Here is a 144179-nt window from a genome sequence, read left to right as displayed (position 1 = left end):
AGAACTTCAAGTCTCTGAAAAAAGAAATTGAAGAAGTTATCAGAAGATGGAAAGAACTCCCATGCTCATGGATTGTCAGGCTTAATATAGTAAAAATGGACATTTTACCAAAAGCAATCTACAGATTCAATGCAATCCCAATCAAAATTCCAACCCAATTCTTCATAGAGGTAGATAAAACAATTTGCAAACTCATCTGGAACAACAAAAAATCCAGGATAGCTAAAACTATCCTCAACAATAAGGACTTCTGGGGGAATCATTATCCCTGAACTCAAATAGTATTACAGAGCAATAGTGATAAAAACTGCGTGGTATTGTTACAGAGACAGACAGATAGACCAATGGAATAGAATTGAAGACCCAGAAATGAACCCACACACCTATGGTCACTTGACTTTTAACAAAGGAGCCAAAACCATCCAATGAAAAAAGATAGCATTTTCAGCAAATGGTGCTGGTTCAACTGGAGGTCAGCATGTTGAAGATTGCAGACCGATCCATGCTTATCACCCTGTACAAAGTTTAATTCCAAGTGGATTAAGGATCTCCACATCAAACCAGATACACTCAAACTAATAGGAGAACAAGTGGGGAAGAATCTCAAACACATGGGCATTGGAGAAAATTTCTTGAACAAAACACCAATGGCTTATGCTCTAAGATCAAGAATCAGCAGATGGGACCTCATAAAGCTACAAAGCTTCTTTAAGGCAAAGGTCATTGTCGTTAGGACAAAACAGCAACCAAGAGATTGGGAAAAGATCTTTACCAATCCTATTACTGATAGAGAGCTTACATCCAAAATATACAAAGAACTCATGAAGACAAATAACCCTATTAAAAATGGGGTTCAGAGCTAAACAAAGAATTTACAGCTGAGGAATACCTTTTGGCTGAGAACGCCTAAAAAAATGTTTAAAATCTTTAGTCAAAAGGGAAATTCAAATCAAAACAACCCTGAGAATCCACCTCACACCAGTCAGAATGGCTAAAATCAAAAACTCGCGCGACAGCAGATGCTGGTGAGGATGTGGAGAAAGAGGAACACTCCTCCATTGTTGGTGGGATTGCAGACTGGTACAACCATTCTGTACATCAGTCTGGAGGTTCCTCAGAAAATTGGACATTGAACTACCTGAGGACCCAGCTATACCTCTCTTGGGCATATACCCAAAAGATGCCCCAACAAAGACACATGCTCCACTATGTTCATAGCAGCCTTATTTATAATAGCCAGAACCTGAAAGGATCCGGATACTTTTCAACAGAGGAATGGATACAGAAAATGTGGTACATCTACACAAGGGAATACTACTCCTCTATCAAAACAATGACTTTATGAAATTCATAGGCAAATGGTTGGAACTGGAACATATCATCCTGAGTGAGCTAACCCAATCCCAGAAAGACACACATGGTATGCACTCATTGATAAGTGGATATTAGCCCAAATGCTCGAATTACCCTAGATGCACAGAACACATGAAACTCAAGAAGGATGACCAAAATGTTAATGCTTCACTCCTTCTTTAAAAGGGGAACAAGAATACCCTTGGCAGGGAATAGGGAGGCAAAGATTAAAACAGAGACTGAAGGAACACCCATTCAGAGCCTGCCCCACATGTGGCCCATACATATACAGCCACCCAATTAGACAAGATAGATGAAGCAATGAAGTGCAGGCTGACAGGAACTAGATGTAGATCTCTCCTGAGAGACACAGCCAGAATACAGCAAATACATAGGCAAATGCCAACAGCAAACCACTGAACTGAGAACGGGACCCACGTTGAAGGAATCAGAGAAAGAACTGAAAGAACTGAAGGGTCTTGAGACCCCATACGAACAACAATGCCAACCAACCAGATTTTCCAGGGACTAAGGCACTACCCAAAGTCTGTACATGGAATGTCCCTGGGCTCCAACCTCATAAGTAGCAATGAATAGCCTAGTAAGGGCACCAGTGGAAGGGGAAGCCCTTGGTCCTGCCAATGCTGGACCTCCAGTGAACGAGATTCTTGTGGGGAGGGCGGTTATGGGAGGAGAATGGGGAGGGGAACATCCCTTTAGAAGGGGAGGGGCAGGGGGTAGGGGATGTTTGCCTTGAAACTGGGAAAGGAAATAACAATTGAAATGTAAATAAGAAATACCCAATTTAATAAAGATGGAGAAAAAAATAATTAACACAGGAAAAAAAAAGAACAGAGAAGCAGCTGGATAATGCAAATCTCCGGGACTTGATCATCGCCTCCAGAGCTCTGAGAAGGGCTTGTTAGTGTCTACAGCTAGTATCACTAAGAGGATGTGGAGAGACATGTTCTAGAAGTGCAAGAAGCTAAAATTCAACCCAATAGCTATTTCTGAGGTTACACTGATAAAAACAAACGTCAAAGTGCATACTCTTCCTCCCTGTCCTCTAGTTTTTCTTATTATTGATAGGACCTAAAACAATGCCAGATATCAAAGGGTTATCAATATATGGAATAAAAATATAGGTAAATTACTTATATAATCTATCCCTCTGGTCACTTTCTAATTTATATTCTTAGTATTACAACCTTCTATTTAAAACACATATCAATTTCATGTTTCATCTTTTAAGATATAATCTACTTTTACATACATAAAGATGCTCTCCTCAAAAGAAGAAAATAAAATTTCCCTCAGTAAAGACTTAAATTCAAAAAAGATTGGACACCTAACTTAAGTGATCATGTGACCTGAGCAATCCATTCGGAAATGAGTCACAGTTACTATATCAAGTCCATGCACTAAAATCAGTTAGTCATTAACAAGAGAAAATAGTTTAAGGAATATAATGAGCCGGAAAGCTGGTTCAATGGTTAATAGTATTTCCTACTTTGCATAAAATACAGGTTGATTTTAGTTCCAACATTGACTTGGTGACTCACAGCCATCTATAACCACAGTTCTAAGGAATCTACTTCTGGCCTTTACAGGCACCAGGCATGAGTATGGTGAACATACATACATGCAAGCAAATGTTCAAATACATTGTACTGTATGGTTTTGTGCCAGCTTGACACAAACTAAGATCATTTTAGAGGAAGGAATCTCAAGAAAATGCCTCCATAAAATCAGGCTGTGGGCAAGGCTGTTTGACATTTTCCTAATTAGTGATTCATGAGCGAGAGTACCACCTATTGTGGGTGCATTCATCTCTGGGCTGGTGGTTGTGGGTTTTCTAAGAAAGTAATCTAAACAAGCCATGAGAATCAAGCCAGTAAGCCATGTCACTGCTTGGCCTCTATCAGGCTCCTGCCCTGCTTGAGTTCCTATCCTAACTTCCTTCAGTATGAACAGTCATATCGAAGTATAGATCCTCCCTAAGTTGCTTTTTTATTACAGTAATTGTAACCCTAAGTAAGTCACATTTTAAATAAAAATAAATATTTTTGTTCAAAAGAGGAAAAAAAAGCATAATATACCCACAGACGACCTGGCACAGACCAGAGCAGTCCCTGTGCACACTGCCTCAATCTCTATCAGTTCAAAGAGATTTTGTTCATGTTGATTTAAAGGTCTTTGTTTTCTTTGTGTCCTCACCTCTTTGGCAATCCTGCTCCTGTAGGTTCAAAGCCCTAAGGACTTAGGTGTGCCATCTGTGTAAAGATGGAAATGACTACCAGCTTGCTGCTAAGGAGATGGCCCCAAATAGCTTGAGCCTCTCTGTATTTATTTTATTTCAAAGTATAAAGCATATAAATTCAGTTTTATTTACTCAAATATGTTCCAGGAAAGTAGGCAATAATTCTATTAATGTTGCTTTTTCATAAGTTTCTTTCTCATACCCCCCAGGCAGATATTACCTTATGGTCTCATAATTAAGCACATCTCTGTGATCATTGGAATTAGCATACTGTATGTCAAACACCTAGTTGGTATCCCTTGCAACCAGTTTTACAAGGTTCGATCTGAATCTACTCGGACGATATCTCTGTATCTGTCTGTCACAACCACAGCCAAAATAAGGAGATTTAAACTATTGTCACAAGATGCGGTTGACTCTTGGCTGACCCCTCCTATTTTCTGACATGCTGGTATCTGTACAGAGGAGTTCCTTGTTCCTAAACTAATATCTTCGTGTTTATGAGGATTCATTAACTTGCCTACTCTATTCTTGCAAGGCTTACTTTCTCAAAATCATTATATGCCTCACGAAACTGTATGATTTCTATTTCATCTTAAAACTTTTTCTGGGTTTTTAATTACTTCAGGTATCACCTCAAGTGCATCACATATTTTTAATAAATTGACCTTAGAATTATTAAAAACTTCAATTATGCCTGGTACAGACAAAATGAAAGCAAAGTGAAAAGCAAAGCTACCAGGAGCATAATAGTATTATACTAGGAGAAAGGGATCACCTCACAGCCAATTCCAGGAAAAACATTTGAGGCTGCAGGTTCTGCCATGCTTGTCCTTGTTGGGCATATGAGAGCTTCTCCTTGGGTGCTTCTGAAAAGGAGAGCCATCTACAAAGAACTCAAAAACTGTTCCGTGGAACAGAGCAACGGTGTCCATCACATCTCCTCTGGCTCTTATACTCTTTCCCCCTCCTCTTCCATGGGATTTCCCTGAACTCTGAGGGTTTGTTTGTTTGTTTCATTTTGTTCTGTTGTTTAAAAATAAATAAATAATGAGTGAATGAATGAATGAATGAATGTCAACCTAGGCACTAGGGTAAATGTTAACATTGGAACTGTCATTTATACCTTCTAGAAGAAGGGAATTGGTTTCTCCAAAGGAATGAATAATATCAGGTATATCAGATATTCCATGGTAGACCGAATATCCAGAAAGCCCACAAAGGCCCACCATGGCTAGGACTGAGAGTGGATAGTATACCCACCCAACAAATCAGGACAAGATATCTATTTAAATAGTCACTTCAAATGTCATAACTTCAGCACAAAAGTACAAGTATGGACAAACAAGATAATGTATCTTCTCCAGAAGCCAGCAACCTTATCATAATAAGCGCAGAGCAAAGCAATTGAGCTGAAGTATTAGACAAAATCTTCAAAAATAGCAATCATGATCAGCTTCAAGAACCTTGAAGAGAATAGGAATAAATATTCCCAGTGAAAACTGTGGAAACACGACCAGTTGGAAAATTAATGAAAACAATTCAAGACATAAAAGCAGATTTTAAGAAATAAGTAGAATCACTAAACAAAAGCAAAACTGAAATAAAACTTGAAACAAAACTTTAGTAATACAAAAAAGAGCTTCAGAGATAAGCCTCACCAACAAATTAAAAGACAAAGAATAAAGAATTTCAGATCCTGAAGATGAGGTATAAGAACTCAATAGATCAATCAAGGGAGATGTTCAGTGAAAAGAATAATAGTCCATAGCATCTGTAGTAGTGTCAGGACTTGGAGCTTCCCCTTGAGCTGGATCCCAATTTAGTGTCCTTACAAACAAGAGCCTAGCATGGCTGCCCTCTGAGAATCCCAATAAGCAGCTAACTGAGACAGACACAGATACTTACACCCAAACAATGAACAGGAGCTGAGGACCCCTGTGATGGAATTAGGAAAAGGCTAGAAGAAGCTGAGGAGGAGGGCCACCCCATAGGAAAGCCAGCAGTCTCAATTAACCTAGATCCCCAGATCTCTCAGACATTGAGACACCAACACACCAGTTGATATGAGGTCTTCAACACATATACAGCAGAGGGCTACCGGGTCTGGTCTCAGTGAGAAAAGATGCACCTAACCCTCAAGAGATTTGAGGGAGTGTGGAGGTCTGAGGGTATGGTTTGTTATGTGGGGACATCGTCTTGGAGACAGGGGAGGAGGAATAGGATCAGGAATAGTTGGAGGGGAAGGAGATAATGATTGGACTGTAAAAACAGAATAAAGAATAATAATAAAATAGGGGTTGGGGATTTAGCTCAGAGTGGAACGCTTGCCTAGCAAGCACAAGGCCCTGGGTTCAGTCTTCAGCTCCGGAAAAAAAAGACAAAATAAAGTTGTTTCAGTCATTAATAATAATAATGATAATAATAATAATAGTTATTATTATTATAATCCAGGCACAAAATATTAAGAAGAAAAGAGACACAATGGAAAATGTAAAACTAATAATAACAGGAATAAAGAAAGAAGAAACACAATTCAAAGACACAGAAAGAATTTTTAACTAAATCATAGAAGAAAATATTCAGTCACAAGAGACATACAGAATACCAGTACACAGAAACAGAAGCATATCCACCATGATCAAGTAGGCGTCATCTCAGAGATTCAGTGATGTTTCAGCATATGTAAATCAATAAAGGTCATATACACAGCATATACCACATAAACAAACTTAAAAACAGTCACAACTGTCTTATTAGATACAGGAAAGGTTCTGGCAAAATCAAACATCCCCTTCATCACGAATATCCTGAATAGGATAAAGATACAAGAGACATAGATCAATATAGTAAAAGAAGTTAACATCAAGCCCACAACCTAGTTGCAAAGAAAATGAAATCATTTCCCCTAAAATCAGGAACAAAGAAAGTTTGTCCACTCGCTTCATTACCTATTCTCTACAGTACTTGAAGTCTTTGCTAGAGTAATAAGACAACTAAAATAGATCAAGGAGATACAAATAGAAAAGGAAGAAGTCCAGGGATCTTTATTTGCAGATTCTGATTTTTATACATAAAAGTTCCTAAAGACAATAAGAGTAAATTTCTACAGCTGATAAACATTTTCTTCAAAGTAGCAGGATACTAAATTACCTCACAAACACTGGCTCCTGCTATATACAAATAACAAGCAGACTGAGAAAAAATAGAGAAATAATATCTTTCGTAAAATCCTCAAAATAAAGTAAGAGATCTTCGAATAATTCTAAACAAGCAAGTGAAGACTTGCATAGTAAAATCGTGGCAAATAGTATGGCAGCATCCATGGCGCGGCAGTAGAACAGACTCTAAGAGCTCACATTTATTCAAATATGAGAGGAGGAGAGAGAGAGAGAGAGAGAGAGAGAGAGAGAGAGAGAGAGAGAGAGAGAGAGAGAGAGAGAGAGAGAGAATGAGAATGAATTGATCGGTCCTACCATATGATTTTGAACAGTCAAAACACATATCTAGTAACATACCTTTTTCCAACAGGACCACACCTTATCCTTCCCAAAACATTTCCACCTAAGAGGAACCACTCATCCAAATATACGAGCCTTTCTCATTCAAACAGTTGCAAGTATGATTGGCTATTGGTTTTTTAATTGCTTTTATTATGCTGATATATAGGTCTTATACTCATTTCTAGGACCTACATCATTCATGGATGTTAGATTTCTGTCAAAGGCATTTTCTTCATCTAATAAAATGACCATGTGATTGTAAGACATTATTGCTGAAGAACCCATACACTTGAGTCATAGAACATGTTATAATCATTTTAGAATAGCTCTGGAAGCTTCATCATGGCTGGTTAACTTTCAGAATGGTGGAAGGTGTTGTGAACACAGCTAAAAGAAAAATATCTAATCATTTTCATAACCAGCAGTGCTCCCTGTGACCTACAGTGATGACTCACAAGGCAGGCTATCCCCACTGATGCAACAGCGGTACCAATGCTATGGGAATAACCAACTATATTCAACTAGATTAAAGTCCTACTTCAAAAAAAGAAATCCATACCTGCCCTGGCCAAGAACCTTTGATTAGACAGTCATAGCCCTAGGGGAAGCATACTATTCTTAATTGCTTAGATAGAAATAATATTAAACAACTCCTAAGGATTTGCCATCTATCTATAGTTAAATGCATCCCTCAGGCCTCATCTGAGAAACTTCTATTTGCAGTGAGTGACTAATACAGAGGACCATTACTAACTAAGGCACAGAGAATCCAAGACTGAAAAACATTCAGCCCTGTTTAGAACTCATATTCTATATTCCCCGTTACCAAGGCTCAGTGGTCATAGCCAAAGAGGGAGTAGAAATAGTGTATGAACCACAGTGGTGGGTGACTCCAAGGAAACAGGTAAACACAGCACACAGCAACTATACATATAAACTCATAATGGTGCAACTCCCTTAACAAAATCTGTGCAAGCCCAGCCCAGCCCAAAACCCAGCATGGGGATGGGAATAGAGCATAAAATTGCCCTGCAATCTTGAAGCTACCGGCAATTGTTCACTGCTGGGAGAGGAAGTTTTATCTACAAGGGTAGCTCCTAGTAAATCTATAAAGATCCAATGGAAGACCACACATCAGAAATTATTTGGACTTCACCGACTAGACTGGAAGGAATTTTATTTTATTTTTTCCAAAGGACACAAGTTAGGTGGTGGGTGTATGGAAAGGGGTAGATCTAGGAAATATTGGTGATGAGGGGTATAAACACATGCAAAACATTGGAAAATTCTCAAACTAATAATATAAAAAATAAGACTAAAAGAATGAGTTATATTACCAAATAATATTTCTCAATTTCCCCTTTCAACAATACTGAACCTAGTTTTCAAAATACTTTGAAACAAAGTGGGGAAAAAAGTGGTCTTTCCATATATCTCTTTATTAATTAACAATTAAGAATGTAATAGTGACCACTTCAGAAGGCTGAACCTCTTGTTTATACATATATGTACATGTACATAAACATACATATGAAAACACAAATGGGAAGACAGGTACATACAGAAGCACATGGATATTTTTAATTATTTAAGTAGAACACTTAGATAAGGGGGCTGAGAGACAGAGATAAAGTGTCCTCTGAAATAAAGCACATCCAAAGTGTGAATTTTTGTGCTTCACCACGGGATTAACTGTTTAGCAATATTTAGAATGTATACAAAAAAGCCCCTTGAAGTAGAAAGGGACCTATTCATAAACACAATGTGTTTTTCTGTTTTTCTTAAGAAAACCATTCATGTCTCCTAACAATGTGAACAGCATTAAATCTGTGGCTAGTGAATGGTGTTTTGAGGTCAACTTCAGTTGTAGAAGACTCCAAAGAATAACTCATCTTCCAAAGGGCATATTGATACTTCAGTCATGAAAGTGTACTGTGTCTTTGATATTTGACAGAGGGAGGACTTTTGTAACCCAGGAAACACTGTGCTTTTAGGGAACTCTGAAGCAACCACAACTCCAACACTGCACGTTGCACATGCCAGCGGAACACCTCATGCTCATTCTAGCTGTCACTGCGACATCACTTCAAATCAGGGATTACAACCACGACAAAATGTCAGTGGGAAAACTAATTGCAGTAGGATAGAAAACATAAGGCTTGCACATTTTAGTTCTCTTTTAAAGAAGTAATTTATTGCAAAAATAAATTTTGGTATTTTAATTTCTACTATACGAATAACAAATTGCTTTTTAAAACACATGGCTTAGTGCGATTGGCTAAGATCAAAAACTCAGGTGACAGCAGATGCTGGCGAGGATGTGGAGAAAGAGGAACACTCCTCCATTGTTGGTGGGATTGCAGACTGGTAAAACCATTCTGGAAATCAGTCTGGAGGTTCCTCAGAAAATTGGACATTGAACTGCCTGAGGATCCAGCTATACCTCTCTTGGGCATATACCCAAAAGATGCCTCAACATATAAAAGAGACACGTGCTCCACTATGTTCATCGCAGCCTTATTTATAATAGCCAGAAGCTGGAAAGAACCCAGATGCCCTTCAACAGAGGAATGGATACAGAAAATGTGGTACATCTACACAATGGAATATTACTCAGCTATCAAAAACAACGAGTTTATGAAATTCGTAGGCAAATGGTTGGAACTGGAAAATATCATCCTGAGTGAGCTAACCCAATCACAGAAAGACATACATGGTATGCACTCATTGATAAGTGACTATTAGCCCAAATGCTTGAATTACCCTAGATCCCTAGAACAAACGAAACTCAAGACGGATGATCAAAATGTGAATGCTTCACTCCTTCTTTAAATGAGGAAAAAGAATACCCTTGGCAGGGAAGGGAGAGGCAAAGATTAAAACAGAGACTGAAGGAACACCCATTCAGAGCCTGCCCCACATGTGGCCCATACATATACAGCCACCCAATTAGACAAGATGAATGAAGCAAAGAAGTGCAGACCGACAGGAGCCGGATGTAGATCGCTCCTGAGAGACACAGCCAGAATACAGCAAATATAGAGGCGAATGCCAGCAGCAAACCACTGAACTGAGAATAGGTCCCCTATTGAAGGAATCAGAGAAAGAACTGGAAGAGCTTGAAGGGGCTCGAGACCCCAAAAGTACAACAATGCCAAGCAACCAGAGCTTCCAGGGACTAAGCCACTACCTAAAGACTATACATGGACTGACCCTGGACTCTGACCCCATAGGTAGCAATGAATATCCTAGTAAGAGCACCAGTGGAAGGGGAAGCCCTGGGTCCTGCTAAGACTGAACCCACAGTGAACTAGTCTATGGTGGGAGGGCGGCAATGGGGGGAGGGTTGGGAGGGGAACACCCATAAGGAAGGGGAGGGGGGAGGGGGATGTTTGCCCGGAAACAGGGAAAGGGAATAACACTCGAAATGTATATAAGAAATACTCAAGTTAATAAAAAAAAAAATAAATAAATAAATAAATAAAACACATGGCTTAAAATGACACAACAGTCTGACATGAGTCCCACCATGCTAAAAGCTAGATGTTGGCAGGACTGTGCTCTTTGGAGGGCTCTGGGGCATAGTCTATCTCCATTCATGTCCTTACCAGCTGGGAGGATTCCTGCACGTATTGATTATGTACTGCTTTCCATCTCCAAGCAGAACAATACTAAATTCTTCCTTCCATTGCATCAACTGAATATAGATTCATCTGCCTCCCTCTTCCACCATTAGAGACAACATTGTGCTCATTCAAAAGAAACCAGAAGAATTTCCCCCATCATAAGGCCAATTAATGAACATCCTTAATTTTATTACCAAAACCCATTAGTCTTTGTCTTGTATATGACATATTTATAGGTTCTGGGGGATCATATTGAAGAAATCATTATTTTGTCTACCATTTATAGGTAGTCATCTATGATCCAAATTCCTACACTCATTCCAAGCAAGATGGAATTTCCTAGCTTAAAAGTTTTTAAAATATGTTGAAGGTAAGGGGTTTTTTTTTTACATTTTTATTTATTTTGTTATGCATGTGACTTCTCCTATAGCCTCCTGCAGTGCACATACAGAGAACAAAGGATGACGTTTGGGAATCAGCTTTCTCTTCCACCTCCTGGGTCCTTCGAGCCCCTCTCAGGTCATCAGGAGCCTGTACCAGTTAAGCCATCTCATTGCGTTACAAGCTGCTCTATGAATTTGTGATTCTTATTCTCACCTTGATCATAAATGGCCCATTAGCACTTCTTACACTAAATGAGACAATTCTTTTTTTTCATGGTGACTGCTTCTTGATGTTTCAATGAAGTTAAAAATAGCCCGTTCTCCATGGATGGTTAGATGTCCTCCATACATTGAATCACTTGATTCTTCTGGTTTTTAATTTTTTAATGTATAATAGAAGTGTTAAAGAGAAGGGTTATAATAGGTACAAGGAAATATATTCCAGTTTAAAGGTCATTGATTTAGGTCACAGCAGTGAGAGAAACAGTAATAAATGCTAAGCTGTGTCTAAAAAGTCAAAGTGACTGACTAATTACTGCTTACCCTTCTCATCCCAACCTCACATTTAGTGAAGCTCTGCAGTTTAGTACCTTAGGACCGCCAAAGCCAATTACTAAAGGCAATTTCATGCATGGACAGCGCAGACTTTTACCCTCTCGCTTCTTCCTCCTCCCTGTTTAAGCCAGAGCAAATGTATTCCTAAGCGATCACAAATTCAAATTTATGAAGGAGAACAAAAAATTAGACTCCATAGTTTAAAATACTTTCCTATCATCCTGACTCATCTTTCACCAAACACACTTAGATATAGTGTATAGCTGCTTCAAGGGGCCATCCAAGGCCAAAGATCCTGAGATTTCACAACGGAAATTAAGTATTCAACCCATGGGAAGAATATAGCCAAATTAGGAAACAAAAGCAATGGAAATGCCAAAGAATGTTTGCAATGAAAATAACTTTATAGGAAGGAAAGTGGGGACATCCTCCGTTAACATATTTATTATTATTACCTATTACAATGTAGGATTAATAGGGCAGAAAATAATCATTTCTCTGGTCCCAAATAAAATATATGATCATCTTTAATAATACCAGAGACATAAAAAACATGGAGAGGCTCTTATTGCAAGAGTTTGATAGCTTTATGGCTGTGTTAATTAACTTGATTCCTTTCCCAGATTAAGACACCTATTTGGCCATTTTAACCACAAAAATGTGTCGCTGCTCTCTAGTAAAAAACGCATAGATGTTTCTATCTGTTCTAAACAGAAAGCAAACTGATCCCAGGATCAAACCTAAACATGAAGGGCCTTCACAGTTTCTTAAAAACATGGATCAGAGTTATCAGTTCTCTGTTGAAATACTCATGTTGCTTTTAGAAGTGAAGAAAGACATGATGACAGAGAATAAGAGGATGGGAACTTAGGTCATTCTAAAAGTTAAGTCCAACAATGGCTCGTAGGTTGTCAGAGGGACAAAGAATAGAACAGGGCATCTGTCTCTTAGGAATATGTTCTTCTCACTAACCTTCAGTGTCCCGAGTGCTATGACTTTTTCCACCATTAAGATGTTAGAGAAAGGACTGAAATAGCTGAAGGGGTTTGCAACCCCATAGGAAGAACAACAATATCAGCCAACCAGACCTCCAGAGCTCCCAGGGACTAAACCACCAACCAAAGAGTACACATGGAGAGGCCCATGACTCCAGCCACATAAGTAGCAGAGGATGGCCTTGTCTGGCATCAATGGGAGGAGAGGACCATGATCCTGTGAAGGCGCAAGTCCCTAGTGTAGAGGAATTCCAGGTCAGGGAGGTGGGAGTGGGTGGGTGGGTGAGGTGGTGGGTGGGGAAGCACCCTCATAGAAGCAGGGAGAGGGGCGGGAAAGAGTGTAACATTTCATATGTAAATAAAAGAAATATCCAATAAAAATGAAATTTGAAATTTAAAAAAAGAAGATATTTGACAATAGATAAGATGCTGCATCCTTGACAAAGTCTTCTCTGACTCAAACACCTAGAAAGAATTGCTCCCTTGTGGAGAACACAACAGTAATTCTTCCATTCCTCTATCTCTTTGCACGAACTAGACTTTAGTCTAGCATTTCAATTATTTTGGATATAGGGTACTAACCCTCGCTTTCAAGCAGTTCTGTTGAGACAGACTGTATGATACCCTTTGCCTGATGAATTAAAAAAACTTTTTCTTATCCATAGTAAGTTCCTAATTAATACTTGGGAGGGGTCAAGAAGTAATGAATAAGATTAAACTCTTCTGTCAAATAATCATTTGCTATAATTACAATGGGCTAATATCCTTAAGTAATAATGGACCCTATATTTTAAAAAAGAAATAAAGCAAGACCTGAAATAATGGCAGTTTTATGTATAATGCTGTTACTGTTCCTTTTGTTTGCAGGGAGATATGATAATTGTTATTAAATTTTAGGCTGCTAGCCTCATCCATCCATCACATGTTCCATAAAAGTGATATTGTGATTTCAATGCATTTCAAAATAGTGTTCTGCAAAAAGAAACAGTGTCATCATGGTGGAATGGCAGCCACAAACTGGGAGAAAATGCCTGCAAAGCTCATTTTGGAAAAGGATTCTTACCCAAATTATACAAAGAGCTCTTAAAATTCAATAAATAGTACAGAAAATAAAGATAAAATGTACCTAAACAAATAAATCACCAGTAGGCAGATGGCAAGTGAGCAAATGAAACGATGTCTTGTGTTTTATGTCACCAGAGAGTTGCAAAATTAAAAAATAATGAAATGTATCATATACCTACTGAAATCATCCAAATCAAAATGGCTGCCAGGGACTCCAGTGTTGGCAACGATGCAGAGCACCTGGGACACTTATTCACTTCCAGTAGCAGTTCAAGTCACACGATTATTATGCAGGACAGCTCAGCCATTTCTTACAAAATTGTTCACGTGGTTACCTCCTGATCCAGAAGCTGTACTCCTTAGTACTGACCAAAGCAGCTCAAAGCTCATGTCCGCAGAAAATAGAGCACATAGAGACTCAATGGTGTCATGTCTCAAATTAGATTTGTAAATTCAAAATTGGAAGGCAACTAAGATATAACTTGGTCCTATGGTGTCGATATATTATATGACAATAAAAATGAATGACTTTTCAAGAAACAAAAGCACAAAGAAATAATGTGCAAACTAAACTTGTCTAAAAATGCTGAAAATCATTTCATCAAAAAAAGGGAAATACAAAACAAGATGAGACATCGTATCTTTGAGAATGGCTGTTATCCAAAGGAAAAAAGGCAATGAATAGAACAGAGGCTGTGGAGAAAGATAAGATTGTACATTGTTGTGCAAACTGGAAATAACACAGGTTTTATTAAAACAACAAAGTTCTTCAAATAATTAAGAGTAAACCTGCCATTGTCTGCCCAGTGCACTGCTGAGTATATGTCCAAAGGGAGTGGCTTCTTTGCTTTGATCCTTTATAATAAAGAGTGTAACATTATCAATCATTTTTAAAAGGTGCTCTAATAATGTATTTTTATTATTTGTTAATTTAATAATGCCTTCTTGTTGCCATCTCCAGTGGGAGTAAATGGGATGGGAGTACTTGGGCAGTCACCACTTTTGTCACGTCTCCATCATTGTCCCTTGGTCTTGTGTTTAATGTTTCCTAGACACTAGAAGCCTGTCTTACTTCTGTATCTTACAGATGATATTTCAAATTCATTTCTAATTTGCTCAAATATTTTATAACTTGTTCTTATTATTCTTATTGTTCTTGTATTATTTAAATTGAGAGTGTCAGCAGCTACTTGAATTTTTGTCATTTTTCTCTTTCCTTAGGATATGGTGACTCAGAAGTAGTCAAACATGCAAAGTCTACTTTTAATTTCTTTTAAATTATTAGTAGTTTTTTTTTTAGCTATGTCAGCTTTTCAGTCTACTACTTTGGATTCTTGTCTTTAAAAAACATGTTTTGATTCTAAAGTATGAAAAAACAATAGACTGTATATGAACTGACAAACTTAATGTTGATCATTCTTTGCCAGTTGAAGAAGGGAAGAGAAGAGACTATTAATGTAGAAGCCATTTATTACAAAAGAAAATTTTAAACAGAAACTTTGTATACATTTACGAAAGAATAATTTGATGTGGAGAAAGAGGAACACCACTACACTGTTGGTGGGATTGCAGACTGGTAAAACCATTCTGGATTTGAGTCTGGAGGTTCCTCAGAAAATTGGACATTGAACTACCTGAGGACCCAGCTCTACCTCTCTTGGGCATATATTCAAAAGATGCCCCAACATATAAAAAAGACACGTGCTCCACTATGTTCATAGCAGCCTTATTTATAAAAGCCAGAAGCTGGAAAGAACCCAGATGCCCTTCAACAGAGGAAGGATGCAGAAAATGTGGTACATCTACACAATGGAATACTACTCAGCTATCAAAAACAATGACTTTATGAAATTCATAGACAAATGATGGAACTGGAAAATATCCTGAGTGAGGTTACCCAATCACAGAAAAACACAGATGGTATGCACTCATTGATAAGTGGATATTAGTCCAAATGCTCGAATTACCTTAAATGTACAGAACACATGAAACTCAAGAAGGATGATCAAAATGTGAATGCTTCATTCCTTCTTCAAAAGGAGAACAAGAATACCCTTGGCAGTGAATAGAGAGGCAAAGTTTAGAACAACGACTGAAGGACGCCCATTCAGAGCCTGCCCCACATGTGGCCCATACATATACAGCCACCAAACTAGATAAGATGGATGAAGCAAAGAAGTGCAGGCTGACAGGAACCAGATGTAGATCTCTCCTGAGAGAAACAGCCAGAACATGGCAAATACATAGGCGAATGCCAGCAGCAAACCACTGAACTGAGAACAGGACCCCCGTTGAAGGAATCAGAGAAAGGACTGGAAGAGCTTGAAGGGGATTGAGACCCCATATGAACAACAATGCCAAGCAACCAGAGCTTCCAGGGATTAAGCCACTACCCAAAGACTATACATGGACTGACCCTGGGCTCCAACTGCATAGCAATGAATAGCCTAATAAGGGCACCAGTGGAAGGGGAAGCCCTTGGTCCTGTCAAGACTGAACCCCCAGTGAATGTGATTGTTGGGGGGAGGGCAGTAATGGGGGCAGGATGGGGAGGGATACACCCATACAGAAGGGGAGGGAGAAGGGCTAGGGGGATGTTGGCCTGGAAACAGGGAAAGGGAATAACAATTGTAATGTAAATAAGAAATACCCAATTTAATAAAGATGGAGAAAAACAAAAGAAAGAATAATTTGACCAATTATGTCTGGATGAGATCATTTTTACAAAGCCTGCCGAAATTGCTTCATTTAAGCATTAATTTTATTTCTTGGCTTCTACAGGTACTCCCATTTAAACACAAAATCAGAAGGTTGAAGCCTAGGATCCATGCATAAGAGGGGATATGCTATATTTATCTTTCTGAATCAGGATTCATTTCACTATTTTTTTCAGTTTCTACTATTTTTATGAAATTTTACAGTTTTTATGGATTAATGCATTTTATATAAATTTATTATTTATTATTGATTCACTAGTTGACAGATATCTTCTCTATTTCCATTATCTAGATACTATGAATGGAGCATAAGCTAACAGAGATGAGTGAGCGTGTCCAGGGTAAGATGCAGAGACCTCTCAGTATATGGCTGGGCCATGTGATGGTTCTACCTCTAGCTCTAGAGCAAGCACCACAGTGATTTTCATAGAGGCGAATAAGTTTGCACGTCCACTAGCAGTGACTAATGGGTCTCCTTCCCTGGACCACATCCTTACAGCGTCGGTTGTCATTTGTTTTCTTGATCTTAGCTGTCATAACTGGAATAAGATGAAATCTCAAAGTAGATTGCATTTTCACTTCCCTAGTGACTAAGGATGTTAAACATCTTTTAAATTACATTTACAAATATTTTGCCTTATTTTTTTTATTTTATGTGTTATTTCACGTGTCAGAAGTAAGCCTGGATCTAATCCACCACTATTAGATCATTGTTATCTTAGCTGAGGGAAATTTCTGGTCTTTCTGGACTCTTCCTTCTCATCTAGAGGATATACTATTCTGAAGAGTTAGTAAGAAATTAAACTAACTCTTAAATATACATAGTGAACAAGCGTCTGACTTTTCTCTTTGTTGTATTAAGTTTTTCCTTAAAAGTCATCTTTGTTGACTGACTGAGACACTTCCTCATCCCCATCAAGAATAAATTTCCCCCTTTACTTGCAATGGGTCTTCCATGTTTGGTCTCGATTCTTAGTCTCGCATTCCATTGTCTCCTCTGAACATAAGGATTTCCTTGTAGTTTTACTGGTGCAGCCAGCCTGCTATGCAGTTATCACACTTGTTACTCCAGATTACAACCAAAGTGTGCCCCAAATTTATATCATCTGCTAAATGAACAATCATTTCCCACATTGCATGCTTCTAGTATTCTTAAATGTTTACTCTTCCTATACATATGAAATTATACATTTCCCATAATGTATATGCATCAAATTGATTCATTTAAAACTCATCTTTTGTTTTTCCAACATAAAGTTTTCAGCTGTAATAACTCAAATTAAAGGGCATGGTCACTTGTCTCTGGAACCATAAACATATGATTCTAGCCAAAATGGGGAACATAAAGCTAAAAAAATTCAAACCATGTTTAGAAAATATTTTAATATTCAAATATAGGTCAATGAAAGGAATATTTCAGTGCACCTGAAGCAATAATTTGGTATAACCATTTTTATGAAATTCATTGCTGAGATAATATCTATACCAGTCTCGGATAGTCCATTCCTGAAAGAAGCCAAAAAATAAACTTACACATGTTTATGTTAAATAAATCAATAAATAACTGATAATGTACTAAATTTACCAAGACTCAACTCAAACTATTTTCATAACTTCCAAATTAAAAGCTGGTGATCCTTTCACAATTGTACAGCTATGAATTTTCCTAGTTAGACTTCATCATGAGCCTTTGCTCTCATGAATTTTTGAAAAAGATTAGACTTTCATAGCACTGCTTCTATCTACAATGATCAGTAAGTATCTCTCTTTCACCCAAACCCATGTGACTAACATCTGTTTCCTCTGAGTCCTTTGATTTTGTCCACCTGATACACAATAAAGGCTCATTCCTCAAGCCTCCAATGTTCACGGTCAGTAGCTGATTCAGTTAATTTGAGCAGAGTGGGAGTTCTCATTTTTAGAGAGAATAGGCTCCAATGGTGACACAGTCACCAAATGACCTCATGTAATCCATCAAAGACAACACAGCTAAACAAGTGATCCACGGGGCTTTGAAAAGCAAACATCCCAATAGTTACCATTTCTTCATATTCATAATCAGCATCTGTTCTGTGGTGAAATCTCAAAAAACATTCTCAAACGTGGCTAAGAGTTTTACTCTTCCACCTAAACAACTTGGATCAAAGACAGCTACAGTCTTCTGCCAGGAATCTTTCACTACACTGAGTGGGCTCTTCATGAACCCAGAGCTACTGACCAATACCTGGGCAATGCTCACGCTGAGACCTTTATATCAAATAAAAGAAACAGCAAGCCCTACTAACTATTCTTAGCTTCTTTCTAGCCCTAAAGTTGACTATGGTCACAAATATTAAATTAAAGACTAAAACCATCGCAGTTGGTTTCTTCACTTGACAAAAATTTAAAATGCAGTAGCAGATAAGTACATAAAGTAATTTCAGTAGTTGGATCTAACCAATAAGTAATACCAGAGGAAAAAATAGCTGAGTCAATTTTTGAGTGTGTTTACAACCAAAGGGTAGCATATTAAGTAAGCTAAGGCTAGCAAGGACACTATCATCTGATTGGTTAATACAATACAGATTTAATGCTGGCAAATGCAGGGGTTTGTCTAACTTTTTACATCACTTGTTAAAGTTTAATACATATATATATATATATATATATATATATACACTTACATGTCTCCATTTATTATTATCAATAGCAGTCTCTTTAGAAGATACAATTATATCCTAAACCTTTTCTACATACTTGCATGGGAAAAGCTAAATATTTTATTCTTCTAAATGGATTCTAAATTTCATTTCTGCTTTAATACTACAGTGAGTCATGTGTGATGGATTGACCCATCTTTATGAGAAGACTTCATGCATATGATATTGAAAAGTGTGAGAGAAGACAGTCCAATTTGTGATCACTGGTGGCCTAGGAGAAGGAGCAGTAATGAGGTATTTATCCCAGTTTGCATCATAAGCATTTTCATGTGGAGAGTATGTGACTTCCTGTGAGAGGTGAGCATCTCCACCTTCTTTTCAAAATAACAGTTTCTAACCAGGCCTCACAGACACATAGCAGGCTTTTCAGAGTATTCATAATGCCAAGCACACACACAGATCACAGAAGCCGTTATCTAGTGGTGGTCTTCCAGAACAGGCTGGAGTACTCCCACTTTGGAAGAAGAATCTGACAGAATTCTATAACACTCATCTATTTGCTTTAACTTACCAGACAGTGAAGCCTATTTCCAAAATAAATCAAATGTATTCCTTTTACCTAAGAAAAGCAAACACTTGAATTTTGTTCATTCCCTGTCACTGATAAGTAAATATTGAATGTTCTCCTTGCCTGTGCTGTCAAATGCTTCTGGTAATGGACTGAATGTCTTAGATTGGTCACTGTACATGGTACTAAGATGGGGACGTCACTTTGTACCCTCAGCTATGTACAGTTTGGTTAATAAATTTAAAGGAAGAAATGTGACTACTAATTGAATAGAGGGAAATATGAACTACTGTCAACTGAACACAAAAACCTCCCTTTCTCCACTTTCAGAGTAACCTCTTTCAAAACAACTTCTAGACCCTCACAGGAATTTACATAAGGCTCATCAGTTTAGGTCAGAGGCAATAGGAACTCCTAACTAGAGAGAGGAGAGTTATCTTTCTGGTCACTCATCTCATGGCATCTAATTCTCACAGGCACTGCAAGGCTGTGTTCAGAGCTCCTTCTGCAAACAGCGCCTTGCGTACACCCTTATTTTCATGTGCTGTAAGCACACGTAAGGCACAGAGATGTACTGAAAATCTAGAGACGTGTCCCAGATAAGTACTTTTCTAAAGCATCTCCCACGGTAGGAAAGTGTGGTACATTTGAATTTGATAGAAAAATGCATCATAAGACTTTTAAAAAATCTGTTTACCCTTTAAAATGTGATCAAAAGAATTAGAAGTTTTTAAGACATCACATCAACAAAACAAAGATAAAATATAAATAATAGTTAACACATTTTTATATACAAAAATATATTTTTAATTTTCTTAATTTTTTGTATTCAATAGCTACAGCTTCTGTTTCGTAATCAGCTAAAACACCGAAGTTCCCAAAAGGAGCTCAGTTCTTTGCTTAATATATACACATAGCAGGACCATCTTTCTAATATTGATAAGATAGGATGGAAGAATAAATGTATCGTGTAACCTCTGGATTAAAATATAGTTAGAAATCATGGTGCTTCAGAAATATTTAATTGGATCCCGAAAACAGCCAATTCTTTTTTATACACAAGAACATAATGAGGCAGTTTTGTTTTATAGATACATACAAACAATGGAAATCTAAAAATCACTAGAATTTGTTATGTTTCATAGAATCTCCATCGTCTAATCAAAAGGTGATTTTACAAAATGCTCCTAACAGCACCCTTGTCCAATCTGGACTGGTATGGATTGAATCTTCTCTTTAGTTTCACATTTTTCTTCCTGAAATGTATCAGGCTGATTACAAATCACTGCTGAATGACATTCAGGAGATATTGCAAGGGCGCCTACTCTACCTCTCCTGTCAAGTGTGTTTCGGTAGAAGGATTATTGATGGAAGCCTGAGACACAGATGAAGAGAAATTAGAGTTGTGAGGTATAGAATTGCAGAAATTGCATCTATACAAACAGCTGAAAGCAAGACGATATTCTGTTCAAATGTTTCCCATTTCAAAGAACTCTCTAGAGGCCCATTTACTCCTGACAAGTACTAACAGTGCTTACAACTTTTCTTCAACCAGCAGAATTGCTCGAATTAAGAAAATAGTTTTAGTTAAAAAGAAAAGTGTGGCGGGGCTAGAAAACTGCGGAACAAAAGTTTAAAAGGATTTTGTCAGACAATAAGATCTGTCTTTGGCGCCTAATACACAAAATAAAGTGGCGAAACAACTGGCTTCTGCTTAATAGTATAATACAAGCTAGTTACTTAAATTAATCATGAACATGAACAAAAGATTCCAAGAGATTCTTCACATGTGAGGCTAGAGAATCACCTCTGGGCAAATACACTGTCTGCATTTCAGGATACAAAATTAAAAACTCCATCTCTCCCAAACAGCTCGCAGACACCTGCTGCCAAACGTGTAAACTTTTTTCACCCAGATAATTAATTGAGAGGGGTTTCCAAGGTTTGTTTCCCAGGTCACTAGCTATAAAGGATACTTATTAAAATATTTTCAGGAGCTGGAGAGATGGCTCAGCAGCTCAAACCGTTTGCTACCTTTGTAGAGCCTTTTCCATGTTCGGCTCCCAGTGCTCACGTGGGAGCTCAAAGCCATTTGTAACTCTGGTCCCAGCGGATCTCATACCTTCTTCTGGCCTCATCAGATACCAGGCACACATGCAGTTAACAGAAATCTATACACAGACAGAACACATAAAATAATAATAAATTAAAAACACGGGCTCTAGGGATAAAATTAAGGATTTGTGAAACTGTTCTTTGAGTTATTTTAAAATGGAAGGTTTCCCCTAAATTTGAATATGCTAATATGAGTTACGAAGGTCATTAGTGAGGATGTAATGTTCAGCGTTTTCAAATTCATTTGAAAAATTAACACCTTTTTGATATCCCATGAAATGACTTTGACTAATGCTCCAATGAGTATTTATAACAATTGGGGAAGAGGCTATTAGCACAAGAAGCCACTGGCTGTTTTCCAAATGGCCAGCATGACCTGCTGTTTGACTTTGTAGAAAATATACAATGGGATAATAACATTTTGCTTTGTGTGTCTACACAAGCTCTGTCTGCTTGCCTGACTGTCTGTCTGTCTGCCTGCCTGTCTGTCTGTCTGTGTCTGTCTGTCTGTGTGTCTGTCTGACTGAATCACAGAATATTCACGTAATCACCGACACTGAAGCTGAACAGTCATATTAACACATCCACCTGAAAACAGACTGTAGGCTTGAAAAGGAACTTCTGCATCCATCGGAATACCAGCTCCCCTTATTAATGTTTGCAACGTCCTGTAACTATTCTGGAAGAGTAATACTCCATCCCTCGAGTCCCTCTGATTTCTCAGCAGTTATCTTTCATACAATGATCAAATTCTTGCACAGTTCTACTTTGTCAGGTACAAAAAAATATTTGGAAGATTTTTCTTTCTCAAAAAAAAAGTTTAGTATTGATTGATTTGCACTGTTTCACTAACAAGTCTGAGAAATGAAATGCCTCTAAATCAGATATGAAAATTTGGCCCCATAAAATACCTACTACTAATATGCTGAAAAAAATATCAATGAGGTCGCTGACATTCTGCTTGTCATGTTGGACTCACTTGACTATTTATCGATTCAATTATTTATTTATTTATGTATTTATTTACATCCTCACTGCGGTTTTCCCTCCTTCCTTTCCTCCTAGTCTCTTCTCCCCATCTAACCCCACCACCACCATCCACTCCTCCTTCAGTCTCACTTTTTGAGTCTTCTGATGACTTCCCTGTAATGAGCACGTGCTTTGCACAAAAGACACTGCTCAAGAGTTTACAAATGTTAGCTCAATCTATCTTCACATCCTACACTAAGGCTCTTGTTAGTTTTTTTAATGCAACATTTTTAGTATGCAGTATATATGAACACTATAGAGAGTACTATAAAACAATCATTAGCATTTACTCTTATTTTTTCTTATTGAATATTTTAAATATTTACATTTCAAATGCTACCCCCTTTTCCTGGTTTCCTACAGAAATCTCCTATCCTATCCTCCCTCCCTGCTTCTATGAGGGTGCTCCCTCACCCACCCATTCCTGCCTTCCCACCCTGTCATTCCTCTACACTGGGGCATCCAGCCTTCACAAGACCAAGGGCCTTTCCTCCCATTGATGCCTGACAAGGCAATCCTCTGCTACATATGCGGCTGGAGTCATGGGTGCCTCCATGTGTACTCTTAGGTTGGTGGTTAAGTCCCTGGGAGCTCTGGGGAGGTGGGGTCCTGTTGATTGATATTGTTATTCTTCATATGTGGTTGTTACAACCCCTTCAGCCCATTCATTCTTTTCTCTAACTCTTCCATTGGGGACCCCTGCTTGGCCAATGGTTGGCTGCGAACATCTGCCTCTGGATTTCTCAGGCTCTGATAGAGCCTCTGAGGAGACACTATATCAGGCTCCTGTCTGGAAGCACTTCTTGACATCTGCCATAGGCTGTGGGTTTGGTGTCTGTATATGGAATGGATCCCCAGATGGGGCAGTCTCTTACTGGTCTTTCCTTCAGTCTCTGCTCCATATTTTGTCTCCATATTTCCTCCTGTGAGCATTTTGTTTTGCCTTAAAAGAAGAACTGAAGCATGCATACTTTGGTCTTCCTTCTTCGTGAGCTTAATGTGGTCTGTGAATTGTATCTTGGGTATTCTGAGCTTTTGTGTTAATATTCACTCATCAGTGAGTGCATACTATAGTTGTACTTTTGTGACTGGGTTACTGCACTCAGAATGATATTTTCTAGTTCCATCCAGTTGCCTAAGAATTTTATGAAGTCATTGTTTTTCATAGCTGAGTAGTACTCCATGTGTAAATGTACCACATTTTCTGTATCCATTCCTCCATTGAAGGACATCTGGTGTCTTTCCAGATTCTACCTATTATAAATAAAGTTGCAATGAACATAGTGGAGCATGTGTCCTTGTAATATGTTGGAGCATCTTTTGGTTATATGCCAAGAAGTAGTATAGCTGAGTCTTCAGGTAGTACAATGTCCAATTTTCTCAGGAACCACCAGACTGATTTCCACAGCGGTTGTACCAGTTTGCAATGCCATTAACAATGGAGAAGTATTCCTCTTTCTCCACATCCTCACCATCATCTGCTGTTACATGAGTTTCTAAACTTGGACATTCTGACTGGTGTGAGGTAGAATCTTAGGGTAGTTTTGACTTGAATTTTCCAGATGGCTAAGGATGTTAAACATTTCTTTAGGTGTTTCTCAGTCATTCAATATTCCTCAGTTGAGAATTCTTGGTTTAGCTCCATACCCCACTTTTAATAGCATTAGTTGGTTCTCTGGACTCTAAGTTCTTCAATTCTTTTTACATATTGAATATTAACCCACTGTTGGATATACAATTGGCAAAGATCGTTTCCCAATCTGTTGGTTGCTGCTTTGTCCTAATGACAGTGTCCTTTGCCTTACAGAACTTTTGCAATTTTAAGAGGTCCCAGTTTTCAATTGTTGATCTTAAAGCATAAGCAATTGGTGTTCTGTTCAAGAAATTTTCCCCAGTGCTCATATGTTCGAGGTTCTTTGCTACTTTCTCTTCTATTAGTTTGAGTGTATCTGGTTTGATGTGGAGGTCCTTGATCCACTTGGACTTGAGCTTTATACAGGGTGATAAGCATGGATCAATTTGCATTCTTCTACATGCTGACCTCCAGTTGAACCAGTACCATTTGTTGAAAATGTTGTTGGTTTTTTTTATTTGATGGTTTTAGCACCTTTGTCAAAGATCAAGTGACCATAGGTGTGTGTGTTTATTTCTGGGTCTTCAATTCTATTACATTGATCTACATGCCTGTCTCTGTATCAATATCATGCAGTTTAGTTTTTATCACTATTGCTCTGTAATTTTGCTTGAAGTTAGGAATGGTGATTCCCCCAGAAGTTTTTTTATTGTTGATTATAGTTTTTGCTATCCTGGTTTTACTTATTCCAAATGAATTTACAAATTGCTCTTTTTAAGTCTATGAAGAATGAGTTTGAATTTTGATGGGGATTGCATTGAATCTGTAGATTGTATTGTTAAAATGGCCATTTTTACTATGTTAATCCTGCTGATCCAGAAGCATGGGAGATCTTTCCATCTTCTGAGATCTTCTTCAATTTCTTTCTTCAGAGACTTGAAATTCTTGTCATACAGATCTTTCACTTGCTTGGTTAGAATCACTCCAAGGTATTTTATGTTATTTGGGACTATTGTGAAGGGTGTCTTTTCCCTTTTCTTTCTCTGCCTGTTTATCCTTTGAATAGAGGAAGGCTACTGATTTGTTTGAGTTAATTTTACATCCAGCCACTTTGCTGAAGTTGTTTATCAGGTTTACTAGTTCTCTGGTGAAGTGTTTGCAATCACTTAAGTATACTATCATATCATCTACAAACAGTGATATTTTGACTTCCTGTCAGTTTTAAAGGTGAAGAAAAAGGAAAAGAAGCCTTTCACCCCAAATCACCATTATTGATTATATCCGCATTGTAAGTTGAGTCATACCTGCCCCTCTTTGGTTTTCAACTGCTCAACCTTCTCAGGATAGTAGGCACATATCTGTGAAGCCATTGCTAACAACTGAGTCAGTCCTCTTGCTACTTGTGTAAAAGTCACAATCTCATATAACTCACCTTGGCCTTGAATCTGCTGTGTAGCCTATGATAAATTTGGACTTCTAATTATCACATCTGGTTTTATACTGTCCCTGTGACCAAGCTCAGGGCTTCTTGCATGTTAGATTCGCAGTTGCCAGCTACTCTACACTCCCAGACCCCCGAATTCTTAATAAGAAGTAGTCTGGTGTTAGCAAAGCGTTTATAAGGCTTCCAATTTTATACATCAGGACTCTTTCTCATATCCTTGCCCAAAAGTCAAAATGCTTAAATTATATCATATAAGGTCTAAGTTGTTAAATTAAAGATGAGGATGGGGGCTGGGGATTTAGCTCAGTGGTAGAGCGCTTACCTAGGAAGCGCAAGGTCCTGGGTTCGGTCCCCAGCTCCGAAAAAAAAAAGAACAAAAAAAAAAAAAAAAAGATGAGGATGGGGGAAAGCATTGGCAAATGAAGAGAGAATGGAAAATAAAAATATCAGAAACCCCTCAATATGCAGTGGGCATGATAGAGTGACATACACATTCATTAAATCGTAGAGACTCCCACACTCAGCTCATTTTAGAGCCTGCTAAGCTACATTATTATTATATTTATGGCACTAGGTTATACATGTATGAAAGCAGTAAAGACTTCATATGAAGATTTCTCCTTATATACCCCAGTTCATAAATCAGCTCTGAAGAGATATACCAAAGAATTACTGTGTGTAAGAAATGCCCACTTAGCAGCAAGTGTGCTGACTACTTAGGTCATGTGGCTTCTGTGTAATGCCTAAGCTGAATTGAGAGATCAGAACAAATGGAAATGCTGCAAAGGCTCCTAGGACAAGTATTTGTTAAAGGATTTTATCTTTGAAAGACGGAGTCATCGAATATCTTGATGATGTAATGCTATAATTCATTTCTCTGCCACTCTTGGTCTAGTGTATCTTTGCCAGGGACAGCTAAGACAATGTATGGATCTAAGAATAATCAGAAGTTAGAAAATCATTATCTAAGTCTCCCTACAAAAAGGACTGATTAGATCCTGCTAAAACAAGACTTCAGAAGCTGACATTAAGTAGCTACCATATTCCAGAAATTACATAGATATTTTGATCACAGGATTGCATTAACACTCAAGCTTTAGAAATCAGGTATTCTGCAATGAAAGTTGCAATTGAAATGACTTCCTGCTCTCTTGAACTTGTATGAAACTCAACCAGCTTCCACACAGGTTTGCTGGGTCCAAAGTCCAAGTGTTTGGCAGCTAAAGCAAAGTATTCAGAGTTCTTTTCTCTACCCAAACTCAATGTCATCCCCTAAACTCATCATACATTTGCTCATGACTACAAATTTCACCTGTGTAACTTTTACCTAGGTAGCATTTTTTGATAACTACTTAACCATAGACCTCACCCTCATGCACACATAACAATAACTAAAAATCCATATGCTTTTTAGTTCAGCATTGTGCACATAATTCCATTGTCCTATTTATTGAATCACATTTGAATTTATTGTATATTCTTACTCTGATTTTTATATTACAAACACCAAATTCTTATTGTAACTTCAAAACCTAGCAAAATGTTTGACATAATAAATGCTGTTGTAGTTGGTGTAAGTGTCAGCTTGCCACAGATCAAAATCATCTCAGTAGGAAAACTCACCAGAAAAAAAATGCTCTGATTGTCTTGATTGATGTGGGAAGCCTGACTCTGTGTGTAGCACCTTTTGGTAGTACTCAGATTGTTTAGAAGGGAATTTTTCAGAAAAACAAATCATCTGGCTTTTTCCTCCTCAGCCTTCTTGTTTCTGAATTAATGTGTTCTGTTGCTACCAATGATTGATATTAGAACCAAAGTTCCCAAGCTTATCTCATGGACTAAGAACCAGCAACTTACTAAGAACCTTCCAGACTTCTAGTATTACATTGGGACCCAGCCTTGGAGCTCAGAAAAAGACTGGCATTATGAAATCCCTGCAAGTGCTGAGGAACCCTGACATAAGGCTTGAGTACCTCCATGGTTCTCAGTTCTCAGGGGTGATTATGCTGTTGTTGCTTGTTTAAGGTTATCTTGATAAATTCGTGTGTGTGTGTGTGTGTGTGTGTGTGTGTGTGTGTGTGTGTGTACATCTCTTTAGTTCTATTCCTCTTGTGAACCCTGACTAATGCAGGTACTCAATAGGTATGTGGTGGACTGAAATAAATTGAATTGAATTAGACTTATTTAAACTCAACTTAATTTATTTCAATTTAATTAGCAGTTGTTACCATCTGATCAATGCAGCTGCCTCACCAATATTAGAGTCACTTCAAGTCTTAAGTCTTACTAAGTAAATTCATCTCTTTAAATTTTTAGAATAACTTAGAAGAAGAAGAAGAAGAAGAAGAAGAAGAAGAAGAAGAAGAAGAAGAAGAAGAAGAAGAAGAAGAAGAAGAAGAAAAAGAAGAAGAAGAAGAAGAAGAAGAAGAAGAAGGAGGAGGAGGAGGAGGAGGAGGAGGAGGAGGAGGAGGAGGAGGAGGAGGAGGAGGAGGAGGAGAAGAAGAAGGAGAAGGAGAAGGAGAAGGAGAAGGAGAAGGAGAAGGAGAAGGAGAAGAAGAAGAAGAAGAAGAAGAAGAAGAAGAAGAAGAAGAAGAAGAAGAAGAAGAAGAAGAAGAAGAAGAAGAAGAAGTCGTCTTCAAAGAGCTGCAAGTTGGTTTATTCAGAGAGTCTCCAAAGAGGTACAAGTTGCCTTATTCAGCGCATCTTCCTATTTTTTTCTTTTTTATTGTATATTTTTATTTATTTACATTTTAAATATCCCCTTTCCCAGTTTCCTGTTCATAAATCCCCTAGCCCATACCCCTCCCCCATTCTTCTATGAGCGTGTCCCCCCTCCCCAAACACCCCCCACTTCCCGCCCTGACATTCACCTACAATGAAGAATCCAGCCTTGGCAGTACCAAGGGCTTCTCCTCCCATTGGTGACCGACAATGCCATCCTTTGCTATATATGCAGCTGGAGCCATGGGTATGTCCATATGTACTCTTTGGATGGCGGTTGAGTCCCTGGGAGCTCTGGTTGGTTGGTATTGTTGTTCTTATGGGGTTGCAAGCCTCTTCAACTCCTTCAATCCTTTGTCTATCTCTTCCAGTGGAGACCCCCATTCTCAGTTCAATGGTTTCCTGCAAGCATTTGCCTCTGTTATTTGCCATGCTTGGGCACAGTCTCTTAGGAGACAGCTATATCAAGCTTCTGGCTATTATAGATAAGGCTGCTATGAACATAGTGGAGCATGTGTCCTTGTTATGTTGGAGCATCTTTGGGTATATGTCCAGGAGTGGTATAGATGGGGCTTCAGGTAGCACTATGTCCAGTTTTCTGAGGAACCTCCAGACTGATTTCCAGAATGGTTGCAACAGTTTGCAATCCCACCAACAATGGAGGAGTGTTCCTCTTTCTCCACATCCTTGCCAGCATCTGCTGTCATCTAAGTTTTTTTATTTTAGCCATTCTAAACTACAGGCAAATTGTTTCTAATAGACACCGTGATCAAACTACATAATAAAGGAAAATTGCAATTGTGTAAATGAAACACAAACAAACACCTTATGAAAGATGCATTGGGGTGTAAACCACGCCCCACACACACACAAGCAGAACTTAGGACCAATTCTACTGGAGTCCAGAAAATTAGGCAAAATAAGCCCAATGTCAAAAATTCCAAGTGTGTGAAAAGGTAGGTGATGATTTCCTGCCTGTAGCTATGGAGGAAGTAAAATGAACTTCTGTCTTCATCTAGGCTAGAAGATAAGCCCACGTGCCCTCTTTGCCACACCAGGGGAATTGGGACTGACAATGGTAAAGTAGACAAGCACCTTGTGAATGAGAAGGGCCGACCAGAAGGACATTATCCCTTGTGCGAATAAATCTCTTACACCATGGATCTTATATCTTTCAAACATTTTATAACATAGATTGATGAGGAGATATGAGATCCATCATATATACTTTAATATCATGAGATTTTGGTTAGTCAAGGAGAATCTCAGTAAACTCTGACATAAAACTGGAATTGACAAAGTCATAGGTTATAAAAAAACTTCTGAAATATTCATGAAAATGCAAGAATTTCTGAGATGTATAGTGTCTCTTTATTCTTGATTTTAAAAAAGCATGCTCTTTAGATAAAATCTTTAATTGTATTATGGAAGGACTTATTAAAAAGCTAGCCCCTGTATTAATAGTATATTTTTCAATTGCATCCATTAAATAATTAAATTTCCTTTTTTGAGACAAGCAAGATTACATATGTTGTGACGTTTTATGTTTTTTTACTATGAAAATATGCAATGCTAAGGATAAAAGCTACCAAATTTTAAACTGAACATTGTTTATTTAGAATGCAAGGTGGTGACAAGGACAGAGGAAGTTGAATTGAAATATAGACTTGAGAAGATTGCTGCATAAAAAAGGCAGTGGAAAGCACGAGAAAGAATGGGAACTCCAAGACTAAAATCTGATAGGATGGCCTTTGATTTCTCAAACCATGGAAAGGTGAGAAGTGACACATACAGATTCATAATGAAATTTTGCAACTTGTATTTTTAACAAAGGCAGGGGGTAGAGAAAGTGCCTTTTTGGGCAGCTGATTTTCTCTGTGTCTTTGTAGAGACCAAATGCAAGGGTGGTTCCCTCTACGATAATGCTTATTCCATAGCTTTAAAGTCGCATCAGATTTCAAAGTTATAGAGGGAATATACCAAACCCAGATTAATGTACCTGGGAGACAGGGCAAAGAGCAAAGTTAAACCACTTGCTCGAACAGCTATGCCCAAGGCAAAGCACACACCAGTAAAACTCTGCTGCCTCCAATTCCTCTCCTTTACATGAAAAATGTTTTGGATAGTCTTTCCGTTCAAACTAAGATTTAAAGGAGTACCTAGAAATTTCAGTATTTTTAATTTTGTCCTTCTTTCTCTTAGCTACCCTACCTTGAACACAATCACGGATATCATAATATGCACAAGGTTTTTATTTAGAGATAAAGTAAAAATAACTCTGTCTCTCTACATGAATTATAAATATGCTTATGTATGCACATCACTCCCTCCTTCTCAGGCTCTTCTACCATGACTAATGAGAGCTGAGCCAGATAACATTATTGCTGTGGTTATAAATCTCAACATTTAGAGTTCATCATTCAGCCATTCTCTCATTCAACAAATACTTTTTTCTGTGCCACTATTTATTTCTAAGTGAGGTCTGAGGTACCTATTAAGACACAGAGGCTCAGTCTTATGATATTTTCATTTCAAGTATATACTTTCCCTATGGGCTGTAGATTTTGATAAGAAGAGAGAAGAAACAACAGAGAGGAAAGGAAGGGGAAAGGGTATTAAACACAGTATATTGCTTTGGTGTTTCGGAGGAAAGTAACAGTCTTACTTTAAGAGGCTGCTGTTGTTTCCAGCCATTGTTTCTGGTCCTGCAAAGAAGAGGTGGTTACATTTCTCCAGGTCTCTAATCAGAAAGTGATTTCAAAATATATGCACATGTTACAGCACAATGGATTCTATAAGTCAAAGGCAGCACTGGAATGTTCATCAGTTCCTTCATATAGCAGTGTTACTCCATGTCTCTGTGTCCTGGGGACCCCTGGTATCTTGGAGCTCAGACTTAGAGTTTGGATTCTTGAGATATCCCTGTCCTTTATACAGAGACAAGCTTTAGGTGTCCTGCAAGCCCAGCATGACCAACAGCCTCCCTGAATGACCTCACATCAGCCTCCATTCTTTCTGTATTAACAAACACAGAAGAAGCATCGACTGTTGGCATGGGATGAGTCGTTGGTGATGACTTCATACCTTTTCCTTATAGCTGTGTAAATAAGGCTCATGGGTTTTAATTAACACTCGAAGAACCATTCAACAAGTTCTGATAATGAGATGATAGAAGACGCACCTGGCCTATTTGCAGTTTTGTGCACACACGTCGCTGAGAGGGCATGAGAAGCACATCGTTCCTCAACACAGGAGCTGTGCCAAGTCTGTAAGTGGCTTCCCTACATTTTTCCCAGTAATAAATGTATCCTTAACTGCCCAGCACATTTCTCCTTCATCACTGAACTTGCCTTTAAGCTTTGAGACCTGGCAAATATTGAAAACCTTGTGAAATGTTTTCAACTCTTGATGTCCCTGCCATAAATTAATTAAGATAACTCATTTTCTCCCATATTTCCATAATCCAGAAATGAGAATCTAATGCAATTTTTAAGAGTCAGGAGGAAAAAAAGTCACTTGACTTTTTCATTCACTAATGCCTGCTTTTAATCCTCTGAAAAATACAAGGCAAATTTTCAACGCAGACCAGTGGGCTTGGATCCTGACTACGTTTAAAATAACTCAATCATATTCATTAATAACAAAGATAGCTAGAAGCCCCCACACTTAGTCTCAAACAACATGAGATCATCAGAGTATGCGGGAATTGGATATACCTCATCATTAATCTTAATTTCAAAAATTGCATTTGAAGATTTAATTTTCTCTTCCTATGTCTGGACAAGCAATAAGAAATAATCTTTCTCCTCTTAATTGCATTTACTTTTATGACTCCATAAAAGGACAACTCTAGACATTCTTTTCAGAAATAAAAAAATCATTGATAATCCTCATTATCACGGTGTCTTTGTCTGTAGCCTCAGCAGCTGGACTTCCATGGGGCATGGAAAGCAAATCTAAAATACAATTTCTAGCTGTAGGGAATGTCCAAAATTCACCAAAAGCCCACGTTTGCCTGCTATCACAGCAAAGATGAACACTGCAACACTTTTCCTCAAGTGGCTTAGCTTCTATTAGAAAATGAGAATTTTATTTAGAGTTATAGTCACTTAATCAAGCTATCACCTTTTTAACTTTAAACAAAATTTTATCAAAGACAGTTTGTTATATAATTAGATACTTCTCTTCTTTGTCCACCATTATTCTGGCTCTCCACAGAAAGTCTGCTTCCGCACCACTCATTGGGTGGCACAAGTAATGTCATTAACCCTGACCAGAACTGAACAGTAGAAATGCCTCAATGACTTATGCTAAAAGCAGAATACTGATTGTGGTGGTTTCAAAATGTTTGTCCCAAGGAGTGTCACCATTAGGCAGTGTGGCCTTGTTGGAGTGGGTGTGACCTTACTGGAGGAAGTACGGGGTGGGTTTGTGATCCACCTCCTAGCTGCCCATGATACATACTCTCCTGGGTGCAGTCAGATCAAGATATAAAACTCTCCAAACTTCACCATCATGTCTGCCTGGATGCTGCCATTCTTCCTGCCATGATGATAAAGTATTAAACCTCTGTAAATGTGAGCCAGCCCCAATTATATCTTGCCCCTTATAAGAGTTGCCTTGATCATGGTGTCTCTTCACAGCAATAAAACTCTAACTAGTATATGGCTCTTACATCTAGTATTTAGAATGGATAGACAATAATTCAAAAATACAAATTATTTGTAAGTATGGACAATGAGAGAAATAAAATTACATATTGTCAATGGAAACAAGTAACTGATGGTTACAATGATCAGCCAGCCAGCATCTTCTTTAGTTTTATTCATGTGACTTCTCAGCAGTTATGTGTGAGGGCCTGCCTTTTAGTTTCCCATTATGGTTCATTGATAAGCAAAGAAGTATTCAAGGAGTAAGAATATAACACCTCTCATACCCACTGCCACTCCATTCATTGCTTCTATTTCAGGGTTCCTCTCTTCTCAGGAATTTCTGTCACTATATTTTCTCCTACAGTTAACATGGTGGCCACCCTAGGAACCATCCAGTAAAGCAGTTCTTACAGCCTTCCTGATACCAATGATTCCCTTGCCCACCATGTTCATAAATTTCATGCCATAACCAAGTTCTGAGGAATTTGGCAGAATTTATGCAACTATCAAAGATCCTTTAAAACCTATATTCTTAGCAGTAATCATGCTGAAATTCTGAGTGCTCTTTCAGTAATTTCGACACCTACTTTTTGATCTTCATTACCTGGATTTAATGAAGTCAATGCTGGGATGCACTGAAGCAGAGTGCAGCCCCTCCTAGAACAATGCTTTCTTCAACAACTGTTTTGTAACATTAGAGTATCCACAATGCTTTTTTCTCATTCACTTCAACCTCGCTGGCCTTTTCAATCTTCACCACATCTACATCTGAAAGTTTAGTCAGTCACTCACTCAACTTTTTCTTTTTATATTTGCTAGTTGTAATTTCTAACTGCTAAGTGATTTATTGGGTATGTCTTTCTTTTTTTTTTCAAAACTTAAATGGCAATTTATGTAAGCTATATGTCAGAGTTCAATCATTATTAACAAGTTCAGCATCTTTAGAAATTAGAGAACTGTATAATAAAACCCGACCCACAAAGCATGAAGATGAGGGCAACTGAAGGCTTATGAGCTTAAGTTGGGAGATGAATGCTCAAGACTATGGGGAACATCCATTCAAGCCATGATAGGTTTATTTGTTGCTTTTTTTTTTAACTTGAGTATTTCTTATATACATTTCGAGTGTTATTCCCTTTCCCGGTATCCGGGCATACATCCTCCTCCCCTTCCTTATGAGTGTTCCCCTCCCCACCCTCCCCCCATTGTCGCCCTCCCCCTAACAGTCTAGTTCACTGGGGGTTCAGTCTTAGCAGGACCCAGGGCTTCCCCTTCCACTGGTGCTCTTACTAGGATATTCATTGCTACCTATGAGGTCAGAGTCCAGGGTCAGTCCAGGTATAGTCTTTAGGTAGTGGCTTAGTCCCTGGAAGCTCTGGTTGCTTGGCATTGTTGTACATATGGGGTCTCGAGCCCCTTCAAGCTCTTCCAGTTCTTTCTCTGATTCCTTCAACGGGGGTCCTATTCTCAGTTCAGTGGTTTGCTGCTGGCATTCGCCTCTGTATTTGCTGTATTCTGGCTGTGTCTCTCAGGAGCGATCTACATCCGGCTCCTGTCGGCCTGCACTTCTTTGCTTCATCCATCTTGTCTAATAGGGTGGCTGTATATGTATGGGCCACATGTGGGGCAGGTTCTGAATGGGTGTTCCTTCTGTGTCTGTTTTAATCTTTGCCTCTCTCTTCCCTGCCAAGGGTATTCTTGTTCCCCTTTTAAAGAAGGAGTGAAGCATTCACATTTTGATCATCCGTCTTGAGTTTCATGTGTTCTAGGCATCTAGGGTAATTCAAGCATTTGGGCTAATAGCCACTTATCAATGAGTGCATACCATGTATGTCTTTCTGTGATTGGGTTACTCACTCAGGATGATATTTTCCAGTTCCAAACATTTGCCTACAAATTTCATAAAGTCATTGTTTTTGATAGCTGAGTAATATTCCATTGTGTAGATGTACCATATTTTCTGTATCCATTCCTCTGTTGAAGGGCATCTGGGTTCTTTCCAGCTTCTGGCTATTATAAATAAGGCTGCAATGAACATAGTGGAGCACGTGTCTTTTTTATACGTTGGGGCATCTTTTGGGGATATGCCCAAGAGAGGTATAGCTGGATCCTCAGGCAGTTCAATGTCCAATTTTCTGAGGAACCTCCAGACTGATTTCCAGAATGGTTGTACCAGTATGCAACCCCAACAACAATAGAGGAGTGTTCCTCTTTCTCCGCATCCTCGCCAGCATTTGCTGTCACCTGAGTTTTTGATCTTAGCCATTCTCACTGGCGTGAGGTGAAATCTCAGGGTTGTTTTGATTTCCATTTCCCTTATGACTAAAGATGTTGAACATTTCTTTAGGTGTTTCTCAGCCATTCGGCATTCCTCAGCTGTGAATTTTTGTTAAGCTCTGAACCCCATTTTTTTTTATTAACTTGAGTATTTCTTATATACATTTCGAGTGTTATTCCCTTTCCCGGTTTCCGGGCAAACATCCCCCTCCCCCCTCCCCTTCCTTATGGGTGTTCCCCTCCCAACCCTCCCCCCATTGCCACCCTCCCCCCATAGACTAGTTCACTGTGGGTTCAGTCTTAGCAGGACCCAGGGCTTCCCCTTCCACTGGTGCTCTTACTAGGATATTCATTGCTACCTATGGGGTCAGAGTCCAGGGTCAGTCCATGTATAGTCTTTAGGTAGTGGCTTAGTCCCTGGAAGCTCTGGTTGCTTGGCATTGTTGTACTTTTGGGGTCTCGAGCCCCTTCAAGCTCTTCCAGTTCTTTCTCTGATTCCTTCAATAGGGGACCTATTCTCAGTTCAGTGGTTTGCTGCTGGCATTCGCCTCTATATTTGCTGTATTCTGGCTGTGTCTCTCAGGAGCGATCTACATCCGGCTCAAGTCGGTCTGCACTTCTTTGCTTCATCCATCTTGTCTAATTGGGTGGCTGTATATGTATGGGCCACATGTGGGGCAGGCTCTGAATGGGTGTTCCTTCAGTCTCTGTTTTAATCTTTGCCTCTCCCTTCCCTGCCAAGGGTATTCTTTTTCCTCATTTAAAGAAGGAGTGAAGCATTCACATTTTGATCATCCGTCTTGAGTTTCGTTTGTTCTAGGGATCTAGGGTAATTCAAGCATTTGGGCTAATAGCCACTTATCAATGAGTGCATACCATGTATGTCTTTCTGTGATTGGGTTAGCTCACTCAGGATGATATTTTCCAGTTCCAACCATTTGCCTACGAATTTCATAAACTCGTTGTTTTTGATAGCTGAGTAATATTCCATTGTGTAGATGTACCACATTTTCTGTATCCATTCCTCTGTTGAAGGGCATCTGGGTTCTTTCCAGCTTCTGGCTATTATAAATATGGCTGCGATGAACATAGTGGAGCACGTGTCTCTTTTATATGTTGAGGCATCTTTTGGGTATATGCCCAAGAGAGGTATAGCTGGATCATCAGGCAGTTCAATGTCCAATTTTCTGAGGAACCTCCAGACTGATTTCCAGAATGGTTTTACCAGTCTGCAATCCCACCAACAATGGAGGAGTGTTCCTCTTTCTCCACATCCTCGCCAGCATCTGCTGTCACCTGAGTTTTTGATCTTAGCCAATCGCACTGGTGTGAGGTGAAATCTCAGGGTTGTTTTGATTTGCATTTCCCTTATGACTAAAGATGTTGAACATTTCTTTAGGTGTTTCTCAGCCATTCGGCATTCCTCAGCTGTGAATTCTTTGTTTAGCTCTGAACCCCATTTTTTAATAGGGTTTTTGTTTCCCTGCGATCTAACTTCTTGAGTTCTTTGTATATTTTGGAAATAAGGCCTCTATCTGTTGTAGGATTGGTAAAGATCTTTTCCCAATCTGTTGGTTGCCGTTTTGTCCTAACCACAGTGTCCTTTGCCTTACAGAAGCTTTGCAGTTTTATGAGATCCCATTTGTCGATTCTTGATCTTAGAGCATAAGCCATTGGTGTTTTGTTCAGGAAATTTTTTCCAGTGCCCATGTGTTCCAGATGCTTCCCTAGTTTTTCTTCTATTAGTTTGAGTGTGTCTGGTTTGATGTGGAGGTCCTTGATCCACTTGGACTTAAGCTTTGTACAGGGTGATAAGGATGGATCGATCTGCATTCTTCTACATGTTGCCCTCCAGTTGAACCAGCACCATTTGCTGATAATACTATCTTTTTTCCATTGGATGGTTTTGGCTCCTCTGTCAAAAATCAAGTGACCATAGGTGTGTGGGTTCATTTCTGGGTCTTCAATTCTATTCCATTGGTCTATCTGTCTGTCTCTGTACCAATACCATGCAGTTTTTATCACTATTGCTCTGTAATACTGCTTGAGTTCAGGGATAGTGATTCCCCCTGAAGTCCTTTTATTGTTGAGGATAGCTTTAGCTATCCTGGGTTTTTTGTTATTCCAGATGAATTTGCAAATTGTTCTGTCTAACTCTTTGAAGAATTGGATTGGTATTTTGATGGGGATTGCATTGAATCTGTAGATTGCTTTTGGTAAAATGGCCATTTTTACCATATTAATCCTGCCAATCCATGAGCATGGGAGATCTTTCCATCTTCTGAGGTCTTCTTCAATTTCTTTCCTCAGTGTCTTGAAGTTCTTATTGTACAGATCTTTTACTTGCTTGCTTAAAGTCACACCGAGGTACTTTATATTATTTGGGTCTATTATGAAGGGTGTCGTTTCCCTAATTTCTTTCTCGGTTTGTTTCTCTTTTGTATAGAGGAAGGCAACTGATTTATTTGAGTTAATTTTATACCCAGCCACTTTGCTGAAGTTGTTTATCAGCTTTAGTAGTTCTCTGGTGGAACTTTTGGGATCACTTAAATATACTATCATGTCATCTGCAAATAGTGATATTTTGACCTCTTCTTTTCCGATCTGTATCCCTTTGATCTCCTTTTGTTGTCTGATTGCTCTGGCTAGAACTTCAAGAACTATATTGAATAAGTAGGGAGAGAGTGGGCAGCCTTGTCTAGTCCCTGATTTTAGTGGGATTGCTTCAAGTTTCTCTCCATTTAGTTTAATGTTAGCAACTGGTTTGCTGTATATGGCTTTTACTATGTTTAGGTATGGGCCTTGAATTCCTATTCTTTCCAGGACTTTTATCATGAAGGGGTGTTGAATTTTGTCAAATGCTTTCTCAGCATCTAATGAAATGATCATGTGGTTCTGTTCTTTCAGTTTGTTTATATAATGGATCACGTTGATGGTTTTCCGTATATTAAACCATCCCTGCATGCCTGGGATGAAGCCTACTTGATCATGGTGGATGATTGTTTTGATGTGCTCTTGAATTCGGTTTGCCAGAATTTTATTGAGTATTTTTGCATCGATATTCATAAGGGAAATTGGTCTGAAGTTCTCTTTCTTTGTTGTGTCTTTGTGTGGTTTAGGTATAAGAGTAATTGTGGCTTCGTAGAAGGAATTCGGAAGGGCTCCATCTGTTTCAATTTTGTGGAATAGTTTGGATAATATTGGTATGAGGTCTTCTATGAAGGTTTGATAGAATTCTGCACTAAACCCGTCTGGACCTGGGCTCTTTTTGGTTGGGAGACCTTTAATGACTGCTTCTATTTCCTTAGGAGTTATGGGGTTGTTTAACTGGTTTATCTGTTCCTGATTTAACTTCGATGCCTGGTATCTGTCTAGGAAATTGTCCATTTCCTGAAGATTTTCAAATTTTGTTGAATATAGGTTTTTATAGTAAGATCTGATGATTTTTTGAATTTCCTCCGAATCTGTAGTTATGTCTCCCTTTTCATTTCTGATTTTGTTAATTTGGACACACTCTCTGTGTCCTCTCGTTAGTCTGGCTAAGGGTTTATCTATCTTGTTGATTTTCTCAAAGAACCAACTTTTGGTTCTGTTGATTCTTTCTATGGTCCTTTTTGTTTCTACTTGGTTGATTTCAGCTCTGAGTTTGATTATTTCCTGCCTTCTACTCCTCCTGGGTGTATGTGCTTCTTTTTGTTCTAGAGCTTTTAGGTGTGCTGTCAAGCTGCTGACATATGCTCTTTCCTGTTTCTTTCTGCAGGCACTCAGCGCTATGAGTTTTCCTCTTAGCACAGCTTTCATTGTGTCCCATAAGTTTGAGTATGTTGTATCTTCATTTTCATTAAATTCTAAAAAGTTTTTAATTTCTTTCTTTATTTCTTCCTTGACCAGGTTATCATTGAGTAGAGCATTGTTCAATTTCCACGTATATGTGGGCATTCTTCCCTTATTGTTATTGAAGACCAGTTTTAGGCCGTGGTGGTCCGATAGCACGCATGGGATTATTTCTATCTTTCTGTACCTGTTGAGGCCCGTTTTTTGACCAATTATATGGTCAATTTTGGAGAAAGTACCATGAGGAGCTGAGAAGAAGGTATATCCTTTTGCTTTAGGATAGAATGTTCTATAAATATCCGTTAAGTCCATTTGGCTCATGACTTCTCTTAGTCTGTCTACATCACTGTTTAATTTCTGTTTCCATGATCTGTCCATTGATGAGAGTGGGGTGTTGAAATCTCCCACTATTATTGTGTGAGGTGCAATGTGTGTTTTGAGCTTTAGTAAGGTTTCTTTTACATATGTAGGTGCCCTTGTATTTGGGGCATAGATATTTAGGATTGAGAGTTCATCTTGGTTGATTTTTCCTTTGATGAATATGAAGTGTCCTTCCTTATCTTTTTTGATGACTTTTAGTTGGAAATTGATTTTATTTGATATTAGAATGGCTACTCCAGCTTGCTTCTTCTGACCATTTGCTTGGAAAGTTGTTTTCCAGCCTTTCACTCTGAGGTAGTGTCTGTCTTTGTCTCTGAGGTGTGTTTCCTGTAGGCAGCAGAATGCAGGGTCCTCGTTGCGTATCCAGTTTGTTAATCTATGTCTTTTTATTGGGGAGTTGAGGCCATTGATATTGAGAGATATTAAGGAATAGTGATTATTGCTTCCCGTTATATTCATATTTGATGTGAGGTTATGTTTGTGTGCTTTCATTCTCTTTGTTTTGCTGCCAAGACGATTAGTTTCTTGCTTCTTCTAGGGTATAGCTTGCCTCCTTATGTTGGGCTTTACCATTTATTATCCTTTGTAGTGCTGGATTTGTAGAAAGATATTGTGTAAATTTGGTTTTGTCATGGAATATCTTGGTTTCTCCATCAATGTTAATTGAGAGTTTTGCTGGATACAGTAATCTGGGCTGGCATTTGTGTTCTCTTAGGGTCTGTATAACATCAGTCCAGGATCTTCTGGCCTTCATAGTTTTTGGCGAGAAGTCTGGTGTGATTCTGATAGGTCTGCCTTTATATGTTACTTGACCTTTTTCCCTTACTGCTTTTAATATTCTTTCTTTATTTTGTGCGTTTGGTGTTTTGACAATTATGTGACGGGAGGTGTTTCTTTTCTGGTCCAATCTATTTGGAGTTCTGTAGGCTTCCTGTATGTCTATGGGTATCTCTTTTTTTAGATTAGGGAAGTTTTCTTCTATGATTTTGTTGAAGATATTTACTGGTCCTTTGAGCTGGGAGTCTTCACTCTCTTCTATACCTATTATCCTTAGGTTTGATCTTCTCATTGAGTCCTGGATTTCCTGTATGTTTTGGACCAGTAGCTTTTTCCGCTTTACATTATCTTTGACAGTTGAGTCAATGATTTCTATGGAATCTTCTGCTCCTGAGATTCTCTCTTCCATCTCTTGTATTCTGTTGGTGAAGCTTGTATCTACAGCTCCTTGTCTCTTCTTTTGGTTTTCTATATCCAGGGTTGTTTCCATGTGTTCTTTCTTGATTGCTTCTATTTCCATTTTTAATTCCTTCAACTGTTTGATTGTGTTTTCCTGGAATTCTTTCAGGGATTTTTGCGATTCCTCTCTGTAGGCTTTTACTTGTTTATTAATGTTTTCCTGTGCTTCCCTAAGTGTGTTCAGGTCTTTCCTGAAGTCCTCCAGCATCATGATCAAATATGATTTTGAAACTAGATCTTGCTTTTCTGGTGTGTTTGGATATTCCATGTTTGTTTTGGTGGGAGAATTGGGCTCCGATGATGGCATGTAGTCTTGGTTTCTGTTGCTTGGGTTCCTGCGGTTGCCTCTCGCCATCAGATTATCTCTAGTGTTACTTTGTTCTGCTATTTCTGACAGTGGCTAGACTGTCCTATAAGCCTGTGTGTCAGGAGTGCTGTATACCTGTTTTCCTCTCTTTCAGTCAGTTATGGGGACAGAGTGTTCTGCTTTCGGGCGTGTAGTTTTTCCTCTCTACAGGTCTTCAGCTGTTCCTGTGGGCCTGTGTCTTGAGTTCACCAGGCAGCTTTCTTGCAGCAGAAAATTTGGTCTTACCTGTGGTCCCGAGGCTCAGGTTTGCTCGTGGGGTGCTGTCCAGGGGCTCTCTGCAGCGGCAGCAACCAGGAAGACCTGTGCCGCCCCTTCCGGGAGCTTCAGTGCACCAGGGTTCCAGATGGTCTTTGGCTTTTTCCTCTGGCGTCCGAGATGTGTGTGCAGGGAGCAGTCTCTTCTGGTTTCCCAGGCCTGTCTGCCTCTCTGAAGGTTTAGCTCTCCCTCCCACGGGATTTGGGTGCAGAGAACTGTTTATCCGGTCTGTTTCCTTCAGGGTCCGGCGGTGTCTCCGGCAGGGGTCCTGCCGCTCCTGGGCCCTCCCCCACGGGAGCCCAGAGGCCTTATACAGTTTCCTCTTGGGCCAGGGATGTGGGCAGGGGTGAGCAGTGTTGGTGGTCTCTTCCGCTCTGCAGCCTCAGGAGTGCCCACCTGACCAGGCGGTTGGGTCTCTCTCTCACCGGGTCTGGGAGCAGAGAGCTGCTGCGGGCCGGGATCCGCGGATGTGGGACTTGAACCCCATTTTTTAATAGGATTATTTGTCTCCCTGCGGTCTAACTTCTTGAGTTCTTTGTATATTTTGGATATAAGGCCTCTATCTGTTGTAGGATTGGTAAAGATCTTTTCCCAATCTGTTGGTTGCCGTTTTGTCCTAACCACAGTGTCCTTTGCCTTACAGAAGCTTTGCAGTTTTATGAGATCCCATTTGTCGATTCTTGATCTTAGGGCATAAGCCATTGGTGTTTTGTTCAGGAAATTTTTTCCAGTGCTGATGTGTTCCAGATGCTTCCCTAGCTTTTCTTCTATTAGTTTGACTGTGTCTGGTTTGATGTGGAGGTCCTTGATCCACTTGGACTTAAGCTTTGTACAGGGTGATAAGAATGGATCGATCTGCATTCTTCTACATGTTGACCTCCAGTTGAACCAGCACCATTTGCTGAAAATGCTATCTTTTTTCCATTGGATGGTTTTGGCTCCTTTGTCAAAAATCAAGTGACCTTAGGTGTGTGGGTTCATTTCTGGGTCTTCAATTCTATTCCATTGGGCTATCTGTCTGTCTCTGTACCAATACCATGTAGTTTTTATCACTATTGTTCTGTAATACTGCTTGAGTACAGGGATAGTGATTCCCCCTGAAGTCCTTTTATTGTTGAGGATAGTTTTAGCTATCCTGGGTTTTTTGTTATTCCAGATGAATTTGCAAATTGTTCTGTCTAACTCTTTGAAGAATTGGATTGGTATTTTGATGGGGATTGCATTGAATCTGTAGATCGCTATTGGTAAAATGGCCATTTTTACTATATTAATCCTGCCAATCCATGAGCATGGGAGATCTTTCCATCTTCTGAGGTCTTCTTCAATTTCTTTCTTCAGTGTCTTGAAGTTCTTATTGTACAAATCTTTTACTTGCTTGGCTAAAGTCACACCGAGGTACTTTATATTATTTGGGTCTATTATGAAGGGTGTCGTTTCCCTAATTTCTTTCTCGGCTAGTTTCTCTTTTGTGTAGAGGAAGGCTACTGATTTATTTGAGTTAATTTTATACCCAGACACTTTGCTGAAGTTGTTTATCAGCTTTAGCAGTTCTCTGGTGGAACTTTTGGGATCACTTAAATATACTATCATATCATCTGCAAATAGTGATATTTTGACTTCTTCTTTTCCGATCTGTATCCCCTTGACCTCCTTTTGTTGTCTGATTGCTCTGGCTAGAACTTCAAGAACTATTTTGAATAAGTAGGGAGAGAGTGGGCAGTCTTGTCTGGTCCTTGATTTTAGTGGGATTGCTTCAAGTTTCTCTCCATTTAGTTTAATGTTAGCAACTGTTTTGCTGTATATGGCTTTTACTATATTTAGGTATGGGCCTTGAATTCCTATTCTTTCCAGGACTTTTATCATGAAGGGGTGTTGAATTTTGTCAAATGCTTTCTCTGCATCTAATGAAATGATCATGTGGTTTTGTTCTTTCAGTTTGTTTATATAATGGATCACGTTGATGGTTTTTCGTATATTAAACCATCCCTGCATGCCTGGGATGAAGCCTACTTGATCATGGTGGATGATTGTTTTGATGTGCTCTTGGATTCGGTTTGCCAGAATTTTATTGAGTATTTTTGCGTCGATATTCATAAGGGAAATTGGTCTGAATTTCTCTTTCTTTGTTGTGTCTTTGTGTGGTTTAGGTATAAGAGTAATTGTGGCTTCATAGAAGGAATTCGGTAGGGCTCCATCTGTTTCAATTTTGTGGAATAGTTTGTATAATATTGGTATGAGGTCTTCTATGAAGGTCTGATAGAATTCTGCACTAAACCCATCTGGACCTGGGCTCTTTTTGGTTGGGAGACCTTTAATGACTGCTTCTATTTCCTTAGGAGTTATGGGGTTGTTTAACTGGTTTATCTGTTCCTGATTTAACTTCGGTACCTGGTATCTGTCTAGGAAATTGTCCATTTCCTGCAGATTTTCAAGTTTTGTTGAATATAGGTTTTTATAGTAAGATCTGATGATTTTTTGAACTTCCTCTGAATTTGTAGTTTTGTCTCCCTTTTCATTTTTGATTTTATTAATTTAGACACACTCTCTATGTCCTCTCGTTTGTCGGGCTAAGGGTTTATCAATCTTGTTGATTTTCTCAAAGAACTAACTTTTGGTTCTGTTGATTCTTTCTATGGTCCTTTTTGTTTCTACTTGGTTGATTTCAGCTCTGAATTTGATTATTTCCTGCCTTCTACTCCTCCTGGGTGTATTTGCTTCTTTTTGTTCTAGAGCTTTTAGGTGTGCTGTCAAGCTGGTGACATATGCTCTTTCCTGTTTCTTTCTGCAGGCACTCAGCGCTATGTGTTTTCCTCTTAGCACAGCTTTCATTGTGTCCCATAAGTTTGGGTCTGTTGTACCTACATTTTCATTAAATTCTAAAAAGTTTTTAATTTCTTTCTTTATTTGTTCCTTAACCAGGTTATCATTGAGTAGAGCATTGTTCAATTTCCACGTATATGTGGGCATTCTTCCCTTATTGTTATTGAAGACCAGTTTTAGGCCGTGGTGGTCCGATAGCACGCATGGGATTATTTCTATCTTTCTGTACCTGTTGAGGCCCGTTTTTGACCAATTTTATGGTCAATTTTGGAGAAAGTACCATGAGGATCTGAGAAGAAGGTATGTCCTTTTGCTTTAGGATAGAATGTTCTATAAATATCTATTAAGTCCATTTGGCTCATGACTTCTCTTAGTCTGTCTACATCTCTGTTTAATTTCTGTTTCCATGATCTGACCATTGATGAGAGTGGGGTGTTGAAATCTCCTACTATTATTGTGTGAGGTGCAATGTGTGTTTTGAGCTTTAGTAAGGTTTCTTTTACGTACGTAGGTGCCCTTGTATTTAGGGCATAGATATTTAGGATTGAGAGTTCATCTTGGTGGATTTTTCCTTTGATGAATATGAAGTGTCCTTCCTTATCTTTTTTGATGACTTTTATTTGAAAATTGATTTTATTTGATAATAGAATGGCTACTCCAGCTTGCTTCTTCTGACCATTTGCTTGGAAAGTTGTTTTCCAGCCTTTCACTCTGAGGTAGTGTCTGTCTTTGTCTCTGAGGTGTGTTTCCTGTAGGCAGCAGAATGCAGGGTCCTCGTTGAGTATCCAGTTTGTTAATCTATGTCTTTTTATTGAGGAGTTGAGGCCATTGATGTTGAGAGATATTAAGGAATAGTGATTATTGCTTCCTGTTATATTCATATTTGGATGTGAGGTTATGTTTGTGTGTGCTTTTCTTCTCATTGTTTTGTTGCCAAGACGATTAGTTTCTTGCTTCTTCTAGGGTATAGCTTGCCTCCTTATGTTGGGCTTTACCATTTATTATCTTTTATAGTGCTGGATTTGTAGAAAGATATTGTGTAAATTTGTTTTTGTCATGGAATATCTTGGTTTCTCCATCTATGTTAATTGAGAGTTTTGCAGGATACAGTAACCTGGGCTGGCATTTGTGTTCTCTTAGGTTCTGTATGACATCAGTCCAGGATCTTCTGGCCTTCATAGTTTCTGGAGAAAAGTCTGGTGTGATTCTGATAGGTCTGCCTTTATATGTTACTTGACCTTTTTCCCTTACTGCTTTTAATATTCTTTCTTTATTTTGTGCGTTTGGGTTTTGACTATTATGTGACGGGAGGTGTTTCTTTTCTGGTCCAATCTATTTGGAGTTCTGTAGGCTTCTTGTATGCCTATGGATATCTCTTTTTTTAGGTTAGGGAAGTTTTCTTCTATGATTTTGTTGAAGATATTTACTGGTCCTTTGAGCTGGGAGTCTTCACTCTCTTCTATACCTATTATCCTTAAGTTTGATCTTCTCATTGAGTCCTGGATTTCCTGTATGTTTTGGACCAGTAGCTTTTTCCGCTTTACATTATCTTTGACAGTTGAGTCAATGATTACTATGGAATCTTTTGCTCCTGAGATTCTCTCTTCCATCTCTTGTATTCTGTTGGTGAAGCCCGTATCTACAGCTCCTTGTCTCTTCTTTTGGTTTTCTATATCCAGGGTTGTTTCCATGTGTTCTTTCTTGATTTCTTCTATTTCCATTTTTAATTCCTTCAACTGTTTGATTGTGTTTTCCTGGAATTCTTTCAGGGATTTTTGTGACTCCTCTCTATGGGCTTCTACTTGTTTATTTATGATTTCCTGGAATTCTTTCAGGGATTTTTATGACTCCTCTCTATGGGCTTCTACTTGTTTATTTATGATTTCCTGGAATTCTTTCAGGGATTTTTGTGATTCTTCTCTGTAGGCTTCTACTTGTTCTCTAAGGGAGTTCTTCACGTCTTTCTTGAAGTCCTCCAGTATCATGATCAAATATGATTTTGAAACTAGATCTTGCTTTTCTGGTGTGTTTGGATATTCCATGTTTGTTTTGATGAGAGAATTGGGCTCCGATGGTGCCATGTAGTCTTGGTTTCTGTTGCTTGGGTTCCTGTGCTTGCCTCTCACCATCAGATTATCTCTAGTGTTGCGTTGTTCTGCTATTTTTGACAGTGGCTAGACTGTCCTATAAGCCTCTGTGTCAGGAGTGCTGTAGACCTGATTTCCTCTCTTTCAGTCAGTTATGGGGACAGAGTGTTCTGCTTTCGGGCGTGTAGTTTTTCCTCTCTACAGGTCTTCAGCTGTTCCTGTGGGCCTGTGTCTTGAGTTCACCAGGCAGGTCACTTCCAGCAGAAAAGTTGGTCTTACCCGTGGTCCCAAGGCTCATGTTTGCTCCCAGGGTGCTGCCCACGAGCTCTCTGAGGCAGCAGCAACCAGGAAGATCTGCACCGCCGTTTCCGGGAGCTTCAGTGCACCAGGGTTCCAGATGGCGTTTGGTGTTTTCCTCTGGAATCAGTAATGTGTGCAGGGAGCAGTCTCTTCTGGTTTCCCAGGAGTGTCTGCCTCTCTGAAGGTTTAGCTCTCCCTCCCATGAGATTTGGGTGCAGAGAACTGTTTATCCGGTCTGTTCCTTCAGGTTCCGGGGTGTCTCAGGCGCAGGGGTCCTGCCGCTCCTGGGCCTTCCCCCACGGGAACCCAGAGGCCTTATACAGTTTCCTCTTGGGCCAGCGATGTGGGCAGGGGTGAGCAGTGTTGGTGGTCTCTTCCGCTCTGCAGCCTCAGGAGTGCCCACCTGACCCAGCGGTAGGGTATGTCTTTCAATTTGAGGTTTGTCATCTTTTCCTTTCAAATGCATAGTGTCATCCTTGGTAAAATGGCCCTTTTTTAGTCTGTTTAAAACCAGTGTGCTTTGGGCTTCTCCATCATCCTGAGCAACTTGGCAACCTCGAGAGTAGTTTCAATTAGCTGCACAATAGGCATTCAACAGAACATAGTCATCTTGAAATTCACATTTTTGACCTTTCAAATGTTAATAAAATATAGGGAAAATATTTTTATTAAACATTATGCCTTTAATACCTTCTAATTCATTCTTCAGAGTTTTACCATACTTTACTGTGATGACGCTCTTTCTTCGAACCTTTTTCATTGCATTAGAAATGGTGTTTCCATGAAGTCATTGTTTTTGATAGCTGAGTAGTACTCCATTGTGTAGATGTACCATAATTTTTAATCCATTCCTCTTTTGAAGGGCATCTGGGTTCTTTACAGCTTCTGGCTATTATAAATAAGGTTGCTATGAGCATAGTGGAGCATATGTCTTTGTTGTATATTGGAGCACCTTTTGGGTATATGCCCAAATGGAATAAACTAGAAAATATCATCCTGAGTGAGATTACTCAGTCACAGAAAAACACACTTGGTATGCACTCATTGATAAGTGGATATTAGCCAAAAAGCTCAAATTACCCAAGATGCAATCTACAGACCACAGGAAGTTCAAGAAGGATGACCAAAATGCAGATGCTCCCACTCCTTCTTAAAAGGGGGAAAATATTCATAGGAAAGGATATGGAAGCAAAGTCTAGAGCAGCAACTCAAGGAATGGCCATTCAGAGACTGACACACATTTATATACAGCCACCAATAGTAGATAAGATTGATGAAACTAAAAAAATGCATGCAGAAAGGGACTGGATATAGATCTCTCCTGAGAGACACATTCAGAGCATGTCCAAAACAGAGGTCAATGCTAGCAGCAAACCACCGAACTGAGACTAGGACCCATTGGGAGGAATTAGAGGAAGTATTGAAAGAGTTGAAGGATCTTGGAACCCCATAAAAACAACAATGCCAACCAACCAGAGCTTCCAGGGACTAAACCACTACCGAAAGACTATACATGGACTGACCCAGGGCTCCAACTGTATATGTAGCAGAGAATAGCCTTGTTGGAGCACCAGTGGAAGGGAAAGCCCTTGGTCTTGCCATAGTTGGACCCCCAGTGTAGGGCAATATGGGGGAGGGCAATATGGGGTAGGGGAGGGAATGGGGACTTGTGAACAGGAAACCGGGAAGGGGAATAACCTTTGAAATGTAAGTAAAGAAATATATAATAAAAATATTTTTTAAAAATGTTGTCTTTGCCTCCATTTGTAGAAATTGTAGCATCTAAGGAGTTACTTCAGGGGTTGTGACAGGTTTAGGCTGTTTTTAAAGTTCAGGTATTAAAGCATCAGCAGCCAACTTCACACCTCTCCTAATTTCCCAACAAATTGGGCCAGAACAATAGCAGTGATCATCCCCAGCCTCTTAGTTTGTGTTATTGGCAACATCTTGAACAAGTTTGTCTTTGCTGTTTTTTATCTATTCTTTAAATCCATTAACTTTAGAACAATGACCAACCCCCAATTCCCATCCTTTGTTACTTGGGGACTTCCCCAACCCTGTTCAAACATCACTGTTCTTCGCTTTACTTCCATGATACTAGCTAAAGCATCTCCTAACAAGTGTCCACCTTGAAGCATTAAGGTTCAGGCGTCCCCACAAATATATACTCAGCACGGTACTGTTCACTGTCCTCACAGAGCCTCTGCTATGTACAAACTCATCCTGGATTCTCTTCTTCCTCTTATATGAACAGCCTCTAGCCTGGCCTGGAAACACCCAGAAAATCCACCCATCCATCATCTATTTAAGGATTTTCTTTCCAATGTCACATTCCAAGTTTCAAGGGTCTAGAATGGTTTAGCACCTACTATTAGGGAAACTAATTCAAATCCTAACACCAGGCAAATAGGTAACCATAACAAAACATAACATTATAACCAAGAGATGATGTGACAAGGCTCTGCAGCAGAAATAAGAATAACTGAGACAAAAAGGGAGTAGCATTTTTTGGTGACATATTACTTGACCGCATCAGATCCACATTCTTTGTATGTGGTCCCTCAGTCCCTTTGTCATCAGCTACTACACCACCCCTACTCCATTTTAGAATAAGTACTAAGGCAACAAGAGTGAAAGACTTCTCTGTGCAGTGAGCTAGAAAATTTGGGGAGCTGTTCAAGGAGAAGAGACGTGTCATTGCCTACCCGTCTGCCCCAAGTGTTTTCCTGCAAAATATTTTTTGTGTGTATGAACATTATTGCCTGAATGAATATCTATATACTACATCATGCCTGGTGCCCATAGATACCTGAAAATACCATGTAGTCACCTGAAAGTGGAGTGACAGACAGTTCTGAGCTTCCACGTGGTTTTTAGGACCCAAACTCAGCTCTTCTGCAGAAGCAGCAGCTGCTTTTAATGACAAAGCCATCTCTCTAGACCTTCTCCAGACAGATTTCTGATGCTAGCCTTCGTTCTGCTAATCATAAGTTGTTTTTTCTTGGGTACCACATGCCACCAATGTGAAATGTAACTGACTTATTAATAAGAATTCTTTTCAACATTCATGTTTTTAATTTTTCTATTGCATATTTTCTGGCATATAAATGTGATATAATCCACAAATACACTTTGGAAATTGCAGAGAAATTAAAATTAAGTGCCATTTGACATTCTAATAAATGTACCATAAATTCTTCAGTAAGATTTCTTTCTGTTTCCATCTTAGTGTGAGGATAGAATGTCCTTTTGTTTCATTCAGTTTTGAAGAAAAGCAAATGACTCACGACTAGAGATCCATGCCATGTTAGCAAAATGGAAATGAGACAGAAAAAAATCTTTACCTCCTAACAGGATCATCTTCATATTTGGAAGGCTTGTTTACCTTATGAGTGCTTATCTGTGAAGCATGATTGAAATGTTACACACACACACACACACACACACACACACACACACACACACACACACACGGGTGTATACCACCTTTTAGGGGGGAAAAAAACCTAAATGAAACCTAAGGGCCAGAGCCGAGAGGAAAGAGAAATATAACCCTGAAAGAATATCTGAGAATAAAGACAAAGGAACATTAAAGGAGGGAGATGAATGAAAGCCCAGACAGAAGACACATTTTGAATTGCATCCAAATGGACTCATAATGGACCTGAGAGTGACTTGAAGTGAAAGCAAAGAACTGTATTGCACTCTTCTCTGGATACTGTGCATTTGATTATCTAGGACTTTCCAGTAATGGACTATATGCCCTTCCAAAACCATAGAGGCTATACAACATATTTTGGAATATGTAGTGGCACACATAAATTTATGATATGCCCATATTTCTATTACATAGTAATTTATAACTATCTTAATGTAATTTTACAGACTTCCTAAACTATCATCTTCACTTGTTTCCAAAGATCCTTTCAAGTCAGCAGGGTACGTAACTGCTGAGCCATTTCAACAGCTCCCAAATCTTAATGTCAACATGACATCCAAGTGATTACGTACGTTGAACAATAGTTAATTTTGGACTTAGGAATTGTTCTCATTTAGAGTGCCAGGGTAACTATGTGCTCAATAAATTACCTTATCATTTTCAGGTTGCAATAGCTTCCTGGAGGTAATATTGGTTTCTATGTATAGAATCATGATATTAGAAGAGCAAAATATATGATGTCATAATATATAATATAGAGTAACAAGAAGCCATGCAAAACATTCCAGATATGTTTTTGGAGAGATATTTCTAAACCTTAAAACATAGATAGTTAATGGAACTGGATAGCACTCTTCTCCCATAAACTTATGGAGGCCCATGGAGCTTTCTAAAACAAGAAAATATCTCCATGAGATCTTTAATGCTGAATGAAATGCAGTAGAAAGGAAAATTAAGGAAAAAAATCATGTAGTACAAGAGGGGAGACAAACACTTCAAAATACATGATAATTAAGATAAATTTGACCTCTAGATTATTACATTGAGAAATTGTTATGCAATACTTGACTAAGACATCTTCATCAGCTACCTTGGTGTGCCATGGGGGAAAATGTACTTCTGTATGTGCAATGACTAAGCCAGTCTCTAACAATTGCACTGTCTAAAAGTAAATTCTTCACTTTGATGTAAAGCAAATACACTATAGTGTCAACGTGGGAGGAAAATGTCTTCTGTGGTATGTTTAAATCAACTGCTATATTAGTTAGAGCAGTAATATTCAGAGAGAGCTGGCCCTCTGGTGAAGTAATACACTCTACAAATCTATTTTAATGGAGCTATATTAGCAAGTTAGTTGAAATCAATAAATGTATCTAGAGATCCTAAATTGAACATGAGAGAGGACTTATGGGAAGGCAAGGCACAATGGTAGCTCAGACTCACTGGACATAACAGTCCAGGTAAAATTTGGCCTAATTGTACCCACACCATTGAAACGATGTATAATACCTTCACTCTTAAAATTTACGATGTAATGAGCATATTCCAAAAGAGTTCATCCAGTATCTTTTAAGTCTTCTGATAAACTCCCAGAAGCAGACAAAGAAAAATCACTCTCAATTCTAGAAGCCAATAAAAAAATGTATTCAAATATACTGTGAAGATGATATGCACCAAGGTTCATGAGAAGAGAGGTTCTTGAGTTAAAGAATGAGATGGGGTAGCCATCATAGACAATGTGGAACTTCAGTAGAGATGAGGAGGCACAATATGGAGTATAATGAAGGGAAATGTACAGGTGTCCAGCCAGTCAAACAAATAATTAGCACTATGATATGCCAGCAATTGTTCAAGGTTTTAAGGGACATGGAGTCATGCTGATTTCAATTAATTAAAACATTGGCAACAAAGAGAACTTCAATTAGTGAGTGTATTCATTGGTCTTCCCTCTTGTACACACACACACACACACACAAAATAATCTCATTCATATATGGAATTTAGAGGAACTTAACATCAAAGCAGTCTTCACTCTTTACCAGTTCATTTTTTCACCTATTCATTTTGTGCTGAGTACATCTATGAGCCAAGTATTCAGCATAGTGCTGGAGATGTACAGAGCTATGACAAAGTTCCATTTTAGCATTAAAGCCACCAAAATGCTGTAATATCATTTAATGCAGTTGTCTAGAACATGGAAGAATCCCCAAGTCAAAAGAATATCTGAGTGATGGAAAAAAATGGCTAATCAGGTAAGAGCCATTACTACTCTTCTGGAGGACCTGGACTCTACTTTTATTACCCACATAGTGGATAAAAACTATCTGTAACTGCAATTTCTGGGTATCCAATGCCTCCGAGGATTCCAAACGTGCATGAGATACACAGACATGCACGCCAGCAAAACATCTATAAACATAAGCTATAAATACTTTTAAGAGAATATCTCCAAAGATTTCCTGCTTTCTCCTTATAAATTGACTCCTTACAACTGAAACTAAAAGCAGTCACCTTTCTGTCTCTGCTTTGGGTAAGTTTTTCTTAACACTCATATGGAACAAGGCACAGAGACAGAAGTAAGGATGCTTTCTCCTATCCCTGAAAGATATCTTGGCCCTAGAGAAAAGTTAACCAAATTTTTAAAAAGCTAAAATATCGGTTGAAACCAGAAGACTTCCTTATAATTCTGCTAAGAGCTGGGTTGATCAGAATTTACACTCAGCCTTTCTTTTGGCCAGCAACTCACACCACTGTTCCACCAAGCCCAAAAACCATCTTGAGAGCATTGCCCAGTTATTACCCGTTCTCCTTCCTAGCAGCCATAAAGCCAGCAATAGTCTGTTCATCCATAAGCTTCCTTTTGTTCTTAAATCCTCAACTTTAAAAGTCAAAAGACATTCCTAAGTAAGATTTAACCAGTATGTAAATCGTAATGCAAGAGTCAGGTACCAAGTTTTATGTCCAATTACCAACAAGGTCCTTGACACAGCCATGCTCAACACTACATGCAGAATTGATTTAGATAACTAAAAATATTTTGTCAGTATTAAATTTTACCATCGCACACAACTTTCTATGACAGCAAAAGAGATATCTAACTTACAATGATTGATTATTGAAGGTCATCTGAACCCATTTATATCCTAATATATGTTGCTTCATGTTGGAATTATGCTTTTGAACACCTTTTAAACAATCTCTGAGCATCAGCAAAAAAAAAATTCTAGATTTGAAGGATATATCTTTTAATCTTTTCCTCTTGTAAGTCACCCAACTAATATAAATGTGTCTATTTTATCTCCCTTAAAACAATTGACTGATACACTACTCATGTTTAGTGAAGAAAGCAAATGCTATATATGTTAAAACAACCAGTAAAAAACAAACAAAAAAAAACTATAGAAAAACATAACAAAGATCAAAACTATAGGAACTTCTAACACATCAGTCAGTGTTTTTCAGTCAGAAGTGTATGCAGAAACTCCCCACTGCCAACATCATCTTCAAAGAGCATATGCTATATTCATTACAGCAGTGTTTAAGAGGACAATTACCACATTCTGAGGAATACTGACAGCTACACCCTGGAAACATTTCTACTGCTTTAAGACTAAACTAGGCTTGCAATTATTAACTGCATTGTTCTCTGTTGCTGCTCAGATCTTAGTTTGATGTTAATTTATCTGTCTTTGTTAAATGCCAAGTAGGTGGACTACAAACAGAATAGTGGACTTGCCCTGCATATGCTTGGAGGTTCCTGCCACTCTGCTTTAAAAGGTCACTGGTTCAATGCTGTATGTATTAGAAGTGAAGGTTTGTTTGTGACTGGAACAATTTCCTGGCTTCCTCAGCGTAGAACTAGAAGTGATTTACAGAGATAAACATTTAACCACTGACAAGAAAAAACACAATATATTGACAAGAAAAAGCACAATACATAGCCATATAAAGAAAAAATGTCCTCTGAGAGCTAATCAGCTCAGATCTTATATGCTGTGTTTTCAACGTTTGTATTTTGAGTATATAATTATGCACAGAGAGATGTAACTTTTAAACATTAACTATATCGTTTTAAATTGGGAAACAATATGATCACAGTTATGTAAAACGTTAGAAAGGTTGAATGTTAGCCACCTTCCATTCCATTTCTCCCTATGGCACATAGATGAACCCAGAGCAAACCTATTGACCTATCCTTCTAATATTTTAGAATAAGTAAACTCAGAGTTTACAACCTAAAAATTGTTAAGCCTTAACACATCCAAGCCCAAATACCTGTATCTATCTGAATCTATATATATACAGTGTATCTATCCTATATCTGGATCTGTGTTTATACAATCTATCTTATATCTTTATCTGTGTAAATATACAGTGTATCTCTCTTTAATGTGAGTACAAATTAATTAATTTGCCCTATACACAGGCTCTTTCCAGTAGAAACAAGCAGTCTGTAGTGAAAGGTGAACTTGGAAAAAGCAGGAGCGATGATCAATACCCTGTTAAACTGGACCACAAGAAATCTAATCCCTAGTGGCTCACAAAGCCAAAAAGGGCAAGAAGTTAATGGGGGCAAGATAGCAAATCTACACTATAATTTAATTTGCGAGTTGAAAAACTGTGACTATTTTGCCAAGAACTCTTTTATCACCTTTCCTTCAGCAGCACAAATTCATGATTTTCAGTCTTTCATTCGATTTGAATTAAACATACAGAGACGAAAGAGAAATCAAATCCCCAAAAGATTTTATTTGACAAATATTTTAGTGGATTTCATAAAACAAAATTTTCCTCCAGTTGTATCCTTCTTTTCATGTTAAGAAACAAAGCCACACTGGAGTTTTGTGTTTGTTTGTTTTGTTTTGTGGGGTTTTTTTGCGGGGGAGGAGTGTAGGGGATTTACATCTAAAACTTAGATCAACATGATCAAACTAAAATTCTCTCAAATATGTGTACAGATCACTATAGTCACCATTCTGTGTGTTAAAGATACAAGGACTGTAACAGTAATTTGTTACCCCTTTGTGCTCCTGACAGGTTGCATTGCATGTGTAAACCTTCCCAGTAGCTATCTAGATTGGGAACGAAACACACACACACACACACACACACACACACACACACACACACACACCAGTTAACTAGCTCAAAAGTTGGGTGGTTCTCTGTTATTCCAGAGTTAACATCATTTAAAATCTATATCAGGTCTCTGCTGCCCCAGACTCAGTGGGGAAGTGGCCACCAGAGCCACTTACCCAAATTCTTACCTGACTGAGCCATCCTATATGCCTCTCATGACAATTCTGCTTCTTCCTCCCTTGTCTCTCCCAAGCCCAAGAATCCTAAAAGTCCTGCCTCTGTCTGTCCTGCCCACCCATTGGCTGCTGGCATCTTGCCTCAGTGTCTTACATGCAGACAGTTGTTTAAGCAGTTTAATTAACCTTATAACACAAGCAGCATTAGGCCAAACCCACTTCAAGGGACTCAAGATAATTCATGTCTGTACCCTCAATAAATGAGAAATAGTTGAAAGTCAGAAATCTTAGAAAGTATAAGTATGTAATACATATTTATAAATTAAGAATATTTATAAATACTTCTGTATTTTTATAGTAAATAATAAAACCCAGACAAATGATTTCATAAAATTCTTCCACACAGCAATTTAAATATGCATTAGCATCAGATGACATCGATGGTGATGGTGATGATGATGATAATGATGGTGATGGTGATGATGATGATGGTGATGATGATGTTATTCTCCTGCAGCCTGAAGGTTATGCTGAAGACAGAAAACTAGGAAAGTGCTATAAAAGGATAAATTTCTGGTCAGTGGTACACCTCTGAATTAAGTTTTCAAAGATTAATAAGAAACATAATTCAACACATTGCAAAGACTGTGGAGGGTAGCTTCACACTGCGCAAGTGGTTCAGAACCCTCTAAAAGCATTGGGCAGACTCTGAATCTTCTTGAATGACAGCTCAGGGAGAGTCCCAAACACCCTGAGGAGCCTTCTATCTGGACTCCAATCTACTTGTGTTCCAGATTTATACTCTTATATCATCTGGTAAGAATTTTTTATATGATCAATTTGTTAGCATCAAATAAAGTGATACCATGTTTCTTTATGTGATATCTATTTGTCCTGCTACTTTGGCTATAGACCAGAGATTTCCTTCTTAAGAACTAAACATATTAATATGTTTGGATCTTAACTGCAATAACAATTACGTCATTCTACCTCTTTAATGTATGTATACTACAGTATATTTTTATTTTTTAAATTTATTTAGCAAACTTTTATTCATTATCAGATGTCAATTTAAAAATTGTCATGAAAATACACACAAAATTGTAAATGTCGCTTCCAACATTAGCATGGGTCTCATCCAAGAGAAGAGAAAATGTCAAAATACTACTAATAACAATAGCACAAATTAATGGTTAAATCGTAGTAATTGAAATCCAAGATGAAATTGCCGGCTAGGAGTATCTTCTCTAGACTGATGATCAGGAACAAAGTCCTTGAGAACCACACTTACAGGCTAGGGAGCTAGCTCAGCAGGTAAAAGAGCTAGCTGCTCTCGCAGAGGACAGGAATTTGATTCCAAGCACCTGTGTCAAGGTGGCCCACAACCCCCAAAACTCTAGCTCCAGGAGATCTGACATGTTCTGACTTCAGTAGGCATCCACAAACATGTGGCATACACACTCTCACACAAGTACACATAGATAAAAATAAAAATAAGTATTTTAAATAAAAAAATACCAGTTTTAAATCTAGAATGTATACCAAATGATGCTCCAATATATAACAAGGACACATGCTCCACTATGTTCGTAGTGGCCTAATTTATAATAGCCAGAAGCTGGAAAGAACCCAGATGCTCTTCAACAGAGGAATGGATACAAAAAATGTGGTACCTCTACAAAATGGAGTACTACTCAGATATTAAAAACAATGACTTTATGAAATTCATAGGCAAATGGATGGGACTAGAAGGTATCATCCTGAGTGAGTTAACACAATCACAAAATAAGCACATGGTATGCACTCACTGATAAGTGGATATTAGCCCAAAAGCTCAAATTATCCAAGATGCAATTCATAGACTATATGAAACTCAAGAAGAAGGACAACCAAAGTGCGGATACTTCAGTCCTTCTTAAAGGGGGGAACAAAATATTCATAGGAGGAGACTGAAGGAATAGCCATTCAGATCCTGCCCCATCTGGGGACCCAGTCCATATACATATAGCCACCAAACCCAGACAATATTGCTGATGACAAAAAGTGCATGTTGAGAGGAGCCCAATATAGATATCTCCTGAGAGGCTCTGCCAGAGCATGACAAATACAGAGGCGAATGCTAGCAGCAAACTATTGAACTGAGAACAGGGTCCCCATTGGAGGAGTTAGAGAAAGGATTGAATGAGCTGAAGGGGCTTGCAACAATAAGTACAGCCATACCAACCAACCAGAGCTCCCAGAGACTAAACCACTACCTAAAGAGTACACATGGACTGACCCATGGCTCCAGCTGCATATGTAGCAGTGAATGGCCTTGCTGGGCACCAATCGGAGGTTAGGTAACAAAGCTGGACCTCCCAATGTAGGGAAATATCAGATTTGGCAGGCAGGTAGTGGTGGGTGGTTGGGGAGGGGGAACACCCTCTTAGAAGAAGGGGGAGGAGGATGGGATAGGGGGTTTATGGACCAGAAACCAGGTAAGGGAATAGTATTTGAAATGTAAATTAAAAAATCTAATTTAAAAATGTTGTAATAATAAATAAATAAATAAAATAGAAAAAATGGATAATTCTCTTTATTTTCATACTTTTCTTGTAGATAAAATAGATTTTTCATATAATATATTCTAATTATGGTTTTTCCCCACCTCTCTAAAATATTTAAGCAAATGAAAAGCAGGAATACAAGATCTAAAGATATGATAATATATTTTGAGTATTTAAAAAAGTTAAAGAAGCTGAAAGGAAGAAGATTGGTAGGAAAAACAGTGGCCCAGCTTTGTAGACCATCAGAGAGTTTTCATTTTCCTTCTAAGAGTCATACAATGACTTTGAAGAATGAAGCAGGCCTACATTTTAAAAGATTACTTAGTTCCTCAACACTGGAAAATTAAAAGCTGTAGTGATTAAAATATGTTGTTGTGCAGGAATACATAGGAAGCAGGACAAGAGTGTAGAACAAGAAAGGTATGGTAAAATGGCCTAGGTGATATGTTCTACTTATAGTGTATAAAAGTCTTCATGAACGCATCATAAATAGTTAAATGAATTTTAATAACAATGAAATCAAGTGATTTTCTTTTTTCAATGAAATACCCTAAGTGTGTAGAATATTTAAACCCTTCCCTATATAGAAGACCATTCTTGATTTCATTCAGAATCATTTAGCCGTAAAGAGTGTCATGGAGTTAACATGGTTACAGGTTAGCTCATGTTGACAGAACCAACCCATTGAACCAGAATAGTAAGAATAATGATTATAGGAGAGGGGAGAAGCCATGGCAGGTGATGTTAATATTCTGCTCTATATATTTATAGGTTGTTATTAATGTTCCTAGGGATGGATGGTACTGGGCTTTGTATGTTTAAGTGGGCAATTACATCTTACCAATTGGGTCAAAGATTATTGTGTTGTGTGTTCTTTTATGTGAGGGTTTGAGTGTAGGAAAGTGTGCGGCTGGGCTGTGTTTCGGCCAAGATATCAAGGAGATATCATGGGGCACCGAGGTGTAGACTTACCGGGTAAAAGACACCAATACTTTTTATTTTTATATTTTTACAACAACAGATGGCGAGCCAAGGTGATGAGCAAGAATCCACTAGTAATCCTGAGAGTTGAGAGAAAGTTTTTATTTTCTAAGAGGTGGCCAGCGCCATGTTAAGTCATGTGATATCTAAAGCTTGGGAATTCAAACAAAGAAAGGGGAAGCACCTGGGCTGGCAGGCTGTAGGTCCCCTACTGTGTGATAAATAATGACAACTCTGAGAGTTAGAGATTAAAAGCTGCTTTTTAAATTAAGTTGTTTAGGAAGTCCTTCGGGATACTCATATTCTTTTTAACGTGGGCTCCACGGGAATTTTGGGTTGAAATTCTAGACAAGCTACTTCTTAATTACAGGTATTATTAAAAGGCGATTGAGTTTGTTTTTAGAAAGAAGAGAGTAAAGAGATTACCCAAATCACGTGGTGATTTTCATCTATGGTTCAGAACTTAGATAGGGAAAAATTAGTCACTACCTCCAAGTAGAGAGTTGTGATGAAATGTCTGAAACACCACGGAGAGTGAATGCAGGCATATATTGTAGAAGTTATTAAGGTTAAAGAAAAATCTGTGGCTCCGGGTAGAGAGCTTAACAGATGGATATAGTTTGGGTTAAATTCCTGAGTTTTAAGTTGTTTATTGGTATTAGAATTGATAGGTGTTTAAGTTTGTTTTAAGGAGAGTAAAGAGATTACCCAAATCACGTGGTGATTTTCATCTATGGTTCATAACTTAGGGGAAAATTAGTCACTACCTCCAAGTAGAGAGTTGTGATGAAATGTCTGTAACACCAGGGAGAGTGAATGTAGGCATATATTATAGAAGTTATTAAGGATAAAGAAAAATCTGTGGCTCCGTGTAGAGAGCTTAACAGATTGAGATATCTTGGGCAAAAGTCTTGGTTTGATGTGTTGCTTTTTTTTTTTTTAATTTTTATTAACTTGAGTATTTCTTATATACATTTCGAGTGTTATTCCCTTTCCCGGTTTCCGGGCAAACATCCTCCTCCCCCCTCCCCTTCCTTATGGGTGTTCCCCTCCCAACCCTCCCCCCACTGCCGCCCTCCCCCCATAGACTAGTTCACTGGGGGTTCAGTCTTAGCAGGACCCAGGGCTTCCCCTTCCACTGGTGCTCTTACTAGGATATTCATTGCTACCTATGGGGTCAGAGTCCAGGGTCAGTCCATGTATAGTCTTTAGGTAGTGGCTTAGTCCCTGGAAGCTCTGGTTGCTTGACATTGTTGTACTTTTGGGGTCTCGAGCCCCTTCAAGCTCTTCCAGTTCTTTCTCTGATTCCTTCAATAGGGGACCTATTCTCAGTTCAGTGGTTTGCTGCTGGCATTCGCCTCTGTATTTGCTGTATTCTGGCTGTGTCTCTCAGGAGCGATCTACATCCGGCTCCTGTTGGTCTGCACTTCTTTGCTTCATCCATCTTGTCTAATTGGGTGGCTGTATATGTATGGGCCACATGTGGGGCAGGCTCTGAATGGGTGTTCCTTCAGTCTCTGTTTTAATCTTTGCCTCTCCCTTCCCTGCCAAGGGTATTCTTTTTCCTCATTTAAAGAAGGAGTGAAGCATTCACATTTTGATCATCCGTCTTGAGTTTCGTTTGTTCTAGGGATCTAGGGTAATTCAAGCATTTGGGCTAATAGCCACTTCTCAATGAGTGCACACCATGTATGTCTTTCTGTGATTGGGTTAGCTCACTCAGGATGATATTTTGCAGTTCCAACCATTTGCCTACGAATTTCATAAACTCGTTGTTTTTGATAGCTGAGTAATATTCCATTGTGTAGATGTACCACATTTTCTGTATCCATTCCTCTGTTGAAGGGCATCTGGGTTCTTTCCATTTTCTGGTTATTATAAATAAGGCTGCGATGAACATAGTGGAGCACGTGTCTCTTTTATATGTTGAGGCATCTTTTGGGTATATGCCCAAGAGAGGTATAGCTGGATCCTCAGGCAGTTCAATGTCCAATTTTCTGAGGAACCTCCAGACTGATTTCCAGAATGGTTTTACCAGTCTGCAATCCCACCAACAATGGAGGAGTGTTCCTCTTTCTCCACATCCTCGCCAGCATCTGCTGTCACCTGAGTTTTTGATCTTAGCCAATCGCACTGGTGTGAGGTGAAATCTCAGGGTTGTTTTGATTTGCATTTCCCTTATGACTAAAGATGTTGAACATTTCTTTAGGTGTTTCTCAGCCATTCGGCATTCCTCAGCTGTGAATTCTTTGTTTAGCTCTGAACCCCATTTTTTAATAGGGTTATTTGTTTCCCTGCGGTCTAACTTCTTGAGTTCTTTGTATATTTTGGATATAAGGCCTCTATCTGTTGTAGGATTGGTAAAGATCTTTTCCCAATCTGTTGGTTGCCGTTTTGTCCTAACCACAGTGTCCTTTGCCTGATGTGTTGCTTTTGATATTGGAATTGATAGAAGGTATTTGGTTTGTTTTATGAATTACTCTGCTAAAGACCATATGGCTCATTGATGCTGGCTGGCGAGGGTTTGTGGTTACTTTTGATATTTACCACAACAGGAAGCTCGAATTCTCTTAATGTGGGCTCCACGGGAATTTTGGGTTCATTTCCTGATATCACAGAGTACAAAAGTCTATCAGGCTCATTGTTTAACTTACTTCCTTTTTAAAAAATTGTTCCGTCTTCTTGATGGGTGTGACTTTGAGTTTTATGGTTATATTATTACTCCGGGAGAGAGTGCAAGATACAAGCTTTTCTGATTACAGACTAAGGAACATGGTATTTTGGGAGAAAGATTTTGTCTTTGTGCTTTTAAAAAGTGTGATTAGGCTCTGGAAACCTCACAGAGTCATACTGATCAGATTTGATAGAGGTAGACTGCCTGAAAAATTTACTCAGGAGAATCAAACAAAAAGATATCTCGATTCTAAACTTTTGTCTTGAAAGTTGTATTTTACAGAGTGTGACTACTACTTGGATTCCTGGTCTCAAGGACTTTCATCTGGGTCCAATCAAGACACATCCTGCTACAGCATTTGCTTCATTATTCCTACACCCTACCCCTAAGGATATCTCAACGCCCATGTACAGCCTGAAGAAGTTATGGAGGAGTCGTCGCCCCAATTCCCTGGACTTTGGGGGGCTGAAAGTGGTTATTCTAAAGTTGTTTTTATGAGGAATTTAGAAATGGTCGTAATTTAACAAGGAGGAATTAGGTAGATTGAGTTATACAGTCGTAATCTTATTTGTTAACTAAACTAAAATCATATCTTTGCTTTGATATAGAATTTATTTGTTAAACGTTTAAAAGTACAAGGTTTAAAGCCAGTCCTTCTATGACGTCATTACAAACTTCTGAGTTGATTACACATGTGAATTAAGGGCCAAATAGCAAACATATTACTGACTTTGTGAGAGAACTTTCAAGATATTATTAAGATATAAAGACAACAGTCCAGATTGTCTTATATAGATAGATGATTTTCAAAATGTCAGAAATCCACAAAATTTGAGATTTAAAGTTATTTATCTTTTGTTGAGACATATGTGCTCCTAACAGTTCCCCTTTGGTGGATTTAAGGAAGGATTTGAACATCCCTACCTCCAGGTGAGGCAATACTTTGTGGCTAAACAGCCACTGGACAAAACTGCCTGTTTCATCTGCAGACTAATACTGTCCAGAAAGGACAAATTATGCAGAATAGTTGACTGATAAACTCTGCCAAGGCAGGGTGATCAGCCCTTCAAAAATCTGCATTTCAAGAATCTGTCAGTTGATTTTGGGCCAGAAGGCTGAAGACTTGCACTCACATGTTGCTAACAGGGGACTGTGCTAGTGGAGATTTGTCTCTACAACCTCTCAGTTCTGGAAGCCGTGTTAGGCTTCCTATGTGTATAGATATTTGATCATTCAGAGATTTCTGATGGGGTTGAAGACTGATTATAGTCTCATAGCCTATCAGGCTGTTTAACTCTGAAAATACATATTTTATTAGATAGTTATCAGATAGTATACAAGCTAGCCAAGATATATATTTTAAGACTTTCTTGAGCTGGAATGGATAACTAAATGTTCTGTTTTACTGATATAGTCATGCACTGGGTGTTGAGAATGTGATATGCTTTACAAATTGTAGAATGGTTAAAATTGTGCTCAATCAATATATAAGTGAAAAGGTGTTTTAAGTGGACGAAAAGGGAAATATGTTGTGGTTTGCCCTGAAGTTACTGTATTTTGATGCTAATCCCACTGCCCCAAGGACAGCTGTCTAGTCACGTACTGAGGAATTAGGTGACTTCACCAGAGCCTGCCCATTAAATTTGTAAAGTACAGGTAAAGGGCAGGTACAGGATAGAAGGAGGCCTATCATTAGAGGAGAAGGAAGGATGGGTGGGAGAGAAGTTTGAAGGAAGAGGAGGAGACTAGAACAGGAGGAGGAGAGGAAGAGACAAGACAGAGGAGAGAGGGGAGAAGCCATGGCAAGTGATGTTAATATTCTGCTCTATGTATTTACAGGTTGTTATTATTGTTCCTAGGGATGGATGGTACCGGGCTTTGTATGTTTAAGTGGGCAATTATATCTTACCAATTGGTCAAAAAAAAAAAAGAATAATGATTATAGTTCAAGAAAGAGAGTAGGCTGGATAGTAAGGAGACTGTCATCTGAAACCTGTGAGAGTTGAATCATAAGGATCTCCATCTAGGAGGAATATTCTTGTGGTTAGAGTGGAATTTACTGTCTACATTCCTGACAGTCCACCTTGGACATTGCCATAGTTTCCAGTTGTGAAATCTCAGTCATGCGAATTAGAATCATGTCTGTCTCTACCATGCCAAAAGGGCACTGAGGTTGAACAAACTTCAGTCCTGGTCAAATGCTGGGACCAGGGCATAGGCTACAGTTCTGTGCTGTCAGAGTGTGGCGTTCTGATAGTTTTGTTTTGGATTTCTGAACCACACTTGCAAATATTCCCTAATAGGGGACAGATTCAATTTTCTTGTTTTGTCTTTATTCATGGCTTTGCTTTCACAATTGGAAAACAGTCAAGGTCTTACCCTACATATGGATCACATAGTTGCTACAAAAGACAAACTGTAATATGAAAGAATTGCACGTCTCCTCATGAGCTAAATATGAATGTTAATCTATATGTATTTCTCCACTCGGCGATGATTCTAGAACAGAAATTCTTCCCAGATCCTATACCACCATTCTTAGCACATACTCTGTACTGCTATTTTAGAGGGTCTGTCTTGGAAAGGTTTGTTCTCTCTGTTGTTGTTGTTGTTGTTGTTGTTGTTGTTGTTGTTGTTGTTGTTGTTTTTGATGGACCAAGACTAAAAACAAATACCTAACTTCTACTTTAACTGTGTTGGCTACAGTTCAGTCTTGTGGTCTTACCCAACTGTCCAGGATGCTGAGAAATATAAGCAACTATATATGTACATAGAAAGGTGGTATATAGGTTGGTGAATATAAATATATCCAAAAGAGATATTTTAAAATAAATTTTTGTAATTCTGATATGACAAAGCTTTCTTAGGCAAGAGATAGTATATAGACATGATTAAGAAAAAAAAGGAATGACAGATTTTACTATATCAAAAGTTCAGTGAATTGCGATACAGAATAAACTCCTGCTCCCCTAATTTTTCTTGAGTATATACCTACCAAAACATTATAGCTAAGCTGAGTAATGGGATTGTAGAAATCATTTGGGGTGAAAATGGCCCTTTCTTATAAAGAAACGAGAAAAAAGTCATGGGATTAAAAAGTGTAGGAAGATTTTTAAGCTTACCAGTTCAAGTAAGCAAAAGTAAGGAAAAATCAGGATAGTTTACCATTGCTTCTTAATAACAGCAAAAAAGCATACCAGTGTTTTGGTCAGCTGCTGGTTGTATGCTCTCAGAGGACAGTTATGCTAGGCTGCTGCCTGCAACCATAACAGAGTATCATTAATAGTGTCAGGGATTGGTTCTTGCCCATGGGATGGGTCTCAAGTTGAGTCAGTCATTGGTTGGCCATTCCCTTAGTCTCTTTTCTGTCTTTGTCTCTGCACTTCTTATAAGCAGGACAAATATTGGGTCAAAGATTTGTGGGTAGGTTAGTGTCCTTATCCCTCTGCTGGGAGTTCTGCCTGGTTACAGGAGGTGGCCATTTCAGGCTCCGTATGCCACCCTGCTAGGGTTCTCAGCTAGTATCACCATACGGACTCCTTGGAGCCTCCCCCAGGTCAGGTCTCTGACATGGCCTAGAGTTGCTGCTCCCCCATCCCACCTGCCAGCAGCCAGTTTCTGTTTATTCTACCAGCCCTCTCTCCCTGCCTCTCCCTAATTCAGCCCCCAGTTCCCCTCCACATTCTCTCTCCCACCCAGATCCCTCCCTCCATCTGTATCCAGTGATCATTTTATGGCTCCTTCAGAGTGAGCTTAATCCAATTTTTACTACTCAAACACTAAATGATATGGAGCTATCCACTAAAGCATGGAAAACCTATAGGGTCATATGCTTAAAGAAAACTGACTCTTCTCTTCACAAAGCCAGCGCCATTCAATGTTCCTCATTAATTAAAGGTTAATTAATTAATTAATTAATTAAAGGTTCATGATCCCCTCCTTGGTCCATGCTAGAATGTTGACTGACTTGATCTTGTACAGACAACCACAGCTTCTGTGAGCTCCTCAGTGCAGCTGTCCTATCATATCTAGAAAACGCTACTTTGGTCCAGTTCTCCCCAGCCTCTGACTCATACAATCTTCCCAGCCCTTCTTCCATGATGATCCCTGAGCCCTGAGGAGATAAGGTATAATATGGCTGTCCCAGTTATTACTGAGCTCTTTACAGACACTATTCTCTGCCATTGGACCAAATGAGAGTTTCTACATTAACCACAACCCACTACACAAAGATGAGCTTTGAGAGCTGGACAGATCTATGGATATAGAAGTATGAACTTAGAAAGTAGTTTGATAATATAATTATTTAACAGAATAATAGTAATGGGTATTACCCTGGGGCCTATACCTCCACAACATTGTGCTTTGGCCCAAATTTATAGCACAAAGTGTGAGCCTTAAATACAATCAGAGAGTAGTTGTTTACCCTCCATAACCTCTGTACCACTACTACAACCATGGGCATATGTTGCCATTCTGGTCATTACTATTGCTCACAGGATTTATAGCTAGATAGGGTAGCTAGCAGAAAGCTTCCTGGTCAATGAAAACTTGAACTCTCCGAAGACATGTCTTGTCTGAAATGTAATGTGTCTTCAGCAACATCATCTTACCATCAAGTTCTAGTGGGCAACCAAGAGCAACTACTTTACTCGTATTTGTTTTGGGAGCCTATAGACACCCCTGACCAACAACTGGGAATTGAGATATACTAAACCTGGGGGGGGGCAGGAGGAGTTGATTGGTTTTGTTAACAACCCATGGCTTCTTGAAGGAACATTATCCCACATCAAAGTATTTCTTGTTGAATGTTTCAGTTGCTCCAAAATCTAGTACTAATACTCACCTCGCTTGACAAATATGGATGCCTAGATTTTTCCACACATTATAGAGACACCCTATGTCAAATATATCTATGTTTCTACAGAATATGAAATCATAGCACCTAGGATCTCAGTAGAATAGGGAACTTATATATTTATCTTTTTTATAAAAGAGGATATAAAATGGAAGTTTTCTTAAGGAAGTACAATGGAAAGCAGTGAAGGGGGAAACAGCTCTGAATTTTGCCTTCCTTTACCTAATAAATGTTGCAGGGAAGTAAGCCATTTCCATAATTCATGGGTATCCTGTGATGTGCAAGGTTATTTTTGAATTTGTTTCTCCTGTAAGAAAAGGTTTCCTTCCTAAAATTAGATAGTGAGTCTACTTCCAAAGCCAGTAATCAAACATAAGTTAAAGCTCCTTAAATAAGGGAGAGAACATTTCAGAGCTCTCAAATCATTAGAAATAGGTCACTGAGCGCTTCAATAAAACTTCAGAAAAGGTTCCAATAAAAAAGGTATTCTCATTAAGAAGCTGTAAAGTAACCCTGCTATCAAACAGGAGGAAAATCACATACGCAAAAGCAGCAAAAATATAGTCTATAAAGTCATTTAATGAAGCAGAAATTTGTATCTATGCCATATCTAATGCATTGCTAGAAATACCTCAGCAAATTCACTAATTATGAACCCGATGTTATCCACAGTTATTAGGGCGATTACTCACCAACACAAGATTTAAAGTTGGTTGTCTCTTGTACCATAGTTAGAAAAGAAATATTGGCACATATGTGGTCTGCTTAAATAGGTTAGAAAATGGGAGGGAATTTACTAACTATCCCTTTAATTATGCAAACACAGTTCCCATAATTCTGAAACTGAATTCTATAACACCCACAGATTTCCCCATAATCTAGCTGTAAATAGTAATTACAGTGTTCAGAGTAGGAAATGCTGTATTTTACGTTTTGTTTTTTTTTTTTTAAGTCTCTATTATTATCTCCTGCTTTAAGTCATTTGATAACTGTCTAAAACTTTACTGGTAGGGAAAGTTTTACATTCTTTGGAAATCCTATCTTTATTTTTATAAGAAGTATAAGAGAAATTTGTTCAGTCGCTTTCAAATTTAAGGACAGTGGGGGAAGACTTTCACTGTTGAAATTTAAAACACTATATTTAGCAGGTCCTCAGTGGATTGCATAATCACTTCAAGACTCTGGATTAACAATCAAAGAGAGCACAGACACTGACCTGCACTGGAGAAACCCTATACACACAACCAAAAATTCACCCTCCAGATAGCTTCCAGGTAACCTGCTAGGTAATAACACATGTCCCAGTGCTAATATGCTGCGAATCAGAAAAAAGAGCAACCTGATATGACCACATTAATAGTAAGGAACATAGCAACAGTCACATATTAGGAATCTGCTTCTAGGAATTTGGCATTATTCACTGGGCTCGGACAAGCAAGTAGACTCAGATAAGAATATTAGAAACAATAACCATGGGGCTTTGTTTACTACTTTGCTTAATTACTACCTTGTGTGATCTCTTTGCTTACTATGCTGCTTGATTATTATCTTGTGTGGTCCCTTGGCTTACTACTCTGATACTATCTTATGTGATCTCATTGTTTACTACTTGATTGCTTTGTCTTTGATGTAAGAACTAACCATGTTTTTGGGATGTACCCAGAATGATATAAAAGCAGGCTGGAGAAAAGTAAAGCTGCTTCAGCCTCAGCACTGACTGGAGTCATGTTATAGTTTTGTCTAATTGTCTTTGTCTTTTCAATCCTCGCTCCTTCCCTTGAGACCCTGTTGACTGACTGAGCTGGCTTGGTCAACAACATAATGTTTTTATTACTTCCTGGGATTGTCACATCTTGTACACCAGATGACACTTCCTAGTCCTTCAATGTCTATCCCCTCTCTTGTGACTTCCTCCCTAAGAAATCAAACTAAAAATAAGAAAAAAAGAAAAATTTAAAAAGCAAGTCCAGTTTGCATATCTATATGTTCACTAGAACATAGTCAAACTCTCAGCAGCCTGCCCCTTAAATAGAACTGAGTCCTCCTCCCACAGCCCTGCCAGAATCCATCAGTTGTGGAGAGCTACACATAAGCATCCTTATTCCACTTTTGAAGAGTCCTTTATGATGGCTTCCTATTTAAGCTGTTACTATTACTTATTGGGGGGTAGAGTTGAGAGTAGGATTTGTCACAGAAGCCATCCATATCCCTCTTTCTCAACTGTGTGTCTGTAGTTACAATATCATTGCAAAAGTACAGTCACAGTTACAGTCAGCAGGAGCACAGAAGTATATGGGCTTAAACATAGTGCACAGCATAACAGCACAGACTACAAACATGGCCCCTGGGTGCAGTAGGACCACAGACCAAGATGAGATCCTCAAAGGCAGCCAAGACCCTAGACATCAACATGGCCTCATGTGGCAGTGCAAGCACTCACATCAATATAATCTCTGGATGCAACACAGCACTCTCACATCAACAGGATGCAGCACAAACCACAAAAGTCCACATGAACTTTGGTGGTAACACAGGCGACAGACATCAACCCTAATTACAGTATGACCATGGACCCAGATATGACCCTTGTTGACAAGCACTGACCCAGATATCACCATACCTCAAGTGGCAGTGCAGACCATACACATCAGCCTGGCCCTGGGCAGCAAACTGGCTCATGGGCATCAACATGGCTTGAGGACTGATAGATGCATGGCCTTAGGTGATTACATAGGCCTCTTACATCAACATGCTCCCATCCCCAGGCACCAAGGCTTCAGTCAGTGTGTCTCATGAATCTCAGAGTCATATGGATCTCAGGCTTCATGTTGTCCTCAGCTTGGGACAACAGCAGGGACCACAGACATCAACATGGCATCTGGTGACATCATGGACCATGGTGATCCTTCAAATAAATCCAAAGCAGAAAGTGAGCAAACCCTCATGTCAGACCTTAGTCATTGCCCAAAGTCAGGGTGATCCCATGTCCTAGTACTGTGTTCTGGGGGACGAGTCTATGTCTGCATAAGCTCCAGGCTGCTGTAAGCCACCCTGCAGACCCTACTGGGCAACAGCCTGTTCTATTGTGAACCTCAGCCCTCTCTCCACTTGTTACCACCATGTCCCCACTTCTGCCTCTCTCCACATCACATAGATCAATCCATTATTATCTTTCCTCCCATTCCATCATGTATTTGTTCATCACACTTCTGTCTGTCTGAGTAAAGGCTGGATGCTCCAAACATGGCCACCTAGCAAGATGAGCACTCCATGATTCAATAAATATTTTTAATAGTACTTAAATGGGTGCACATAAATTTCAATATTAAATCAAAGTATGTTTTTATAAAGTGTATATACTGGTACGTAAATTAGTTTGACTGTCATCACACAGCTTTAATCACTGAACTATTCTAATTTTATTAGTTCAGAAGATATGTCCTTCATGCTTTTACCATTTTGCAAGTTCTGGATAACCATATGTTGATTTCTTTTTTTTTAATTGGTTATTTTATTTATTTTTCTTTTTTTATTAACTTGAGTATTTCTTATATACATTTCGAGTGTTATTCCCTTTCCCGGTTTCCAGGCAAACATCCCCTTCCTCCTCCCCTTTCTTATTAGTGTTCCCCTCCCCATCCTCCTGCCATTGTCGCCCTCCCCCCAACAATCTAGTTCACTGGGGGTTCAGTCTTAGCAGGACCCAGGGCTTCCCCTTCCACTGCTGCTCTTACTAGGATATTCAATTGCTACCTATGAGGTCAGAGTCCAGGGTCAGTCCATGTATAGTCTTTAGGTAGTGGCTTAGTCCCTGGAAGCTCTGGTTGCTTGGCATTGTTGTTCATAAGGGGTCTCGAGCCCCTTCAAGCTCTTCCAGTTCTTTCTCTGATTCCTTCAACGGGGGTCCTATTCTCAGTTCAGTGGTTTGCTGCTGGCTTTCGCCTCTGTGTTTGCTGTATTCTGGCTGTGTCTCTCAGGAGCGATCTACATCCGGCTCCTGTCGGCCTGCACTTCTTTGCTTCATCCATCTTGTCTAATTGGATGGCTGTATATGTATGGGCCACATGTGGGGCAGGCTCTGAATGGGTGTTCCTTCAGTCTCTGTTTTAATCTTTGCATCTCTATTCCCTGCCAAGTGTATTCTTGTTCCCCTTTTAAAGAAGGAGTGAAGCATTCACATTTTGATCATCCGTCTTGAGTTTCATTTGTTCTAGGCATCTAGGATAATTCAAGCATTTGGGCTAATAGCCACTTATCAATGAGTGCATACCATGTGTGTTTTTCTGTGATTGGGTTACCTCACTCAGGATGATACTTTGCAGTTCCAACCATTTGCCTACGAATTTCATAAAGTCACTGTTTTTGATAGCTGAGTAATATTCCATTGTGTAGATGTACCACATTTTCTGTATCCATTCCTCTGTTGAAGGGCATCTGGGTTCTTTCCAGCTTCTGGCTATTATAAATAAGGCTGCGATGAACATAGTGGAGCACGTGACTTTTTTATATGTTGGGGCATCTTTTGGGTATATACCCAAGAGAGGTATAGCTGGATCCTCAGGCAGTTCAATGTCCAATTTTCTGAGGAACCTCCAGACTGATTTCCAGAATGGTTGTACCAGTTTGCAATCCCACCAACAATGGAGGAGTGTTCCTTTTATCCGCATCCTCGCCAGCATCTGCTGTCACCTGAGTTTTTGATCTTAGCCATCCTCACTGGTGTGAGGTGAAATCTCAGGGTTGTTTTGATTTGCATTTCCCTTATGACTAAGGATGTTGAACATTTCTTTAGGTGTTTCTCAGCCATTAGGCATTCCTCAGCTGTGAATTCTTTGTTTAGCTCTGAACCCCATTTTTTAATAGGGTTATTTGTCTCCCTGCGGTCTAACTTCTTGAGTTCTTTGTATATTTTGGATATAAGGCCTCTATCTGTTGTAGGATTGGTAAAGATCTTTTCCCAATCTGTTGGTTGCCGTTTTGTCCTAACCACAGTGTCCTTTGCCTTACAGAAGCTTTGCAGTTTTATGAGATCCCATTTCTCGATTCTTGATCTTAGAGCATAAGCCATTGGTGTTTTGTTCAGGAAATTTTTTCCAGTGCCCATGTGTTCAAGATGCTGCCCTAGTTTTTCTTCTATTAGTTTGACTGTATCTGGTTTGATGTGGAGGTCCTTGATCCACTTGGACTTAAGCTTTGTACAGGGTGATAAGCATGGATCGATCTGCATTCTTCTACATGTTGACCTCCAGTTGAACCAGCACCATTTGCTGAAAATGCTATCTTTTTTCCATTTGATGTTTTGGCTCCTTTGTCAAAAATCAAGCAGAAGTTTGTCAGTGGGAGACACTTTTACCCTCTATGATAACTCCTCTGACTCTTAGTGACCATTCTTGATAATTAGTGACACTTCACTATTTCACTTACCACGCATTTACTGAAATCTGCAGATCTAATAAATCATTCACCTGGGCAAGCAGCCTGTTTGATTATTTCCTTACCAAAAAACAGCAAATCACTGTACATTAAAATAATAGATGCATTGAATTTTGTATATCTACTTTCAAAAATCCATAGCAGATAGGTAATGGTGTTAAAGATCTTTTTTTCTTTTTTTTAATTTTTAAATTTTTTATTATATATTTCTTCACTTATATTTCACAGGTTGTTCCCCTTCCCGGTTTCCTGCCCATGAGCCCCTATTCCCTCCCTTCCCCCTTCCCCATACGGGTGTTTTCCTTATACATACCCCTTATTGCCCTCCCCCATATTCCCCTGCACTGGGGGTCTAGCCTTGACAAGACGAAGGGCTTTCCCTTCCACTGCTGCCCCGACAAGGCTATTCTCTGTTACATATGCAGTTGGAGCCCTGGGTCAGTCCATGTATAGTCTTTCGGTAGTGGTTTAGTCCCTTGAAGCTGTAGTTGGTTGGCACTGTTGTTTTCCTGGGCTTGCAAGCTCCTTCAACTCTTTCAATACTTCCTATAATTCCCCCCAAGGGGGTCCTATTCTCAGTTGGTGGTTTGCTTCTAACATTGACCTCTGTATTGGACATGCTCAGGATGTGTTTCTCAGGAGAGATCTATATCCAGTCCCTTTCTGCATGCATTTGTTTTTTTTTTCTCCATCTTTATTAAGTTGGGTGTATTTGCTTCTTTTTGTTCTAGAGCTTTTAGGTGTGCTGTCAAGCTGCTGATAAATGCTCTCTCCTATTTCTTTCTGCAGGCACTCAGAGCTATGAGTTTTCCTCTTAGCACAGCTTTCATTGTGTCCCATAAGTTTGGGTATGTTGTACCTTCATTTTCATTAAATTCTAAGAAGTCTATAATTTCTTTCTTTATTTCTTCCTTGACGAGGTTATCATTGAGTAGAGCATTGTTCAACTTCCATGTATATGTATATGTTATTGTTATTGTTATTGTTATTGAAGACCAGCTTTAGCCCGTGGTGGTCTGATAGTATGCATGGGATTATTTCTATCTTTCTGTATCTGTTGAGGCCTGTTTTATGACCAATTATATAGTCAATTTTGGAGAAAGTAACACGAGGTGGTGAGAAGAAGGTATATCCTTTTGTTTTAGGATAGAATGTTCTATAAATATCTGTGAAGTCCATTGGTTCATGGACTTCTCTTAGTCTGTCTATGTCTCTGTATAATTTCTGTTTCCACGATCTGTCCATTGATGAGAGTGGGGTGTTGAAATCTCCTACTATTATTGTGTGAGGTGCAATGTGTGCTTTGAGCTTTGGTAATGTTTCTTTTATGTATGTAGGTGCCCTTGTATTTGGAGTATAGATATTTAGGATTGAGAGTTCATCTTGGTGGATTTTTCCTTTGATGAATATGAAGTGTCCTTCCTCATCTTTTTTGATGTCTTTTGGTTGAAAATCTATTTTATTCGCTATTACAACAGCTACTCCAGCTTGCTTCTTCAGACCATTTGCTTGGAAAGTTTTTTTTTTCCAGCCTTTTACTCTGAGGTAATATCTGTCTTTGTCTCTGATGTATGTTTCCTGTAGGCAGCAGAATGCAGGGTCTTCATTGCATATCCAGTTTGTTAATCTATGTCTTTTTATTGGGGAATTGAGTCCATTGATGTTGAGAGATAGTAAGGAATATTGCTTCCTGTTATATTCGTATTTGGATGTGAAATTATGTTTGTGTGCTCGTCTTCTCTTTGTTCTGTTGCAAAAATATTAGTTTCTTGCTTTTTCTAGGGTGTAGCTTGCCTCCTTGTGTTGGGCTTTACCATTTATTATCCTTTGTAGTGCTGGATTTGTATAAAGATATTGCATAAATTTGGTTTTGTCATGGAATATCTTGGTTTCTCTATCTACGTTAATTGAGAGTTTTGCTGGATACAATAACCTGGGCTGGCATTTGTCTTCTCTTAGGATCTGTATGACAGCTGTCCAGGATCTTCTGGCTTTCATAGTCTCTGTTGCGAAGTCTGGTGTAATTATGATAGGTCTGCTTTTATATGTTACTTGACCTTTTTCCCTTACTGCTTTTAATATTCTTTCTTTGTTTTGTGCATTTGGTGTTTTGACTATTATGTGATGTGAGTAGTTTCTTTTCTGGTCCAATCTATTTGGAGTTCTGTAGGCTTCTTGTATGTTTATCGGCATCTCTTTCTTTAGGTTAGGGAAGTTTTCTCCTATGATTCTGTTGAAGATATTCACTGGTACTTTGAGCTGGGAGTCTTCACTCTCTTCTATACCTATTATCCTTAGGTTTGATCTTCTCATTGAGTCCTGAATTTCCTGTATGTTTAGGGCCAGTAGCTTTTTCCGTTTTACATTATCTTTAACAGTCATGTTGATAATTTCTATGGAATCTTCTGCTCCTGAGATTCTCTCTTCTATCTCTTGTATTCTGTTGGTGATTCTTGTATCTATGGCTCCTTGTCTCTTCCTTTGGTTTTCTATATCCAGGGATATCTCCCTTTGTGCTTTCTTTATTGCTTCTATTTCCATTTTTAATTCTTTCACCTGTTTGATTGTTTTCCTGAAATTCTTTCAGGGATTTTTGTGATTCCTCTCTATAGGCTTCTACTTGTTTCTTTATGTTTTCCTGCGTTTCTCTTTATGTTCTTTATGTCTTTCTTGAAGTCCTCCATCATCATAATCAATTGTGATTTTAAATCTAGATCTTGCTTTTCTGGTATGTATGGATATTCAGTGTTTGCTTTGGTGGGAGAATTGGTCTCTGATGATGCCATGCAGTCTTGGTTTCTGTTGTTTGGGTTCCTGAGCTTGCCTCTCGCCATCAGGTTGTCTCTGGTGTTACCTTGTTCTGCTATTTCTGACAGTGGTTAGACCGTTCTATAGGCCTGTGTGTCAGGAGTGCTGAAGACCTGTTTTCCTGTTTTTTTTTTCAGCCAGTTATGGGAACAAAGTGTTCTGCTTTCAGGTGAGTAGTCTTTCCTGTCTACTAGTCTTCAGCTGTTCCTTTGGGTGTGTGTCCTGCCTCAATCAGGCAGGTCACTTAGAGCAGAAAAGTTGGTCTTACCTCTGGTCCCGGACCTGAAGTTGCTCCTCGGGGACTGCGTTTCAGCTCTCTGTGAGGGCAGCAACCAGAAGGGCAGAAGGGCCTGGCCCACCTTTTCTTGGGTCCCTGTGCACAGGGTCAGAAATATGGGCTGAGTGTAGTCTCTTCTAGCTTCCCAGGCGTGTTTGCCACTCTGAAGGTTTAGCTCTTCCTCCCACCAGATTTGGGTGCAGGGAGCTGTTTGACTGGGTCCCTTCAGATCTGGGCAGTGTCTGGACAGCAGGGGACCTGCAGCTTGAGTACCCCTATCTTCCTGTTCCCAGAGGCCCTATATAGCAGTGTCAAAGATTTTAATAAGGTTGCTGCCTACAGGAAGCTATATTTATATAGAATTCAAAGGATATAAGACCTGTCTTTTCTGTTTTTAAAGGTCTTCTTCCACTTATCTATTTATTGATTTAGTTAGTTAGTTAGTTAGTTAGTTAGTTAGTTAGTTAGTTAGTTAATAAGAGGTAGGGTGAGTGCACATGAACAAGATTACCATGATATGTTGCACATATAGGTCAGAGGACATCTGTCACAGCAATTAGTTCTTTTCTCCTACCATAAAAGTCCTGGAAACTGAACTCAGATCATCAGCCTTAGGAGCAAGCAACTATAACCACTGAATTATCTCACCTTCTAAAAGAATTATAAGCACTATACTCTTGACTGCAATAAAGGCCACCTATTGGCCCTCATTGGCAAAACAGAAGGCTACTTAATGCCATAGATAAACACCATCTGAAAACTGTAAAATTATGAGTGAAAGGAACAATCAGCATAATGAAAACACAGAGGAAAAGGATAATAAATATTATTTGTTTCACCTAAACATGTTGTAGTGCTATGGACGGTGGGAAACTGCAACAGCTGTTCACTATGCCTTTAAAGCTGAGATCTCTTTGCTTTAGGGTGAATTTCCCACCAGAACACGACCTTCAAACTCAGAAATTGGGAAATTTTCAAAGTGACCTGGACACAGGTTTTACATACTAAATAGTACTGTGAGAATACTAAAGGTGAGAAGACTTTGGACCACAGCTTAATCTTTAAGGTACATTTTTTCTATTAAGTATAAGTCATAAGGATCTGCGTCTTATTTCTCTTTATCACCATCACTGAACACTGAGCAATCTTATATACACTGATTTTAAAATAATAACAAAAATAAGCATTTTCCTTGAAAATGGCAATGCATGTGTTATTAATCCCAATATAGAAATGCATATGACCAGTATGAGTTCATACTTTTAAAAATACAAAAATAATTGGCTTAGAATTAGCAAAAGTTACTGACATTTTAAAAGGCCATATGCAAGAGAAAGGCACACAGTTTTTAACTAAGTTGCAGAATGAGCCCTGAACAATTATGTCTGCACATATACTCACATCACCATAGAAGCCAGAAGTTTTTCAAAACTAGTTAAGAAGTGCTAGTTGACCTTTCCGTGTCTTCCTAAGGAGTGCTTCCTTATTAGCACTGCCTTTGAAAACTGAAAGCTGCACTGTGGTGTGAAAGCAATGCTTTCCCAAAGAGAAAATGGGGTACAAGCCACAGGAGGAATAGCTCCAACCTACGTGGGTCACATAAAACGTCCACCTTGAAGAGCTCTTTCCCTTCAGTAGTCAATTCTAGATAGTAGAACAACATAGCTGGAATTTTGACTTAAAAGAATAACTAAAATGAATATTGTGCCATTGTTCATAGATAAAAACATTAGCATTGAGAGCTGGAGATGTAGCTCACTGGCAGAATACTTAACTAACGGGCTTTAGGTCCTGGGTTCACTACACAATTCCCATTACTGCAAAATATAATATAGCATTGAAGTCACCATGCAAGAGGTCTATCAAGGCAGAAACGCCAATCAGCATTGAGATGTTTGTCTTGCTACAAATCATCCTTTGGGCATTTTTTAACACAAGCTTTTCACTGGTGAACTACAGGTTTGCAATTGTAATAGTGGTTAAGAAAGCAGCTGTTTAAGAGAAATCTAAAAGATTATTGTTCCTTGATGGGTCCTCTGCAAAGAAGGTATGTGACTGTTTTAGCAAGTCTTTTGAGATCTTCACAAAGCACAATGCCAACAAGCACAGAAGTAGACACTCTTCCCCATCCAACCCAAAGTAAACCTGTGTTTATATGTGCTTGTCAAACCATGAATAAAGTCTGCCAGACTGCCTTTCAAGAATGTTCCTTCCTTTCACAGCATTCACTACCAAATAGAAGAGCTGTCATTGAGAAGAAAGTGCAAGCCTGAGTATTGAGGTTGATGTCAGGCCAGAACTCTTATAGCATAGAGTAATGGGGAATTTTGCAAAAGGAGAATTACCTATATGCCTACGAATCAAACATTACCTTCCACTGCCAGTGTTCTTCAAGGATGCTTTCTGGTGGTCTTACCCAAATATCCTTTAAAAAACTGCAGAAGGGCAATTTAAGAAATGAGCCCTATGTCCTGCAAATGAATAAGGCAAGTGCTTTGAAGTTTAGTATTCTGTAGAAAAGCCAGACACATTAAGATCACGTCTTTTCTTGTGGTACTATCATCCACTTCTCCTAAGGTGGAAAGAACACACAGATCAAAAAAAGATATGGGCTATAGCATAGATGAAAAATCACCTTACACCGTACTATACCATGAATCCATCCCATAAAGACAATGATTTTAAAGACACAAGTAAAAACATTGAAACTTTTTATATAAATTATATGTTTTTCTTTGAGTTGATATCAGAGTTTAAAGTTCTACTTGCTGGGAAGGAAAAAACCATTAGTGATAGGAGAAGATACAATGAAGGATGCAAAATAAGAACAAAGTGCATATAAGTATATATGTGCATATATATGAAAAAGTATGTACATATGAAAATGACATAAAAACAATATTCGTAATCTAACTACAAACTAATTTTTAAATCCCAACAGAAGATCAAAAATGACAAGCCAAATAAAGATTAGAAAATTGTACTATATTAAATTTGAAAAAGTCTAGGAGAAAAGTCACAGACTGAGAGAAAATAGTTGTAACACATAATCAAAGAGGGATTATAAATATAAGTCACAGCTAAATAAACACTAGGATGTACACATATACTAACCAAAAGAGATGCTCAAAAGCATTCATAGAAACATCGTATTTATTTACTAGAAACTAAAACCATTCCAAAAGCTTAAACAAATCAATTTGGTTTGTTTTTAGAGAAGAACCAACTGTGTAGACATCAAATTGAACAGATCATACCCATCTACCTTAGTGCCAGAAATCTCACAAACACAGCATGAGAAAGTCAGACACAGAGAATGTACTGTGTGTACTTTGCTTTACTAAAGCTTTAAAAGGTGGGCAAGATAGACACAGAAGAAGAAATAAAGACAGTGCTCTGACCTACGAATAGGGAAGGTTCCAAAGGGAGAAAGGCACATCAGTGACCTGATACCTGACTGCTTGGGTAGAAAGATGGTTTGTTTCACAGGAACTCCACTTTTACATTGAATTGATTGTACATCTGGTACTTTCATTATCTTTCATTCTTTCCTTTCATGGTGCAAACATCATATTTTTTCCAAAACTGAAAAACAAAGCAAACCATTAACATACTCAATACAGATTAAACGCTGTCTTTTATCAAAATAAACTAAAATGTATCAAATAGTGGTTTTGTTGTTGTTGAGTCTATAAGATTATTCTTTTAGAATTAAGACTGAACATGATAAAAGAAGAAAGAGAATAAATGATCTGCCCTGCATGTAAAGGTCAGTTGTCAGGTTGACTTACAGGTCCCAGGTCCAACTCTAGGAAGCACAGTACTTTTTCTGTAATTATGCAAGTGCATTCGAGTTAAGAGGAAGAGGAGAAGGAGGAGGAGGGGGAGGAGGAGAAGGAGGAGGGGGGAGGAGGAGGAGGGTGATGATGATGCTGATGATGATGCCTCCAATGACGACGACGACCTCAATGACAAAGATGATGATTTTGACTCTGCTGGTGATGACCTCCCTATAGGAACATGACCCTCACAAAGGATCCTCCTTCATCCCTTTCCAGAAGAAAGATGAAACACACAAAGCACCTGGTGCAGAGCCCCAATCCACATACTTCATGTATGTGAAATGCCCGGGATGCTTTAAAATCACTGCAGTCTTCAGCCAGGCACAGACAGTAGCTTTGTGTGTTGGCTGTCTGACCGTTCTCTGTCAGCAGAAATACATGCAGAAAACCAAACCTGACAGGCGATTCTTCCTTCGGGAAGAAGCAATGCTCAAACTACCCTGGTTCAAGACGAGTGGGGACTATCCTAATAAACACATTTTAGGTAATAAATAAATAATTTGGTTAACATTTTTGGTCCATTGAGAATCTATACACTGGAAAAGAAGTGCCAATATTGCTGTGTTACCAGAAGATATATATGTACTAGGAAAGGTCCATTGATGAGAGCATCCTCCTAAAAGAGCCTGGAGACTCTCCCATTCTCACCAATTTCCAGAGGTCTTGAGGCTAAGAACATCAAGATCCTAACCCTGGTTTTGCCACAGGAGAGCAGTGAACATGCGGGATTTGAGTAACACAGTGATGCGTTGGCACCCATCTTTCTCAACATTCAACTGCTGTGCATCTTTATTTTACATCTGTGAAACAGAAACTGAGATTTACCTGTCTGCCAAAGCTGAGATGAACAGTAATCTAGCTCTTGACATTGAACTGAATGACGAGTAATACTCTTGATGCCATTTGCTTATTGTTTCTGTTCTGACTTTTTTAGCAGACATGAGATAACTCAATGCAACTGCAGTATACACATGGATGGAGGCAAAGTGGAGAGAGGTGGAAGGCAGGGAGGACAGGCTTTAAGGTCTATCTAAAGGATGAGGAATCTCTAAACAATAAGAGCCAAGCAGACAAAACTCGTCAAGGAGTGAACAAAACTTTGTTGGTGACACTGAGGAAAGAAATAGAAATATTTTGGGTAGCAGACCATAAAATAGCAGGCAACAGTCACCATGGCAGATATTCTCAGACTTACACAGGCTCTTGTGTGAAAGACATAAGAGTACTGAGAGACAAGGATGAAGCCAGGCCTACTATGAGGTCACTTGTAGCTTCTCAAAGAACTCCCAGGTCTCAGTCCCTTGACTGATTAAGCTGCGCACACCACTGACACTCTGAGCCTCACGATGCTCTCACACCTGAAATGCCAATTAAGAGAGAAAGACAAAGGCTCTGTCTTGAGCAAGTAAGTAGATCAGAGTCAGATTAAACTGATGGATAAAGGTTCAAGTTTGTGCAAAAAGGTACTTAACTTTTGCCTAATGAGTATGATCCGTAATCTTCTTAAGCTTGTCACTCACAGACTGTTTAGTGAACACGTTATTTCTAAGTCTAAAGAATGGTTAATAGGAGGCTCCTGGATTCCCATAGGGAGGAGATGTCTGGCCAGAACTCACTCGGCTACCAAGGAAAGAAAGCTATTAATGCCTCAAATGGAAACCACAGCAGTCTTCAAAGCTTGCCCAAAGACAAGCAATTGCTAAGCAACAGCTGTCATTCCAAGTGCCTAAGAACCTTACTTAAGACTAAGGTCCACTTGGCCTCAAGTATTAGAGAATAACCATATTAGGTAGTTAATGTTTTGTGTATAATCAAAATGCTCAAGAAAACTGTGATGAGCAGTTTGGCACACAATAAAAAAAATTCTAAAAGCCATTGCTTTCGGAGGTATAATGCTTGACTTGAAGGGCACAAGTTTGGAATGTTGAATAGATTTTCCAACTTAGGCTAATGTTTAATTTAATAGTCAAATTACTTAGGTCATTAGGCTCTCATTTCCCAAGTGCCTGGCTATCTAGAAAAGGGTGGTACACCCTGTTATTTAAGTGAATGGTGGCTAAATGTTCTGTGTTGTTATTTTCAAAACAAATTCTTCTCTAAAAGTTTCCTGAGAACGTTTTTACCACTGTACACACTATAGCTGCTGATAATTTGAGGGTTACATTGGGAAAAAATGTTATCTGCTACAACTTGAAAAAAATGACAACTAGATTGTGAACAAGGGCTGTATTCATTTTGCTATGTGTCAAATATTATAGCAGGGCCCATAACAAGCAAGCAGTGGAAGACTTGGTTCTGCTGGGTTTAGATTAACCTTTACAGGCAAGGCAGAATTAGATTATGAAAATAAATTGGAAATGGCATCTCCTTAGACTGACTTTGTACTCCACATTTTCTTAAGCTTTTATGTGACTGTTAAATATTAGTTCTGGACTCCCTTCACATTTATAACATTTTTTTTCCTGAGAAGATAAGCACTGCCTACTTGAGACAAACGAAAAAAGACAACAACAACAACAAAAAAAATCCTCCTTTCTGAACAGCTAATGTTTCAAATATGAGCTCCGATACCAGATGGCAAAAGAGGGGAAAGAATTCAAGTTGTTTCACTGTTCAATGCTAAGGATTTTTCCATCTGCTGGTTCAATATTAACTTGGTTTCCATTCACTTACAGCCAATACAATTAAAACTCCATTTGAAGTGAACTGTTTCAGAAGAGGGGGAAAAATGAACTAGAAATCTGAGAAATCCTGTCCTGGGTTATTCCTATTCCTTCAGTGCATAGGTTTTTATGTGTACACAATATGCACACATGAGAAACAAAGCTATCAAATACCCTTCTAAACTTCTGATCCTGTGTGTTTACAAAACACTGATGAAGATGACTTTACATTATTGAAAAGTAAATGGACATCTGCTGAGGGTAACTTGACGTGAGGTAAAACATAGCCAACTTCAAGAGAGGCTGAAAGAAAGAATGAAGTGGAAGAGGGAGCAATGGTTATGGCAGATGGCAAGAAGATAAATTTAAAGACTGAGCCGAGGAGAGCTAAGGGCAAGTGACGGGGAGGAGAATAGCATCCAAGCATCCAAGTTCCAGCATCCAAGTTTCACAGCAGAGACCAGACAGAGCAAATGAGAGAAAACAATTCCCATTAACAACTTGAACTCACACAAACAAGACCGTGAAAGGTTCCAAACAATGAACTGTCTGGGATCTCTACAGATGGAGAGTCCCCCAAAAACTAAAAACCTATGACCTAGAATGTTCATTGCAAGGTCTATGTCCAAACAACTTACAATCAGTATGTCAAAAAGGTGTCTCCATGTTCTTTACAACGCTCTTCACTGTAGCTTTCCTCTTCTTTGTCTCAGGTCACTCTGGAAATTCCATAGCAAGATAGGTTCACTCAACAGTGTATGGGAACTCCTGGGGTCTTTCCCTTTCTTGCTGTTCCCCTGAGGAGAGGGTAAATTATATAGTCTGTCCTGTCTGCTGTACAGCTCTTCCGTCTCCTACTTAATTGGATCTTCTTTTTTTTTTATCTTTATTAACTTGAGTATTTATTTACATTTCGATTGTTATTCCCTTTCCCAGTTTCCGGGCCAATATCCCCCCTAACCCCTCCCTTTCCCCCTCCCCTTCTATATGGGTGTTCCCCTCCCCATCCTCCCCCCATTACCACCCTCCACCCAACAATCACGTTCACTGGGGGTTCAGTCTTGGCAGGACCAAGGGCTTTCCCTTCCACTGGTGCTCTTACTAGGCTATTCATTGCTACCTATGAGGTTGGAGCCCAGGGTCAGTCCATGTAGTCTTTAGGTAGTGGCTTAGTCCCTGGAAGCTCTGGTTGCTTGGCATTGTTGTTCATATGGGGTCTCGAGCCCCTTCAAGCTCTTCCATTAACTGGATCTTCTATTGAAACAACCTATAGAAAGTTTTAGTCAGATGCTCCTAACCTCCAGTCTTTTGTTTCCTTATATGATATCTATTTCTCCAATGAACTCTGTGTTTAATTGTGTACTTTTAATCGTATTTGGTTTAATTACTTATATGTGTTTTTGTGCACTTTACTGGGCTTTTTTAAAGGACTCATTTTAAATTCTTTCATTTTTAAGATACAGCACTCTGTTTCCTCTTGGTTAGGTTCTGGTGTTCATTTTGTTCCCCTATCACTTGGCCCTAGTTATTTATAACCACTTTTTTATTAATTGAATGTGCTCGTTGGTATTTTTGTACAACTACATTTAGCATACATGGTCTATCTTGCACTCACGTTTTCCATCTCCTGTTTAATTAGGTCTTGTGCTCATCCCACAACCCTCTCCCATCTCTTACAACCTTAGACCTTGGTCTCACTCCACCCTTTGCTACAATTTTTTTTCTCACTTTTATATCTATTCATTTTGCTTTCTGACCCACTGAGTTGAACCACAGCCATCTATATGATAAACATTTGGAGATATTCATTAGTACGTGGTGAGGTCATCAGAATGTAAACACTGAAGACCACCAAGGCTCCTCCTCTCCCCGAGCCTATCAATACACAACAGTTCAACAGAAAGTTTGAGGGCCCCTTAAGTCCTCCTTCCATGCCTGATTGCACATAGTCCTATCCTGGCCCAGTATAGATAACTGAAATTTTAGTGGGTTAATGGTTGTCTAGAATTCTGTGGGTTGATGAAAGTCTAGAAGACATCTTTCCACAAGCCTATGATCTGATTCTTATATACTCATGCCCCCTCTTCTGAAATGGTAGCTAATCCTTACAGGGGATGGGACAAATGTTTTGTTGAGGGTTGCTTCCTCAAGAGTCACTTTTCAACAATTTGGACAGCTATGACTCACTGAATTAAACTGCCTTCTAAATCTCTATGCTTAATCCTATAGACAAAAGCTACTCTCGGCTTTATTAATTTTCCTATGGTCTTGTGTTGACTCTTACAGTCTTTATATATTGATTTCATCAGAGTATCTCATTCCCCAGTGGGCCTAGTCAGAGACTGTGGTCAGACCAGCTGCCAGAGTATCCAATCCTGTTTTCTACTGGAGTTTTCTGGCAGGCAGAGAAGGTGCCTAGATTAGTGAGTCAGAAGTCCTGACACATTGATCCACTATGTGCATCCTGCTATCTAAGTTTACGGGTACTACTTTAGTGCATGGCAATTGGAACTGGTTAAGAGCATGAGTCCACGAGGCAATGTCTGGAGCCTGGAAATTTGTGAGTTCCCTTGGCATTGTAGTAAATCAGAAGCTGTGTTCTGTGTAGACAGGTAATGTACCAGGATGTAGGAGGACACATATTTTCTTATTCTGTGCCTTACCCAGGTATAATTCTCACCTGGTTTTTTTCATCTCTTGTAAAGGAAGTTTTATGCATTGATATTATTCCAATTGAGGTTTTCATGATGGGACACAAATTGCACACTCCTCCCATTCTCAATGTTTTTGGAAGGGAGGGAGATTTATTTCCTTTTCCTTTAACTTATTTATTTATTCACTTTACATCCCGACCCCAGGCATCCCCCTTCTTGGTCCCTCCCCCTCACACTGCCCCTTCCTCTGAGAAAGGGCAGCCACTCTCACTCCATATCAACCCACCCTGGCACATTTAGTCACTACAGGAATAGGCGCATACTCTCTCCCACTGAAGCCAGAGAAGATAGCCCAGTTGGGGTAACAGAATCCAGAGTCAGGCAATAGAGTCAGGGATAGCCCCTGCTCCAGTTGTTGGGGACCCCGCGCATAAAGACTAGGTTATACATCTGTTATATATGGGAGAAAGGCTAGGTCTAGCCCATTCTTATTCTTTGGTTGGTGGTTCAGTCTCCGGGTGCCCCCAGGGTCCCCATTAGTTTACTCTGTTGGTCTCTTTCTGAAGTACCTATCTAGTTCAGTTTCTTCAGTCCTTCCCACAACCCTACCACAGGACTCGCCAAGCATGTCTGTCCAATGTGTTGTTTAGCTGTGGGTCTCTGCATCTGTTTCCCTTGGCTGCTGGGTGGAGACTCTCAAAGGACATATTTCTCCCTGGCTCTCCCTACACCAGATCCCTCACCCACTATTCCCTGCCCCAGTTGTTCCCCTCATCATCAACTCTCCCAACCAGTTTCCTCCCCTCAATGGTTCTTCATTAAATGATGCTATTTTGTTCTTTTGAATCCCTGCATTCATAATGAGCTTATGGAGGTAAAATGTTTTATTGTGAACAGCTTAACGAATACAAATTTAACCCTTATAAGGATGAGGGTGTGACAGATGGGAATGCCATCCCCCTGTAGCATTGTTGTCTCCCCTCTCCTTTCCCTAGGTCCTTTCAACAAAAAGAGGCAGTGATGCTAAGGGGAGAAAGGCCCCTGCTGGTGTTGGTGTTGTGCTCTCTTGAAGTCCACCAAGCAAATAGTGGAGCTTCTATTTCTTATTGTTTTTCTACCCTTTTCTTTTTAAACATCTCAGTTTTGTTCATGATTTTATGGTGTGCAAGCCCCTCAGTCCATGAATATGAACACAAATAAGTAAACATATTTGCCATGAGAATAACTCAATATACAGCCAACATAGTAAGACTATATTAAATCCTTGAATACTTAATTCTTTCAACCAAATTACAGTGACTGAATCATTGCTTTAATTTTTGTTTTGTAATATATTCTTTGTTTCTAGGTTCTAATTATTTTTTAAAACATTTATCATATCGTCTGACTTGAAATGTTACTTAACCACATAACATAAAATGTTTTAAGCAAATCTATACTTGTTGGAAAACTAATGGGATAGTAAATGGAAAAGTTTTGGGTAAGGTGAGCTCTAAGTAACTTGGTATTTCCCAAGTACTTTCTACTGAGTACTAGTATTTGAGAAATTTTGTGGAAAGAAGGAGTTTAAGTTCAAGTAGTTATTTTGTAAAATTGTGTACTCTTGTGTAGTATAGGAACCTTTAATTCCTAACAGAGACAGGGTTATAGAGGAAATACTACAAGGCAACAATCTCTTTAACACTGTTTATTCCAGCAATTATCATTTTCATAATTTACTCTCGACAACGTATCTTCCTTATCCGAAAACAGTAAAGCATCCACAGAATGAAGTTGACTGATCCTATTATAACCTTATTTACTCTGAAAACGGGAGGCACAAGTGTGTATGAGATCATCATGAATGCTTGTATGTCTAGTTAAAGGGTAGTGGACCACTACATGTGTAGTTCTGCATTTGCAATGTCCTTAGTGATGACTTTGGCTGTGGAAATAGCAATGATTTTTGTTATATTCTACCTATATTTTAGCCTGAATTTTATAAGCCTGAATATATTTCTGTATCAAATATTTAGATAATTTAGATAATTTATATATATACAAATTCTACCTGATTTGAAAGGCTGTCATTTTTATTTTTAAAAATGAACAAAAAATGAAAAGAACTAGTTAATGAAACTCTTTCTATGTATCAAATTTTATGCTAGAAACGTGAATATTTAAATCTCTCTGCAATTGTATTGTCTGGATGTCATTGTTCCCTTTTAGCTAAGAGCCTAGTCAGAGAGGCACAGACTAGTAATTGACAAGCCCAAAGTGGCTGTTCGCGTTACCATCCAAATTAGGACACTTTGAGAATTTTCGACAATTATCCTAGGACAATTTTCACAGATTAACTTTCTCACTTCCTCACTAGCAGACAGAGAAATGATTTGAACCCAGATTCCCCCAACCGATCCTCCTCCTATTATATCTTGCTGATCGTGATAAGAATAGAATTTGAAGATTGCTAGAGAAATCGTCTGTGAACAATAAGACAGAACTTCACAGGACTGCTTTAAAATGTTTTAAACTTAATTCATAGAAAAGAACAAAGAGTGATCAAAACATTAAAGAAATTTTATCATTCACCAATAGAGCTGTTTTCAAAAAAATTCCCAACACAATGCCAGACAAATCCTACTTACAGCATGATATGAACTGGCTGGGAATAATACTTTCTACAAGGTCTAATGTTAGTAAGAATCTTTAAGTACTACGTTACTTTTTATTTTATCAAATATAAGGATGATACAAAAAAACTAAAAAATATTCTGAAAACCACAACTGAAATATCTTAAATGATTGTAATATAGAAGGGGAAAAGAGTAAAGTAAATAGGATTGGTTCGTGCAAAGAGGAAAGACAATAAAATAACTTTCAAACTGCCTCTGGGTGCTCAGAAGCTACAAAATTCTTCATCTCTAAGAGGACAAAAGTGGGGAGATAGAGTTGAACAGCAAATTGTGAGATTTAGCATGTGAATATAAGTCATGATGGTGAAGACTATTAAATACCATGTCTGGTGTCTGGGAAGCATATCCAATGCTCTCAGGTAAGTCAGCTATAATATCCTATTTGACCACTGCTTTCCTGGCAGGCACAGAGATAGAAACAGTGGCCGGTGCTGTGAGGGGTTATATGATTGCCTATTGTGGGTATCAGGTGTAAATTGTCAGCCATTCAGCATTTCCCATTGACTGTAGTGAAAGACACAAGCTTGTTGTGATGTCATAAGAAGGTCTAATGGTATCTCTATGTTCTTTGCCAGCATCAGGCACATCCTGCACTACTACAACATGGAGAAGAAGCCACAAGGAGCACTCCCGACACATAGAGCCCTCTCAGGGATCTTTGCTTTGCCCTGCTGTTTGCTTGAGCAGGGAAGCTTCCTATCCCCCAACCACTCAGCCTCAGTCTGCATCTTGCCAGTCTCTCTCGAAAACCATTTTTATTTTTAAAGGTACAACAGAAATGCCTTTTTGCTACTGTTTTAACAGTAAATCTCTCCAGTCTGTCTCTAGTCCCAAGTGACAATTTTAGCTGCTTCTTTTTATGCTGAAAGTACATTTTCCCACCTTTATTGTGTCACATATCACATTATTTTTTAACTCACTTTCCCAGTGCCCTGAGTATGCTGTGAGCTCTCGGGGGACACAAAGATAGGATGAAAGAAGGTGACAAGGAATGGTGTCCAGCTTGCCTTTACTCTTCGGCTGTTCAGTTACTTATCACATAGGAGCTTCCAAAATTTTTTATTGAGTCAATGAAGCAATTAATTACCTGTGGAGTGCGAAGAAATATTCAACATTCGAATCGTTGCTGTGGAAACCATATCTAGGGATTTCTATTGGTCTTCACATTCAATTGATTTAGACTTGTTTTCCAAGTTTCTTCTGAAAGCATTTTTACCTTCAAACAGCAGAATCGATAATGTATGTTTAAATGCTCCGCAGCCAACACGTGTGTCTGATCTATTCTATCAAAACCACCAAAATACCCAAGGCTCTAGGGATAAAACTAGCGAAGCTCATATCTATATAAAAAAAGGCTTTTTGGAAAGTATAAATGTTCTCATCAAATCAGATGCAAAAGAAGCTTCTGGGAGGCACACAGGCATTCAGGTCCCTCTTCAGCTCTATTTGGCTATGAAGATAGAGAGCCGCCTTCTCCACAAGGAAAAATGCTGCAGACAAAAAAAAATATTCCATTATTAACATAAACATAGAGCAATATCACACTTCTTAAACGCGACTAGTCTCTGCTTGCTGTTTGTCAGATGTTTGCCTTCGATGTAAAGTTAATTGGTTTCTCCATATTTGCAACTCGTGTTGAAGCATTTGTACTTTGAAGAAAATGGATAAGGGAGCTAAATAAGAGGCTGCCTATTTAAAGCACTGTGTTTACCTTCACAAGACAATATAGTTTCAAAACATCTCCTTAATGTAAACATTTATATTTCTAATTAGATTCGCTCTAGATTAAATTATTCTAAATTAGACACTTCAAAAAGCAAGGTGAAATTACACATTTATGCAATCTAATGAATTTGAGTCCTTTTGATTTAATGTAAATTGACTTTTCGAAAACCCAGTAAAAGCTAGGAAAAAAATATAGTAGCATGAGGCTTTCAGGTAACCCAGTTTTGTTCTACACAACCCATGATTTAGTATAAGCACCCTCTGGAAGGGATCCTAGGTCAGAGGCTCAGTCATCAGAAGGACAAAATGAGAGTATGGGAAGAGGTATTGGGAGGAGTGGTGTATGCTGGTGTGTTGGGCCCAGATGAGCTTCTTTGGGTCTTTGTGTGGAGATTGTCTACAGTTCTACCATTCTACAAAAGATGGATATAAAATGAAAAGCATCCCAGTATCAGGGAACACTTTTTATTCATCAACTGATTAAACAGTACAAAAAGAACACTCGGGTAGCAGAAATTTCATTAAGAGAAACTGACTGCTTTGTGTATATTCATTAAGATCTATTGGCCCATCCTTGACTAGGACACTTGAATTAGTGCATTAACATGAATGAGATTCAGACCAACATAAGCACAAATCTTGGAAATGTGTTTAGGACTGTTTGTATGAAAGAACCCCATACTGTGTGCCTGAAATAGAATTTTTCTTCTAATTGACAAATTTCTCATTTAGAAGAGTAGTTTATAGCCTGCCTGGAGTCTCTCTCTCTCTCTCTCTCTCTCTCTCTCTCTCTCTCTCTCTCTCTCTCTCTCTCTGTAAAATCCAGACAGTGTAAGATTCAACTCAAGTAACCTTTAGTTAGTTAGAGTGACTATAAGTCAGACATAAGTCAACCTGCCTGAGTTACTCCCTCATTGCTGAGTGCTGTCTTGTTAACTCTATCTTATATACCATTTTATTAGATAATCTTCTGGATCCTATAGCTTGTGGTTTTGGCATTTCAGGCTATTATCTCTAGGATATATGTGTCCTACCATGGGTAAATGGTGAGTGCCATGGCAAGCTATACTTAGCCTGAACATCTCCTGTCCATACACCTCACTGCTGAGGATCTGGCACTATGTGACCACTTATCTAATGTTCAAATATTCAGTATTGTATGGAGGCTTTATGAATAGCCGCATTCAGCATGAATCACTCCCTCAACACTACTTTGTTACTATCAGATTCGAGCTGATTTCCAAGTCAGACTGAGAGAAACAATTAGGAACAGATCTTCCTAGGGGAAAAAAAGACTAGGCAAAACACAGCAGGAGAATCTCTGAATGCTTAGCAAATGTAAAAAATCTCTCAAAAACCAAGGAAGAGGTTGCATATTTTCTGACAGATTAATAAAATTTACACACACACATATATATGGACATACATATATGGATATATATAGTTCAAAAAGGGTAGCAGCCTCTCAGGGATATGATTTGAGTGCCTAACCCACTATGACCATTAAAATTTGACCTCAACATTAGATTGAGTTAGAGTTACATTATTATTTTTCTTGCAGTATTTTTCTTCAAAGAATGATTCCTTAACACTCAAAATGAGAATGAATTAGAGCGTCCTCATCCCAAAATGGAATCTAGAAAACAAAGACAGCAAGATAAAGATGACTATACCTAGCAGATGCCAAGTGGAAAATAATTATAGTAGGCTGATCAGAGGGGATAATTGGTTTCTTGTTACATGAACTGGGTGAAAATCTCATGCCTTTGGGGAGGCAAGGATGTGATAGTTGTAGAAATGGGGATGGGAAGTCTGAGAAAAATATGTGTTACAATAGTATACAGCAGGGGACTTCGCACGAGACTTGGCCCTGAATCCTCACTCTTAGCTGAATTATAAGACATGAGACAGTTCTGGGACTCAGAAAAATTATAGAATCCAGGAAGAAATAATATCTAAGACTAGTTTGAACTCCTATTGTGGGAGAATTGGCACTGGGAGTGTCTTGGCTAGCCTAGTCCCTGATAGAGCAGTTCTTTGAAGAGCCCTGCTGGATAAACAATCTGATGGGATCTTGGAAGCAGTTGAACATTTTCCTGACACATTTTGAAGTCTATCATTGCGTGGCTCTAACCAGGAGTGAATTTGAAGGTTTAGAGGATACCCCAAAAGGAGTATAACTCTGGATGTTATGTCATTTCCTACTGTGGCTATGATAAGGCACCACATTGACTGAATACATAGGGTATTTGTTCTTTCACATTTAAGGATGCTCAAAGCCCTCAATCAACATTTTAATAGAGCCATATTTTCTCAAAGATTTTAAAGGAGAATCTTTTCTCAGCAAATGGCATCATCAGTGATCAGTAGTCCTTGACTTGCCCCACCCACTAAAGGCACACAGACATCTTTCATGGTTCACATCATCCTTTCCTAGCATGACACTGGTCATATTGGATTAAAGAAAATTACGTATACTTTCATCAAATTCAAACAGGGTGGCCAGAACACTAGTTTAATCTCTCTTTATCAAAATACTTTTGAGTCCCAACACTGTATGGCTCAGAGAATTTTTATCTGTTCTTGGATTGCTTTGTTTACTTCATGTCCAGCAACATTCAAGAATAGACTTTGAAACAGTACTCTTTATTGTTGCTGTTGTTGTTTTAAAAACTGTCATTCTTATTAGACTTCAAACACAAATACTTATCTTCCAATGAAGTCTAAAAGAAAAATATCCTGTCACAAGCTACCATGAGCATAGCACTGGTATCTTAGTTAGTGGTCAGTCCTCATTCACCCTGGTTGCCTATCCAGTTGAATTTTAGCCCAATGGCCTCAGTGTGAAGGCCAGCTCTGCCACTTTCTGTCCATGTGACCTTGGGTATATTATTAACATTTTGAATGATAGTTCCCTTGAATTTGCTTGTTTTAGCAAAATAAATAGTAGCTAGTAACCATTGTATTAGGAAATGCAACTAAAGGGAAAAGTATGCTGGCTTTATTACACTTCAGTTTGATAAATGTAGAAGATAAAGGAAACAGAAACAAATGAAATTTCTATGAAACACACACACACACACACATACACCAACAACTATACATATAAATTTTTCAGGGTATGAAATAGCATAGATTAATTACATATGAAAATGTTCCAAAATATTTTTAACATTGAAACATAATTATCATTACAAGTTTTCAATTTTTTAAAAGTATTTTTTGGGTTAAATTAAACCAAGCAAAACCCTCTGCTGTTGCCTGGCCTATCATTGAAGGGTGGAAATGAAGAGCACACATCACTATTAGCTATATTGTACGCTTTTATCTCCCTAACAGGAAAAGAGAGATTTAATTTTCTGTCCATTTAGAAGAGCTCTTGAGGTAGATGCTAAATTAGAGCCTAGAATAGAGGAAGGAAGTTCCCTCAGGGGATGGGGCAAGGATATAACAGGATTTCTCTGTGGGGATGTGGAAGATACTAAAGGGAAGGATCAAAAACAAAAGAGCTGGGACTTGATCAGAATCTGAGAAGCAGAACACAGAAGCTATGAAAATATGTGTTCAGTGTTCCTTTATTTTCTTACCCTTTATTTCCTTGATTGTAAGAAAACAGTGCTTCTTATTTTAATACCTCTGAAGTTGGGACGGAAGTTGGAATGAGTGGTAATTGCTACAGGCCAGTGGTTATTTTGATCTGGTTTATCATCCCTCGATAGATATTCATATGGTCATCACTTCTGCTGAACTTTGGATAGTTCTGGTATACAACTGTTGAATTTCATTGCCATTTATAATGCCCTTTAAAAAATGCTCTGTGATTCAGCATCGAGGCAGAAGTGGTTACACATACAGGAATATACAGAAATGGACTACCAAGGAACAAAGCTGATTTCCGTGAGGCAAATGGTCATCTTTTCAGGACTGTTGACAGCCCCTTGTTCTCTCACAAAACATCAATTTGATTTGCAGAATCTAAGGAAAGAAAGTATCCAGAAGTAAAAGCCATGTTAGAATTCATCATTTGATATTGAACGTGTACATTAACATGAAGCTTCAAACTTCTGTGCCAATCATTCCATGACTGGAGAGAAGCTCACTGAGTTGTGTAGATGTTGGTTCACTTTGGCTAATAGACTGGTTAATTTTCTTGCATGACGTTTTTATTTATTTGATTTGTATAAGAAAATTTATAATTAAAAAAATCGCTCTTGAGGACAATAAATATATACACAAAAGGGCTTGCCTATCACATTCAAAGCTATAAACAAGAAACTACTAAGTTCCCAAGAAAACTGGGAGACTATATGCAACACTATGTGGCTGACCCATGTGTAATATAGGCCTATTTTTAAGGCATTAGGTCATAATTTTTTTTATTGTGCGAACCGAATCATTTTATTTTATTTTTCTTTATTTTTCTTCTATACAATGCATCCAGACTGAAGCCTTCCCATTCTCCCCATACCCACTCCCCCTCCAAGTCCACTCTGCCTCAGATCTATGGTTCCTCCATTTCCCTTCAGAAAAGAGTAGGCCTTCCAGTGATAGTAATTGAACCCTAAATAACAATATGTATTAAAACTAGGCATTGACCCTCATATTTGGAATGTTGTGAAGCCTGGAAGTGACAAACCAGATGGAGCAATAGTGTCAGAAACACCAACAATCCCACTGGTAGAAGTCCAACAAAAACACCAAGCTAAGCAGCCACAACCCGTATGTAGATTACCTGGTGCAGAGTCATGCAGGCTCCATGGTTGTTGTTTCAGTCTCCCTGAGCCCCTATGAGGACTGCCTAGTTGATTCTGTGGGCCATGTTCTCCTGTTTACTCTATCCTTTAGATTTCCACACCATCCACTTCTGCAGAGTTCCTTAAGCTCCATCTAATGTTCGGCCCTGGGTCCATGTGGCTGCTTTGATCCACTGCTGGAGGAAGCATCTCTGATAATAAACGTGGTTGGGCACTGTTCTGTTAATATGACAGAATAGCATTAGCAATTCCTGTTTTTCTATAGCTAACGTTTTTGGAAGTCTCTCTTTATAATCTAACTGGAGCATGGGCTCCAATACCTAAGCGGAAGAAATGTGCTTAGCAAGAAGTAGCCTTCATCTGCTTTCCCATGTATCTGACAAGGCTTCTGCATGTTCCCCTCCATGATATCATGGGGACAATTACCTCCAAAAAGATGGCTGCCTTGGTTTCCTAAAACTGTTCAGATCAATAGTCAAGCCTTCATTCTGACTGTTATCCTGCTGTCCATTTATAGATGTTAGTGAGGATGGCTACTGCTGACTTTGATTTCGCTGATGCCACTGATGAAAATACTTTCTCTGTGGTTTACCCATTTGATCTTTATATTTACAATCTTCCAATCTTCACTCTGATTTCTCAGGAGGTCTTCAATTATTACAGTCTTATGGTTCTTCTGCTTCATACTCTCATGAGATATGTCCACAGAGACAAAAACCTGACATTCACTTCTTTGTTGTTTGAGTCACCATGTCTTTCTTGTTTGAGTTACCATGTGGAGTATCATTTGTATAGAAATCCATGTAGTCATTTATTTTGTGTGACTTGAATGAATGATAAACTTTCTTTAGAGTTTAACAGGATTTTATTTTATTTTTAAATATATGTACATTATATTTTCATATATTTCATTACCCAACAGACAAAAATAACATTGGTACAAAAATGAAGATGTATAAGAAATACACCTCTGTTTTGGTCTTTAATATAGAAAACTGATACGATGAAGATAAAATTCTCATTAGAATTTTTCTCTGAAGCCATTTATTTTTTTGAGTAATTTGCTTCTCTACCTAAATGGCCGATAGTTCTATTGTAAATAAATTGTGGATTTCTGAAAAAGCTGCTTACCCTCCATTTGGATAATAACATTTGTTATAATTTTCTATGTGTTTTGCAACAAATTAACTTTTTTTTATTTCTATATTTTTTAATTAACTTGAGTATTTCTTATATATATTTCAAGTGTTATTCCTTTTCCCGGTATCCGGGCAAACATCCCCCTTCCCCCTCCCCTTAATTATGGGTGTTCCCCTCACAACCCTCCCACCATTGCCGCCCTCCCCCCACCAGTCTAGTTCACTGGGGGTTCAGTCTTAGCAGGACCCAGGGCTTCCCCTTCCACTGGTGCTCTTACTAGGATATGCATTGCTACCTATGAGGTCAGAGTCCAGGGTCAGTCCATGTATAGTCTTTGGGTAGGGTCTTAGTCCCTGGAAGCTCTGGTTGCTTGGCATTGTTGTACATATGGAGACTCGAGCCCCTTCAAGCTCTTCCAGTTCTTTCTCTGATTCCTTCAACGGGGGTCCTATTCTCAGTTCAGTGGTTTGCTGCTGGCATTCGCCTGTGTATTTGCTGTATTCTGGCTGTGTCTCTTAGGAGCGATCTACATCCGGCTCCTGTCGGTCTGCACTTCTTTGCTTCATCCATCTTGTCTAATTGGGTGGCTATATATGTATGGGCCACATGTGGGGCAGACTCTGAATGGGTGTTCCTTCAGTCTCTGTTTTAATCTTTGCCTCTCTCTTCCCTGCCAAGGGTATTCTTGTTCCCCTTTTAAAGAAGGAGTGAAGCATTCACATTTTGATCATCCGTCTTGAGTTTAATTTGCTCTAGGCATCTAGAGTAATTCAAGCATTTGGGCTAATAGCCACTTATCAATGAGTGCATACCATGTATGTCCTTCTGTGATTGGGTTAGCTCACTCAGGATGATGTTTTCCAGTTCCAACCATTTGCCTACGAATTTCATGAACTCGTTGTTTTTGATAGCTGAGTAATATTCCATTGTGTAGATGTACCACATTTTCTGTATCCATTCCTCTGTTGAAGGGCATCTGGGTTCTTTCCAGCTTCTGGCTATTATAAATAAGGCTGCAATGAACATAGTGGAGCACGTGTCTTTTTTATATGTTGGGGCATCTTTTGGGTATATGCCCAAGAGAGGTATAGCTGGATCCTCAGGCAGTTCAATGTCCAATTTTCTGAGGATTCTCCAGACTGATTTCCAGAATGGTTGTACCAGTTTGCAATCCCACAAACAATGGAGGAGTGTTCCTCTTCCTCCACATCCTCGCCAGCATCTGTTGTCCCCTGAGTTTTTGATCTTAGCCATTCTCACTGGTGGGAGGTGAAATCTCAGGGTTGTTTTGATTTGCATTTCCCTTATGAATAAAGATGTTGAACATTTCTTTAGGTGTTTCTCAGCCATTCGGCATTCCTCAGCTGTGAATTCTTTGATTAGCTCTGAACCCCATTTTTAATAGGGTTATTTGTTTCCCTGCGGTCTAACTTCTTGAGTTCTTTGTATATTTTGGACATAAGGCCTCTATCTGTTGTAGGATTGGTAAAGATCTTTTCCCAATCTGTTGGTTGCCGTTTTGTCCTAACCACCGTGTCCTTTGCCTTACAGAAGCTTTGTAGTTTTATGAGATCCCATTTGTCGATTCTTGATCTTAGAGCGTAAGCCATTGGTGATTTGTTCAGGAAATTTTTTCCAGTGCCCATGTGTTCCAGATGCTTCCCTAGTTTTTCTTCTATCAGTTTGAGTGTATCTGGTTTGATGTGGAGGTCCTTGATCCACTTGGACTTAAGCTTTGTACAGGGTGATAAGCATGGATCGATCTGCATTCTTCTACATGTTGACCTCCAGTTGAACCAGCACCATTTGCTGAAAATGCTATCTTTTTTCCATTGGATGGTTTTGGCTCCTTTGTCAAAAATCAAGTGACCATAGGTGTGTGAGTTCATTTCTGGGTCTTCAATTCTGTTCCATTGGTCTATCTGGCTGCCTCTGTACCAATACCATGCAGTTTTTATCACTATTGCTCTGTAGTACTGCTTGAGTTCAGGGATAGTGATTCCCCCTGAACTCCTTTTATTGTTGAGGATAGCTTTAGCTATCCTGGGTTTTTTGTTATTCCAGATGAATTTGCAAATTGTTCTGTCTAACTCTTTGAAGAATTGGATTGGTATTTTGATGGGGATTGCATTGAATCTGTAGATTGCTTTTGGTAAAATGGCCATTTTTACTATATTAATCCTGCCAATCCATGAGCATGGGAGATCTTTCCATCTTCTGAGGTCTTCTTCAATTTCCTTCTTCAGTGTCTTGTAGTTCTTATTGTACAAATCTTTTACTTGCTTGGTTAAAGTCACACCGAGGTACTTTATATTATTGGGGTCTATTATGAAGGGTGTCGTTTCCCTAATTTCTTTCTCGGCTTGTTTCTCTTTTGTGTAGAGGAAGGCTACTGATTTATTTGAGTTAATTTTATACCCAGCCACTTTGCTGAAGATGTTTATCAGCTTTAGTAGTTCTCTGGTGGAACTCTTGGGATCACTTAAATACACTATCATATCATCTGCAAACAGTGATATTTTGACTTCTTCTTTTCCGATCTGTATCCCCTTGACCTCCTTTTGTTGTCTGATTGCTCTGGCTAGAACTTCAAGAACTATATTGAATAAGTAGGGAGAGAGTGGGCAGCCTTGTCTAGTCCCTGATTTTAGTGGGATTGCTTCGAGTTTCTCTACATTTAGTTTAATGTTAGCAACTAGTTTACTGTATATGGCTTTTACTATGTTCAGGTATGGGCCTTGAATTCCTATTCTCTCCAGGACTTTTATCATGAAGGGGTGTTGAATTTTGTCAAATGCTTTCTCAGCGTCTAATGAAATGATCATTTGGTTTTGTTCTTTCAGTTTGTTTATATAATGGATCACGTTGATGGTTTTCCGTATATTAAACCATCCCTGCATGCCTGGGATGAAGCCTACTTGGTCATGGTGGATGATTGTTTTGATGTGCTCTTGGATTCGGTTGGCCAGAATTTTGTTGAGTATTTTTGCATCGATATTCATAAGGGAAATTGGTCTGAAGTTCTCTTTCTTTGTTGTGTCTTTGTGTGGTTTAGGTATAAGAGTAATTGTGGCTTCGTAGAAGGTAGTCGGTAGTGATCCATCTGTTTCAATTTTGTGGAATAGTTTGTATAATATTGGTATGAGGTCTTCTATGAAGGTTTGGTAGAATTCTGCACTAAACCCGTCTGGACCTGGGCTCTTTTTGGTTGGGAGACCTTTAATGACTGCTTCTATTTCCTTAGGAGTAATGGGGTTGTTTAACTGGTTTATCTGTTCCTGATTTAACTTCGATACCTGGTATCTGTCTAGGAAATTGTCCATTTCCTGAAGATTTTCAAGTTTTGTTGAATATAGGTTTTTATAGTAAGATCTGATGATTTTTTGAATTTCCTCTGAATCTGTAGTTATGTCTCCCTTTTCATTTCTGATTTTGTTAATTTGGATGCACTCTCTGTGTCCTCTCGTTAGTCTGGCTAAGGGTTTATCTATCTTGTTGATTTTCTCAAAGAACCAACTTTTGGTTCTGTTGATTCTTTCTATGGTCCTTTTTGTTTCTACTTGGTTGATTTCAGCTCTGAGTTTGATTATTTCCTGCCTTCTACTCCTCCTGGGTGTATTTGCTTCTTTTTGTTCTAGAGCTTTTAGGTGTGCTGTCAAGCTGCTGACATATGCTCTTTCCTGTTTCTTTCTGCAGGCACTCAGCGCTATGAGTTTTCCTCTTAGCACAGCTTTCAATGTGTCCCATAAGCTTGGGTATGTTGTACCTTCATTTTCCTTAAATTCTAAAAAGTTTTTAATTTCTTTCTTTATTTCTTCCTTGACCAGGTTATCATTGAGTAGAGCATTGTTCAATTTCCACGTATATGTGGGCATTCTTCCCTTATTGTTATTGAAGACCAGTTTTAGGCCGTGGTGGTCTGATAGCACGCATGGGATTATTTCTATCTTTCTGTACCTGTTGAGGCCCGTTTTTTGACCAATTATATGGTCAATTTTGGAGAAAGTACCATGAGGAGCTGAGAAGAAGGTATATCCTTTTGCTTTAGGATAGAATGTTCTATAAATATCCGTTAAGTCCATTTGGCTCATGACTTCTCTTAGTCTGTCGACATCACTGTTTAATTTCTGTTTCCATGATCTGTCCATTGATGAGAGTGGGGTGTTGAAATCTCCCACTATTATTGTGTGAGGTGCAATGTGTGTTTTGAGCTTTAGTAAGGTTTCTTTTACGTATGTAGGTGCCCTTGTATTTGGGGCATAGATATTTAGGATTGAGAGTTCATCTTGGTTGATTTTTCCTTTGATGAATATGAAGTGTCCTTCCTTATCTTTTTTGATGACTTTTAGTTGAAAATTGATTTTATTTGATATTAGAATGGCTACTCCAGCTTGCTTCTTCTGACCATTTGCTTGGAAAATTGTTTTCCAGCCTTTCACTCTGAGGTAGTGTCTGTCTTTGTCTCTGAGGTGTGTTTCCTGTAGGCAGCAGAATGCAGGGTCCTCATTGCGTATCCAGTTTGTTAATCTATGTCTTTTTATTGGGGAGTTGAGGCCATTGATGTTGAGAGATATTAAGGAATAGTGATTATTGCTTCCCGTTATATTCATATTTGGATGTGAGGTTACGTTTGTGTGCTTTCACTCTCTTTGTTTTGTTGCCAAGACGATTAGTTTCTTGCTTCTTCTAGGGTATAGCTTGCCTCCTTATGTTGGGCTTTACCATTTATTATCCTTTGTAGTGCTGGATTTGTAGAAAGATATTGTGTAAATTTCCTTTTGTCATGGAATATCTTGGTTTCTCCATCTATGTTAATTGAGAATTTTGCAGCATACAGTAACCTGGGCTGGCATTTGTGTTCTCTTAGGGTCTGTATGACATCAGTCCAGGATCTTCTGGCCTTCATAGTTTCTGGCGAGAAGTCTGGTGTGATTCTGATGGGTCTGCCTTTATATGTTACTTGACCTTTTTCCCTTACTGCTTTTAATATTCTTTCTTTATTTTGTGCGTTTGGTGTTTTGACAATTATGTGACGGGAGGTGTTTCTTTTCTGGTCCAATCATTTGGAGTTCTGTAGGCTTCTTGTATGTCTATGGGTATCTCTTTTTTTAGGTTAGGGAAGTTTTCTTCTATGATTTTGTTGAAGATATTTACTGGTCCTTTGAGCTGGGAGTCTTCACTCTCTTCTATACCTATTATCCTTAGGTTTGATCTTCTCATTGAGTCCTGGATTTCCTGTATGTTTTGGACCAGTAGCTTTTTCCGCTTTACATTATCTTTGACAGTTGAGTCAATGATTTCTATGGAATCTTCTGCTCCTGAGATTCTCTCTTCCATCTCTTGTATTCTGTTGGTGAAGCTTGTATCTACAGCTCCTTGTCTCTTCTTTTGGTTTTCTATATCCAGGGTTGTTTCCATGTGTTCTTTCTTGATTGCTTCTATTTCCATTTTTAATTCATTCAACTGTTTGATTGTGTTTTCCTGGAATTCTTTCAGGGATTTTTGCGATTCCTCTCTGTAGGCTTCTACTTGTTTATTTATGTTTTCCTGTGTTTCCCTAAGGGAGTTCTTCACGTCTTTCTTGAAGTCCTCCAGCATCATGATCAAATATGATTTTGAAACTAGATCTTGCATTTCTGGTGTGTTTGGATATTCCATGTTTGTTTTGGTGGGAGAATTGGGCTCCGATGATGCCATGTAGTCTTGGTTTCTGTTGCTTAGGTTCCTGCGCTTGCCTCTTGCCATCAGATTATCTCTAGTGTTACTTTGTTCTGCTATTTCTGACAGTGGCTAGACTGTCCTATAAGCCTTTGTGTCAGGAGTGCTATAGACCTGTTTTCCTCTCTTTCAGTCAGTTATGGGGACAGAGTGTTCTGCTTTCGGGCGTGTAGTTTTTCCTCTCTACAGGTCTTCAGCTGTTCCTGTGGGCCTGTGTCTTGAGTTCACCAGGCAGCTTTCTTGCAGCAGAAAAGTTGGTCTTACCTGTGGTCCCGAGGCTCAAGTTCGCTTGTGTGGTGCTGCCCACGGGATCTTTGCGGTGGCAGCAACCAGGAAGACCTGTGCTGCCCCTTCCGGGAGCTTCAGTGCACCAGGGTTCCAGATGGTCTTTGGCTTTTTCCTCTGGCGTCCGAGATGTGTGTGCAGAGAGCAGTCTCTTCTGGTTTCCCAGGCTTGTCTGCCTCTCTGAAGGTTTAGCTCTCCCTCCCACGGGATTTGGGTGCAGAGAACTCCAAAGAATAGAATCTTAAACCCAGTTTTCTTTCTAAAAGAGATTTGGTAATGTTTATGTCAAAGTTGTGTAATATTTAAAAGGGCAGCACAAACAGTCCACCAAGCCCTTGGTTTGATAAATGCTCATTAAAATTCCACTTCTTCTGCTTTCCTCAAAGAAAGAGGTCTGTTTAAATGAAGTCTGTGTTCATAAGGCTTGAGTCATTAGTCTACAACGAGCATGAGGTATTAACACTCCAACCTTGAAACATGAAACATCAGGATTTAACATTTTAAAATTAGACAGGGAGTTCATTTGAATAATATTTTCATTTTGTGTGGTGCCTCTTTCCTAATGTGTTTAATCTGAAATATTTTTTCTGAATGTAATTCTTCTCTTGGAAGACCACTAATGCAGAAAGTGACCGCTGTTTTCTATACAGAAAAGAACTCTGAAGCGGCATGGGGAAGAGGTGTCCTTTGTTGGGGGTGATGAATAGGGGCAGGCTTCATTGATGTTTTGATTTTCATCACAAATTAGAGCTTAGAGGAGAGTGTGAGGACCAATATTGACCATAAATTTGAAGTGAGAGAAGAAGACTCCAGGAAAGTTGAAGAGCATCTTTGTTTTGCCTAGCTATTTGAGACTTTGCTTAATTGCAACCATCAGTAGAATTGTATATCTCACAAAAGCCACCATGTAAGCACATGTAAAATGTCACAGCAACACAAAAATCTAGGTACCTTAAAGAATGTGTAACCATAAAGTCTCAACAATATTACAACTGTCCAGATGAATTATCAAATCTTTCTAAGTTCACATAGTGGGAAGACGGTATATAGCCTTATAGGCAGGTACAAAAACTCTCTGGGGACCATGAGAGAACACTGCCACCATTGCCTGACACTTGTCTTCCCATTCGGGTTCTCCCATTAGAACTCCTAAACTAGGATCTTTGCCTTAGTTATTTGTCTTGGAACTGACAAAATCAACTTTAGGAACGAAGCTTTTTGTCCTCAGTTTTAGAATATAGACCATGGTGGAAGAGACAGCATGTCAGCAGAGCCTAAGGCAACTGGTCACAGTGCATCCACAGTGGGAGCCAGGAAGAGATGAATGCAGGTATTCAGCTCACTTTTCCTTTTCTATACATTAAAAACCCCAGTTCATGGAAGGGAGCTACCTACACCACCCCACTGAACACAAATATGTCACAGGTTTTTCTCCTTGGTGATTCTAGAAGTCATCAAATTGATAATGAATATCAAACATCACAGTCCTCTTCACTCACTAAACAGAGAGAGAGAGAGAGAGAGAGAGAGAGAGAGAGAGAGAGAGTCTGTAGACCATACTTTTGTTCAACTTAGAACCACTAAAACTTAAAGGAAACTTTATATTTGGGAAACTACATGAAAATAAACACCAAGTATAGAAATATAAAATGTAATATCTTCTTATTTGGTTTTACAGGCATGTCTTGACTTATCTATTATGTTTTATACTTCCTGTAAGAGCTAAGAACCTCCCAGGAGCAGTAGATAGATAAGCACGTTTTTAAGACCTAATACAGATAGTGCTAAATCAGCTGTACTCTGCTAAAAATATGTTTTCAAGACTCTCTGGTCTCATTTCACATCCTTTTCTAACTAGAAACCTACAGTTTTATCCAAAGGTGTGCGATACTTCTAGGGCACCTACCCAATTCCATCATGTTCTGAAATCCTGCATACTTCCATATTCTGGGCAGTACTTCATGCCAAACCAGCAACACCAGCCCTAGTCACTTGTTTCTATGCAGTCAAAATCAAAGCTCTGTTTCTTGCCCAGTTCTTTCTCTCCATCACAAGAAAATAACATAACAGACCTCACAGAGAAGATCTAAAGCACGGACCTAAGTCTATATTCAGGCTCATTATTTAACGGTGTGGCCCAAGAAAATTGTCTTGCTTCTATGAGTTGCCTTTCTTCCTTTAACTCTTCAACCTATAACCAATAACATGTCAATCTTTCTAAGTCAGCAGTTCTCAACCTTCCTAAGGCTAACCCCTTAAATGCAGTTTCTCATGCTGTGGTGACCCCCAACCATAAAATTAATTTCATTGCTACTGCATAGCAGAAACTTTATTGCTGTTTATTGCTGAATTGTAATTTAAATATGTGTCATGCAGAATATTTGGTGTGTTACCCACAAGGGGCTCACATCCCATGGGATGCAAACCTCTGATCTAAGCTAAATTTATACTGTCGTTCTTCTATTTAACAGTTCTGAAAAACCTCATAGAGTCTAAAAAATAAAGAACACATGAACTGCAAAAGCCTCATAATTCTATCCCCAGACATTTTGTCACAATCTCTGATTGTGCATGTCCTGCTTTAGCCAATCAGGTTGTTCCTTCATAAGACCTCACAAACCTCAGTTATTAATAACGCATCCATCCTTATATAGATGTTTATCCCATGGTATGTTATGCTCAATGCAAACAGGTCATCTCATCAAATTTTTATTCAGGAATTTTTTTAATTTCCCTGGTCAAGTACTGGTATCTTGATATTGCCAGGGTAGAAATATTTATACAGGGAGAAAAAAGCTAAAAGTTAGCGATGAACAAAAGAAGGGGTGAAAGTACCCACACAAAAAATGGAGTGGGCAGAGTACCTCATATTATTGACCAGCCCTCCTCTCTGAATCATTTACTCTGATCTACAGTCTAGTTTTTAATGTCAAACTGAGTTTCAACTTTAAAAAACCTGGCAACAAAATTTGTAATCTCCAAATTTGTTAGTCTATAATAGACTTCATCTTTGTCCATAAAGACCTATTAATCTGTAGAAGAATCTTCCACATACAGCACGAAAGTCAAAGATTGCAGTTAAGACTGTTTGCTGCAGGTATTGCAAATCTAGATTGGACCTCTAGTCTTTCACAAATAGATTTGAGATGACTGGTATATAAACAAATATAAATATAAAACAACCTAATAAAATACAAATGGAAAACCCAAGCGAAAGGGGAAATAGATTTATGCTAACTAAAATATCTGCCGCTATATTTAACTACTATGTTTTGCCCTGAGCTTCCTGGCAACCAGAGCAAAACAAATGGAAATCTAATGAGTTACATTATTGAAAATGTGAATTTCTCATTATGGAAAGAAGACAACATTTATGAAAAGAGATGGAATTTTTTCTCTGTTAAACTCTAAAAGGTATATGCTTCTAAAGCCTTGTATACAAGATAATGAGTTTGTATAATGGATAATATACTTAATAATGTCCTTAGACAACAGACCCAATATAGGCTATTTCCTATTGTGAGCCCCAATCAAAGTCGAGATCTCAACCTTAAACACCAACTCCCTCATGTTATCCCCATGAGAAGATGACTGTAGAAGCAAGTGCATACTTCAAGTGGATAGGTATGTAAGTCACTCATAAAATCAACTTATACACAGTATGGTACAGAAAGGCAAAAACCTTGAGTATCACACCTATTTACTACTCCTCTCAATAATATCCAAAATGAAGAATTACCAGGCAATCTTGCTGGCATGCTGTGATAAAGTGAGGCTTTGCCTTTAAATTCTCCTTTCAGGCAGGTGCAGCAAGCAGCCCTGTGTTCTGCAAGTGATTTCCACCTACAGATTCAGACTACTAATGGAAAAGTGATCTCAGAGACAAAACGTTAAGGCAAAAACAAATCTAAAAGCAAATAGGAGAGGCTAGGTGTGTGTCTCTGTGCTAAAGAATGTGCTTAGCATGTTGCAGGCACTACCTTCAATCCACTGAATCATCCATCATAACAAAATAAAACAAGATCCAAAACCATCCCCACAAGGACCAACAATACAAAAAGGATGAAGATAAGCAGAAGTGATAGCAGAAATTAGGATAAAATTCATAAAGATGAGACTCAGAGAGAAGGGCTTCAGGATGACTAGAATGTGCTTGCCAGAGGCAAGTGTTTGGATGAATACATTTGAGGGATTTGAAAGGACAGTATTCACATGTTTTGAAAAATAAGAAAATGGAATGCTTTCTATCTTTCTTATTAAAGTGTTAAGCCTTTAAACCAGTATTCCCTATAACATTAAAAAAAATCAATCATCTCTTTCTCCATTAAAACAAAGGTAGAAATAGAATGTTATAAGATGTTGTTATATGAATGTCTCTTACCTTCAGACAACTTGTGACAAGTCTTAAGACTGAACATTACACATCATGTACTAGCAAGATTTTCTTTGTCCTTTCTAACTGGGAAACTGGTGATGGAAAGAATTCCCTATACCCAATGTGAGTCTTCTATGACCATAGGGATATACCCTGTGTGCTTTAAAGGAATAGTTGGCTCCAAACAGAATGTAGAACCACAACAACTGACGGGATGATTTAACTGGAAATGTATTTTCCAGATGACTGCAGAGCCTGGCTTACTGATACTAAACAAGCAAAAAGGGAATATCTACCACATGGCTCAACAGGAAAAAGATGCTAGACCAATTTTCTTTGTCACCTGTACTTAGGAAATTATATCTCTTACCTGGAATTATGACAGGCTAAAAAAGTCATTTTATGCCTCTTTTCATCATAAAATTCTACAAATTGTTTATATCACAGCTAGTAGTAAAATCCTAGATATAAATTACTGAAAAAATTATTTAATTCAAAATACAGCAGAAAGTTAGAGACACACAGAGACAGAATGAACACAAGTGAGTTATACCTTGTCCATTCTACTTTTTGCTATACCTGACATCTGTCTCAGAAGATGAAGATACCAGAGGAATCTGCAACTGTAGAGTGATAAGATTTAGCACATGATTAAAAAAAGAATGTGTGCTTAGGCTTGATTTGACAAGCTATAGTCCAGCCTCGATGTTTTGTGTACCTGGGTGATAATCTTTTTATCCAAACTCTTCCAAGGACATTTGACCTGCTGTTGTTAAGCTTTCTTCCTTGGATTATTAGTCTTATTCTATTTTATAAAATGCCTGTTATTCTTCCTGTTAATCTTTATCTTAAGCTTTCCGCACATAAGCATCTTCCTTCCTTGCATCTACATTTGACCACTCACTGTTAATATTAACCTCTATGTAAGATTAAAGAAGAGAAACAACAACCCCCTCACAGTCAGCTGCAACCTAAATCTTAAAGTCACCATCATTCATACAAAAGTCTAATTTATCTTTCCGTGGCAGGTGACTGTAAATAACCCTGCCATTAAGTATTATTTACTAAGAAGCAATAAAATTTTCAAAGATTAATGCATTTGCAATACAGGGAAGATTCATTCTAGCTGTCCAGTTCTGTATATTGAGATGAGCTTGCTCCATAAGCACATATACTCTCTGTACATGAATTCTGAAACAAATGCAAAATATAGACTTCAGGTAAGACTGTAGACCACAAGTGCATGCAATTTAAAAACCTACTACAAAGCAAAGGAAACAAACACTAGAAAAAAGAGAAAGCATATCTTTGTCAAAAACGTATTAGCCAAGAGAGTAATTAACATCCAGAATATATAAAGAGTGCAAAAATGCAAAAGAAAAGAACAAGAAAAAGAAAGAAAATCCCATCAGTTACTAGGCTGTTTAACTAAGTTGCTATTTCCCAACAAAGAAAATACAAATGTCCAATTGTCATGTATCCTTAAATCCACAAATAAGTGTTTTCAACCCTCATCAAAGAAACTTCACCTTGCAACAGATGGAGGTCACTACAGAGAACCACAGCCAATCAAAATTCAAGAACAAGAGATCGTATGGTGTCACGTTCTAAGTAATACATCTGCAACACTGTTTGCACACCCAAGGCTCAGGGATCATTACAAAAGAGAAGGGCAGAAAGAGCAAGAGGAACAGTGACAGGAGCTTTGCCAAGTGACTGTTCACAGAAAGGTCAGACAGGCTGTACACATGAAGTCTTCTCAATATGGCTGCCCAAGCAAAACCTGAACAACAATGACACCAGCAGACATGCTAACAGGGAAGGACCAAGGTTTGTGGAACTCAACACATGAAAAAGAACTGTGAGCAACTGGGGAAGATTTCCCCAAATGGTTACCAAACAGCAAATGATCAGCCCTGAGATCATATACATATATGTAACATTAAGCAGATTAGGTAGGGTTTATGTATGTATGTATGTATACATATATGTGTGTTTGTATGTATATAATGTATGCAGAAATATATGATTGAAGAAAAATATATATATATAATTTAAAAATAAAACAAATTTGAGTGCACGGGAGGGACTGTAGGAAAAAATGGAAGAGAGAGAAAATGTAATTTTTATAATTTCAAGCAATAAAAAATATAAATAAAATTTAACTTATAAATTAACAATGATAAAAGGCTCCCTAAAATTTAGAAAATATACATGGCTCCTTTACATCCTCCATCTAATAACACCATTTAACAATTTTATTATCATTATTATGAAATGTATCTCCCTTTACTCCAAAAATAAAAACTATCAGATGAAGGAAGTGGCCCTTTCGCTTCCAAAAGCAAGAATTATAATTGTATCCATAAACAGCTTTTTAGCCTGGAGAGATGGCTCAGCACTACAGAGAAGTTGGTGCTCTTGCAGAGAACAGGGTTTGTTTTCTAGTACCCATATCAACCTATTTGCAAATACTTGTGACTCTGGGTTCAGAGGATCTTTATTAGACCTGCACTCACACAGTTAACATACATATACTCAATACACATAAAATGAAAACTATACAATAAGCCTACTTTTAAAAAGAAAATAGCTTGTAAAGATTTAGCTGCTTCATCTCAAATTGAGTTAGCATTACCATATCAAAATTGGTATTGGTAGAGGTGGAGTTTGTCAGCAAAGGGAATCTTCAGATGCAAACATGTTACCACCTTCTCCTAAATGCACACTTTGGCACTGACCGCATGCTACCTAGTGTTATCCTCTCTACAGTGAATGCTCATCTATTATCTAACTTTAATGGAAACTCTTCTATTCCAAAATTCTGGTATTAAAAATACTATATAATGATCTTTTACTTCAAAGAACAAACCTTCTGAAAGGCAGGAGTTATAGACAATTGTCAAGAGGTACTACAGTAAATCAGGAAGGAAGACTGGAGCTAAAACAAGCAGTTGTGCCATGAACACTCAGAGGGGGGTCTTATATCAGATGAGTAAAGGGCAAGGTTGGGATAAAAGTTGATTCTGAAAGAATAACTCAGAGGCTTTTTAAAAAGAGAGAAACAGAAAATATAAAGAGAACGATAAGCATGTGGTGAGAACGGCCCTGCAGAACATAGAGCCTCACAGAACAGCACGGTTTGGAGCAACCTGATAGATTTACATTTTTAAAACAAATGACACTAGCAAAGTATGGTGAAACAGGCCTGTAATCACAGCTATTCAGAAACTAAGGCAAGGGGATCACAAAGTCAAGGCCAGCCTAGCCAAAGTAGTGAGGCATGTCTTGAAAAAATGCTGCATCTGGAATGGTTTGAAGCCCAGCTGGAACCATGACTAGAGGCAGCAGCAAGGGAATGAAAAAGGACAGACACATAGGCCATAAACACATATACAGAACAGCTAGGATCACTGGGCCATGAACGCGCTAATGGAGTAGCACCAACTATACCACAATCTGGAACCGTAGTGTGTTGAGGAGTTAGCTAGTATTGGTAGGAGGTAGTATTGTATTGAAGCTAGTATTGCAGGGAAGCAGTCTTGGGATATATAAATATCTGGGAGGAGTAATCTACAGATGCTAGTTTTTACACACACTGGTCAATCATTTGTAGACATGCGTATTTGTACACACTGTCAAAATTCACATTTAGACAAGAGGAAGGCTTTGCTCTCAGCCTACTTAGGGAAAGGCTTTGCCTTTTCTTTGTGACTTTTTTAAATTAATCAATCCTTTTGTTTACAAGTTATCCCACTTCACAGTTACCTCTTCCACCAACCCCCATCCCACGACACCCTACTTTCTGGTTACTTGAAGCATTTGGTCCTTGACAGAGCCATGGCCATGTTGAAGAGTACACCTCTTAGAATTTCATCTGATCTTCACACATTCACTTAAAGAATTAATACTAAAAGGGCAAAGAATGTGTCTCAATGGTACTGAACTTCTAGTCATCTAGAAACAAAAGATTTGTATAAACAAAAGATTGAAGAGGCCTAAAATAACAGAGTTGCATTTGTAGAGGAACTGAGAGATTAGCTTGATGCTGAGGAGGCAGTGTTACTTTGGAAGAGGTGAGGTGGAAGCAGAGACCAGGAATGACTTCTAACTGGCTAAATCCATGTGCTAACCTGGACAGTGTCCTCATTTCTAGGGCACAATCTTTCTTTCCTTCAAAACCACCTCACCCTGTATATCACATAGACTCCCCACAACCCAAGCCCATACCAGTGGTGAGACACTCTCAAGGGAAATGAGCAAACACAGATCTATATCCAGGACTGTGCTGTGATAGGCTCCCTGCCTTAGCTGAGGAAAAATGATGGCCAAGTGTTCACACAAGGTTGGTACAGTCTATGCCCACACTCTCACACTTTGTGTCATGACCACTCAGTCCCTCATAGCTACCATGACAACTGACCCCTTGACAAGCACCAGTACCTGCAGGACTTTTTCCACTGTGCCTTTTTACATTGAAATGCAGATATTTGGAAAACAGTGGGAGCTTTCCTTCCTTAAAATACTGATAAGTTAAAAGACTGCTCTAGATATGACATGAAAGCCTCCTTCCTGATATCTAACTTTACCAGGAGGTGACGTGCAAACTGTCAAGGGAGGGAAGTAATCAACAGCCTATTGTAAAGCACAGACTAGCTGTGATTCCCATGAACCACAATGATCACCACAGCATGTATCTCTAAAGGTGTAATAGATACCCTCATATCTTGATGGTATCCAACAGCTGTCAAATTTGATTTAAAATCAGCTCAACAGAAGGGAAATCATGCCAGATACTAGAAATCTAACCAACTACCCAGGGTTAATAAAACTGTGGATCTTAGGGGAGAGCCTACTACTGCCACTTTATTAAACCAATGTAATTCTTTTTTTTTTTATTAACTTGAGTAATCCTTATTTACATTTCAAGTGTTATTCCCTTTCCCGGTTTCCGGGCCAATATCCCCCAACCCCTCCCACTCCCCTTCTTTATGGGTGTTCCCCTCCCCATCCTCCCCCCATTGCCGCCCTCCCCCCAACAATCACGTTCACTGGGGGTTCAGTCTTACCAGGACCCAGGGCTTCCCCTTACACTGGTGATCTTACTAGGATATTCAATGCTACCTATGAGGTCAGAGTCCAAGGTCAGTCCATGTATAGTCTTTAGGTAGTGGCTTAGTCCCTGGATGCTCTGGTTGCTTGGCATTCTTTTTTTTTTTTTTTTTTTTTTTTGATTTTTTTTTTTATTAACTTGAGTATTTCTTATATACATTTCGAGTGTTATTCCCTTTCCCGGTTTCCGGGCAAACATCCCCCTCCCCCCTCCCCTTCCTTATGGGTGTTCCCCTCCCAACCCTCCCCCCATTGCCGCCCTCCCCCCATAGACTAGTTCACTGGGGGTTCAGTCTTAGCAGGACCCAGGGCTTCCCCTTCCACTGGTGCTCTTACTAGGATATTCATTGCTACCTATGGGGTCAGAGTCCAGGGTCAGTCCATGTATAGTCTTTAGGTAGTGGCTTAGTCCCTGGAAGCTCTGGTTGCTTGGCATTGTTGTACTTTTGGGGTCTCGAGCCCCTTCAGGCTCTTCCAGTTCTTTCTCTGATTCCTTCAATAGGGGACCTATTCTCAGTTCAGTGGTTTGCTGCTGGCATTCGCCTCTATATTTGCTGTATTCTGGCTGTGTCTCTCAGGAGCGATCTACATCCGGCTCCTGTCAGTCTGCACTTCTTTGCTTCATCCATCTTGTCTAATTGGGTGGTTGTATATGTATGGGCCACATGTGGGGCAGGCTCTGAATGGGTGTTCCTTCAGTCTCTGTTTTAATCTTTGCCTCTCCCTTCCCTGCCAAGAGTATTCTTTTTCCTCATTTAAAGAAGGAGTGAAGCATTCACATTTTGATCATCCGTCTTGAGTTTCGTTTGTTCTAGGGATCTAGGGTAATTCAAGCATTTGGGCTAATAGCAACTTATCAATGAGTGCATACCATGTATGTCTTTCTGTGATTGGGTTAGCTCACTCAGGATGATATTTTGCAGTTCCAACCATTTGCCTACGAATTTCATAAACTCGTTGTTTTTGATAGCTGAGTAATATTCCATTGTGTAGATGTACCACATTTTCTGTATCCATTCCTCTGTTGAAGGGCATCTGGGTTCTTTCCATTTTCTGGCTATTATAAATAAGGCTGCGATGAACATAGTGGAGCACGTGTCTCTTTTATATGTTGAGGCATCTTTTGGGTATATGCCCAAGAGAGGTATAGCTGGATCCTCAGGCAGTTCAATGTCCAATTTTCTGAGGAACCTCCAGACTGATTTCCAGAATGGTTTTACCAGTCTGCAATCCCACCAACAATGGAGGAGTGTTCCTCTTTCTCCACATCCTCGCCAGCATCTGCTGTCACCTGAGTTTTTGATCTTAGCCAATCGCACTGGTGTGAGGTGAAATCTCAGGGTTGTTTTGATTTGCATTTCCCTTATGACTAAAGATGTTGAACATTTCTTTAGGTGTTTCTCCGCCATTCGGCATTCCTCAGCTGTGAATTCTTTGTTTAGCTCTGAACCCCATTTTTTAATAGGGTTATTTGTTTCCCTGCGGTCTAACTTCTTGAGTTCTTTGTATATTTTGGAAATAAGGCCTCTATCTGTTGTAGGATTGGTAAAGATCTTTTCCCAATCTGTTGGTTGCCGTTTTGTCCTAACCACACTGTCCTTTGCCTTACAGAAGCTTTGCAGTTTTATGAGATCCCATTTGTCGATTCTTGATCTTAGAGCATAAGCCATTGGTGTTTTGTTCAGGAAATTTTTTCCAGTGCCCATGTGTTCCAGATGCTTCCCTAGTTTTTCTTCTATTAGTTTGAGTGTGTCTGGTTTGATGTGGAGGTCCTTGATCCACTTGGACTTAAGCTTTGTACGGGGTGATAAGCATGGATCGATCTGCATTCTTCTACATGTTGCCCTCCAGTTGAACCAGCACCATTTGCTGAAAATGCTATCTTTTTTCCATTGGATGGTTTTGGCTCCTTTGTCAAAAATCAAGTGACCATAGGTGTGTGGGTTCATTTCTGGGTCTTCAATTCTATTCCATTGGTCTATCTGTCTGTCTCTGTACCAATACCATGCAGTTTTTATCACTATTGCTCTGTAATACTGCTTGAGTTCAGGGATAGTGATTCCCCCTGAAGTCCTTTTATTGTTGAGGATAGCTTTAGCTATCCTGGGTTTTTTGTTATTCCAGATGAATTTGCAAATTGTTCTGTCTAACTCTTTGAAGAATTGGATTGGTATTTTGATGGGGATTGCATTGAATCTGTAGATTGCTTTTGGTAAAATGGCCATTTTTACCATATTAATCCTGCCAATCCATGAGCATGGGAGATCTTTCCATCTTCTGAGGTCTTCTTCAATTTCTTTCTTCAGTGTCTTGAAGTTCTTATTGTACAAATCTTTTACTTGCTTGGTTAAAGTCACACCGAGGTACTTTATATTATTTGGGTCTATTATGAAGGGTGTCGTTTCCCTAATTTCTTTCTCGGCTTGTTTCTCTTTTGTATAGAGGAAGGCAACTGATTTATTTGAGTTAATTTTATACCCAGCCACTTTGCTGAAGTTGTTTATCAGCTTTAGTAGTTCTCTGGTGGAACTTTTGGGATCACTTAAATATACTATCATGTCATCTGCAAATAGTGATATTTTGACCTCTTCTTTTCCGAACTGTATCCCTTTGATCTCCTTTTGTTGTCTGATTGCTCTGGCTAGAACTTCAAGAACTATATTGAATAAGTAGGGAGAGAGTGGGCAGCCTTGTCTAGTCCCTGATTTTAGTGGGATTGCTTCAAGTTTCTCTCCATTTAGTTTAATGTTAGCAACTGGTTTGCTGTATATGGCTTTTACTATGTTTAGGTATGGGCCTTGAATTCCTATTCTTTCCAGGACTTTTATCATGAAGGGGTGTTGAATTTTGTCAAATGCTTTCTCAGCATCTAATGAAATGATCATGTGGTTCTGTTCTTTCAGTTTGTTTATATAATGGATCACGTTGATGGTTTTCCGTATATTAAACCATCCCTGCATGCCTGGGATGAAGCCTACTTGATCATGGTGGATGATTGTTTTGATGTGCTCTTGAATTCGGTTTGCCAGAATTTTATTGAGTATTTTTGCGTCGATATTCATAAGGGAAATTGGTCTGAAGTTCTCTTTCTTTGTTGTGTCTTTGTGTGGTTTAGGTATAAGAGTAATTGTGGCTTCGTAGAAGGAATTCGGTAGGGCTCCATCTGTTTCAATTTTGTGGAATAGTTTGGATAATATTGGTATGAGGTCTTCTATGAAGGTTTGATAGAATTCTGCTCTAAACCCGTCTGGACCTGGGCTCTTTTTGGTTGGGAGACCTTTAATGACTGCTTCTATTTCCTTAGGAGTTATGGGGTTGTTTAACTGGTTTATCTGTTCCTGATTTAACTTCGATACCTGGTATCTGTCTAGGAAATTGTCCATTTCCTGAAGATTTTCAAATTTTGTTGAATATAGGTTTTTATAGTAAGATCTGATGATTTTTTGAATTTCCTCCGAATCTGTAGTTATGTCTCCCTTTTCATTTCTGATTTTGTTAATTTGGATGCACTCTCTGTGTCCTCTCGTTAGTCTGGCTAAGGGTTTATCTATCTTGTTGATTTTCTCAAAGAACCAACTTTTGGTTCTGTTGATTCTTTCTATGGTCCTTTTTGTTTCTACTTGGTTGATTTCAGCTCTGAGTTTGATTATTTCCTGCCTTCTACTCCTCCTGGGTGTATTAGCTTCTTTTTGTTCTAGAGCTTTTAGGTGTGCTGTCAAGCTGCTGACATATGCTCTTTCCTGTTTCTTTCTGCAGGCACTCAGCGCTATGAGTTTTCCTCTTAGCACAGCTTTCATTGTGTCCCATAAGTTTGAGTATGTTGTATCTTCATTTTCATTAAATTCTAAAAAGTTTTTAATTTCTTTCTTTATTTCTTCCTTGACCAGGTTATCATTGAGTAGAGCATTGTTCAATTTCCACGTATATGTGGGCATTCTTCCCTTATTGTTATTGAAGACCAGTTTTAGGCCGTGGTGGTCCGATAGCACGCATGGGATTATTTCTATCTTTCTGTACCTGTTGAGGCCCGTTTTTTGACCAATTATATGGTCAATTTTGGAGAAAGTACCATGAGGATCTTAGAAGAAGGTATATCCTTTTGCTTTAGGATAGAATGTTCTATAAATATCCGTTAAGTCCATTTGGCTCATGACTTCTCTTAGTCTGTCTACATCACTGTTTAATTTCTGTTTCCATGATCTGTCCATTGATGAGAGTGGGGTGTTGAAATCTCCCACTATTATTGTGTGAGGTGCAATGTGTGTTTTGAGCTTTAGTAAGGTTTCTTTTAGGTATGTAGGTGCCCTTGTATTTGGGGCATAGATATTTAGGATTGAGAGTTCATCTTGGTTGATTTTTCCTTTGATGAATATGAAGTGTCCTTCCTTATCTTTTTTGATGACTTTTAGTTGGAAATTGATTTTATTTGATATTAGAATGGCTACTCCAGCTTGCTTCTTCTGACCATTTGCTTGGAAAGTTGTTTTCCAGCCTTTCACTCTGAGGAAGTGTCTGTCTTTGTCTCTGAGGTGTGTTTCCTGTAGGCAGCAGAATGCAGGGTCCTCGTTGCGTATCCAGTTTGTTAATCTATGTCTTTTTATTGGGGAGTTGAGGCCATTGATATTGAGAGATATTAAGGAATAGTGATTATTGCTTCCCGTTATATTCATATTTGGATGTGAGGTTATGTTTGTGTGCTTTCATTCTCTTTGTTTTGTTGCCAAGACGATTAGTTTCTTGCTTCTTCTAGGGTATAGCTTGCCTCCTTATGTTGGGCTTTACCATTTATTATCCTTTGTAGTGCTGGATTTGTAGAAAGATATTGTGTAAATTTGGTTTTGTCATGGAATATCTTGGTTTCTCCATCAATGTTAATTGAGAGTTTTGCTGGATACAGTAATCTGGGCTGGCATTTGTGTTCTCTTAGGGTCTGTATAACATCAGTCCAGGATCTTCTGGCCTTCATAGTTTCTGGCGAGAAGTCTGGTGTGATTCTGATAGGTCTCCCTTTATATGTTACTTGACCTTTTTCCCTTACTGCTTTTAATATTCTTTCTTTATTTTGTGCGTTTGGTGTTTTGACAATTATGTGACGGGAGGTGTTTCTTTTCTGGTCCAATCTATTTGGAGTTCTGTAGGCTTCTTGTATGTCTATGGGTATCTCTTTTTTTAGGTTAGGGAAGTTTTCTTCTATGATTTTGTTGAAGATATTTACTGGTCCTTTGAGCTGGGAGTCTTCACTCTCTTCTATACCTATTATCCTTAGGTTTGATCTTCTCATTGAGTCCTGGATTTCCTGTATGTTTTGGACCAGTAGCTTTTTCCGCTTTACATTATCTTTGACAGTTGAGTCAATGATTTCTATGGAATCTTCTGCTCCTGAGATTCTCTCTTCCATCTCTTGTATTCTGTTGGTGAAGCTTGTATCTACAGCTCCTTGTCTCTTCTTTTGGTTTTCTATATCCAGGGTTGTTTCCATGTGTTCTTTCTTGATTGCTTCTATTTCCATTTTTAATTCCTTCAACTGTTTGATTGTGTTTTCCTGGAATTCTTTCAGGGATTTTTGCGATTCCTCTCTGTAGGCTTTTACTTGTTTATTAATGTTTTCCTGTGCTTCCCTAAGTGTGTTCAAGTCTTTCTTGAAGTCCTCCAGCATCATGATCAAATATGATTTTGAAACTAGATCTTGCTTTTCTGGTGTGTTTGGATATTCCATGTTTGTTTTGGTGGGAGAATTGGGCTCCGATGATGGCATGTAGTCTTGGTTTCTGTTGCTTGGGTTCCTGCGCTTGCCTCTCGCCATCAGATTATCTCTAGTGTTACTTTGTTCTGCTATTTCTGACAGTGGCTAGACTGTCCTATAAGCCTGTGTGTCAGGAGTGCTGTAGACCTGTTTTCCTCTCTTTCAGTCAGTTATGGGGACAGAGTGTTCTGCTTTCGGGCGTGTAGCTTTTCCTCTCTACAGGTCTTCAGCTGTTCCTGTGGGCCTGTGTCTTGAGTTCACCAGGCAGCTTTCTTGCAGCAGAAAATTTGGTCTTACCTGTGGTCCCGAGGCTCAGGTTCGCTCGTGGGGTGCTGCCCAGGGGCTCTCTGCAGCGGCAGCAACCAGGAAGACCTGTGCCGCCCCTTCCGGGAGCTTCAGTGCACCAGGGTTCCAGATGGTCTTTGGCTTTTTCCTCTGGCGTCCGAGATGTGTGTGCAGGGAGCAGTCTCTTCTGTTTCCCAGGCCTGTCTGCCTCTCTGAAGGTTTAGCTCTCCCTCCCACAGGATTTGGGTGCAGAGAACTGTTTATCCGGTCTGTTTCCTTCAGGGTCCGGCGGTGTCTCTGGCAGGGGTCCTGCCGCTCCTGGGCCCTCCCCCACGGGAGCCCAGAGGCCTTATACAGTTTCCTCTTGGGCCAGGGATGTGGGCAGGGGTGAGCAGTGTTGGTGGTCTCTTCTGCTCTGCAGCCTCAGGAGTGCCCACCTGACCAGGCGGTTGGGTCTCTCTCTCACCGGGTCTGGGAGCAGAGAGCTGCTGCGGGCCGGGATCCGCGGGTGTGGGACTCGCTTGGCATTCTTGTTCATATGGGGTCTCAAGCCCCTTAAAGCTCTTCCAGTTCTTTCTCTGATTCCTTCAACGGGGGTTCTGTTCTCAGTTCAGTGGTTTGCTGCTGGCATTCGCCTCTGTGTTTGCTGTATTCTGGCTGTGTCTCTCAGGAGAGATCTATATCCGGCTCCTGTCAGCCTGCACTTCTTTGCTTCATCCATCTTGTCTAATTGGGTGGCTGTATATGTATGGGCCACATGTGGGGGAGGGTCTGAATGGGTGTTCCTTCTGTCTCTGTTTTAATCTTTACCTCTCTATTCCCTGCCAAGGGTATTCTTGTTCCCCTTTTAAAGAAGGAGTGAAGCATTCACATTTTGATCATCCGTCTTGAGTTTCATGTGTTCTAGGCATCTAGGGTAATTCAAGCATTTGGGCTAATAGCCACTTATCAATGAGTGCATACCATGTGTGTTTTTCTGTGATTGGGTTAGCTCACTCAGGATGATATTTTGCAGTTCCAACCATTTGCCTACGAATTTCATAAACTCGTTGTTTTTGATAGCTGAGTAATATTCCATTGTGTAGATGTACCACATTTTCTGTATCCATTCCTCTGTTGAAGGGCATCTGGGTTCTTTCCAGCTTCTGGCTATTATAAATAAGGCTGCTATGAACATAGTGGAGCACATGTCTTTTTTATATGTTGGGGCATCTTTTGGGTATATGCCCAAGAGAGCTGGATCTTCAGGCAGTTCAATGTCCAATTTTCTGAGGAACCTCCAGACTGATTTCCAGAATGGTTGTACCAGTCTGCAATCCCACCAACAATGAAGGAGTGTTCCTCTTTCTCCACATCCTCGCCAGCATTTGCTGTCACCTGAGTTTTTGATCTTAGCCATTCTCACTGGTGTGAGGTGAAATCTCAGGGTTGTTTTTATTTGCATTTCCCTTATGACTAAAGGTGTTGAACATTTCTTTAGGTGTTTCTCAGCCATTCGGCATTCCTCAGCTGTGAATTCTTTGTTTAGCTCTGAACCCCATTTTTAATAGGGTTATTTGTCTCCCTGCAGTCTAACTTCTTGAGTTCTTTGTATATTTTGGATATAAGGCCTCTATCTGTTGTAGGATTGCTAAAGATCTTTTCCCAATCTGTTGATTGCCGTTTTGTCCTAACCACAGTGTCCTTTGCCTTACAGAAGCTTTGCAGTTTTATGAGATCCCATTTATCGATTCTTGATCTTAGAGCATAAGCCAAAACCAATATAATTCTTAAGTGTGTTCTAAATACTCATATTTGTACTCATGGGTATGTATAGGTCTTAACCTCATCAAAGAAGCTTCTTTTTGCAGCAAAGATCATTACATAAAGCCTCGGTTATTCAAAATGCAGAGATCAACTGACCATGAGAGGCAGAAACTCAACATATACATCTATAACACAACTTCTATACATAAGGCTCAGGGGCATCACAGAAGAGAGCACAGAAAGAGTAATATGCATTACACCAAAGGAATATGCATTGTGCTGTGAGGGTGTGTTTCCTGTAGTGACAGGGAAGTTACAGATATGATGCATCAACAATGTCATTGCTGTAAAAAGACCTGGAAAAGGGACAATGTCAGTGGACATGCTATGTGGTACGGGGGAATTTCATGGGACCTCAACCTGAGACAAAGAACTTCAGGCAACTAGTGACTTCTGGAAGCAGGAGAATTAGTCTTTCCTAGGAATGAGAGCCCTTATTTGTTATCCAGTACCAATTGGTTGGCCTTGAAATCATTAACTAATCAGAACACGATCAGACTCAGCAATGTGTGTGTGTGTGTGTTTGTGTGTGTGTGTGTGTGTGTGTGTGTGTGTGTAACAATGAAAATCATAAAAAAGAGAGGGAAGAGAAGAGAAAAGGTGAAAATAATTTAACTATTTTTTAAGACTTGCTGTCATCAGACACTATACTCCATATATTGTCAAACCTCTTCCATATGAGCAGTGTAAAGAATAACTAACAGAAAACTCATGGCTCGGGCTTCAGCACAGAAAATGTTACCGCAAATCCCCTGCCCAAAGTCCTTGGCATTTATCCCACTTTCTCCTGGAAGCACAAGGTTCCTGGCACAAAGGTCAAGGTCAGAAGGACTAACTTTTCCTGTACATCTACACAAACCAACCCTCACACCAAAACTGCAGGTGCACACACAGAAGAGGGGGGTACAGACAATAGCAAAATTATCTTAAAGTGTATTTGTAAATCTTAAAATCTGAGGAAGTTTGGTCATTCTTCTAAGTAGAGTCTACTGCTTTCGAGGCTAAAACGAATGGACTTTGCTGTTCAGTTCAACTTGTCATTTCTTTTTTTTTTTTTTTGTTCTTTTTTTTTTCGGAGCTGGGGACCGAACCCAGGGCCTTGCGCTTCCTAGGCAAGCGCTCTACCACTGAGCTAAATCCCCAACCCCTCAACTTGTCATTTATACCTAAAGTCTTTGCAAACAAAAAATAGTGTGTGCCAACTCTATGTGTTCTGCACACATAACCACGGGCCTCTCACCTTCTTAAATAATTTGCTAAGTAATATCTGAATGTCACTTTACTTCTTCAAATAACAGGACAATGCATTTTAAAAAGCCACTTGGGCGATTTCAGTGTGTGACGTGAAAATGAATATGACATTTATGAACATCTAAGACTCTTTCAATTTTGTTTTTCCATTTCTGTGTGTTCTATAGAGCATTAAATCTACATCAAATTTGGTGAGCATATTTACTACATATATGTTTTACATATCATAGATTATGTACATTTGCATGTTACATAGTGTGTGTTTCTAATACCTAGAAGCTGTGGTATATTATATGGGAAATATAATCATAAGTTTTAAGTTTATATTGTCTGAGAACTAAATCTCAGATCTTAACATTTATACTTTTGTTTTGGACACTCATCAGATTATTGCAATGTGTGTGCCCAAGTATAATACATGAGAAACTTGTAGTCACCGTCCCTGTCTCTTGCCTCTTCCTTTAAAGCACACTCTGCTAGTCCCAGGACAGTATTTAGTCACCAGCTGTGAGTGACATCATTCCCTCACATGTCATCCTACATATCCATTTCAGAACACACGCTGGAACTGTGCGATATTTCCCACAGGGTCAGGTAAAGGGGAAAGCTTCTTCCTCCACGGATAGGGTTGAACGATGCAAAGCAGGTCAAGTTAAAGAAAAAGCCGCTCTGTGAAATTCAAAGGCAAAGGAAGAGTTCAAATTGAATCTTTGACAGACGTTGCTTTTAAAGAGACCTATCACTAAAACATGCTGCTCTCCAGGTGACTCCACATATATTTTTAACGCAATTCGTGTCAGTATTGGCACTGTGTTTTGAGGGTAAGAGGAATTAAAATGATTCTGAGCACCCGAGGTGACTCTATTGACACATCGGATTATGCTTAATGTTTCGCCAGCAAAGCAGAGAGGAGCAAAGGACTAGCATGTCTGGTTATTAAAGCCCTTTTCCAGCCAGGACATTGTACCTTGAAAAGAAGGAGAAGTTCAAATAGAGTCTAAAGGCTTTGAATGTAAAAGAGACAAGGTACCTTTTAAAGGATATGCTCATTCTTCACAGGAGAAATAGACAAAACGTCGCTTTCTGTGGCGGTCTCGGGATGTTCTTTCTTGGAATTCCCTGGTGCCAGAAGCCCAAGCTGCGTGGGTGTGATCACAGTGGGCTTCAGATCCTAGAGGTGCCTTGGTGGTCCATAGAGGGAATGCCAGAGAGTCTGGGTCTGTCCTCTCCACAGGGGAATATCGAAGCCAGGCTCTGAAGTGTCAAGGTCTTCCTGAACTGTAAAATGTCTTGCAATATTAAACCTAATCATACAGAATGGACCAATAAGGAAGGCCATTGATACAATTTGTTGAAAAAAAATCATTCTTAAGCCAGAGACTAAAACACAAAGATCACTAAAGAGTATACTCTCATGGGATCCGGGGGATGCCATTCCTAAGAGTCACTCTTCTTTTCCAAGATAAAAACACACCTAGCTAAAACCTACCTGAATATTTGGCCATGACTTTATACAGCTGTGCACTTTATGTATTTATTCATTTTAATTAACTAACAGGATATGTATGCATTTGTTGCTTCTGGCATAGCATGTTGAGCAACATACCTTGTGGAATGTTGTGTCTTTTGTTTACAAGGGAAATCATGAATATCCATTTACTTAGTATTTATTCAAGGATTTAAAAATATCTGGCCCTCTGCTAGGAAACATTGGTATTTTGTAAGGGTAGAAAACTTATGGTTCCTGGACTTAACAGGAATTATCACAAAGCAGGAATTCATTGTGAGAGATAGGCTAGAGGATTTATGTATAACTAAACATCCCCTTTACCTTTGCTTCTCGGTGTTCATTGTGAGTTTGTTTGCTTTTTATCTAATTCAAGGCAACTGGGGGACAGAAAGTACCTGTTCTCACCGCAGACTAAGACTATGGGCTTTCTAAAACACATTTCTTTGTTGGTGTGTTTGTATAAAAATCTAAGTGGAAGAAAGCGGATAATTTGCCTTAAAAGACATATTTTACAGCTATCTGTGAAAAACAGGAAAGCTTGCCTAGTTCTGGGAATCTAAAAGCATTTTTTCCCTGAAAGCTTTAAAAATGCTTTTCACTGGACAGATAACAGATTTAAAGCAGACAGAAATAAATGACAGACCTCAGAGGGACTTACCTATGTGACACAGCTACTTGCCTCATGGGCTAAAAACTCCAGCTTTTTACAGTGCTTGTCAGGACTGACTGTCCTGCTGCCAGCCAACACACATTGGCAAATCAGGCAGTGGCAGAAAAAGAGCTTGAGAGGAACTCACGTGACCAGGACATGAGGCTGAGCCAAGCTCTACCACAGACTGGCTGTAAAGTCCAGCTCCTCCCTCAAGAAGATTAGGGTGATGAACTCGAGCCCAAGTGCTGCTAAAACGAAGAAATGATGGTGCCTATGGTATCTATGCACAGGATCAGAACATAGGGACAGTTTACCAGCGTGATGTTCATAGAGTACCTTGAAAGCATTCTGCCATCAAGAACTCATTTTTTGCACATCCATGTATGAAGTCCCTTGCAAATGATAACCTTCCATCACTTTATTTAAACCAGATGTGTGCTTAATATACACTGCGCTATGTGCACCTCAAATCCCCAACAATATGTACTAGCTTCAGTGAACTCTCCTGCTATTGAGATGTATTTTCCTCCCAACCGAGGTGAGATCCTAAGAGGTTTCTCTTGCCCTAGCATTGGTACCTAGTACTATTAGATCTCCATCCAAAGAGGACATTGGGGTTTGGTTTTGTTTGTTTGTTTTAAGCTTTTTATAAGTCTTTGCATCTACTTACGTATGACTAAAACATGATAGTCCTGGTAAGTACCCAGAGGCTGTTTCTCCAGTGTCTACACTAACACGTGGAGGAGTGCAGCTTTAGCTCTGTCCAAGGTATCTTCACCACTGAGTACATGGACCTGCACCATATTATGCAGCCCAGCCAGTGGCTATTTCTCCACTCTTTCCCCAACAGGCAGAGTAATGAAGCCCTTAGTCTTCTCCCTCCTGAGCCAAAACTATGCTTCTCTGAACATTACCAACTCCTAAATAACTAAAAAGAAATACACATTTTTTATATGTCTGATTATTTGTACGTGCAACATAATCTCCCAATGGAGTCTCAATGGGTATAATAATCACACTCCAGGGCAGGCCCCATACTTAGAAGTAGATGGCCAATACATATAAAACTCCAAACAAAACGTGTGTGTGTGTGTGTGTGTGTGTGTGTGTGTGTGTGTGTGTGTGTGCGTAGTCTTTGTTTTGATTGCTTGTTTGTTTTTAAGAGAGAGAAAGAACATGATGTTTAATGGGTAGGCAGATGGGGGAGAGGGTGGGAAGAGCTGAGGAGGGGAAAAATATGATCCGAATATATTGTATGAAATTGCCAAAGAATAAATAAAAACATTAAAAATTGTTTTAAAAATATAATTACTGTCCTTAAATCGAGATATCTTGGACATGTGATGAAGAAGAAATGAATAACCAAACTTAAAGAGAACAGATACAATATTCTAACATCAAGTTCAGGATAACCGATATCAAGAGTGAGAAAATCAACCTGAGAAGCTGGAGAGCACTTCCCAGATGAGTGAGTTCACTGTGGATGGACAGCCAATGCCCAACCAGATCTCAGGCACAGAAATGTTCTCCCCAGCAATGAAATAGCAAATGCCGTGGGAAGGATGAATACCACAGTACTGTGTTTATGCAATATATGGACCCAAGAATATAGCAGAAAGAGAAGAGACTCAGGCAGCAGGGTCACTGGATCACAAAGGACTTAGCCCATAGGCAACAGGATAGTTAGAAAATTTCATCCGTGGAAATACTGCCTCATCCTTACTGAGAGCAGGGGAGGGGGGTGGCTACAATGTAAAGCCTAGATTAAATTGGGGATAGATGGCAGTGTCAACAAGTCCACCCAGTTAGAAATAGAGTAGTGACTAAACCTGAAAACTTGGCTGAAAGAGGTGGGAAAACTGGAAAAGTACTTGACAAGCTAGTCCAAGCTCTTAGCTGTGGTTGGGGATAAGGAAGGTAGCAGGAAAGATTTCTATCACTGGTCACTTGAAGTTCTCAGGAGCAGATTAAGAACTGGGTGGAACACATCATATACAAACGTGAAAATGTCCAGAAGAATACCATGATTTTTACACCATTCATATGAAGAAAATAAGAAAACAAAATGGTTAACCACAATATCGATGTTGTAAACATTACTGTATATCAATAAGAAGGTGCTTTGCACATGCTAGAAAAAATAATTTTTAAAGACCTAGTCCGATAGCAAAGCCAGCTCCATTCTGCGGATCTGTCAGGGTAACTGAGAAGGACGGAGCATTACTTCACTGTTTACCAAATGCCCACACACAATTAGAAAGTAACTGTGTGTCCTTCTTGCTTCTTCTTATCTTTTCCAGATAACTATCAAAAATAATCACTTATATTCACAGTACAGAAACAGCAAGGCAAAACATGTGAAATCCCTGGCACATCAGTTTGGGGCGTCATATAACGCCTTTCACTGGAACAAAATATGTGCAGTTCTTTCCACTCCCTCAGGTTCAAGCTGACAGTGTGGAGAATCTCCTCCAAACTGAAAATTATTTTGAATTGGACACACACGCCACGCATTCGTGGCGGTCCAGCACTTGGCACTTATCGTGTGCCCCGTCAACAAATTCAGGAGAAAATGACTTTTCTCCCTTCAGGCAGTACACTACAGAAAAACCACGGTGACAGTCCTTTTCTGGTGTTATGTTTTGTGGGAGGAGAGAAGTTCATTTCAAATTAATTTATGATCCATGAGAGAGAAAAAAAAAGCTAAAACATGCCTCACTGCACCTGGAAGCGCAGCGTGCCCTGCTCCCTTGCAAAATCCATTCGAGGGACTCTCGGGGTCCTATGCGATTTCCCCTCCTCTTGGGCCCAGCTACCAGTGTTAGTGCCTGCTATTCAGAACCATGGAATCAATTTACAGAGTCAAAGATACCTGTCACCTGGAGAAGCTTGAAGAGGGAGCACTAAATGCCACAGCAAGCGTGTGTGCTCTAGAGGAAGAATATCAGTCCGCCACAGGCATCACTACGGACTGTCGTGCATTTGTTTCTGAGAAGCAAACCAAGTCTTTTTCTTTTAGGAGAGCCTCCTTTCTCCTTCTTGGAGTCTGGGCAGGGCAACAGCAAGGTTTTAGCCAGTCTCGCAATGAAGAAACACTTGTCAATAACCAATTGGTCCCATTTGATCCAGAGATTACACAGACCAAGAGACTTCATTACAAGCACTGTATGTGTCAGGCCCTGATGAAAGTTGTTTTTCCTGCAGGGCTCATGGATCCATATCTATTTTGCTGTTGCCCAGCTGTCTCATAACTCAACTACGAAGTTTGCCTTCAAAGCTGGCTTTTGGCTGACACCTGCTTCGACTGGCAATATTACTATCGCTCAAAATTGTAAGGCAATTTTTTCCAACTTTATAAACTTTTTGCTAAGTCTCAAAATGACTCACACCCACCACGTCGCAACTAAAGTTACATTAATTAGTACAGGAAAAGAGAAAAAAGATTTTGGCATCCAACACAAATATCCACTCTTCAGGAGTTATTTCTTTTTTCAGTATTGTATCGACAGATTGTCTTGAATTTGTTACAAAGCAAAACAATACCTGTTCAGATCTCCTCGGTAAAGATTCAGCTGTTATTCTTAAGGAGTTCAGAAGCTCTTTCCATATGTTTGTAAATATTTGGTTTGAAACTATGGGTGTCAACACAAAGGTGGGAGAGGTGTCATCAGACAGAAGTCAAAAGACACTAACTCTTGAGAGTTATCAGCTCAGAAGGTAGTATCATGGTTCATAAGAGCTTTATTGTTTCAACATAAAGAGGATGGTGTGCGAAGACACTCACCGGGAGTTACCACGAAACTGCCTTAGCATTGAAGGGGAGGTTATAGACTAAGACATCATCCAGGAAGTTGTCTGGAGACTAAGCAGAGCACTGCAGACTCCAAAGGTAAGGAGGCAGGTTTAACAAAAATCTTTAAAAGCCACAGACTACCACAGTTTTTTTTTTTAAATTCTGTAAGGAAGAAATCTGCCCCATCCAAGAACCTTGTGTTTCTCCAAGTATCCCAGCGAACTCCATAGGGCAGGCTCAGTGGAAGGCTCTGGGGCCAACTAACACAAACAAGAAGCACCTGCTAACTAACCAGTGTTCTCGGAGGGCAGTGAACTGATTTGAAGTGAATACTGTTCTCTAACTTTAGATTCATTCTTTGATCCTCTCCTTTCCTCTGGATACCCAGGTTTGGGGAAGAATTAGGAAACCAACACAACCAAGTGACGAAGACTAGACACGGGGAAGACTTGAAACCAAGAAGACAACTGTCACGTGCCCTATCCATTGCCTAATTCAGAGACATCCTTTGCAGTTGATTCCAAATCTCCATTTTAGAGAGACTTGTGAGCTCTTGCTTGTGGTTCTTACCTATAATGACTTTTGGGTTAACTATGTGGATGTTCAAGCTTATGGCACTATAAGACTAAAGTTGACGTGTTCTATGGGTCAATTACTTCTTACTGATATCCATTAGCCAGTCTTCAAAGGTGCTGTATCAAGTGTGAGAAGTGAGTTTTTACTAATACAAGTTTTAGATCTTGCAAGTGCAAACTTTTGACTAGGAATGCTGACAGAATACTTCATAGAATGTTGGCCTTCAATGCTTCTCTCTAATTGCAAAACTTCCAGTTACTGTGACTGTACCAGTTCAAATTGATGATGTTGCTTTGGCAATAACCCCTGGCTATTCAGAGCTTCCTGGGGCCTTTGGACTTTTTCTATCATTTGTATTTTCAGTTGTGAGGAACCAGAGAGCATCAGAAAGTTCTTCAGGGCATTTTAAAGATCTATTAGAGACTCGCAGAGTTGACTCCACTATTCTTCCGACAATTGTCAAAGCAAGATTTGTTTGAGGCTTTCCTGATTTTTTTTTTGTTTTAAGTCACTGATGCAGAGAAATACAATTTAGTGTATCACATAGAATTATGTGGTCAAATGAATATCAAGGAAGACAGATATTCTAGGAGGTAGAAGTGGAAAATGTTTCTCTTTATCATTGAATGATCCAGAGGAAAATGGTGTTGAAATCTAACGTGATTGATATTCTCACTGGCTTCTTATTAATGAAGTCCCACTCTTTCCTTTCACGTAGCAACATTTTCTTGAGACATAGAAACTTGCAGACTTATGGAATGCATTGTGGTTTTCGGTATGTGTTTTTAACCTGTAATAATAAGATCAAGATAATTAGCATGACTGCGATCTTACTCACTTAATGTGTCTTTGTTATACAACCAAATTCTTCTTTTCTAGCTTTTTCAAATATGAGTCACTATTTTTATAGTTAATCCTCTGTAAAAGAGAATTCTAGAACTTCTTCCTATCTATCTACCTATCTAGCTAGCTAATTGTACTATGTTGTCTTTTAACCAACTTCTCTGCATCCCTTCTTGAACCCCATTCTCCACAGCCCCAGGCATCACTGTTCTACTCAACAGAGCTGAGATTCATGTCCTTAGATTTCATATAATGAAATCAAGAAGGCTGAAGAAATACTTCAGTGGTTAAGATCATTTGTTGCTCTTACATAAGATGCAGTTTCATTAACATTATGTCCTCCAATATCATCTATATTTATCCAAGATAATGGGATTTTATTCTTTATGTGGATGAAAATTATTCTAATGAAGAGTCTACACCATCTTTCTTCATCCAGCCATCCATTACTGGGTATGCAGATTGAGTCTGTCATAGTTATAGTGATGAGGGCTGCAATAAAAATTTCTCTTATGATATTTTAATATGTTACCAGAGATGAGATTGGTGGGTCATATGTTGATTGTATTTTCAATTTTTGGCAAATATCCATGTTGTTTTTCACAATATGCCTCATTACTTTCCAACCAAAGTGTTCTTCATCTCCAGAACTTCTTACTTCTTTAACAATAACCACTCTCTCTGAGGGGTGATGATACCTCACTGTGCTTTAATTCATATTTCCCTGATGTTCAACAATGTTGAATAGGTTCTCATATACATATCGACTATGTCTGCCTTATTTCTAAATGTTTACTCCAGTCTTTCATCCACTTTGTGTTATTGCTTATTTGTGAGTTTTATTTGTTTGTTTGTTTTGTTTAAGTGGATTGTCTTTTCTGCATAATAGTTTTAGCTCCTTGTGGAATTTGGCTGTCAGTTGACTCTGTTGATTATTTCATTTGCTGTAAATGATTTTGTATTCATATAATACCATTTGTCTATTTTTCCTTTGTTACTTAAATTTCTAGGTTCATATTCAGACTGCCATGCAGGAGTTCTCTGGTATTCTCCTTTAAATAACTGAAAATCTGAGCCCCGTGCCACTGGAAGAAAAACCTGATGTGTGAATAGGAGGGTGCAGTCAGTGGTGTCCAGTGCCACCATCGCATCCATTTAAGATCAAGCAAGAGGTCCAAAAAAGCAGCAAGAACTTGGTGAAATGTCTGTTTGATCCTATAGATTTGTAACCGGGTTCTCAAATGTTCTAAGACATAACAGTTAAGAGATAAATGTCATACATTAAAACTCTCTTTCAAAGTGCGAATAGCTCTTCTCCAATGAAGCACTAAACCCAGGTACTTATGACATAACTTTATATGCTGACATCACTTCCTTTTCACTTCAACTCCTCCCTGTCTTCCACAGTTCCCACATGGCTCTGTCCAGCTGTACAGTTGCTTCTCCTTCGCAGAGCCTCTGGTCTTGTTCTCCTCTCCTGGCTTGATTTTCTTGACTCCTGTTTGCTTGTCCTTCTCACATGCACCTGCTGAGAATCTTCTTTAAAAGGCTCAATCTTCTTTAACCTAACCAGGAAGATTCACCATCCCCAAAAAAATCATAGCAAAATATTGAATCCCATTCAAGTTACAGAACAAGATTATCTTTAATATTAATGTGATAAAAAATTAAAACATCAACAATTCTTACAGGATAAATTTAAAGAGCACTTTATTGAAAAGAATATACATATATTCATCTATACATCTATATGCACACACACACATATATATATGTCCCATCATATATATGTATATATATACATATATAGATAGATAGATAGATAGATATAGATATAGATATATAGATATATATCCCATCCTGAAAACATCTTAATTCAGCTTCATGTGCAGTGATTTTTTTATCAGGACTTATGCTGACTGGTGCTAAAGAGCTAACTTCAGCAAAGCTGTCAACCACTATCAAGACTTTGTGATTAAGTAGATGCTTACAGATCTTCATTTATTCACATACAGGTAACAAAAGAAATCATCTTACCACTGGAAAATGGTTATTGATTATCTACCATCAAGCATCTTCTATGATGGCAATCAGTCTCCAAATCTTACACCTACACTCTGACATGGGTACGACTAATGCCCATTCTACAGATAAGAAAATAGGATAAAGTAAATAAATGATTGTCCAAATGTAGATTTGCTTGATGCCAAAGTTCATGCTTCTCCACTACTCCACACTGCTGCAGTAGCCTTAGGAACTATAGAAAGGGTTTGGATGATGCTACACACAAATTTCAAATAGGATACCTTGCTATCGTGTAGAAATGGAGTGTAGCTCAGAAAGATTCATATGCTAAAAGCCTGGCTGCTACCTGATGGTGTTCAGAGAGCGACTGGATCATGAGGGCATTCACATCACCCATAGACTGATCCATTTATGACTTGAGAGATGAATGGGTGATTTGAGGTGGGGTTTAGTTAGAGAAAACAGGGCCCTGCTTTGTGGCAACCATGAGGTGAGTAGCTTTGTTCCACTATGTCTTCCTGTCATTATGATGGACTCTCTCAGCAAGGACTCATAGCAACAACAGAGCCAGCCAACCATGGGCTGAAACTGTCAGCCAAACAAATCTTTCTTCTTTTCAAGTCGTCTCTGCTAGAAATTTTGCAGAGTAACAAAAAAAACTAACAAAACTTTTCTTTTTGTTCAACCTCCATTTCAGTAACTTAGACATTCTCATTATTTATTTTTGTATGTATAAGGGTTTGTCTAATAGATTTGCTCCCAGTGTGCCTGCTGTTCGATTTCACTTACTATAGGCAAACTATTTCCATGGAGCCAAGTGTGCAAGTGTGCATAGTCATGAGTTAACAACTTCCTCCTTATTTATTGTTTAAAACTATGCCCTTGGTCTGGCAAACAATATGCTTCGTTAATAATAACTACATTATCCTTCCCTAAGCAAGACGACTGCAGAGGTGACACTTGGTTTCAGCAGCAGAAACAGCAGATGGCTCTTCATGGCTCCCCACTGGCCAGGCCACAGAGTGACTTTGATGGCAGCCAGTTGCCTGCCCTCTCAGGATGAGACACACAAATACAGATGCTCATTGGGAAGAAAACTGGACAAGAGAGGCAGAAAAATGATGTCTAAAGGGAAAAACCAGGAGGGACGAATGAGGACAAGACCACAGGCTCACTGAGAACTGGCTTATTTTACCAAATAATTACTGCAGAGAAATAAAGACCATTGATATACAATCTCCGTTATGTCATGGGACAAAGCATAACATTCAATCTGACGCCTGGGCTTCTTGCCCATAATAAAATGTATCACATAATGAGACTGGTTTCCTGCATTAAAAAGAAGGTGAATAATCATTATTTCCGGTATAAATCATCACTATTAGTTCACAAGATGCTTTCTTTGTTCAGAAATTTCTGTCTTTGTTCAGAAATTTCATAAAGGAAGCAATGTCAACTGGAACAGAGAACATTGTCCTTTAGATATATAGATCAGGATCTTTTAATGAAATATCAGAGCTCAGAAAACATTTTAATGATTATTTTGGCTCCAATGGTCCAAACCAAGCTTTAAAAAGAAAAGCACTGTCCTTTTATTTTTCTTAATAAGTAAGAAATTTGAGACCACTCAGTTCCATAATCATCTAATGTCTTGCTGAGAGAAAACACAACAAGGACTTCAAATCAAACCCATTAGCTACTGCCCAGTTCTCACCACATAGTCTACCTTGGAAAGAGCATAATATATCTACGGCTAGGGTCAGCACCCAGCTGACACCCTCTTAATAGTCAAACAAGTTGCCTCACTTTTAGTTTTGTATTGACCCTACTGTAAGCAAAGCCTTGGCCCATTACACTAGAAAATAACACACTGTCATCCTAAACGAGAATGTAGATAGCCTCCACCTTATTTTTCCTACTGAGACTCAAAGACTTTCCATGATAAACTGTCCCTTCTGTCATATCATCTCTGCCCTTCACACTCTCTGCTTCAACCACAGTAGCCTCTTGGCATTTTTCCAGTATTCCAAGCACCATGCTTTCTGCTTAAAGCAATTTTCCTCCAGGCCATCCCGTGCTCCACTCTTTCATTTCTCTGTCGAGTGCTGTTTTAACAGAGGGCTGCTTTGACCATCTTGTTTAAAAAACCACTCTCCTTTTCAATAGCTATTTTCTCTGCTTTATTTTTCTTCATAGAACTGGAGGAAATCTGTAAATAATATATATTCCTCGGCTTAATATACAATATCATTAGAGGAAGAACTTTAAACCTCTCAAAATCCTTGTGTTGAAGCACTCAACTGAAATGTCTTACAATGTGACAAAGGTAGAGCTGTTAAGGGGATGGGAGCTAGGTTGAGACATAATCAAATCTAAGTGAGGTCCTTATTATAAGAGAAACATGAATCTACAGGGAAATTCCAGGGGCAGGTCACAAAGATAAGGGAACCTATGAGCATCCATTGAGTACATATTCATCTTAAGTCAAGAATAAAGACCCCAGGAGAACCAAACATGTAAAGACTTTTATCACAGAGTTCTACTATCCATAACTGTGACAGAATAACAGTTTGTAATATTCCTGGACTGTACCATCCCCTTATGTCAGCCCAGTCTAACCAATGGCCTTTGCCATTCACCAGAAAGAGATATCTCCAGAAGGAATTTTGTCTGGAACGCTGCTAAATAAGACATGCTGACTGATTTTTAAATTGCTGAATAAGTAATGACTAATTTTATAATTGCTTAAAGTTCTCCAAATACCTTCAGTTTCCAAAATATTGTTTCCACGCATGGGAACTCTTTTGTTAAGCAAAGATTTTCACAGTAATGGGAATTGACCAGCCCTGTGTTTTCATCCAGGTTTGTAATGGAGCCACTAATGGATTGTGTCAGGACCAAGAACCCGAGGATCATAACATGTGCTAGAAGCAAGGCTGTCACACAGTGTTTGTTATTAGGAAAATTACAGAAAAACAACCTACAGCAAAAATCAATCAGGAATTAAAAGGATACCAGGCAACCTGCCTCCCACGCATGTCTTTGATAGTCAACATCAGTTTACAGCTAATTGCTCCCAGCACTTAGATAGCTACATAGCTATGGCTTTATCCGGACAAACAACTCACACAAAGCACTGCGTGTTCCTCAGTGGTGTCAATATTGCCAATGCTTTTGTCCTCACATTAACAGCCCATAACAGGGAGAGTAGTAAATTGCCAATCAACGCATCAATTGATCACCCCAAAATTCTCTTGACTCTCTTGAATGGAGTGGCTAATATTTTCTCAGAGGTAAAACACATGGAGTTTTTCCAGGTGCTTCTGTCTTGCTGATTGTTCTGACCTGAGCAGTCAGGGTCAGACACTCTCAAGCATGTTAGGCAGCAGACCTGCTTAAGGTGTGCCAACTCTTAAAAGAATACAAGCGCCAGCTACATAAATAGTCCCCAGGATAAACCTGACTCTTGCTTAAAGATGCCCAGACCTATACAGATAAGATGCATACATTCATCATATCCATTTAGAATTGGATGATGTCAGGAGGAAAATGACATTATGGTACAGAATTCAGAGAAGCCTCTATTTTCTACTTAGCTCTTTTAGACATCCTAATTCTGTGCTAAAGAACAGGCAAAATATTAGATGTATCTCATATAAGATGTTCTGGAAAGTCCCTTGATATGGTTTGAATATGATATATGCCCCAAAGTTCTGCATGTTACATCAAAAAGCTAAAACTGGCAGTGCTACTTTGGGAAGTTCAGGCAACTTAAAGAGGTAAACCTTGGACTCAAATTCCAAGTATCTTGCCCCTGCCTTTTCTGTGTTTCTGTCTCTGCTTTCTGTCCTTCACAGGGTAATAAAGTTCTGCTGCCATATACTCCCACCATTTTGGTGTTCTGCCCAAGTAGTCACGGCATGATCATTCTAAAACTGTGAGCAAAAATAGTTCTTTCCTTTTACCTTCTCTCAGATGTTTTGATTATGACAAGAAAGATAGGAAACAAACAGTGCATAGCAATAGTTGTCAACATGATTATCTGGATTTCCTCACAACATAAGTGATGAGGATGAGATTGAGAAAGAACCCAAATTTGACCAAAACCACCCACAGAGGAGATAAAAATCCCATTCTAGCATACCAGATTATAGCAATGGAAACTGTCACCTTTGGAATCCCATACCATCTCCTTAGTCCTTGATATTTGGTCAAATTTAGCAGCTGGTTCTGACAGAGAGCCTGTTGTCTAAGGCCTCTCGTATTCAGCATGTGTGGATGAAGATGATACTTGGGACATTGCCAGAAATTACTTACATAGATAGGATGTTAGCCCAGACTTAACAACTGTGCTGACAGGAGGGAAAGCTAGCTCAGAATGAAGCTCCCACACAAAAATGCAAGCAGGAAATATAAAGCAATACTTGAATTAAAAAGGAAGTGCAGAATCAGGGAAGCTACGAAAATATTTGCCTCCCATTTACATATTTCAGAGAACTTTCTCAGATTTATACCCCAGGCTTTTCTATCAGTCTATGTCCTATTTTCTGATTTAAGTTGTATTATTTTTGTGTTTCTTATAAGCAAACAAATATCTTACCTAGCACAAAGATATACAATCTTGGACCAACCATCTATTCATCTTGAAACTGTTTTCTCATAATTGACTCAAAATAGTTTAGGTAGCAGAACAAACACCAACAACGACAATTTGTCTCTCTCATCAAACTTCAGAATCTCTACACAAGTTGCACTATACAGCATCAAATATGCTATCATTAAGACAAGTGTTTACCAATATCTTCTAATCCTGGCATCACCCATGAAGGTTCAATCATGAGATCCAAAGTTTGAAGAGTCAAAGGGAATTGATCAAAATCTCTTGGGAGTTAGTGGTAGATATAATCTAGCAGATCATCTATGCCTTATGTCTCCACCCAAAGTAGTAAGTGAAAGGAGAAAGAGACACTGGCTCCCATATCGTATGAGATTATGATCAAGTATATGGTTCCCAGCAAAACCCATAAGAGATTTTCAGTTACATAAGTCAGTAAATTCTATTTTCAGGTGAAGCTAATTTGAATTTCTTTTTGTCAATGTAATAAAAATATATTAAAAACATGAACCAAAATGCTCAATATTTTCTGAATGTTTTGAAATGTATTCTGCTATTCCATTAAAGTCAACATTCTGACCTTTAATCAGTACTACCAATAATATTTGTTTCTGACCAACAAATAAAAAAATTGATGTTAAAAGTATTTCTAACCTAAAATAAACTATAATAGAATTACTGTGGCTTTGTGATGACAAAGTGTGCTGTTCAAAATGGCCACATTAATGTTCCGGGTTCAATGTGCACTTCCAGTACTTTGTCATGCTCCCCTGAGTGTTTATTTTCTTTCTTAGCCCCAAAAAGAATCTGAGCTTAGTGGATGCTGGCTTGGACACAGTTCAGTGAAAATGATAAAGTATGACTCCCAACAAAATGTCAGAGTAGGCAACATCTTCCCCTTCTCCCACGACTCTTTCTTACTGTTGCTACTATTCTCTCTCTCTCTCCTTGCGTTCAGAATGCAACCATCATTGTGTAAAGGAAGTCCAGGCTACATAGAGGCTTCATATTATAACAACCAACAGGCCCTACTAGGTATGCTGAAAAGCCATAGAATGGTTTTTTAAGCCTTGCTATTATTTCTTAGCACACTCAATCCTTCCAACTGAGGTCCGGACATTGTAAAGTAAGGACAAGTTAGCCCACCGCAGCCTGTCTGAATCCCTAAGTCATAGGAGTCACAGGAAATAAGCAATGTTTATCATTGTTTTAACCCACTATTTTGTACAGTAATATATTTTACATATCAGTTGATAATCAATATACACATTCTATCATAACTATCTTAATTTGCATGGTTTTGGAAATACAATTATAGTTGTATATTCATCATCTGAGGGATGTAAATAGCCTCTTATCTTACCAGCTAACTCTCACTATTTCTTTCCATGAATCTCATCCTATGAAAAAAATTGTTTTGCTTCCAAAGCTAATATATATGGATATATACAATATAGATATAGATAGGTCAGACTTACCCTACTGAAATTCTACTTAATAAAATTCTACACAAAACTCATACCACATCACCAAAATATATATATAACAAATATATTTCACAAATATTATATGTAAATACAATATATATAGTTCCAAACTGAAAAGCACTCCCACAAATTTTCTAAGTTCCTAGATTTAATATCAAAAATAAAATTGTTGTTACCATCAATAAAGTTGGTGTATATTGCTTTCCTGGTTCATGTAGTAGCAGCATTGAGAGATTTAATAACAAAATGCATATTTGCTGCCTATAAATAGTAATCTTAGAGAAGGTAATTACCTTGCTCATCTGGGGCAGCTTGACCTTTATGAACTACAGGGAAGTTGGCAACATAAACACTCCCATGAACATCCTGCAGGAGACATCACAGATGTGCTTTATAGGCATCTAATGTGACCACCAATAAAAGCATGCCACCAAGCCACTGTTGATTGACACACTATGGCTTCATTCTTGTCTATAAACCCAGAACTTGTCACCCAGCTTTTCAGCCAAGTGGTTACTTCAGTTCAGGCAAACAACTTGTAAGCAACCTTTTAAAAGTCAAATGGTTTTATTTGCCTGGATTGGGCTGTTATTTAAGTAAATAATCCATTCAAAACCATCCAAACAGTATCAGTTTTTTTATTTTATTTTTCTGTTGTTTTTCTTTTTTATTAATTATTTTATTTATTTATATTCTAAATGTTGCCCCTTCCCAGTCCCCCCAATCCCAATTCTTTACCCAGTCCCTCCCCTTCTCTGAGAGTGTGGCCACCCCGGTATTCCCACTCCCTAGAACAACAAGTCTCTACAGAATAGGCACATCCTCTCCCACTGAGGCCAGACAAGGCAGGCCTCTGTTATATATGTGAGGGGGGCTCTAAGGCCAGCCCGAGTATGCTCTTTGGTTGGTGGTTCAGTCTCTGGGAGCTCCCAGGGGTTCAGGTTAGTTGAGACTGTGGTCTTCCTATGGGGTTGCCAATCCTTCAGTTCTTTCAATTCTTCCCCTGCCTCTTCCACAGAGGTCCCGACCTCAATCGAATGCATGCCTGTGAGTATCTGCATCTGTCTCAGTCAGCTGCTGGAAGAGCCTCTCAGAGGACAGCCATGCTAGGCTCCTGTCTGCAAGCACAACGTAGCATCACTAATAGTGTCAGGGATTGGTGCCCGCCCCTGGGATGCATCCCATGTTGGTAATGCTCAGTATCAATAGTCACTGGTCAACCATTCCTGCATTTCTTTTAGATGGAACAATTTGGGGTCGAAAATTTTGTAGTTGAGTTGATACCCCCTCCCTCCACTGGGGGCCCTCTGACTGGTGGAGGTGGCCTCTTCAGGTTCCATATTCCTGCTGTTAAGCATTTTGGCTAAAGTTATGGACATTGAGTCCTGGGAGCCTCACCCATCCCAGGTCTCTGGTACTTTGTAGATGGTTCCCCCACGTCCCACCCTCCCAAGGCTGTGTGTTTCCATTTATTCTCCTGGCCCCCTGGGCCTCATTCTTGCCCTCCTACCCCTTCTCTGATCCGGCTCCCTTTTCCCCTCCCCCTTCCCTCTCCCTCTTCTGCCTCCCATGATTATTTTGTTCCCCGTTTTAAGTGGGATTGAAGCATCTTCACTTGGATCTTCCTTCCTGTTTAACTTCTCTGTGGAGTATATCATGTGTATTCTGCACTCTTTGGCTAATACTCACTTATCAATGAGTATGTGACTTTTAGGGTCTGGTTTAGTTCCATCCATTTGCCTGCAAAATTCATGATACCCTTGCTTTTAATAACTGAATAGTATCCCATTGTGTAAATGAAGCATATTTTCTGTATCTGTTCTTTAGTTGGGGGATATCTGGGTTGCTTCTAGTTTCTGGCTATTATGAATAAGGCTGCTATGAACATAGCGGAGGACATGTCCTTGTCATATGGTGGAGAAACTTTTGGGTATATGCCTAGATACGGTATACATGTGTCTCCAGGTTGAAACTATTTCCAATTTTCTGAGGAACTGCCAAATTAATTTCCAGAGTTGTTGTACTTAAGTTCGCAGTCTCACCAGAAATGGAGGAGTGTTCCTCTTTCTGCACATCCTCGACAGTATGTGCTGTCACTTGATTATTTTGATCTTAGCCATTGTGATTGGTGTAAGGTGGAAATAAGGGTTGTTTTGATTTGCATTTCTCTGATGCCTAAGGATAGAGAGCATTACTTTAAGTATTTCTTGGCCATTCGAGATTCTTCTACTGAGAATTCTCTGTTGAGCTCTGTACCCCATTGATTAATTGAGTTATTTGGGTTTTTTTTCCTTTTTAGAGTCTAACTTTCTGAATTTTTATATATGTATATATTTTAAATGTTATCTCTCTATCAGATATTTTTGACAAAGAAGCCAAAACCATATAGTGGGAAAAAAGATGGCATCTTCAGTAAACTGTGCTGGTCTAACTGGAGGTCAGCATATAGAAGAATGAAAATAAATCTGTATTTACCACCCTGCACAAAACTCAAGTCCAAGTGGATCAAAGACCTCAACATAAAATCAATCAGGTACACTCGTAGAAGAGAAAGTGGAAAACATCCTTGAGCTCATTGGCACAGGAGAAAATTTCCTGAATAGAACACCAATGGCTCAGGCTCTAAGATCAACAATTGATAAATAGGACCTGATGAAATGGAAAAGCTTCTGTAAAGCAGAGGACACTGTCAATAGAACAAAACGGCAACCTACAGATTGGGAAAAGATCTTCACTAATCCTACATCTGTTGTCTTTCTTACCAGCTCTTCTCCCTAAAAGCTTTTATTTCCCATGCAACAAATATTTATGCAGCACTAGAGCAAATGACAGGGATACAAAACCAGGCAGGGACTCTCCTCGGGAAGCGAACTTCTTAGCGGGTGACATAAATGGGAGAGAACTACCTAGAGCACAGGAGGAGCCCATTTGAGCTGACTGTCCAGAATGCTGTTCTAATTGCTCCACTGCTTTCTTCCCAAGTGTTGCTTTGCCAGTCTTCCTATCAGGAAGAACCAGCAGTCTCTGATTCCTTTCACTCTGGGTTTGTTCGTGTGCCTTCCCTTAGCTAATGTAGCCTTTGATGGCATGCTATAAACAGAGAACCGCAAAGCATTTACCCTGGAACTCACATGATCCAGTTCTGGTTCCAAACCTAATATGAGAGTGTTGATTAGCCTGGGCCAGCCAGTCATCTAGAAAGGCCACAGAGAGGGTGACGAGACTGACTGCTAACCCTTAGGATTATTAACAAATGTTACTCTTTGAATCCACTGAGGTCTGGTGTGACCATCCTCAGCAATAAATAACTAATGCAATCCTAAAAGAGTGGATAAAAAAGGAATAAAATGAAAAGATACTTTTACAAATCTATTTTCTGGGCCAGGCCTATAGGAATATGCCGTTAAGAATTTGGGAGTCTTAAACCAAAGGGTAACAAGTTCACTGCTAACCTGGGCTACAACACAAGACCCCATACCTGAGGGAGCACTAAACAAAGAGAAAGTAAATGGCAAGACAAAGGCATTGAAGAAATTTAAATTATTAAGGTAAAGATGAACAAACAATACAATGACCAGATTTTAATCAGTGTCTTAATTCCTCAGGAGAGCCCAACAGCCGTCTTCGTTTCTCAGCTCAAGCCTGCCCCAGTGCCATAAGGTGACTGTAGTAGCCCTACAGAGAGGCTCCAGGATACAGCTGAGGGCCCCACCCACACAGCACTAGCCAGCAGTCATACAAAGACCAGCTTTGGAAAAAAGAATTTACAGCCAGTTCACCCTGCAAATTACTAGCCCCAGACAACCCCTGAGAGCCAGGTAACCAAAAACCCTGGGCCAGAACTGCTTAACCAAGCCAAGAATTCTCTTACTGTTGTTGTTTGGTTTCATTTTGTTTTGAAATGTCCTCTCATTTTGTAACCTTGACTAGCCTGAAGCTCTTTGCCTTGATCAGGCTGGCCACCAACTGCCTGAGATCCCCTTGACTTTGGCTGCTGAATGAGTGTCCCACAATTAAATTTGGTTCCACAAAAGCTGTGAGAACTAGGAATAAGACTTGCTATTATAAGCCGTTAACTTGTGAAGTGCTTTATTACTCCACCGATGGAGTGGCACACCCACAGTAGTCTGAGATCTCCCACTTCAAGCAGGGGTCCCAAGGCTAGCCCTCAGGCCAATCTAATGGAGGCAAATCCTCAATAGAATTTCCCTCTTCCCAGGTCTCTCCAGCTTGTGTCAAGTCGATAAAAACTAATGAACTCATAAGACTTTCCAGGAATTCCTCCGGGAAAGCTGGTACTCTTATTAATTCAACAAAGAGAATCTGGTTGAGTGAATTATTTTTAAAATGATTTCAGTTCTAAGAAAACAATGTCCCTTTTTTTGGTTATAAATAATTCAGTGACAAGCAACAGATTGGGAAAGATAGTGTGAAGTTAGAGAAGTACAGAGGCTTCGGGTTTGAGTAGCACTTCCTGTCCCCGGAAGTCACTTCTGTGTCTCCTGCTGTTTAAATGCTAAACACCTTAGAAGGAATGCATATCGGGGAAAGTCTCTAAGGTATGAAATTCTTACAACAATGATAATCATACTGTGATATGATAAAGTCTCTTTCCCATGGGCATAAAAAAATCAAATAAGTGAATTCCTCACTGAAGCAGGGGAATTCCTTCTGAGGGCAGAGTATGAGACGTGGTGGACCTTAAAGATCTATCTACCTGAGCCCAGAACTTCCTTTGGGATTGCTGGTATGTGATTCCTAACACGCACATATAGGCTTAAGAGAGCCATCGAGTTAAATCCTATTTCCAGCTTTGCCCATTATCTCTCTGTCTTTAGCTCTCCCGTAATGCTAAGTTATGGGGTCTACATCAGTTAATCAGCACACACCTCAGCTTTCTCAGCTAAAACAGCATAGTAATGGAGAAGAAACCTCTTATCAAGGATCATTAATCAGGAAAGGAGATCTATAATTTTTTTATTTCAAACTAACGTACAAATATCCATTCATTGTGTAATCTTTTGGGATTTTTCTAAGTGGAGTGGAAATGTAAGAGGAATTGTGGACTAACCACTAATAAAGGTTTTTCCTTCACCGCTTCCTGCAAATCTTTTACTCAGACCTTTGCCTCACAGCTAATGTGGTTGGTTTTTTTTTCCAATTTTCCTTTATTCAATCTTTCCATACAACCTAGTTTTCATGGAAATAGATATTTTAATTTCTCTATATATATATTTCATTGTTTTCATAATCATAAAAATAATTAAGTTCTGAACATGCCCAACTGACATCGACAGATTTGGAAACTCCTCAGTAACGCTAATTGAAGCAGAGTGTGCAGCCTTGGAAGAAGTGGCCCAATAGCCACACCAGGAGGCACCCATTAGCCCTGAACACTGAAGGTGTGGTCAATACCAGTCCTTATAGTTTCTAGAAGTAACAGATATCATTACTTTGTAGATTAACAAGAGCCTCGAGCAAGGCTTGGAGGCTCATGCCTATAAAGTCAGCCATTGGCAGGGAAAGGAAGGAAAACTCTTACGTAGGGAGTTGCAAGTCAGCCTGGAGTACAAAGAATCAACCTGTCAGAAAGAAGGAGAGAGAGTAAGAGAGACAGAGACAGAGACAGAGACAGAGACAGAGACAGAGACAGACAGAGATGCCTGTACCATTATGTCATTTCCAGCATGACCTTTAAAAGTCTAAAGTACTTGAGGTTAATTTTCCCCTTCCTCCATCCAGCAATGTATCTTTGGGAAGGCTCAATGGCTCTGCACTTCAACTTTATTGCTCAAACAATGGGGATAATAAATAATAATAATTAATGATTGAAAACTTATTCTTGGGTTGCTGCCTATGTCTGCCATGGAGCAGATGTACGACTCTGAGTGAGTTGTTTAATCTCACTAAAGCCCAGTTTTCTCTCTTATAAAATGGCACTAATAATTGCACCTCCTTTCTGGGGTTGTTTTCTGAGTTTAATGAGATAACATATGTGAAATAATTAAACCCGGCAATTGGCAATTTGCAGACACTAAATAAATAGGAGTTGCGATCACTTCTGTGAGAGTTGAGAAAATTAAATCAGGCATAGACGTAAAGTAGCTCATAAAGTTTCCAGATAGAGCAGGCACTCCATAACTGGTGGTTATTGTGAACATTATTAAGTGTTAATTTGGTAAGACATGAGAAGTAGCCATTATTATCGCTCTTTTCATGAACGATGCATCACAGAAGCCTGCCGACTTACCAGTGATACGAATTTAGCCCTAGAAATAACCTGTACATTTAGAATCTGAAACTATTTTATATTATCCCTCAGCTACAGAATTCATGGCCAAAAAGAAAAATAATAATAATAATCCTCAGCTTAACAATTGTGGGACTTTTCATCCTGAATGGGGTATAAGACAGAAGTCAGCCCTGAAGAAATGTTGGGGTCATAGATACATTTTAATACCGAGAAAAATCCTTGCTCTTTTTTTTTTTTAATGTCGGCCCAGTATAGTACGTATCACAGGCCATGTCATGTTATCGCCATGTAAAAGAGAGGTTAAAAACACATCTTTGCAAGTCAATATGCACAGAATAAGTACTCTTCCTAAGTTTCTTTCTAAAATACAAAGTTCTGAAAAATGACTAATGAACATTTGATTAATTACTTTTGAAAACAGAATCATTTTCAAAAAAAAAAGTCTGCATCTTCTTGCTTAACTCACAACTGCTTAGGAACCTGAACTTAAATAGCACCATCCAGACCAAGAAAAACAAAGACAATTCCAATTGAGCATTTGCTCTGGGGTTATCAAAGGCTTTCTAGGGGTCCGAGATATTTTAGACATTGATAGCTCTTTGGCTTTGACTTTCAACAATAGCCCTTTAAAAAAGAAAAGGACTCTAAATTGTGCCTGTAATTTTCTGACCAGAGCTTAGGATACATACAAACCGTTCACCTCACCGCTGTCTGCTGAGTCTAAGATTGATCCATCTGTCTAGCTTGCCTTCTTACCGTTTCTCATAAATTGCTTACGTTAAGATTAGCCAATAGACACATGTACCAAGATCCATTAGGCCCTGAAAGGAAAATATGTAATTAAGGACCACCTCCCTTTCCACGGTGGAAACTCTGCTAGGCATTTGGCAAAATTGTTGCTTTTAAGTTTGCTTTGTAAAGAAGGATTTGGTGACTCCTAACCCTCAGCGTTGTTCTCTGACCCATCACTTTTCCTCACCATCTGGCATGTTTACTTGAAGCAAACTCCGCAGGTCAGAGGGCAGAGCAGACATGTGGAGGGACAGCTTTGTCATAAAAGCAATAAAGAATGAGTGGGTGCTTCAGAAGATCGTACTGTGCATTTTGTTCAGCCATTGACCAAAACGAGGTAAGGTTAGTCATATGGCTAGACACAAAATCAGCCTGCTACCACATAGTCCAGCAGACAGATAAAAATGCAAGATGCCTAAGTTCAAATTCTAGGTGCTGTTTCCTTTTTCCATTTTGAGGAAATCCTTTTAATGCTTTGCTGGGCACATTGCAACAATATGTCACAACAGACACAAGGGGGAAAGTGGCTTATAGGCTAAATTAACCAGATTGATTATTCAGGAAGTGTTGATCGTCCAATAATCCCCAAGCAACAAAATTAAAGATAGATGGGATAGAGTAAGGGACTAAAGATCCGAAAAATCAATGTTTTCATATCCCAGACCTATGCTGTAATGAGATAATGGTGATGAATTTTATTTCTTAATAATTGAAGCTTTGGGGGAAAAAAACAACTCAGAAGTGAACGGTGACTTCTAATACAAACTTCAGATAGGGAAACTTGTACATGAAGTACCCAACCCTTTTCTTTACTCTAGAAAGGGGGTCTCAGTAGGTAAAGCTGTGAAATACTTTGTACGGAAACCCCTTTCAAGCCCCCCTAAAATTCATCCGTAAAGTACTGCTGTATTAGTCACTTTTCTTGTAGCTGTGATGAAATTCCCTGACAGAAGCAAAGTAATGAAGGAGAGATTTGTGTGGGCTCACGATTTAAGAGGAGATGATCCATCACAAGAAGGAGTGCATGAACATCAGCAGGCTTTGACAGCTCTCTGGGCGTCCATGGGCGGCTGCTTGCTCAAGTGTTAGCAAACCAGGAAACAAAACTGGGCGGAGGAAGTACAGACTGGTGATAAACCTCAGTGTAGATCCCTTTTAGCCCACTTCCTCCAGTTATGCTCCACCTCCTAAAGGTTCAACAACCTCCAAGAAAAAAGAAAAAAAAAAAAAACCAACAACAACAGTAGGGGACATTTTATATTTAAACTATGACTGCTTCTAGTTTGGGTTGTAGAGAGAGTTTGCTCAAATTCTAAAGATAGTTTAAATGTTTCTTCTGGATTCATTTGCAACGTTTCCTTGATGTTGTCAGACTGATTGCCCAAAGAAATGGGGATGAGAGACTTCTCACTCTGCTAATGTCTCCACTTATTCTCATTTCAAATACCTGTCCCTTCCTTTTTGAACACCCCGAGAGAGAAAAAAAATAAAGTAAAAAAGAAAAGAAAAGAAAAGAAAAGAAAAGAAAAGAAAAGAAAAGAAAAGAAAAGAAAAGAAAAGGAAAAGAAAAAGTCCTGGAATAGAAACCCACAAGGCTTTCTGTTTATATCCATTCGTAATATAAAGGAGGAAATCACCCTGAGTCCTGAGATGAGGCTGATTAAAGGGAGGTTAGTCAGCAAAAGAAAATGAAAAAAGAAAGTAATAAAACAAAGGGAAAAAGATTAAAGGAGACCTCCTTCTTACAGCCTGATTGTCTGGGGATAGTTCCTCACGTGGTGGATAGCCTTTGATCCTGGAATCTCTGCATTTTCAGTCTTTGCCAAGTTGTTAAAAGGGATGTCCCTAGTGGAAATTTTTCTCATATGGAGTTTTTCAAAAAAATAAAGAAACCCTATCTATCAAGATTTCTATCCCTCACAACATTTCTCTTGAAAAATTCATAGAGCAGAGCAGAGCCATTCTCTTTACAATCCCAGATTCTCTGTAAAGGGCAGCTATTTGCCCAAGTTTGTCCAGGCCAGTTTAGAATTGATCATACTATAGATAATTTATAGACAGGCATGGAGATCATACTAATATGTCCACTTACAAGCAAAGATGGAATTCCCGGGCTTCTTTTGAAGACAAAAAAGAAGCCTTCTAGTGAAATTTCCGCTATTCATATTTAATAAACTAGTTCGTGTAAGAAAGAGAGAGAAGAGCAGGGCTTTGGAAACAGCTAGAGTATGAGTCTGTCCTGAGGGGGTGACCCTGGGCAGAGCCCTCAATTGCTTTGACTCCCAGTTCCCCTTCTATAAAAGTGAAGATAATAGGATTTACCTTCCAGGATTGTCAGGAAAAGGCTCTGGGACAACATGGGTCAAAGCACCCAGCCCAGAGTAAATGTTGCATTTATTCGACTTCGGTATTCTAAAAGATCCTGTTTCAAATTATGGAAAGCTATAAAATTTTCAATTGGAAAAAATTACATTTTTTTCCTTGATAAAGAAAATCACAAGCCCAAAACAACTTTTCCCACAGACCATATTTTAGACTGATGCTTTCTTAAGCACCTTCTCTGTGCTCTCCCATTCTGT

General features: G+C 39.1%; 1 long non-coding RNA gene and 1 pseudogene across 2 annotated transcripts; one reads left to right on the top strand and one right to left on the bottom strand.

Moving 5' to 3' along the window:
* Window positions 1–33429: 33429 nt before the first annotated feature.
* On the bottom strand, window positions 33430–48893 carry Hspd1-ps33 (heat shock protein family D (Hsp60) member 1, pseudogene 33; annotated as a pseudogene).
* A 25470-nt stretch (window positions 48894–74363) lies between these two features.
* Window positions 74364–89080, top strand: LOC102554351 (uncharacterized). 2 transcript variants are annotated; one of them, XR_015620313.1, is made up of 4 exons: window positions 74364–74669; window positions 74887–74918; window positions 75950–76092; window positions 87436–88708. It is a non-coding gene; the product is annotated as an uncharacterized LOC102554351 (long non-coding RNA). The 2 variants fall into 2 exon arrangements; XR_015620314.1 differs by lacking the exon at window positions 74887–74918 and having other exon boundaries at window positions 74376–74698; window positions 87436–89080.
* The last annotated feature ends 55099 nt before the right edge of the window (window positions 89081–144179 follow it).

Source organism: Rattus norvegicus, chromosome 5 (genome assembly GCF_021556685.1).
Source record: "Rattus norvegicus strain SHRSP/BbbUtx chromosome 5, alternate assembly SHRSP_T2T, whole genome shotgun sequence".
NCBI classification, from domain to species: domain Eukaryota; kingdom Metazoa; phylum Chordata; class Mammalia; order Rodentia; family Muridae; genus Rattus; species Rattus norvegicus.
The sequence above is the reverse complement of the archived record's forward strand: the minus strand, read 5'-3'. Positions and strand labels throughout refer to the sequence as shown.